Source organism: Medicago sativa, chromosome 6 (genome assembly GCF_051527215.1).
Source record: "Medicago sativa cultivar Bolivia chromosome 6, Bolivia_mono, whole genome shotgun sequence".
Lineage (NCBI taxonomy): Eukaryota > Viridiplantae > Streptophyta > Magnoliopsida > Fabales > Fabaceae > Medicago > Medicago sativa.
Window position 1 is genome coordinate 54,501,432 of NC_140754.1, and position 144,179 is coordinate 54,645,610.

The 144,179-nt window shown below is 34.7% G+C and overlaps 4 protein-coding genes, 3 long non-coding RNA genes and 1 pseudogene across 8 annotated transcripts; 6 read left to right on the plus strand and 2 right to left on the minus strand.

The window, feature by feature from the left end:
- Positions 1-34,351: 34,351 nt before the first annotated feature.
- On the plus strand, positions 34,352-35,276 carry LOC146915719 (uncharacterized). The gene is made up of 2 exons (XM_085721421.1): positions 34,352-34,552; positions 35,007-35,276. The coding sequence occupies exons 1-2, from the start codon at positions 34,352-34,354 to the stop codon at positions 35,274-35,276; spliced, it is 471 nt and encodes a 156-aa protein (XP_085577547.1).
- A 3,981-nt stretch (positions 35,277-39,257) lies between these two features.
- LOC146915720 (uncharacterized) lies at positions 39,258-42,521 on the minus strand. The gene is made up of 3 exons (XR_015014725.1): positions 42,464-42,521; positions 40,605-40,809; positions 39,258-39,538 (listed from the first exon to the last, which is right to left on the minus strand). It is a non-coding gene; the product is annotated as an uncharacterized LOC146915720 (long non-coding RNA).
- A 4,305-nt stretch (positions 42,522-46,826) lies between these two features.
- LOC146915721 (cytochrome P450 85A-like) lies at positions 46,827-51,731 on the plus strand. Its single transcript, XM_085718055.1, has 9 exons — positions 46,827-48,085; positions 48,723-49,044; positions 49,295-49,447; positions 49,782-50,027; positions 50,304-50,390; positions 50,474-50,552; positions 50,960-51,066; positions 51,165-51,289; positions 51,530-51,731. The coding sequence occupies exons 1-9, from the start codon at positions 47,898-47,900 to the stop codon at positions 51,615-51,617; spliced, it is 1,395 nt and encodes a 464-aa protein (XP_085574181.1). The 5' UTR covers positions 46,827-47,897; the 3' UTR covers positions 51,618-51,731.
- Positions 51,732-58,766: 7,035 nt separating this feature from the next.
- On the plus strand, positions 58,767-61,755 carry LOC146915722 (F-box/kelch-repeat protein At3g06240-like; annotated as a pseudogene). Its single transcript, XR_015014726.1, has 3 exons — positions 58,767-59,119; positions 59,344-60,745; positions 61,307-61,755. The product of XR_015014726.1 is annotated as an F-box/kelch-repeat protein At3g06240-like (transcript).
- Positions 61,756-67,340: 5,585 nt separating this feature from the next.
- Positions 67,341-83,217, minus strand: LOC146915723 (uncharacterized). Its single transcript, XR_015013443.1, has 3 exons — positions 82,997-83,217; positions 72,765-72,849; positions 67,341-68,228 (listed from the first exon to the last, which is right to left on the minus strand). It is a non-coding gene; the product is annotated as an uncharacterized LOC146915723 (long non-coding RNA).
- On the plus strand, positions 75,923-79,059 carry LOC146915724 (uncharacterized). The gene is made up of 5 exons (XM_085717781.1): positions 75,923-76,151; positions 77,472-77,636; positions 78,173-78,497; positions 78,590-78,831; positions 78,913-79,059. Exons 2-5 carry the CDS (start codon positions 77,508-77,510, stop codon positions 79,057-79,059), a joined length of 843 nt encoding a protein of 280 aa, XP_085573907.1. The 5' UTR covers positions 75,923-76,151; positions 77,472-77,507.
- Positions 83,218-83,753: 536 nt separating the features above from the next.
- Positions 83,754-84,512, plus strand: LOC146915725 (F-box/kelch-repeat protein At3g23880-like). Its single transcript, XM_085721422.1, has one exon. The coding sequence runs from the start codon at positions 83,754-83,756 to the stop codon at positions 84,510-84,512; it is 759 nt and encodes a 252-aa protein (XP_085577548.1).
- A 23,435-nt stretch (positions 84,513-107,947) lies between these two features.
- LOC146915726 (uncharacterized) lies at positions 107,948-109,050 on the plus strand. Its single transcript, XR_015013639.1, has 3 exons — positions 107,948-108,087; positions 108,176-108,240; positions 109,004-109,050. It is a non-coding gene; the product is annotated as an uncharacterized LOC146915726 (long non-coding RNA).
- Positions 109,051-144,179: the final 35,129 nt, after the last annotated feature.

Below are 144,179 nucleotides of genomic sequence, written 5' to 3' on the forward strand. Positions count from 1 at the left end.
TCATTCGTGATCATAATCATAATCGTGCATGGAATCATAATCATAACATACATGGGCGTGCATAAGTTCATTCATTATGTTAGCGTTGAACAAACAGTCATTATCTTATTCATTTTACGGAGAGCCCTGGGTGGAGTAACCCTGAGAACAATCCCATACATGACCGATGAAACCTAGCAAGGGTACATCGGACTCCCTCGGTGTCGTGCGGGTCCCTTATGGCTTGAACCGTTCCCCTTGGTTCGAGAACCTCTTGTATCCCCCTAACGTGGATAACAAGAGACACGAACACCTACGTCTTTCTTACTCAGTGACATGCGGGTCCCTTGCGGCTTGAACCGTTCTCATCATGAAAACCCCCTGTATCCCCTGGCGTGGATAGCAAGAGACATGCCACCTACATTATACATGTCATAGTCTTGTCGTTCATGAAAGTTAAACCTAATCATGCTTACTAGTTTACCTCGAAACCTTGATCGATCCGATTAGCGGTAAATTCATACTTGCTACATCATTCTTGATCATGTGCGAAGATAACATGCTTCGCGTCTTATCATTCTAGGGATTCTTGCTTAACATGCTAGTTCTCGACTACTATGTCGAGGCTCTAGTTTTTCCCTTGCTTGATGAATAACTTGCTACCCCAGTTCCTATCAAATCATACATATCATTCTCTCATGTATCAAGCATCAATATACATGTTTAATCTTACTTCATTCATAAAAAAACTCTTTTAGAAAATCATCATATAAGACCTTGGTTTGAGGGGTTTACTTTTATAAAAGACTGCACAAAAAAATCTGGTACGAAAAACACCGAATCTGCCAGAACGAGCAAGCAGTACCAGAATGCACCACTTGCTCGCTTAGGTGAGTGACTTTATGTGGGAGGCGAGCAGCTGCTCGCCATGGCGAGTTGGAGTCGAGCAGAACCTTGGTTCTGCTTTGTTTTGCTTGCTGTGGTGAGTAATAGCTCGCTGTGGCGAGTTGTGACAGTCCAGAAATTGTGAAAATGGTATTTTTGACCTAAAAACCTCAAAACCAAGTGTCTCTAAGTATATTGGAACATATTTGATCATAGGATACTTGTAAAATACTCATATGGCAAGTATTAACACATTTAGTAAGCATGGCAAGAAAAGGGGCAATTATTTCTTCCATAAACCCTAAAATTTTCATGTTATTCTACAAGACATAAACATAATCCCAAAGGTAAGGAATTCTATCTATGGAACTCAACTAAACCAAGTTCTTGTGACTGCTTCAAGTTTCTAGCTCAAGCAACCAAACCCTAGTTCTTGATCACTTGCTTCCTTAACTTAAACCAATCCATCTTGTTGCTCTTTCTTGCAATCTAAGCACCATGATTCTTGACCATGAAGAAAACCTAGCTTGAATCATCTTCCATATTACCATGAACCAAACCCTGACTCTTGACTCCAAGATGAACTCAACTCAAGTTGTTTCTTGCTTAACCCTCCAATTCCATGTAGTAAAATCAACAGGAGTTCCAAAACAACAAACATAACCCTAGCTTCTTCTTCCAATCCAAACCCTAGATTCCTTTGAATCTCTTCTTGAGAGGTGGAATAGAGAAATCAAACCTTAACCAAGCTTTTACATGCCTAAGAGATCAAGAGAGAGTATCATGGATTCACTTGCCATGGAAGGAAGAAGATTTGGAAGATTTGGTGGAAAGAAAGAGAGAAGGGCGTGAGCTTCCTAGAGAGAGGAAGGAGGAAGTCTTGCCAACAAATCTAGAAGGAGAAAGGATAAGAAGTTATGAAAATATCTTAACCAGAATCTTATAAATATCCTTCTTTGTGAAATTACCATCATGCCCTTACCTCATACGTGTTTATTCCAACACTGATACTTAACTTGATTTAAGCTGACATAACATAATAAATATTCTCCATACATACTTTCCTTGAATCTCAACACTCTGGCACGATCGACTGGTAATATTCCGATGCTGACAGGCGGGATATTACATTCTACCCCCTTAAAGAAATTTCGTCCTAGAAATTTAGAAATCCTCTACCAATCACCATGATTAAAATCTGCCTCCTTTGGTTTTAGCTAAATAAAATCTGATCATGCCTACTCCAAAGAGTTTGAAGCATACTTCTTATCAAATCATATAATTTCTCCTCTTTCTTGTTCCACATAAAAACGAATGTAGTCTCTTGGGTCTTACTCTCTTCCTCAAGACCACAGAGTTAACTTAGAACATCGTGTTTAAAACACACCTTTGCTACATGTGGCCTGGTTGTCTCGGACCCATAACTTATCCGCTCAGCATTAACCATTCATATAAGTAACCTTTCATTAACTAATCACTCAGGATTTGCCTTTCAACTGGAGCCTTACTGGAATCCAGGTTTGCCCTGCAGTGCTCATTTGCATCATAAACATCTTATTGTGTAACCACATAGTTCATACATCATCTTACTTACTGTACCTTGAGATACATGTCACTTACTTACTTTACTCGTCTAGGCGATTCCACGAATCACTTATCTCTTTTCAGAGCCTTAGAAAATCTTCTGATCTCATTGCACCCGAATTAAAGGGTAACTCATATAGCTTTACATGAAAAAGTGAAATCAACAATGCTGATTCATCTAACAATCTAATAACCTGTGTTGTGTTTCACTTACTCTTGCACTTCCTACTAAGTCCATTTGCACTTGCATTGAACACTCTTAATTACAAATCTATGTATCCCGTATGATATTGGTATCATACGGACATTGCTATTTTCCATAACGTTTGCATGCTTTCAAATGCCGTAATACCCATCTCAACTTTAAATTTTTTTCCAAACTTTGGTATATGGGTTCTTGGAACGAATAGTTACATGACATAAGAGAATTATCATTTCAAAACTGAATTTGTAATGGTACCACAGAACCACAGGATGAGTCTTTATATTTTGAAAAAGATTTTACAACTCGCCCCTAACTTGCCCACAACAAGTTGGTCCTCAAATTTGTACGTCTTAAGTGAGCTTACGGCGTACCTTTTCAATTTTGAAAATGTAAAACTCTATGTTTTTAAAAAAAAAATAAACATCATTCCCAAGTTCCTTAATACCCATCTCAACTTAAAGATTATTAAATCATGGTTTGACATATCTTAACAAGTATCGTTTTCACTCAACAAGTATTGCATACAAGAGTATGAATCTCATTACACAAAACTCAAGAGTTGCATCTCCTTTCGTGATAACATACTTTAACTTCAAGAGTGGATTCTTCCCCTCTTAACTGACATACATACCTCCGACATCCATTAATACATAACATAAACCAAAGAAGATACTTGACCCACTTGACATTGACTTGTTCCTCTTCTTCAGGAACACTAAACTTGAATCTTCAAATTATCTTACTCAAGTATTGCTCGAGCGTTACTACCTTTTCCGAATACTAGTCATTATTCTTGTTGCTTCGACCTTTACTTTGAGTCACAAAAGAAAACCTTCTGATTTCATACATGTTTTCCAATATCATCATTCATGCATCCTGATAAATTCATAAATGGCAACTCTAGTCTTTCTCATCTTACCTAGGTAAAGATTCATACTTTAAACTTTTACCTTAGCCAACACTGACTATATAAGCATCCTTACTTACTTATCGCATCGAGGACTCCTTGCTTGTCTTATGGTGCTTCTTGCTAAATTTGTGTTACCAACCGAACATTCTTCACGAAGATTCATACATACTAATATCCCATGTTCCGTGATCACCGATTAACTTCCGTGGCACTACTCTGATTCCCACCGGTTGGCTTAAACCAATACTCTATTCTGTTGAAAAGAGTGAAACTTCACATTCCTGTTCACCACTTGTTTACTATCTTCCTGAACTATTCTCAAGATCTTCCATGTTGCAACCAACGTCACAACCGTACACTTAGCACTACTTGTAAGATTAAAACTCAGGATAAACTTATCATATACTCATATCACTTTACTTGGGGGATAGACCCTACATTCTTGCTGGTTAGGTTTACCTGCTGAGGTATACATATCATACTTAAACTTGTTTCCGAGCAAACTCGAATTCCCATGACAAACTCATCTTGTACTTGAACATACCTTCCTTAAACTTCTAACCTTGTACCTTCACATTCTCGCATACTATATTTTGCTTAATCATACCAATGCTTACTCATGGATTTTTCTTTTAAAGAAATCTTCATAAACTAGCGCACGGGTCATTGATGTTGATTATTTTCTACTATATATAGATACTGAGTTTAGGCCCTGGTCGTTACTCTAAAATCATAGAATGAGTTGATAACACATATGTGCCATCAAATCTAGATTCTAATGAGTCTAGCCCGCTCTACGCGTGTCGTAACAAACCGGTTCCTAGAAAATCTCTTGTGAATTTCAAAATGTCAACTTCAATTGCCCATACGCGTAAATCTTTCTAAAATTATTTAAAATTTATGATTCAACATCATAACGAGCCTTAGCAAGTCAATTAAGCAAAACATATGTTCGAGAAATACTCATACTTCCACAAAATCCCAGAACCTTGTAATTCCACATAACTTTGCACCACTTTAACTTCTTACTTCATGTCTTCACATCCATGACATCTATTCAAAATACCGGAACCTCTAAACTCTTGGTTTGAGCTCTTTCTTGACTCTTGACACATTAACTTCCAAAGTTACCTTAAACCGTATCGATTCCGTTAATGCTCCATGCCTTTTTCCTTTGGAAACCTTAGGATGTGATATGCATTCGCTACTTGATGTTATAAAAAGGTTTTTGTAGCATAAAAGGTCTTGAAGACAACTCCCTAATAGTCACTGCAGACACTAGAGACGAACTGAAAGTTTTTCAGAAAAACAAAATTTCGTCTCAGGTTCACTGTTGGTGAGCTTCTTCAACTCAGTTTTCCGAAAAGAATTCTTTGCATGAAATTTTAATTCTCAAGTATAAAATCCACATCATTCATTCCTAACATTGTGAAATATTCTATAAAATATGTACGGCAACATCAACCTATTTCGATACAATTCTCGGCACGTCGGAAATCAATGCCTTAATCTTGATAACATAAAACTTTCACTCACACAAGGTCCTTGTCCACTCTGAACATACAAGTCCAAAACTTCAATCCCATAACGCCATTCTTGAGGGCCTACTAACTCCGTCAACATACGTCAACTTCTCACTATCTGGTAGCCTTGCACTTATGTTCCCGAATATCATTCTGTTCTATACCTCAAACCCGATCCAACAACGACTCCTTCTGAAACTTTGGGTCCTACTAAGATACTTCATATTCTTCACTTACGGTGTACGAAGTATCATTAACAACTTACCCATCGCTGTCGGAACGTCCCTTCTTAACATTGCCTTACCTTCCCAGAGGATTCATACTTCTTCTTGCTTAGTTCACCGACCACCTACTGGCACGATCAACTTCTTACTAATACTCATTCCGAGTCCTTACTTTTGAGTTCACACTTTCCAGTGCATCTTCATCACATACTTCATTCCTCCTGGGTCCTATTCAGCTCTCAAGCATCCGTTCTAATCGTCGAATGCTAAATTGAGTTGATCAGGCTCAACTAACAACGACAACTAGAACATTTACCCAGAACCCAATGGTCCCACTACCTCTGTTTTAACTTAATGACCCAAGGCACGATCTGAATCGACCTGCTCTGGTACCAAATGTAACACCCATACTAGATGTATCTAGAAAGTCTAGCATGTGCGTTAGTTTAGTACCGGATACATTAAGAAATTACAACATAAAAACTTTGAATGAATATATTATACAACAAAACGTGTTCGTACATTATCAATACAACAATTCTTGTCCATTATAAGATAAATGCATCCTTGTAATCCGTAGTCACCATGCTGCGAGTACGAACGAGCTCTTGCTGAAATATCCATCCGGCTGCTACCTTGACATCCAACCTGTTTATCTAAAACAAATAAGGATTGGGATGATACATAATGTCTCAGTGAGTTCCCTAAATCCTAGGCTATAGGTAACCTCGGGGGAAACCTACGGTCACCACGTGTCTATAATACAACTTGCCGGTTGACTATAAGTGTGTGGGGACCTGCATACTAGATGGTCGTGCATGCTAAGGCCGTCATAGTCTCATCTTAACTTGTTACACGCTTCACTTCTATACGTGACATGGCGGTCAAGGGGAATCTAAAACCGCATTGCCAAGAATACGCTATACGTATCGAGGCCTAAGCATAACATAATCATGACACGATTCTACACCGGATGATTAGGGGAAACCTAAGATAGTCATCGGTAATACATTCTTTACTTGTTCTATTCCATGTCTTGTACTTGTCTAATAGCATCTTATGCTCTTGTTCTTAACATAGTCGTACATGAGTTCATTCGTGATCATAATCATAATCGTGCATGGAATCATAATCATAACATACATGGTCGTGCATAAGTTCATTCATTATGTTAGCGTTGAACAAACAGTTATTATCTTGATTCATTTTACGGAGAGCCCCGGGTGGAGTAACCCTGAGAACAATCCCATACATGACCGATGAAACCTAACAAGGGTACATCGGACTCCCTCAATGTCGTCCGGGTCCCTTACGGCATGAACCGTTCCCCTTGGTTTGAGAACCTCTCGTATCCCTTTGACATGGATAACAAGAGACACGAACACCTACATCTTTCTTACTCAGTGACATGCGGGTCCCTTGCGGCTTGAACCGTTCTCATCATGAAAACCACTTGTATCCCCCTGACGTGGATAGCAAGAGACATGCCACCTACATTATACATGTCATAGTCTTGTCGTTCATGAAAGTTAAACCTAATCATGCCTACTTGTTTACCTCGAAACCTTGATCGATCCGATTAGCGGTAAATTCATACTTGCTACATCATTCTTTATCATGTGTGAAGATAACATGCTTCGCGTCTTATCATTCTAGGGATTCTTGCTTAACATGCTAGTTCTCGACTACTATGTCGAGGCTCTAGTTTTTCCCTTGCTTGATGAATAACTTGCTACCCCAGTTCCTATCAAATCATACATATCATTCTCTCATGTATCAAGCATCAATATACATGTTTAATCTTACTTCATTCATAAAAAAACTCTTTTAGAAAATCATCATATAAGACCTTGGTTTGAGGGGTTTACTTTTATAAAAGACTGCACAAAAAAATCTGGTACGAAAAACACCGAATCTGCCAGAACGAGCAAGCAGTACCAGAATGCACCACTTGCTCGCTTAGGTGAGTGACTTTATGTGGGAGGCGAGCAGCTGCTCGCCATGGCGAGTTGGAGTCGAGCAGAACCTTGGTTCTGCTTTGTTTTGCTTGCTGTGGTGAGTAATAGCTCGCTGTGGCGAGTTGTGACAGTCCGGAACTTGTAAAAATGGTATTTTTGACACAAAAACCTCAAACCAAGTGTCTCTAAGTATATTGGAACATATTTGATCATAGGATACTTGTAAAATACTCATATGGCAAGTATTAACACATTTAGTAAGCATGGCAAGAATAGGGGCAATTATTTCTTTCATAAACCCTAAAATTTTCATGTTATTCTACAAGACATAAACATAATCCCGAAGGTAAGGAATTCTATCTATGGAACTCACCTAAACCAAGTTCTTGTGACTTCTTCAAGTTTCTAGCTCAAGCAACCAAACCCTAGTTCTTGATCACTTGCTTCCTTGACTTAAACCAATCCATCTTGTTGCTCTTTCTTGCAATCTAAGCACCATGATTCTTGACCATGAAGAAAACCTAGCTTGAATCATCTTCCATATTATCATGAACCAAACCCTAACTCTTGACTCCAAGATGAACTTAACTCAAGCTGTTTCTTGCTTAACCCTCCAATTCCATGTAGTAGAATCAACAAGAGTTCCAAAACAACAAACATAACCCTAGCTTCTTGTTCCAATCCAAACCCTAGATTCTTTTGAATATCTTCTTGAGAGGTGGAATAGAGAAATCTAACCTTAACCAAGCTTCTACATGCCTAAGAGATCAAGAGAGAGTATCATGGATTCACTTGCCATGGAAGGAAGAAGATTTGGAAGATTTGGTTGAAAGAAAGAGAGAAAGGCGTGAGCTTCCTAGAGAGAGGGAGGAGGAAGTCTTGCCAACAAATCTAGAGAGAGAAAGGATAAGAAGTTATGAAAATATCTTAACCAAAATCTTATAAATATCCTTCTTTGTGAAATTACCATCATGCCCTTGCCTCAGACGTGTTTATTCCGACACTGATACTTAACTTGATTTAAGCTGACATAACATAATAAATATTCTCCATACATACTTTCCTTGAATCTCAACCCTCTGGTGTTTTATCTTGGTTTTTGGGTGTCAAACATTGATTACGTTTGAACCTTTCAAACCGGTGATATCTTATTTTTTTCTTGGGAAGGGAAAAAGTAAGCAAAACCCTTGAGAATCGAGGTCCGGGAGTTGTTTTCGCTATGGGAAGGTGTTAGGCACCCATAACGACTATAGTATCCTATAGGAACCGTCTTTAATTTCTACGCGCTCTATTTTTAAATGCTATTTTGAAAAGTATTTATTAAACCTAAAAGTTTCTAAGTGAAGAATTGGAGGGAGAAGAATGTTTTAAAATTTTTATTTTAGTTGAATTGAAGGAATTTTGTTCCTTGCCTACGTACCCGTTTAAGGGATCAAATTCACCGTAGTTCTCTTCCAAAAATGTTTTTGTTTTTGTTGGTTGATTTTAAGTTTGAAAATTGGAATTTGAAGAATAGAAAGAGGCCTCACGGGCATGAGATTGTAAAAAGTGGGGTTGAATTAGTCATTTGCAAAAGAAGTCAAATATGATTATTTTCATTGGAATTTGATTAAGAAAATGAAAAAGGAAAATTCAATGGGATTTTGATCCCAAGGTTTATTTTGAAAATGATTTGAGTGAAGTTTGTTCAAGTTTTTTGGAAAATTGATTTTTTCTAAGTATAAATCCTAGACATTCATCTAAACATACAATCCTAATCATACATCTAAACATGCATATTCTAGCTATGTATCTAAAGTGGTGTGTGTGCATGTGTCGGTGCTTGTGTCGGTGTACATCATTAGAGTCCATTGTCCTTTACATCATTGGCCTAGATACATTCTATGGTCTTGCAAGAATTAAAGATGGCATGAAAGTAAAATACAAAAGAACTCCTAAATCTTTACATTCTAATTTTTGCATGAAATTGAAACTCAAAGTGCAAGAAAAAGATGAAGAGAAAGATGAAGTGTGAATGCTTATGATGAATATGAGACATGAAATGAAATGGTTAGTAGCATAAGGCAATATCAAAAGAAATAAAGCAAGAAAGACACTATAACATAAAGGATGGAAAACAAACCAAAATAAAGGCAAAATGAGTGCAAACATGACTAAAATTTGTTCATAAAAGCAAAGCCAACACATAACTCCTAACCCTCACATTTCAATCAATTTTAGAGGTTCCATTTCAATTTTGACCATGAGGATTAGAGGGAGGCATTAAACTAAGCAATTATGAAGCATTTTTAGGCCTATTTTACACTTTAATTCCACATAGAGCTATTTACATAACTTGTAACACAAGTAAGTCACAAATCAACACATCAAACAGTATAATAACCACAATTTCGAGAGCATATATATCATGGAATCACACATCATATATCAAAGTATTGGAATCAAGAACATAGTAAAAATTCACAAAAAAAATCTAACCAAACAAATGAAAATACTAATGAGAAACATCCTATATATTTTTAACAGCCTCTAACATGCAAAAATAACACAAGAAACAAGTCTCAAGCATCAACAACAATCTCAAGAACTTTCACACCATTTTTGGAAGTTTTATCAAGATTTTAACAAAATTAAAAGTGCTAAACTAATCAAGAGATCAACATTTTCACCAATATTTTCCAGCCAATATTAACAGGTAAAAATCATCAAGAATCAACAAAAATATCAAGAAAAGCATTGAGAAATTTTTTAGGAATTTTTTGAAGGTTTTTGGAACCTGCAGGGGTGCAATTAGCAAGAAATAAGCAAAGCATGCAAGAACAGGGGGGGTGCATAGCAACAATGCTCCTAGGCGTGCAGAATGGGCCGAAGGAGCAGGCTGGGTCGGTTTGAGGACGGGTTAAACCGGTTCATGGCAGTATATATAGGCCTGAACCGGTTTTAACTCATTCTAAACCTCCCTTCCTCTCTCTAGGCCGAACATGTTCTCTCTTCCTCTCTCTACAATCTCTCGTCGGATCCTGGGAAGATCATGAATTTCGCGGTGAGTTCAAGAATTTGCCGATGAATATTCCGGCGAACTCATGAATTTTTCGACGAAGGTTCCAGTGATCGTCCTTATTCAAAACGTTTTTCATGCTTTTCAAACCAAAATCTTCTCCTCTTTTCAAAATCAAACCCTATTTTCGGAGGAGACGAATAGATTAGTACAGATCTACGAAATTCTTTACTGATTTTTTATTTTTAAAGTTTTTTCGAAAAGCAAACCCTAAGGTTGGTGGATCTATACTAATCTATGCTTTCACACGTTCTATTTTGGACGAAACACGTTCATAGCTTCAAACGATTGAGTCTGAGACGAAATGAAAGAAGAGAAAGTGACATTTACCTCGTTGGATTTGCAGAAAGACGAAGGAAGGAAAGCTTCACGTAGTTCGTTCTTTTTGCTTCTAGCAGGCGAGATCGAAACGAATGTGAATCGTTTTTCTTTTTCTTCTTCGTATTCTGTGAACTTGTTGTTGGATCTTCCCTGGCAAATCTTGTTGAACTGGTTTTCCTACTTCGTTCCTTCTTCTTCTCGCTCTTCCTCTGTGATCGCACCAAATTAGTCCTCGCGACGAAACGGTGTTTGAATTGCAGAGCTCACTGTCTGGTGATGATGATTCAATCGTTGAATCTCTGAGGACTATATTCTGTGATGATCTTTGATGAATTCTGAAATTTTTGTTGTTTGGAAACGTTTTTTGGATGAATATTCGAACTGGTGATGAATCTGTGGATATTGTTACGGTTGTGGTTGATGAATTTGGTGGTTTTTGGAGTTAGTTGCGGTGGTTCGTGGTGGTCGGAGAAATTGGTTATGGTGGAGTAAGGGTAGGTTACGGTGGAGGGAGTTGGAGGAGAGAGAGAAAGCTCTCTGTGATGATGTGGCAGAAAGTAAATGGAGAGATGAGAGAAAATGAAAAAGTTGTGATGACTGGGTCTGTGACTGGATTTATAGCTGACAAGTGTATGGACTGGACCAATGGATCAATGACATGTGGCATAACTAACTCTTGGACCAATTGGGACCTGACACGTGGCACTGGACCATGACTTGGACAAAAATGGACTAAAATGCAAATTTTAGGAATTTAGGACTAAAAAAATAAAAATAAAATGAATTAAAATTGGTAATTGGAAAATAACGTAAAGTGAAACGATTAAAATTGACAAAATGGACTAAAACGAACCAATGGCCTAAATGAGGTACTTTAAAGTAACCTCTCTTTGCCGAAATTTCGTGTGAAATGACCAAAATGCCCCTAGGGCTAAAACGACTAAAAACGACTCAGACGCAATTTTAAAATGGATTTTTAACAGGGAATCGAAGCTAAGACTCATACAAGTAAAATTAAAAGATTCAGAGACAATTTTTTTAAAATTTGGACAGAGTTTTGACACTTTGAAAAGACTAAAATGCCCCTAGGGGCAAAACTGACTCGAAATGACTTCAAATGCAACTTTAAAATGGATTTTGACATAGGATTGAAACGAAGACTTATTCAAACTATTTGAAAGGACTCAAACAATTTTTCAAAGATTGAAAGAAATTTTAACATAGGAAATGACTAAAATGCCCCTAGGGGCTAAACTGGCTAAAAAAAAAAGACTCAACTGATATTTTTGAAATGAATTTTGACATGAGATTGAAACAAGGACTTATACAGACCAATTTAAAAGACTCAAACAATTTTCAAGGATTAAAATGAGTTGAATGCAGGAAATGACTAGAATACCCTTCTATGTGAATTTTGCAAATAACATTGAAATAAAATGCAGAGAAAGATGTAATTGATCAGAGACAGTTCAAATAGCTTGTAATGTAAGAAAAGAAGAATTGAACAAGTATTTTTAGGTCCAAAATTAGGGTATAACAGCTGCCCCTATTTAAGTTTCTTTGTCCGGAGAGTCAAGAGACAAAGTCTTTGAGTTGACGGGACGAAGATACTTAAATATTAACATTTGCACTGTTTTTGGACATAAAAATACGCTTTCAGATTTTCAATGATACGAATGCCATACAATACTTTGATTATGAATGCAAGACAAACAACTGGAGTCTATGGAGCCTGGCATGTCACTGGGAATTCAGGTGGACATTGACAGGGTAGACAAACCAGGGGACAGAAAACAAGGGACAAGTTGCTCTTTGGATCGAACTGGCCACTTGACCGAGGAATACAAAACAAGAGATAGGTGCAAGCTGTTCTTGGTATTGAACTTGGCACTTGACCGGAAATACAGACATATAGGCAGACACAAGTTGTTCTTTGGATCGAACTTGACACTTGGTTGAAGATACAAACAGATAGGCAGACACAAACTGTTCTTTGGATTGAACTGGCCGTTTGGCTGGAGACAAAGGCAAAAGGGTAGATACAAACTGTTCTTTGGATCGAACTCGCTTGTTGGATTATCACCACGTCGTGTGGGAAGGTGCAAACTGTTCTTCTAGATCGAACTTGCCGTTTGACCGATAACAAAGCATAAGCTGGGTACAAACTGTTCTTTGAATTGAACTTGTCGTTTGTCCGGAGGTATAGGTATACAAGCAGGTACAAGTGGTTCTTTTTTGGATCGAACCTGGCACTTGACCAGTAACAAGATACAAATTGAAAGTCTGGTTTAACAAGATACCAATTGAGGGTAACTTGTCATTGACTTGATTTGAAAATAGACATGACCATTTTTGTCGGCCCAAGAGTAAATTGAGAGTGGATTGACATTGATTTGAATTGAATTGAAGGTTGACATTAAAAGAGAGATTGTAAGTTGAAATTGAGCAGAGACATAGACATTGATTGAGAGTTGAAATTGAAAGAGTCATTGGAAATTGGAATTGGATTGAGACATAGACATTGACATTGAATTGGAGAGTTGCAATTGACTTTGAGATTGGATTGGAATTGAATTGAAAATTGACATTGACATTGACATTGACATTGTATATTGACATTGACATTGACATTGACATTGACATTGGATATTGACATTGACATTGGAATTGAAATTGGAGATTGACATTGAAATTGGAATTGAAATTGGAGATTGGAAATTGCTTCGAATTGACATTGAATTGAAATTGAAATTGAGATTGCTTCGAATTTGACAGTTGACATGATTTGGAATTGAGATTGGAAAGTTGAGATTGCATCGAATTTGACAGTTGAAATTGAATTGAATTTGACATTGGAATTGGAATTGAAATTGAAATTGAAATTGACAGTTGACAGTTGGATATGCAACATGTATGTATGGTATAGCAAGATTATTGGATGTATGAGCACATAAAATGCATGATTATGCATGTATGAATGCTTGAAATGCATGATTGATTGGCAGTTGGACAGAGAAGCTTCACAAAGGCAGACGAAACATTGGAAGATTGGGCACGTAGTGGCTCGTGCTGCAACATATTCACAGGGGAAAACCTCTTTGGAGAGACCGTCGTTGAGAGACGTATCAAAACCATGGCTGAGGGCAATAAAACTTGTAAAGGAGGAACCCTTGTAGAGTTCTTGGATACAGGTCGCCGCTGCTAGGCGTGTCAGTGTTGGGTAAACATTGGATGTTCGCATCTGTGGTCAATGCTTTTCAATATTTCATTCTTTCATTTTTCAATCCCGTTTTTGCCTGAACCGCCCTTTCGGGTTTTCGATTCACCGGGGAGTAAGATTCTTTTCATTGCCCCATTTTTGCCTGAATTGCCTTCATAGGTTGTCAATCAGCAGGGTGCTCTTTTTTGCCTAAGCCGCCCTTTCGGGTTTTCGGCTTAGCGAGCTTTTCATTTGTATTTTTTCATTTTTTCATTTTCATTCTGTTTTTTCATTCTTGCCATTGACCACAGATCATCCTGGGGAGTAACCTGCTTGTAACATGTATTGAAATAGACATTGACACTCATTTATTCATGCAGGTTTCATTGAAATGTATCCTGTTGCTCAGGCTTGCTTTTTAAAATAGACAGAAAAAGATTTTTCAATTTTCAAAAGTGTTTGTTTCAGACATTGACATTATGAAATAGAAGGGAAATATTTTGTATAAAGCATTGAAAGTAGAAAGAAAAACAGAGTTTCAAACAAAAGCACAGGCTCAAATTGATGTAGAAGAGTGAGAGTCAGCCAAAGGCATGACTTCACGGATTTACAAAGCTTGGAAAATGGTAATTTTATTGGTTGGTGATACATTGAACATGATGACCTCTACATTTCATAGAAATTTTGAATTCACAAGTACAGAAGCCTCTGATGAAGAAAATCATTGACAGTTGCAGATGCCCCAAAGGGTGATGGTGATTTGCCAGATATAGTTACTTGTCTTCTATTGTCAACCTCATTTTTTCATGAACCGCCCTTTCGGGTTTTCGGCTCATCGAGGCGCTCATTCTTGCCTGAGTTGTGTACAATCTCAGCGAGCTCTTTCATATTCATTTTTTGTCCCTAACTTTTGCCTGGATCGCCCTTTCGGGTTTTCGATCCACCGGGAAGCGCATTTTTGCCTAGGCCGCCCTTTCGGGTTTTCGACCTACCACGCTGTTCTTTTCTTTTTAGACAAAGTATTTCTTGACTATATCGGCATTAACAGGATTTGGGAGCTCAACACCATCCATGTGTGTAAGAATCAAAGCACCACCAGAGAAAGCCTTCTTGACAACATAAAGACCTTCATAGTTAGGTGTCCACTTGCCCCTTGGGTCGGGTTGCTGACTTATCCTTCTTTTCAGTACAAGTTCGCCTTCCTTGAATTCTCGAGGTCCGACTTTCTTGTCAAAAGCATTCTTCATTCGCACTTGATACAACTGTCCCTGAGTCATAGCATCCATACGTTTCTCTTCAATCAAATTCAATTGATCATACCGACTTTGACACCATTCAGCCTCAGTTAACTTTGCTTCCATGATCACTCGAAGAGATGGAATCTCCACTTCCAGAGGGAGAACTGCTTCCATACCATATACCAAAGAGAAGGGAGTTGCCCCGGTTGAACTACGTACCGTAGTACGGTAACCATGCAAGGCAAAAGGTAACATCTCATGCCAGTCTTTGTAAGTAGTGACCATCTTCTGAACAATCTTCTTGATGTTCTTGTTAGCGGCCTCAACTGCACCATTCATCTGAGGTCTATAAGGAGAAGAGTTGTGATGTTCAATTTTGAACTCTTCACATAAAGCTTGCATCATACTATTGTTCAGATTGGAACCGTTGTCAGTGATGATTTTGTTGGGAACACCATATCGACAGATGATGTTATTCTTGATAAACTTGACAACCACTTTCTTGGTCACATTGGCATAGGAAGCAGCTTCAACCCACTTGGTGAAATAGTCAATTGCCACTAGGATGAAACGATGTCCATTAGAAGCTTTTGGTTCGATTCTTCCGATCATGTCAATGCCCCACATAGAGAAAGGCCATGGGGAAGATATAACATTGAGAGCGTGTGGAGGCACATGGATTTTGTCAGCATAAATTTGACACTTGTGACATCTTTTAGCGTGTTTGTGGCAGTCACGCTCCATAGTCATCCAGTAATAGCCGGCTCTTAACAGTTTCCTTGACATGGTGTGACCCGAAGCATGGGTCCCGAAAGTGCCATCATGTACATCATGCATCAATTTCTCAGCTTCTTGTTTGTCAACACATCTCAACAGGACCATATCATAGTTCCTCTTGTATAGGACTTCTCCGTCCAGAAGGAATCTACTAGCCCATCGTCTCAGAGTCTTTTTATCCCTGTTGGAAGCACCAGGTGGATATTCACGATTCTGCAAGAATTGCTTGATGTTATAATACCAAGGCTTTTTATCATCTACATCTCTGTCAGCTTGATCTGGCATATTTTCAATAGTAAACACATGAGCGGGTCTATCAAGACGTTGTACTTTGATTACAGGCACATCATTCCAATGATTAACACGAAACATAGAAGACAAAGTAGCAAGAGCGTCAGCCATCTGATTTTCATCCCGAGGGATATGGTGCAACTTAACCTTGGTAAAGTATGTCAACAGACGTCTTGCATAGTCACGGTATGGGATTAGCTTCTCATGATGAGTCTCCCATTCACCCTTTATCTGATTAATAACAAGTGCAGAATCTCCATAGATGTCAAGGTGCTTAATTCTCAGATCAAGGGCTTCTTCAATGCCCAAGATGCATGCTTCATATTCAGCTATGTTGTTTGTGCATTCAAAAGTTATTCGAGCGGTTAAAGGAATGTGGTGCCCCTGCGGAGTTACAATGATGGCTCCAATTCCTTTACCATAAGCATTAACAGCACCATCAAACACCAATCCCCATTTGCTATTGGGGTCCGGCCCTTCATTGATCAGTGGCTCTTCACAGTCTTTTGCTTTCAGATACATAATCTCTTCATCAGGGAAATCAAACTTAATTGGCTGGTAATTATCAAGAGGCTGACAAGCAAGATGGTCAACAAGGATGCTTCCTTTGATTGCTTTCTGAGCTTTGTACACAATATCATATTCAGACAACAACATTTGCCAGCGTGCAATCTTTCCAGTAACAGCAGGCTTCTCAAAGATGTACTTGATTGGATCCATTCGGGATATCAACCAAGTTGTATGATTCACCATATAATGACACAGGCGTTTGGCAGCCCAAGCTAAGGCACAACAAGTCTTTTCAAGCATTGTGTACCGAGTCTCACAGTCGGTGAACTTCTTGCTCAGATAGTCGATAGCATGCTCTTTCTTACCAATCTCATCTTGTTGTCCGAGAACACAACCCACTGAATCATCTAACACTGACAGATACATGATCAAAGGCCTTCCTTCCACTGGCGGGACAAGGATAGGTGGTTCCAACAGGTATTCTTTGATGCTATCAAAAGCTTCCTGGAACTCATCATTCCATACAACAGGCTGATTCTTTCTGAGCAATTTGAAAATTGGTCCACAGGTAGTAGTCATGTGGGATATAAATCTTGAAATATAGTTCAGACGTCCGAGGAAACCTCTGACTTGCTTCTCAGTTTGGGGGGCCGGCATCTCTCTGATGGCTCGAACTTTGTCAGGATCAACTTCAATGCCTCTTTGACTGACAATGAAGCCTAGCAACTTTCCAGATCTTACACCAAATGTACACTTGTTAGGATTCAATCGCAGCTTGTACTTTCTCAATCTTTCAAACATCTTTTTCAAATATACCACATGCTGCTCTTCATCACTTGACTTCACAATCATGTCATCAACATATACTTCAATCTCTTTGTGAATCATATCATGAAACAGAGTGGTCATACCCCTTTGATAGGTAGCACCAGCATTTATCAAGCCAAACGGCATTACTTTATAACAGAATGTTCCCCATGGAGTAATGAAAGACGTTTTTTCTCTATCTTCAGGTGACATTCGTATCTGATTATAACCAGAGAAACCATCCATGAAGGAGAACACTTTGGATTGAGCAGTACTGTCAACAAGCACATCAATATGAGGCAACGGGAAGTTATCTTTCGGACTGGCTTTATTCAGATCTCTGTAATCAACACACATTCGAACTTTCCCATCTTTCTTTGGTACTGGTACGATGTTGGCAATCCACTCAGGGTATTCAGCTGTCCTGAGGAAACCCGCATCAATCTGCTTTTGCACTTCAGCCTTGATCTTAAGAGCCATGTCTGGACGAGACCTTCTCAATTTCTGTTTGACGGGAGGACATTCAGGTCTTGTCGGTATCCGATGTTCCACAATCTTGGGATCTAGACCCGGCATATCTTCATAGGACCATGCAAAGACATCTGGATAATCATGGAGAAGCTGAGTGGTCTTCTCTTTCACTTCTGGCTCAAGTGCAGCACCAATCTTGATCTCTCGCTTGTTTTCCTCAGTACCCAGGTTGATAAGCTCAATCTCTTCCTGGTGAGGCTGAATGGCTCTTCTTTCTTGCTCAAGCAGTCGAGTGATCTCACACGGTATCTCTTCATAATCATCATCCTCATCTTCAGCTTCATATACAGGGAATTCAAAATTTGGAGGAACCATAGGGTCACTGTGTTCAACGGGTTTATTATGGTTCAATCTGCATAATATGATTGGGATGATTTTAGAAAAACGTGTTTTTTTTTTCATGCAGATTTTTGAAATTAATAAGAAAATACAGATGTTTTGGTTTTTTCTGGCATTACCATTATTTCCAAGAAAAAGGCACTAAAAAGTAAGAAAAAACAAAGAGTCGTGAGAAAGACGACAACTTTTATTGATAACGGCAATGCCGAAACAAACACGCCCTTACAATGATATCACTTTCGCCTTGGGCAGAGCGAAAGGATTGTTATTTTGAAAACAAAAAGCATGAGCAACAAGACACATTACATGGAAGCATGCATGACTAAAGGAACATCAATGGCCCCCCAATTTCTCACAGTGCCTCCTGGTATAACAAATGTAGGCACATAACTTCCTTCAGCAGCATCTTCAGTAATAGCATTGATGAACCCAGCACTGTAGAAAGTTCCTGTTGAAACACCCGAGGTTGGGGAGAATCCAAGGCCCTCTTTACGCTTGTTTTCCAGAATCTGAATCACTTTGCCCCAGCCTGCAGCTTGCCCTGCTTGAACAGCCTTCTGGGCATCCTTCAATGAAGCCATGCTAGTACCAGCCCTTCGGGGTTCTGCACTCTCAACGGTCAAGCCTTGAAACGACGTCCCTTCAGCGGACCCTGCTTCAACACAAGAGAAAGATGATACTTGGCTAACCAGAAATGCTTCTTCACCATGCACAGTGACGATCTTACCGTTCCTCATGAACTTGAGCTTCTGATGCAAAGTAGAAGTGACTGCTCCAGCGTCATGAATCCACGGCCTTCCGAGGAGACAGCTGTAAGAAGCATTGATGTCCATGACTTGGAAAGTAATCTGAAATGTCTCAGGACCAATGGCAATTGGCAAGTCTACCTCCCCGAGAACATCCTTGCGGGACCCATCAAAAGCTTTAACCAGGTAGCTGCTACCCCTCAGAGAAATTCCATGATGGCTCAATTGCCTTAGTGTGGATTCAGGCATTACATTCAGAGACGATCCAGTGTCCACCAACACATTGGATATCATGTCAGATCTACAATGTACTGAGATATGCAGAGCCAAGTTGTGGTGTTTCCCTGCTTCGGGGAGTTCATCGTCACCAAACCCCAAGTTGTTGCAGGCAGTAATATTACTCACTATCCCATCAAACTGATCCACAGAGACTTCGTGGTCAACATAAGCTTGCTCTAGTACCTTCATTAACACTTTCCTATGAGCCTCTGAGCTCATGAGCAGAGACAGGATGGATATCTTTGACGGGGTTTGCAGCAGCTGGTCAACAATCTTGTAGTCACTCTTTTTGATAAGCCTCAGAATTTCGTCCAGATTAGACTCTTCAATAGATTGGCCTGTTGGGCCAGGGTTCTTATCAACAGGAGGAGCAACTGGTGGAGTTATCGTGGCAATAGGTGTGACCACCTGCTTTTGAAACAAGGGTGGACGGACTTTCCCACTTCTCAGAGCTGTAACTTCACTAGCAACATTATCAACTGTAGCTGGGGATACCAGAGGCACTTCCACTCCATTCTCGACCATGGTTGCCTTGTATTTGTAAGGAATTGCTGTGGTAGAGGTATATGATACCGGACCAGGTAACCTGATCACCAAAGGCTCAACATCCCTTGTCTGAGATACATTTTTAACGGGAGAGTCATGGAACACTGGCACAATCACACATACATCACTGGCGATCAAGTGTTTGTCATCCATCAGCCTCTGGATATCATCTTGCACAACACAACAGCCCATAGGATTTCGAAGACATTCTGAACAAGAAATATGATCATGTTTGAAAAGAGAAGCCTGGCAGAGCTTGACATGTAACGGCACCAAGGGAGTGACAACATTGCGGACATCCAATATGGGCTCTTCCTGAGGAACAGGGATTCCCTCGAAGGCCTCGATCATGTTAACAACAGCATGGTTTGGAAGCGGATTGTCAAGAACATGAGGAACACTATTCTCAAAAGTCAATCGTCCTTTTTCTTTCAGGTCTTTCACAATATATTTCAGAGCAAAGCAACCTTCAACATCATGACCTTGAGCACCCTGATGGAATTCACATGTTAGGTCCTGATGGAACCTGGGAGGCAATGGATTAGGCGGAGGCTTTCCTGGTCTGGTGACACAGTGTCCTTTAGCCAGTAGAGTTGGGAGCAACTCACCATACCGCATTGGTATTTGTGGAAAAGAAGGTTTGGGTCGGGGACCCTGTTGTTGCTGCCGTTGCTGTTGAGCAGGAGACTGTTGTTGTACTTGCTGAGCGATAGCATTGACGGGCACTGGTGGTTGACCCGGTGGCAGAGGATATTGTTGGTAGAATGGTGGGAAGAAAGGATGTTGAGAGTATTGCATGTATTGATAAGGCAGAGGTAATTGTGTAGCAGCTGCAGATGGGTTACCAGACACCATCCCTACGTCAGATTCTTTCCTCTTATGATGACCATTACCGTACTTCTTTGGTGCACTGGTTGAAGATTCACCCTTCTCAAGGACAATAATACCCTCTCGGACAGCCTCCTCTAGACGAGTTCCCATTGTAACCATATCAGAGAAGTTGTTTGGAGCGGAGATTATCATCCTTTCCTTATATTCTTTCTTCAGAGTCTTCAGGAATGTCTGTGTTAATTCTTCCTCATCAAGTCGAGGAGAAACACGGGCAGCTGCCCCTCTCCATCTTTGAGCATATTCACGGAAGGTTTCATCTGATTTCTGGGATAGGGCTTTAAGAGAGTCCCTATTTGGCTTCAGACGAGTATTGAATTCATATTGACCCTCAAAAGCAGCAGCGAGTTCTTCAAAAGTATGGATGTGGTCTTTGCTCAAACTAGTGTACCAATCTGCTGCATCATCTATCAAGCTACTCTGAAAGCAGTGGATCATCAGTGCATCGTTATCTGCGTAATTAGCCATCTTTCGGACATACCGGATGACATGGTTGTGTGGGCAAGAAGTCCCATTGTATTTGTCAAATTCTGGCTCTTTGAATTTCTTAGGAACCTCAAATCGGGATACCAAGCATAGATCACGAGCTTTAGCAGGAGCACCATTGTTTCCCCGGCTAGCCTTGACCTCACGGAGTTCTCCAACCAACTCCCTCAACTGTCTCTTCATAGCTTCCATTGCAGGATCTTGTCCACGCGGAGTATCAACATCAATCACCTGTTGCACAGTGTGGACAATAGGGTCGGTGACAACAGTAGTTACCTGAGGCATAGCAGTGGACACAGGAATCTGTCCTTGACCAGCAAAACCAGAGACACCAGCAGCAGTATTAGGAGAGTAGTAAGCTGAGAGACCATAAGGACGGCCATTGGGCATAACAAACCGAGCATCGGTAGCCACAGTAGACAGTGGGATAGAGGGAATCACCTCAGCAGTAACTGGAACAGAAGTGGCTGGTTGTTCCTGTGCAGCCATCATAGCGGACATAGCGTCATGAGCCTTAGCCAAGTCTTCTTTCATAGTAGCCAATTCGGCACGGAGCTGAGCATTTTCTTCTTCAAAGTTAGCCATCATCCTTCTCTTGTGAAATCTTGTTTGATGAATTCTATCTGGTTGGTAGACTTTGCGAACACGAGCCACTTTTCAGACTGCGGCGGACAAAACCAGGAGGCAATGAGCACGAGAGAAGTTTTTTGTGTCCAATGAATGCATATGATGCATGAAATGTGTTAATGCATATGCAAAAAGACTCTTTTTGTGTTATCGAAGGGTTTTTAGACAAACTAGAAACTTGTAAACATTACTAAACAACAATTAACATGAACGGGAAACAATCAACCAACATATAGTTTTACAAGACAATTCCGACATAAACAAATGGAAATAACAACAGGAAAAAGAAATCCTCAAGCATAGGAAGTGGAAGCGTCATCCTCAGACTCGGACTCATAGCTGCAGTATCGTGCGTAGAAGTCATGGGCACTCCTAGCTCTCTTGGAGTCTCTCATAAGCAACCTATCCTTCTCTTCAATATCTCTCCTAGCCTTAGCTAACTCTTTCTTCAGTGTCAGGACCTCATGAGTCTGCTGCTCATCCTTTCCGTCCAAAGTCATGATCAAATTCTCAGCCTCATAGTATCTAGCCCTCCACTGATGCTTCTCCCGACTCTCCATAGCTAGATGCTCCTGATACATCTCCTGGGTAGGTGGGAGTAGAGGCAAAGGCATGGTAGGAATAGATGCAGACACATATCTTATAGAGGGGTAAGGCATACCAATCTCCTCAGCTTGGTTTATCACCCACTGTGTATATGCCTCATGAGCAATACCGGACCTTACACCCATGTGCTTCACCTCTTTCTTCCGAAGCTTAGACCAAGCTTCCATGAAATCCTCTTTTATGCCGGTGGGAGCATTGGAATAGTGAAAGAAGTAAGGAGCCGTAGCAAGATTGATGGGTTTATCTTTCATCGGGAAACCAAATTGTCGCAAAGCAAGCTCCGGGTTATAGTTGATTCCACCCCGGGTACCAAGAAGAGGTACATTAAGAAATTTTCCACCACCAAAGATGATTTCTTTAACCCTTGAAGCGGGAGTAAGCCAAACCACTTCATTAGGGGTGAGAGCCATAATCCTCTGTGAAATAGACCAATTCCCCGGATTGTCGTGGAAAGACTGCGGAAGGTGCGAAATAAACCACCTATAGAGGAGAGGCACACAACAAAGAATGTATCCACGACCTTTGTTGGAACGATCGTGAATAGCATGGTATGTGTCAGCTAGCAAAGTAGGAACCGGATTCTTGGAGTGGAAGATCATAATAGCATTCATGTCCACGAAGCCATCAAGATTCGGAAAGAGAATAAGCCCATAGATGAGAAGTGCAAGAATAGCCTCAAGAGTGTCCTGACAAGTGGTATTGAGGTTGGCTTTCCCAAGAAGATACTCTGAAGTGAACCCTCGGATGCGTGCCTTAGTGACAAGATTCTTGGAGACATCGGTGGTCTTGAGATATAGATCTTTAGCAATAACCAATGGAGTAGGAGGATTTTCAGGTCCTGAGAAAGGTATCCCCTTAGTAATAGATAGATCCATCAAGGAAGAATAAGCCTCTAGAGTAGGCACCAACTGAAAGTCGGGGAAAGTAAAGCACCGACACTCCGGATCATAGAATTGCACTAGAGTGTGCACAAGCTTCTCATCCACATTAGTATGAAGAATAGGAAGTAAAGCCCCGTAACGGCGTAGGAAACCAGTCGGATCCTCGATCTTGAGTGCCAAATCTCTCAAACTAGCCAAATCCACTTCCCTGAACTTGTAGGACTTAGTCTTCTTCATCCCTACAATGTTTACAAATTCAACCTGTCTAAGCCCTTCGATAACAATGCATGGGAAAAGTTTATGCATGTATGCATGAATGCATGATTATGTTCAAGTTCGGAGAAAACATGGTGGGTTGAAGTTCAAAGTCAAGGAGTCATGGGTGGACACGGTGTCCGGTGAAACTAGGGCTTTAGGATAATAGTAACCGGGTTCTAAAAAAGGTTCCCAAGTTGCAACCTCTCCGACGTATATCACGGTGTCACGAGACTAACACTCGCTCCATGATTATCCGCGGAAGGTCTAACTTGAGTGTAGTATCGCGTGACGACTAAAACTCGAGACAACACTCGGTTTAGCCTCCGCACTACGTCCTAGAAAATGGCCATGGATGGGTTTGGTTATCTACGGTTCATAGCGTCATAGAACAATTAGAAGTAAAGTGCCTAAACGCGACGACACGCGCCGACAACATCACCCCCAAAATGCCTCAGCTATGTGGGATTGATCGCATAATCCAAAACACGAGGCAACCCCCGGAATGAATTGTCGATTATATCCCTCCTAAATCCTAAGTTCACTCAGCCCGGGTGCAGGACTTTTGATATTCTCACCCCACACGTTTGCAAGAAATTAAACATTTATTCACATAGGAAAGCAAGTAAAAGAAACAAGTAAAAATACAGGCGCGAGCGTGGAAATAAAGACTAGGCGTAACTCTCGAATCTCCCCAGTGAAGTCGCCAGCTGTTTTATCTTGGTTTTCGGGTGTCAAACATTGATTACGTTTGAACCTTTCAAACCGGTGATATCTTATTTTTTTCTTGGGAAGGGAAAAAGTAAGCAAAACCCTTAAGAATCGAGGTCCGGGAGTTGTTTTCGCTATGGGAAGGTGTTAGGCACCCATAACGACTATAGTATCCTATAGGAACCGTCTTTAATTTCTACGCGCGCGCTCTATTTTTAAATGCTATTTTGAAAAGTATTTATTAAACCTAAAAGTTTCTAAGTGAAGAATTGGAGGGAGAAGAATGTTTTTGGATTTTTATTTTAGTTGAATTGAAGGAATTTTGTTCCTTGCCTACGTACCCGTTTAAGGGATCAAATCCACCGTAGTTCTCTTCCAAAAATGTTTTTGTTTTTGTTGGTTGATTTTAAGTTTGAAAATTGGAATTTGAAGAATAGAAAGAGGCCTCACGGGCATGAGATTGTAAAAAGTGGGGTTGAATTAGTCATTTGCAAAAGAAGTCAAATATGATTATTTTCATTGGAATTTGATTAAGAAAATGAAAAAGGAAAATTCAATGGGATTTTGATCCCAAGGTTTATTTTGAAAATGATTTGAGTGAAGTTTGTTCAAGTTTTTTGGAAAATTGATTTTTTCTAAGTATAAATCCTAGACATTCATCTAAACATACAATCCTAAACATACATCTAAACATGCATATTCTAGCTATGTATCTAAAGTGGTGTGTGTGCATGTGTCGGTGCTTGTGTCGGTGTACATCATTAGAGTCCATTGTCCTTTACATCATTGGCCTAGATACATTCTATGGTCTTGCAAGAATTAAAGATGGCATGAAAGTAAAATACAAAAGAACTCCTAAATCTTTACATTCTAATTTTTGCATGAAATTGAAACTCAAAGTGCAAGAAAAAGATGAAGAGAAAGATGAAGTGTGAATGCTTATGATGAATATGAGACATGAAATGAAATGGTTAGTAGCATAAGGCAATATCAAAAGAAATAAAGCAAGAAAGACACTATAACATAAAGGATGGAAAACAAACCAAAATAAAGGCAAAATGAGTGCAAACATGACTAAAATTTGTTCATAAAAGCAAAGCCAACACATAACTCCTAACCCTCACATTTCAATCAATTTTAGAGGTTCCATTTCAATTTTAACCATGAGGATTAGAGGGAGGCATTAAACTAAGCAATTATGAAGCATTTTTAGGCCTATTTTACACTTTAATTCCACATAGAGCTATTTACATAACTTGTAACACAAGTAAGTCACAAATCAACACATCAAACAGTATAATAACCACAATTTCGAGAGCATATATATCATGGAATCACACATCATATATCAAAGTATTGGAATCAAGAACATAGTAAAAATTCACAAAAAAAATCTAACCAAACAAATGAAAATACTAATGAGAAACATCCTATATATTTTTAACAGCCTCTAACATGCAAAAATAACACAAGAAACAAGTCTCAAGCATCAACAACAATCTCAAGAACTTTCACACCATTTTTGGAAGTTTTATCAAGATTTTAACAAAATTAAAAGTGCTAAACTAATCAAGAGATCAACATTTTCACCAATATTTTCCAGCCAATATTAACAGGTAAAAATCATCAAGAATCAACAAAAATATCAAGAAAAGCATTGAGAAATTTTTTAGGAATTTTTTGAAGGTTTTTGGAACCTGCAGGGGTGCAATTAGCAAGAAATAAGCAAAGCATGCAAGAACAGGGGGGGTGCATAGCAACAATGCTCCTAGGCGTGCAGAATGGGCCGAAGGAGCAGGCTGGGTCGGTTTGAGGACGGGTTAAACCGGTTCATGGCAGTATATATAGGCCTGAACCGGTTTTAACTCATTCTAAACCTCCCTTCCTCTCTCTAGGCCGAACATGTTCTCTCTTCCTCTCTCTACAATCTCTCGTCGGATCCTGGGAAGATCATGAATTTCGCGGCGAGTTCAGGAATTTGCCGATGAATATTCCGGCGAACTCATGAATTTTCCGACGAAGGTTCCAGTGACCGTCCTTATTCAAAACGTTTTTCATGCTTTTCAAACCAAAATCTTCTCCTCTTTTCAAAATCAAACCCTATTTTCGGAGGAGACGAATAGATTAGTACAGATCTACGAAATTCTTTAGTGATTTTTTATTTTTAAAGTTTTTTCGAAAAGCAAACCCTAAGGTTGGTGGATCTATACTAATCTATGCTTTCACATGTTCTATTTTGGACGAAACACGTTCATAGCTTCAAACGATTGAGTCTGAGACGAAATGAAAGAAGAGAAAGTGACATTTACCTCGTTGGATTTGCAGAAAGACGAAGGAAGGAAAGCTTCACGTAGTTCGTTCTTGTTGCTTCTAGCAGGCGAGATCGAAACGAATGTGAATCGTTTTTCTTTTTCTTCTTCGTATTTTGTGAACTTGTTGTTGGATCTTCCCTGGCAAATCTTGTTGAACTGGTTTTCCTACTTCGTTCCTTCTTCTTCTCGCTCTTCCTCTGTGATCGCACCAAATTAGTCCTCGCGACGAAACGGTGTTTGAATTGCAGAGCTCACTGTCTGGTGATGATGATTCAATCGTTGAATCTCTGAGGACTATATTTTGAAATTTCAAAAATTTTTATGAATTCTGAAATTTTTGTTGTTTGGAAACGTTTTTTGGATGAATATTCGAACTGGTGATGAATCTGTGGATATTGTTACGGTTGTGGTTGATGAATTTGGTGGTTTTTGGAGTTAGTTGCGGTGGTTCGTGGTGGTCGGAGAAATTGGTTATGGTGGAGTAAGGGTAGGTTACGGTGGAGGGAGTTGGAGGAGAGAGAGAAAGCTCTCTGTGATGATGTGGCAGAAAGTAAATGGAGAGATGAGAGAAAATGAAAAAGTTGTGATGACTGGGTCTATGACTGGATTTATAGCTGACAAGTGTATGGACTGGACCAATGGATCAATGACATGTGGCATAACTAACTCTTGGACCAATTGGGACCTGACACGTGGCACTGGACCATGACTTGGACAAAAATGGACTAAAATGCAAATTTTAGGAATTTAGGACTAAAAAAATAAAAATAAAATGAATTAAAATTGGTAATTGGAAAATAACGTAAAGTGAAACGATTAAAATTGACAAAATGGACTAAAACGAACCAATGGCCTAAATGAGGTACTTTAAAGTAACCTCTCTTTGCCGAAATTTCGTGTGAAATGACCAAAATGCCCCTAGGGCTAAAACGACTAAAAACGACTCAGACGCAATTTTAAAATGGATTTTTAACAGGGAATCGAAGCTAAGACTCATACAAGTAAAATTAAAAGATTCAGAGACAATTTTTTTAAAATTTGGACAGAGTTTTGACACTTTGAAAAGACTAAAATGCCCCTAGGGGCAAAACTGACTCGAAATGACTTCAAATGCAACTTTAAAATGGATTTTGACATAGGATTGAAACGAAGACTTATTCAAACTATTTGAAAGGACTCAAACAATTTTTCAAAGATTGAAAGAAATTTTAACATAGGAAATGACTAAAATGCCCCTAGGGGCTAAACTGGCTAAAAAAAAAAATACTCAACTGATATTTTTGAAATGAATTTTGACATGAGATTGAAACAAGGACTTATACAGACCAATTTAAAAGACTCAAACAATTTTCAAGGATTAAAATGAGTTGAATGCAGGAAATGACTAGAATACCCTTCTATGTGAATTTTGCAAATAACATTGAAATAAAATGCAGAGAAAGATGTAATTGATCAGAGACAGTTCAAATAGCTTGTAATGTAAGAAAAGAAGAATTGAACAAGTATTTTTAGGTCCAAAATTAGGGTATAACATCTGGCACGATCGACTGGTAATATTCTGATGCTGACAGGCGGGATATTACAAGAAATGTGTATGTATAACTATAGATTTTGTAAACGAGGAGGGAATAGCACCCTATCTGTCCCCCCACGTAAAGGAGAAACGAGAAGGGGGTTACAAAACTCATAATTATAAGTTTATAACATCAATATTGATCAATGTGATTCACAACATATGTTCATTATATAATAACTCAAAAAAAAAAATGGAAACCTTGTTATTAAAAGCAAAAAAATGAGGACGACCCGACATGCAAAATACACCATTATGCACATTCCTGGGATTGCTAAGAACAAAACAGGGAAGCTAGTCTAAAAAGGAATTTAATTATAATGCATTGTCAATGACAATGTAAAGATCTTAACACTAACCACAACAGTTAATCTTGTGTGATTTTTAATTATCATGGTATTAAAAACCAGCAGAGAAAACAAAAAACAAAAGCTTCCTGCCACCAACATAGAATTAGAACAACATGATCATTATATCAACCACGAACGAATTTTTTAAAATATGTACTAATTAAACACACTTCGACAACAACACCTTGGTGATATTTGTACTAAGTGACATGCTTCCTGATACAAGCTGATATTTTCACTAGGTGGCATGCTTCTTCGTTCAAATTCATGAGAAACAGGATGGCGATTACAAGATTAGTATATCCATTTGAATTGGTGAAGCAGGGAGGGATTTATTGAAGTTATTTCCCTTCAAAATCAAATTTAATTGAATTGAATCTTCTAATTTTTGCCAGCACAGTCTGGGAATAACGAGAAGGTTGATCAATCAGATACATTGTTGTTCCATCTCACTCAACCTCCGTTGCAGTCACATGCTTGTGTGCGACAGATTCGAACATTGTTATACTACTAAATAGGCTTAAGATAACTACCTGGCACTGCCACCTTATCTCATCCCCAATTGATCTTTTGTATAACAAGGTGGCGAACACTCATCTTTCAGCATGATAATGAAATAGAACTAGTAGCTCTTGTTTTTGCTTGAAATGAGTATGCATACTTACAGATAAAAAACCAGAAAGTGATGCTAGTCCTTCTACGAGTTTTATTTTTTCACAATAATTCAATTGATAAAATACCAAGTATGTAAAATATTAATTAAATTAGCATATAATATTTTGAACCTGAAACTGTAAAAAGACTAGTGAATCAAACACATGTATCAAACAATAAAATGTGGCAACATGCTTGTTTGCTCATGGACTATCTTAAACAGAGGTAGCAACATCTTGTAAACACCAATAACTTCTTTCATGACCATGGAACCTTCAACTCTTTCACCACCATTACTCCAAATACTAATCTTAGCCTCAAGTACACATATTTCCTCAGCATTAATCTTTGCAGTCATTGCCTCCAAGTGCATTGATAAGTGTACTTACAGCCCTTAAGCATTCCCAAGTGTCACAACCCCCTGCCTTCTTTCTCTTTGCATATGGCTCTTTAATAAGTCTTATTTTATAAGGTTTTTAAGTGTTTATTTTAGTAGAATTTTATGTGTTTTAATTTCTTTTTAGAACTTTGGTACTTCAAATTTGTTTGTTTTTATTTCAGGATCAAATATGATGAAAGATCAAGTCTTTGAGCAAAAGAAGGGATTTAGAAGCATGGTTAAGGAAAGAAAGGATTCAAGCATGATTTAGTGCTGATTTGGTGCATATTTATTAGGGGTGGGAATAGGCCAGGCCGCTCGTCAGGGGCCTATGGCTCGGCCTACTAAAATCCCGGCTCGGCCTTGCTCGTTTAATAAATGGATCAAGCTTGAGCTTTTTATAAAGCCTATTAATTTAATTAGGTCAGGTTTAGGCTTATAGAAAAGTCTATCAAGCCTCTCAGGCCGGCCCGTATACAAGTATATTACATTTTTCCATATTTATTTTATATATATATATATATATATATATATATATCAAAAAGAATTATTGATCCTTCAAATTTTCATACTATAATTAATTATTATTATTTCAGTTTTTTTATTTATTTTGTATGGCTTGCTACTGATATATTTATATACATTTGTGTGAACTGTTAAGGCTTGCTACTTATATGCCTAAGGTCAAGTATGGTTGTTAGATTAAGTTTGAAATCCTTGTTGTTATCAGACATGGTTATTCTTGAGTTTCTATCCATCTATAAATTTTACAATTGTGTTTCATTAGTTTAATATGTATTTAATTAATGTTTATCGCTATATTAAGTACGTTGCACAAATTGAAAGGAAAATATTTTTGATGAATAGACTGTTTGAAATTTGCAGCACAAACTAGGCTTTTAAACAGGCTAATAGGCCAGGCCAGGCTTAAAATAAAGCCTTTCACAGGTAAAAGGTCAAGGCTTAGGCCTTAGTTTTTTCAACTAGGTCTAGCCTGTTTAAGCAAAGCCTAGCTCGGCCTGGCTCATTCCCACCCCTAATATTTATGTGCTGATCTTGTGCATATTTATGTGCTGATTCAGTGTAAATTTATGTTCCGATTTGGGCTGTTTTTATGACCGTTTTTAGTGCCTTATAATGTGGAACTATTTCCTTTTCTAGAGGCTGGCTTTTGCTATATATAGAGTTAATATAATTTGGTAGATAATAGAATTTGGAAATCCAAATACAACAATTTGGAAATCCAAAAACAACAATTTTAAGACGTTTCGTTATGTTATGTCTACCGAAAAAGTTACTTATTAAGGTTAAATTGTCCCTAAATACATTAAGGATAAATCAAGTTATAGAAATACATCTGTTTTGGACCAGCCAAAAGGACCCTTGGCCCATTTACTTAGGCCCAATACAATTCAAAGCCCAAATACCACGTTTGGCAAAGTTACTTCCGACACACCCCTTCCACACAAGGGGGTGCACAGAACGAAAGAAACTGGTTCAAATGAACCACAACATGTCTTTGCACGTTCCCGCAATAAACTCTCTAGCGGTTACACTTGCCACGATTTCGTAACAGCCAGAGCCAGGTGTGCCATTACAACGGCTCTGTAGCCCTCGACTCACGGCAGTCCCCAAGGTAGAATCTCTCTTCCTTCTAAACCCTCACTCTCTGATCTCTACTGACTTGAGCGTCGGAGTGCCTGCAGGTACACACCCCCCATCCGCTCCAAGAAGCATTCTGAATTATTCCACTACCGTCACAACCACCGCATTCAAAGCACCGATAGTCACCTTCTGATCAGGTACGATCAACATCTTTGACTAAAACGAAGAAGTGATTGTTGTTATAGACAACAACACTAAAAAATTCACAAATGTGACCCTGAATTTGATTGAAATTTGTTTTAAACAAAACCATATTGTGAATAAAAAATCTAACACTAGTTGTTTAATATTATCATTAATACTGATAAAATGGATATGTCATAATTTTTTAGATTGCTACAAAACATAAGAAAATGTTTTGGATTGAAAAAGAAAATAATGCAAGTTGTACTTTTGTTACAGTTATGCAACAAAATTACGTGATTATTATGTGAGCCAACGTAATTTACGTGATTGAAATGTCACTTACTTGGTTTTAAGTAGAAATTGGTTATGTTTATTTTTCAAGCAAATTACGTGAAATTCCATAAACTTATGCATCGAATTACACAATTGGCAAATTGGGTATATATAGTCCCTAGTCAGCATATTAAAATCGCAAGAATATAGAATTCCCATTTTTCCCTGGTTCTAGTGCTAAGGTTTGGAGGTGTTGCATGCTCCAAAATAAGAAAAAATCTGAATTTCAGATTTCTATTGAATAAGACTGAGTTAACTCAGACTTAAAGAGAGATTTATGCACCATGCATTCTTGAGGGGAAAAGATTGCACCTTTGATCGTATGATCAAAATTAAATTCTCCTTCTATTTTATTAGTCGTGTGATTTTAATATTTGACATGTCAGAATTTATCATGTGAACAAGTGTTTAACTTTAAACTTGTCTAACTTGGACTTAATTCCAAAGTTATATGTTTATACAATTTTATTTATTGCAGTCAAGATAAGTGAATCAAAAGTTCTTATAAATCAGTGTTTAGAGAATTTGAATCTCTAAACATAATAAATTATGATATGTGCGAACTTGATGACACATAAACTAGAAATGTTAAATTGATATTTTATCATATTTATTGTTGACTATAAATTTTGAAGAAATAAAATTGATATGCTTGATATGTTCAATTTCTATAATGAAAATTGAAATTCATGTTCGATAGAGTACCCAAGTCTAAGAACAAAAATTCTAATAAAGAAGTTTTGAAGAAAAGACAATCCAACTTGTCTTATTTTTTAACTTAGACTTGTCTGGACTTTATTTAAATTCTGGATCCCAAGAGAGTTGAACATACTAGTAGAGCCTATGAATGTGTATTCATTGGGTATGCTATAAATAGCGAAACATATAGGTTTATGACCTAAATGCTAAATTGATCATAGAATAAAACGATGTTGATTTCTATGTAAATATTTACCCCTTTAAATAAAGAATAGTGGTGGCACTAGTGGGAGCATGACATTTATGGGGGCAATATAAATTCCTTTTTAAAAATTAAAAACTAGTGGGGGCACTATATCTGATCATATTTCCGTAATCAGAAATAGTTATGAAAACATCATACGAGATGTTACAGAACCTCAAAGAGGTAAGAAAACTAGAATTGCTAAAGAGTATGAACTTGGTTTATACATTGGAAGAAGATCCATTAAGCCTTAAAGAAGCTACATCCTCATTGGATGCTGAATTATGGCAAGACGCAATCTGGTTTTAGTTTTTTCCAAAATTCAAATACAACTGATTGGTTTTATTTGAAGAAAAAAGAATGAAAGGTTCAACTAGCTGAGAAAATGAAGAGAAAATAAGGTTTGCTGAAAATACCCATTGTCTTCTGCACTTTTAAGAATCCAAACAACCTATCTAGCACCAAGTTCATGTAATGTAACAACTTTTGCTTCCTCTAATACACAACCCTAACTTCAGTTTATGGCTTATTCCTCCGCTTTTGGTTTTGTTTCTAAACACCAATACAAAGCATAACCATCATCAATAGATTACATACAAGACCATTGTTGAGCTTAAAAGCTAAACTTCCCAATATAGCTTATGGAGTGGGAGGCTCGGATGAGAGAGAAAAAGGGAGGAGAATAGGATTTCAAGCTTGTGTTAGGGCTTAATTGTGACAAGGATCATGATATATTAATTGCATATTGGATTGGTTTTGATTTGGGAGATGAATTGGTGATATTTGAGGGAAAAGAGAGAGAGCCGTGAGAGACAAAGAGGAAAGAGGAGGGAGTTGTTTTTTGATGGAGGAGAAATGAGAGGGAAGGAATAAGGGCAGGTGGGATAACTCTTATAAATACTAATGTTGAAATTACTTTTATGCCCTTTCCTTAATTTGCAACTTCATATTCTCGTTTGTTCTCAGTTGGCTAACACAACACAGTTAAATATTCTTAGTGCTCCGTTAAATAATGTTCGAGATAATACCAGAAATCTTTGTGTTCCTCGTTATATAATTAACCCTTCATAATTATTTCTCCTCGTTATATAATTAACCCTTCATAATTATTTCTTTTCTAACATGTTCAACTAATACTGCAGTCTATTGAGAATTTGCGGGATATTACAAATTATCCAATAATCAAAACCAAAAAAATAGATGTCTAAAAAACAAAAACAAAAACAAAATCAAACTCAATTATAAATTAGAGATGAATATGTTGAACCTGATATGAGATGCGACAGTGAAGGTCAAAGTTGGGTCGATGACGGATAGGAAGAGACGGCGACACAATAGAGAATGAGGAAGGTTATTGACAGTGACTTTGTCTCAAAATTGAGAATAAATTCTAGGGGTGTTTGTGTAAATTTTCATAGTAACATCATTAAGGTCTTTTATGTAAACACTCAACATAAATATTTACTGGAATAACAAAAAACTCCAACAATCGTTGTTCTCCTCCTCCTCCTTTCCTCAATCAAATGATGGCTTCCATTGCAAAGCCCAAAAAACACGTATACGTCCATCTTTGGATTGCTTCTCTACTACTGGTATTAACCCGTACATCTAGTACACCTGAATCAATATCAGGTGCGGGATGTCCCCCAACAATGGAAAGCTTCCAACTCTGTAGAGACCTGCTGGAGCTCATCGCCACGCTCCATTATTCTCACAACAGAGAAAACACAACATCCTCTGTTGTGTTTGTTGCTGCCCCACCAACCCCAAAAGGATGGGTTACGTGGGGACTCGATCCCATAGGCTCAGGGATGATTGGCTCACAAGTCATAGAGACATACATAAATGATGATGTAATGGAGATAATAACACCGAATATCCAAGATTACAATATAATTGTTCTTATTAAGTTAACCATTGAAACATAGGATTTGAAAGCTGAAGAGAACGGTGGTCTAATGAAAATATATGCATATGTGAAACTTGAAAACTCTCAAGGAGTCAACATGACTTGGTAGGTAGGTCACTTCGTTGTGAATGGAAAGCTCTTCAAACATCACTCACACCCAGCAAATCTAAATGCCAAAGAGAAGCTAAACTTGGCTAAAGAATGTGCTTTAAAATCCAGGTCAGTAATTGTGTATTTAATTTTATATATTTATGAAAACTGTCTATTCTTAAATTATTTTTAGAAAAATAGGTGTTTTGTACCATTTTTTAAAATGACGGGGTTTTGAAAAATAATGATTATGCTTGTTTTCTTTTTCTATTAATTTTCATGTTTGATGTTTTGCTGAATGATGGCAGGTATATGAAATATTATGTAAACTTGGTTGGACAATTTTCATTTTCACTACATTGATCATTGAAAAATATGTGGATATTTATCTATCAGCTCATCTGTGGTGGTTCTACCTTCAAGTTGGTTTCCAATTTGGAGGGTATGATGTTGGATCTCTTAGTTGGGGAATCAGTATCTTTCTTACAAGTGAGATGATTGAATTTAGTGGGCATCGCAGTATGAGAAGTATGATGTTTTTCTTTGCCACTGCTATACTGGTAACAAAAGATTTCTAAATGATTATTGAATTTTTTTCTTCTTCAGATTTTGAATCTAAAAGATTTTTGTGATATGAATAACCTTCCTTAGTGCTTCTTTTTTGTAGATTTCCGAATAAATTGTCACGCCATCACAAGAATAGATCTTGCTGGAATTTGACTCACAATAAGTTTAGATACTTAGTAATGTTGATTGAGGTTGTCCACGTATCCCGAGGATTTAAAGTGTTCGGTCATGAAGAGACATGGAAGTCATGGTACATTGCTATTCTTTCTTTCCAAAAATCTTTTAGATTCAAAATCTGAAGTAAAAAAAATTCAATAAGCATTCAGGAATCTTTTGTTTGTAGGATAGTAGTGGCAAATAAAAATCACAATTCCCATATTGCGAGTCCCACTGAAGAGACCAATGCATAGGTTGGCCGCATTTTCCTTGACTTAATCTACACCTTATGGTTAAACAAGTATTTTTTTTTTGAAGGAACCTTATGGTTAAACAAGTATGTATAACATTTTCCGCTCACTAACCTACACCTTCAAGCTGAAGATTTTAATTTATGGAAATTCACTTGAATTATGGTGCAGGAAGAGCTTGATGGTCGATCTAGTACATTGTGTTAAATTTGGTTCGTTGCTGCTGTCATGTGAAGGACTTTAATTGGACTGTTCATCCTAGTTATAACTATATCATATGATAGTATTGTATGCTCATTGTTTATGCCACCATCTAGTGACCTATGGCCACTGCCAGTTTCCAGAGTAGGACCATTTTTACCTACGGACAAGTCATAAACGTCACTAAAACTATTATTATTATTATTATTATTATTATTATTATTATTATTATTATTATTATATTCACAAACATAACAACTCGTACAAACTCACTTTCTCTGGATGGAACACAAACTTCACTCATATCGCAAATCACCGTGAACCTCACCTCGCCACCGTACGCCGTATTTCTAACTTCACCACCGAATCAAAACCTAGCACGGCTCACCTCACCACCGTATCTCTCACTCTCGCAGATTCTCACCTCCGTCAAGCATTTAAATTGGGTGACATCGTAGCAGCAGAAATGATGATGGTGACTCTTAGCATTTCTTCTCATCGTTAGGGTTAGTGTTCTCATTCTTTGAGATTTGCGCTATTTATTTAGAAATTGTTGTTGTTGCTGATGTTGAAATTGACGTGTTTCAATTGTTAAAATTGAACTTGAGTTTGAAATTGATGTTGAAATTAATTTGTTTTCATCTATAACTCGGGTAATTCTTCACTGCAACATGTGATTCTCTCGAGTTGTTAGCCACAAAATGAAAATCAGTGTTAATGATGATTTTAATGTAATATTTTATCAGTTTCTTCTTCTTTGAAATATGTGGTTGTAGAATAAGCTTTTGTTGGACTTGTAGAATATGTTACGGTTTTACTTATTTTATTTTATGCATTTGTTTTGCATCTAGAGAAAATAATAAAATGCGAGATAATAGATTGATGAAATGGTGGCCAAATTTGGCTGATTGGCGTGCATATCATGTAGTATGTAGTAGGATTGAAAGTTATAACATTGCAGTATTTGTTTGAATTTGGTGTTTGATTTTGGCCAAATGAATTTCCTCACTATAAATTCTGCAAGAAAGAAAGAGGTGGTATGATATTATTCAAGAAAGAAGGACCATTACGACACCTAGAAGATATGGTTATGCAGACTTGGTTAAAAGCGGTGAATGAAGAGATGGATTCATTGGTGAAGAACCAAACTTGGAAACTTGGGAAACTACCAAAAAACCAAAGGGTAGTAGGATGCAAGTGGATCTTCAAGAAAAGGGAAGGTATTCCGGGAGTTGAAGGTCCTAGGTACAAAGCAAGACTTGGGGCCAAGGGTTTCACTCAAGTTGAGGGGAGTGACTAGAATGAGATCTTCTCACCGACATTGTTCTTCAAGGATACTTATGGCTATTGTGAATCAATTCAATCATGAGTTAGAACAAATGGATGTGAAAACTGCTTTCTTACATGGTGACCTTGAAGAGATAATCTACATGGAGCAACCAAATGGGTTTGTGGAAAACAAGTCTAAGGTATGTCTTTTTAAAAAATCTTTGTATGGGTTGAAGCAAAGCCCTGGGCAATGGTATCGTCGCTTTGATGGGTTTCTGTTGAAGACCGAATTTATGAGAAGTGGGTATGATATTCTTGTGCGTACATGTTAAAGAAGAAGGAGAAAGTTATTCTCTACCTTCTTTTATGTGGATGATATCTTGATGGCAAGCTCTAGCAAGGTTGATATTGTGAAGCTCAAAGAAAAGTTAAATGGTGAATTTGAGATGAAAGATCTTGGTTTGGCAAAGAGAGTCATTGGAATTGTTATATTGAGGAATCGTGACAAAGGAGAACTTTTCTTATCTCAACTAAGTTATTTGAAGAAGGTGGTGGAGTGTTTTAGAATGTCAAACTCTAAAACCGTGAGCACTCCCTTGGCTCACCACACAAAGTTGTCTATAAAACAATGTCCTCATTCCGAGGATGAGAAGAAGATGATGGAGAGTACTCCCTATTCAAGTGGGGTTGGAAGCATCATGTATGGAATGGTTTGTAGTAGACTGGACTTGACTTATGCGGTGAGCATTGTGAGGTTGTTTATGGAAAATCCGGGTATTGTGCATTGGGAAGCTTTGTAGTGGGTGTTGAGGTATTTGAACGAGTCTTTGATGGGCAGTATGAAGTACACAAGAAATGCTCAAGAGAAAGACGCTTTGTAGGGGTACGTAGATGCGAACTATGCGGGAAATGCGGACACAAGAAAATCTTTATCGGGTTTTGTGTTTACTCTTCATGGCATGACTACTAGTTGGAAGGAAAATCAACAATTCGTGGTTGCACTATCTACAACTCAAGTGGAGTATATAGCCCTTGTTGAAGGGGTGAAAGAGGCCATATGGTTGAAATGTATGATTGGCGAGTTAGGAATTACTGAAGAATGTGTGAAGATACATAGTGATAGCCAAAGTGCCATTCACTTGGAAAATCACTAAGTGTATCATGAGAGGACAAAGCACATTGACATTCGTTTGCACTTTGTGAGAGAAATGGTTGAATCAAAAGAGATTGTTGTGGAGAAAGTTGCATCGGAAGAGAATCCGGCGGATTTCTTTACCAAGTCATTACCTAGATCAAGGTTCTAGCATTACTTGGACTTGATCAAGTTTGTTGAAAAGTAATTCCCCCATTGGAGAGAGCAACATGGCGGTTGATGGTTAAATTGACAACATCACCTGTTTGAAGTCAAGGTGGATAAATGTTGAAATTTACTTAAAATTGAAGGTATGAAGGAGTAAAAAATTGTGCCCCGATCTGTAGAAATAGGTGGCCAATTTTGAGTGTTAATTCAGCCTTTCCTTTCGAAATTTTCCGGGCCCCGATTTGTATAAATCGGTGGCCGATTTTGAGGATAAGACTGGGTTCGTACTATGTATGAAGGTGAAATCGGGGGCCGATTTGCTGATTTCGGTGGCCGATTTTCGCGTTTTCTGAACACTATAAAAAACTTCATTCTTCATGTTTTTTGGGAGAGCTTCAAGAGAGAAACCTTGGTTTACAAAGGAGGTAACTTTAAGATTGAGTGTCTTTGTAGTGAGGTTCTCTTCGCTTGGGTAACATTGTAATCACCTTGGGTAGTGAGACTTCACCATTGGAAGGACGAAAAAGCTTCCTTTTGTATTTTGTCTTAGGATTCATTGAGAGTCTGGGTGACTTGAAAAAGGGTAGAAATTAGATCTTGTTCTTTTGTGAGCTTTTAAGCTAATCTCTTGTAACTCTTTGTATCACTTTCATCTTAGTGGATTGGAGAGCTGCTCTCTCCCCCATTGTAGGTCATATTGGACTGAATTGGGTTACCATCTTGGTGTGTTTGTTTTCTTTCTTGCTTTCTTATCTTGTTTGCTTTGATTATGCTTGTGGTGTTTCTTTACACATAGATTTAGATCTGTTTTTTTTTTTGTTGTTGTTGTTGCTTGAGGATACTTTGCTCATTGATTACCACTCCCTTTGCTCCACACATAATCATTGTTTTTCATTGGTGTGATTCTTTTGAGATCGAATTCACAACACTATAAAATATAACTGCCAGATTCTTCATAATTTAAAAAGTATTGTAATACATATTAAAAATATAATAGAACCATATGAAAAAAGTAACATACCTCCTGAAGTGCTACTAAGGCTTCAGCCGTCTAGCGTGATACCTCCATAGATAGTTGGTCTGTAATCTGTCTGACCTACATCCAAATACTTGACTAGATGTCATTCCAACAAATCATAGGGCCAAGTTTAAACTAACTTCTATATCATAAAATTCTTTCAATATTTCTTTTTTACATAAGTGATTATGTAGAAGTCCAAACTAACCTAAGCAACTAACATTAAAAAAAAAAAAGTTCTTATAATTTCATAGGGTTATAGAGAAAAAACTAATAAAATAATTGTGACATAATCACTGAAGTAAAAATTATCTGAGTTATTTTGCAACACCCATCAATATACAACAGTTTTTATCGAGTAATCATACCGAGGCTATGCATTCGCGAGAAAGGATAGAATTTAACCCTTAAAATTATTGGAACAAAAGAGCAATACTTATAATTTTCTAATACTAAGTTTATAGTAGGCTATTGATTTTTGTATGTTCCGGAAAACATTCACTTGTTTCAAAAATATCTCTAAAAATACAACGATCTCCCACTTATTTCAAAATTTTAATTAAAGACAAAATATTGGGATGAACATGGTAGATGTAATACATCTTTCAAAAATAAATCCTAGATGTAATTCTTCAAAAAAAAAAATGTAATGCGTTGTAACTATGTTGCCAATCAATTGGCCCAACTAATTTTGAGCTTCTCTTTTCATCAAAATAAACAAATGTAATGCACTAATTTCAGACAATAATCTTCTTCTCATCAATCAACATAAAATAAGCAAAACTTGAATCTCATTTTTTTTTCTTCTTAAAAATCCTTATGAACTAAATTGAACCAAATCCTCAACCATTAAAAGTTAACCATAGACATCAAAACATAGGGCACGTGGAGAGAAAAAGGAGATTGTAGATATAAAAAAGAGATTGAAAAAGATTGGTTAGAAGTTAATAGATGATTCCTTAAAAAAAAGAAGTTAATAGATGATATCATCAAATCCAAAATGCAAAACAAGAATATGCACGTTCCAATTACATTATCTCTAAAAACCACACGATTTTCCATTTATCTTTGTAGATCCAGTTCAAAACGACCAAGAGTTAATCACCGAAGAAAAAAAGAAATAAAGAGGATAGAGAAACCTAACCTGTTTCTATCGAAACACAAGAGTAAATTACAATATGGTATTATTGAGGAGACCAAGACATGGACCATTGTAATCACGTTGCATAGTTCCATACATCAAAACACCTTCGTTTTGCAAGCTCTGACTCTTCAGTAGACAAACTTGTAGAATCGTCTCTAGCTATAATTCCTTAGATTGTTGGTGCGGAGGACGGAGGAAAATAAACCTGCAAAATCAGAACACAAAACCGAGAAACAATAATAGTGACTGAACTAAAAATGATCTGAGTTATTTTGCAACTCCCGTCAAAATACAACAGTTTTTCGATGTTAATCATGCCGAGGCTATCCATACATGAAAAAAACAAGAATTTGACCCATAAAATTATTGGAACAAAAGCACAATACTTATATATAATTTTGTAACACTAAGTTCAGTGTAGGCTACTGATTATTGTATGTTCCGTAGAACATGTACTTCCTGACAATTAAGAAGACTGTTTCATATATATAAGGCATTTACGAAGCCAATAAAATGGTACACGGTTCAACACGTTCAGTAAAAGCCAAGGAAACAAATAAGCTATCAAATTCCTTGACTGAGCAACAAAAAACTAACTAGAATATGGAATTAAAACAAACACATGATAATAAGTTATTAATTGTGATTAATTTGACTTGGTCTAGTTGTGTTACTAGCTGTTTGGTTTGCATTTTCATATTCTATTTTCATTTTTTTAACTGTTTTCATTTTCAATTTTTAAGATTTAGAAAATACATTTGTTTTTTTTTTAACCAAAAAAAATACGTTTGTTTTGATATATAGAATTAAGATTTTCAAACAATTTATAAATATTTTATATATAGAATTAACAAAAGTTATTAAAAAGTCTCTAGAAAAAAGTTATTAAAACGTACTTCCCTAAAAACAGAAATTAAAACGTACTATATATTTGGTAGTTAATATAAGTTTGTTTTTATTATTGTCTCTTTTAATTTAATAAAAGTGATTTAAAACAAAATGGTGTTTTTTTGCATTTATTTTGGATACAATTTAGTGACATTATATTTCTGGTCCCTTATATAATATCAAATTTTATTATAGTGTCTAAAATTTTATTTCAAATTTTTCTCTGTCTAAATTTTTTTAAAAATCGGTATCAGGTCCAAGTAACTGTCACTAGTTTTAATCCTGCTTTTCCATAGACGTTGACGTCGCATGTTTCAAATTACATTTTTATATGACATATCATTGGTACGATCTTAATACATAAATTTGTTTGAATAACAGTCTTAAAATATTATTAGATTAATAATTTAACAATTTAATCTTTATGAATTTATATATACTTCAAATTAGAAATTAAATTGTTAAATTTTGCCTTATAAATTGATACAAGCTCAAAAAGACACAATGTTATTATTCTCTACATTATCCATCTTTGAAATTTTGCCTTATAAATGGCTTCTTCCATTTTCTGTGTACAAATAGTGATACATCATTTACATATACAATCTTGTCTCTTTCACACAAATTCAGAAACAACAAAAGAAAATTGAAAATTAAAACTTGCTATAAATTTATTGGAAGTGACGAGGTAAACTTGCTTATACGGGTCTTTCCAATTTGGTTTTCTTATCATTTAGTTAAAGTGTTGTTAATGAGTATGGTCTCTGGTCTCTCTCTCACATTATACAAACACAAAAACTATTTACTATACATAATTACAGAGCCTAATTAAGAATTAGAATAGTGAGAAAGAAAGTCTTAATTAACTCACAGAATCAGAAACATTGCAGCCAGAATCAGAAATATTTGCATATTAATATAAGCAAACACAAGTAAAAGCATACATGTTTATCAAAATAGCAAATTGTTACCTTTTGACTCAAGCTGCAAGCAAAGATCCTTCTGTCGAATTTAGACCATAAGAGAGATCAAATGGTTCCTACCAACGTTTCCCAATTCACGGCAGTGCAGCAAACTGTACCAATTGCAGCCATCAAATTAGTTAAATAAATCCATAATATCGTAGCATAAATCAGGCATAGAATTATCTCCAAATAGTAATCATCATATAAATATATATATAAGCATCAAATTGAATGTTAATGAGAATAAACAAGAGAGATCAAATATACTTATCTGCCTTAACATTGATGTATAACTTGGCCACGGACACAACTCTTATCTGAAGTGGTAGAACAACTCGAATGAAAATGGAACATGAGATGAAACTTGGGACACATGAACCCAATTTCATTAGGAGTGGAACTATTTCAATTTAGGTTAGTATACTGCTGATCTCTAAGTGAAAGGCTTCATATTATGCCACAGCCCACATGGATTAACCGATTTTTTAGTTGAGAAAATAAGGTAAGATTTGACTGACTTATTAAGCAAACAAAGCACAGTAATAGGCTACAAAAATGAGAACGTGGCTTTGAGAGGAATACAAGCTTGGTCAAATATCTACCAATAATATATAAATAAAAGTTTTGCAAAAAAAAGAATATAAAAAAAACACTACTCAATTTTTTAAACTATTCCTATTCCCAAAATTTTACATGCCTATTTTAACTTTTTACATGGGGAAATATTGGATAATCAAATGTCAAGGTTGAAATTTTTACCAAAATAGGACACTAAATGCCCCTAACCCAACCATGTTTTTTTTTTTTTTTATAAGCTAAGAGCAAAACGACATAAGAAGAGTGGCACTCAACTAAGTTGGTGCCCTACTCTAATTTTTTGCCAATTGCTCATATATATTATTAAAAAAAGAGAAAAAATTACATAAAAACTGGGGGACATAAAACCTTACCCAATCAATCCATGTGAATCAACCCTAACGGGTAATACGTCAAAGAAGAACAACACGGTGAAGAACAAAACAGGATCTAATCCTAAACAATTCTAACAATCGAACACCATAAACGATAGATGTAACACCCACAACGTGGCCCAGTAACAGTGGCGGAGCCAGGCCGGCCCCGGACTTAAGCGGGATGAGTCGGACCACCAGGCTGTTACAGGATGACCCCACGTTGATAGGAGGAACCAAATCACATCGGAATGAGAGGGATCCGGAGGCCGTGTAGGTATGGAACTACATGGTTGAAGGAAGGCTTATAAGAATTGTTAGGTACTACCCATATCAACAAGATGCATCTTCTTTTCGGGAGCTCAATCCATAGGAACTCCACAGTTAAGCGTGCTTGGCTTGGAGTAGTACTAGGATGGGTGACCTACCGGGAAGTTTCCCGGTAAGCATGTGAGTGAGGACAAAGCATGCTGAAAAGACTCGTGTTGGTTTGTGGGGTTAGTCGGCAATCCTGTAAGCAGTCTGGGATGTTACAATAGACGTTTGAGAGTACCAAGCGGGTTTACAATTTGGCGAATGAATCAATCGTCAACATGAAATTGGATCACGTACCATCAACTCCCTACAAAAACTACAGCAAGCATTAACGACTCTTAGAAATATTTGAGTAGAAAGTAAATAAGTAACGACTCTTAGAAAGTTAACATCACAGGTACAACATCAAGTTCATCAAAGTTTGGAGTTAATATGGCATAAACAGGTTCCTTTAAAAGTTTCAATCCTTGCTTTGCGTCTGTTGAAAAATCGTTTACCTACTAAATCCAATTTGGCGGATCGTGGTGTTATTTCTGTCGAGGATTGGCTTTGTGTTACGGGATGTGGGCATGTTGAAGATGCCAATCATATGTTTTTGTCTTGTCCTATTTTCGGTGCTCTTTGGCCGATGGTGTGACAATGGCTCGGAGTCGATGGGGTAGATTGTCACGTTATCTCAGATCATTTTGTGCAATATATTGAATATGCAGGTGTATTGAAAGCTCGTCGCTCTTTATTTCATTTGATTTGGCTTCAATGTGTTTGGATTGTATGGAATGAGCGGAATGACAGGTGCTTTAGGAACCATCAGAGTTCTATACCACAATTACTAGACAAAGTAAAATCTCATACCTTATGGTGGTTGAAAGCTAGCAATGTAGCCTTTACTTTTGGGACTCTTAGTTGGTGGTCGAGCCCGCTCTTATGTTTGGGTATTGATTGATTTTGTTGTAATATTGACAGGATGTTGTTTCCCGTAATTGTTTTGGCACATCTTGTGCCTTAATAATTGCGGTGTTCATAGTAATATATTCCATTTTTGATTCTTAAAAAAAAAAAAAAAAGTAACAATTAATTTTGACTGTTAAAACAAATTTAATTTATAATTGTAAAATGGTGGTCAATGTGGTAACTTGCCTTGAGATAAAGTAGGAACAAAAATTCAACAGGTTTCTTTTTCTTCTCCTTAATAGCTAATCATAATAATAACAAGCAGGTTTCTTAATATATCCCAGTATTATAAAGAGATGATGTTCTATGTGTATTCTCCCCATTTTCGTGATTTTTATGCTTGGATCCAAGGATTTAAGAGAGAGAGAAAGGATACGATTTTCATTTTTGGATCAAAAGTGATATAATATTTGTATAAAAGTATCCAAAGGGAATGGGATAAGGTTGTTATAATCGATTATTTTATACAGATATATGTGTATACTTGATATGTAGAAAGATATATTGCGTTGTGACTATTCTTCCTTTTTTTTTTCTGACGTTGACTGTTCCTCCTTCATATGTATAATTGAGTATGTTTGATTGTTTGTAAAAATTTCAAGGACTTTGATATCTTTGATGAAAAGAATAATGGCATTATAGAATTTGAGGAGTTTGTACATGCTCTCAGTGTCTTTCATCCTTATACTCTTTTGGAAAAGAAAATTGATTACAATTTACAAGACTACAGTTAGCATTTTGCAGTTGTATTTTCCTCTTATTATCTGTTTTAGTACCATCAGTATGGATTAAAGATCAATTATATTTTCTTGGTTTGCTCACAATTGCTTTTAGATTGTATGAATTAAGACAGACGGGATATATTGAACAAGAAGAAGTAAGTATCTTGGCATATTTATCCTAGAATAATATTGCTCAAGAATTTTGTTAATGCAACATCGATTAATATTCTACAAAAGCTTCAGTTTTCTTGGGTCACCTATCTAATATTCTAGGTTTTGATTCATTCCACTTCATGTGACCATAATTTGATAACATTGCATTTCAATCATTGCACCTGTTAGCTTTTAACGTTTACTCTAACTGATAACATTAATTATGCTCTTCCCCTTCACACACTTTCTTCAAGCTTTGTTTAGTTTCCGTCCAATTAGGATATCTAAAAGTTGAAACATCATTGTTTCAACCTTTCAATTGAAAGATCATGTGTCTACTACAGCCACCGAACGCAAACAAGGTGGATTGCTTTTGTTGTTGCAAGATCTTCAAAATAAGGTATCTTCTCTTCCCTATAGGTCATTAGTTTCTATAGTTATATCTTCAAAAACTAAATTCATATGATTTTATAATTATTACTGAAATTCGATCCATCCTCCTTCATTCTATAAATCCATCCAATAACATACATAATATGCCTTGAAATGGAAATATACTAAAATTTGCCTGAGACAACTTCTTATCTTTTAAAAAGAAGGGTGAGTGTATGTTTTCTACTTTCTTTTGCAAAAAAATTAAGTGGCTAATATTTTTAGCATTCTTAAACCTTGCCTTAAAAAATTTCCCACCAAACGTTCAAAGAATTTACATTTGATAAGAAACTTTTTTTATCTCACCTTTGAATTTTGTACTATAGATATTTTAAGGGCTTTAATAGAAGACAATTGCTTCATTTTAAAAGGATAAACAATTTTTGTTACAAACACAAGTTCTTACATGTATAAGTTTCTTTTGATTGTTGATGCCGATGAAAGAAAAAACCTGAAGCCAAATTCTTCGGTCAATAGCTCTGGAGATTGAAATTGTCCTTTATATTCAAGAGACCCGTAAATATGATCCCCATAAATAAATACAAACTTTATTTAGTGGATTGAAGATGAAACAACATTACCCTAGATACTACGCTCAAGCTAATTGTGAACGTCGCAAATAAAGCAGGCAACTTCATTTCTTCATTTATAACTTGAGATTTATCTTGTCTTATTTAGCAACTGTGGACGTCACAAACGAAGCAAACATGATTAATAACTAAATTAGTGATCGACATCTTCACATATGGAGACGTCGATGACTAATTTAGTTGCGTAGAGAGATTGTCTACCGCAATCATAAACAAAAAATGAATCGAGACATTAAGTTTCATTCTTTTAGGAGGCATGACATCGCAACAAATTTTGCTTGCATTCTTTCCTCTTTTGCCGAAGACAAATCCAACATTGAGATTTTGAAGGAGACAGCAGGCATTTTTTTTTCCCTAAGTTATGACATAGCCAAATGCCTCAAGATAAGCCATTAAATTATAATTAGGCCTAAATCATGCCACATGTACTATTTTATAGAAAATGTTTGATTTGTTTATATTGTAGATTGTAGATTAATAGAGAAATAATAATACAATTCACAATACTTTTCAAAATTGAGTCAAAATAATAAAGGTAAAGTTACAAGTATATATAGATATAATTTGATGACAAGTTTTACTAAATACAAAAAGAGCTGATGGAGTAAATATGTTACAGTATCTATCTACTCATTTCACTATCATCAATCACAAACCAACCCCTCTCACTTTTTTCTCTTCTCTTTATAAAAGAAAACAAACTTTTCCTGCTTAAAATCTAGAAGGGCTAAATAAGGGTCTGAATTTTTTATGCATAAATTATTGTACACAGCAATGTCCTTTTTAATTCTTCATTAAAAAAGCCAACCACCCTTTAATTTTTTTCCCCTCTTTAACTTTCTTGACTCAATTTAATTTTTTATTCTTTTTAACTTTTTTTATCACCAAGGCTTTTAATAGGATACATTTTTTTTTTGACTAATTTAATAGGATACCTTGAATAGTGTGAATTTTCTTTTTTTGTCTCTATGGTTATTTTTCTTTCAAAATATAGTTCAATTCAAGGGTCTATATATACCAACGACCCTTTAATTTTTTTTCCACTCTTCAACTTTCTTGACTCAATTTAATTTTTTATTCTTTTTAACTTTTTTTTTATCACCAAGGCTTTTAATAGGGTACTTTTTTTTTTGACTAATTTAATAGGATACCTTGAATAGTGTGAATTTTCTTTTTTGGTCTCTATGGTTATTTTTCTTTCGAAATATAGTTCAATTCAAGGGTCTATATATATGTGTGCTTATGTACACTCTTTAGGTAACTAAGCTTAAACAAGTGAACCATTTTTTTTCTGTCTTTGTGAGTTGAGTTTGAAGTGAGAGCACCAATGGCGTTTTTCATGGCAATTGTTGGTGTATTCTTGGTTCTTTGTTTTTGCTCTGCTCTCTTGAGGTGGAATGAATTAAGGTATAGGAAGAAAGGTTTGCCACTTGGAACAATGGGGTGGCCAGTTTTTGGAGAAACAACTGAGTTTCTTAAACAAGGTCCAAATTTCATGAAAAACCAAAGAACAAGGTAAAAACTTCATCATATGTGTTACAATTCTTACATCTTATAATATGAGTTTCTTTCATATCTAGATTTTATATGTCTCATGAAATCATTGTTCACTTGCAAAGTTGAAAAAAAAGTGTTTTTGATAACATTTTGATACCGTGTTTATAGAGATTGGATTTTCAAAGTTTAGTGTATGTTTGAATTTACGATGAATTAGACAAAATCCTTGTGTTTGTATGATTTTGGAAATGTTATATTTTAGAGTTTCAACAAAATCATTTTGTTAATGTGATTTGGTCAAATTCATTTATGATTCTAAATAACAATTTGTTTAGTTTCAACAAAATCATTGTATAAATGTGATTTGGTCAAAATCTTAATGTGATTATGTTGACAATTCTGATTATTAAGCATAATATTAAAAGAAATACTATTTGATGATTTCTTTTTGGTATAGAAAAAAGGTAAACAAAAAAAAACACAATTTTACTAACAAAAATGACTTATGACATGCATAAGATGCCTATATGAAAGATCTTTTTCTTATTTAATATTGTTTCTTAAATTAGTCAAACTTGGTATGAGGTAAGCATTCTTGATGCATGTACTTTTACCACAATAGTAATAAAAAAAATATACCCTTTGTAAATGGCAGGTTTGGAAGTTTTTTCAAATCACACATACTTGGCAGTCCTACAATTGTTTCAATGGATCCAGAGCTTAATAGATACATATTATTGAATGAATCAAAAGGTCTTGTTCCTGGATACCCTCAATCTATGTTAGATATCTTAGGAAAATGTAATATTGCAGCTGTTCATGGCTCCACTCATAAGTACATGAGAGGAGCACTTCTTTCTATCATTAGCCCTACCATGATTAGAGATCAGATTTTGCCTAAACTTGATGAGTTTATGAGTGCTCAATTAAGAAATTGGGATGACAAAATCATCAACATTCAAGAGAAAACTAAAGAGGTTTGTAGCTTTATATTAATTCATATTCAATGTTTTGAAAATCGAACCAGACATCGAACCATAAATTGACATTATCTACGGTTTGACGGAGGTTTTTTCCTTTGGATATCTGGTCGATTTTTCCATCTGGATATCTGAAGGATTTGATGTCTTGTTCGGTTTTTAAAACATTGTTCAAATTTCATTGGCTAAATGATAAAATTTATTAATAATTTAACTTCCTAACATGAATTTTCAAACATTTGAACAGATGGTCTTCCTCTTATCTTTGAAGCAGATTGCTAGTATAAAATCAACCTCAACAATAGCTGATTCTTTCAAGACAGAGTATTTTAAGCTTGTTTTAGGAACCCTTTCTCTACCTATTAACCTTCCTGGCACAAATTACTACCGTGGATTTCAGGTTTGATCACTAATCTTTTTTCACATTTTGGTGCTTATTATTTTACAAGAAAATTTAGACCATGATTTTAAATTATCGTTACAATCATGCTGAAAACCTTTATAATGCGGAAAAATACGAGAAAAGATGGTTGATGCAGTTGAAATTGTGGTTGTGAAGCGCACCTCAAAATCTTTTATATTGCGACCCTAAATTATTGCATATGCAGACGACAATTTAAAATCATGATAATTGATATGAAGATGCATGAATTATTATTTTTATTTATTAATGTTCAATTTTTTTAACTATTATAAAGTATTTTAGTATGGTACTATTTCACAATGTGTTGCAGGCAAGGAAGAATATAGTCAGCATTTTGAGTCAACTAATAAAGGAAAGAAGAGCATCCAATGAAATTCACAAAGACATGCTTGGTTTTTTGATGGAAAGAGAAGAAAACAAGTACAAACTAAGTGATGAAGAAATCATTGATCAAGTGATTACACTTATGTATTCTGGTTATGAAACTGTTTCAACCACATCAATGATGGCTGTGAAGTACCTCCATGACCATCCCAAAGCTCTTGAAGAACTAAGAGTGAGTGCAAAACTTCATTATTTCCTTAAACATAATTTTTTTCTTAAGTATAATATAATTGTATTAAATAAAGGTCTGCGACTACGATTTGATACGTGACATGATGATTTTTTTGGCTATGACTGCAACGCACGATTGAAGCTGTATCAATCGTGTTTGATTGCGATGCTTAGCAATATAGCATTGTTTAGAATTGCGGCGCGACCAATATTTAAAACTTAGGTTAGAATATTTTGCTATGTTTTCTATCCTATCTATGTGATCTATATGTTGCAGAAAGAGCATTTGGCCATAAGAGAGAGGAAAAAGCCAAATGAACCAATTGATTCCAATGATCTCAAATCAATGAGGTTTACTCGTGCGGTAAGATTGATAACCTTTTCAATGAATTAATTAAATTTATTCTTCTAATAATTGCTAATAATTTTTTTATGTACATTTTTCAGGTGATTTTTGAGACAACTAGATTGGCCACAATAGTTAATGGAGTTCTAAGGAAAACCACTCAAGATATGGAACTAAATGGTATGTGTTATTAGACCACTCTAGTTTGTTATATTTATGGGTTGAAGACATTTTTTTTTTTACTCTTTTATTTTCTTAGCTACTTTTTCAACAAAAATTGAAAGAAAAAAATAAAGTAAATTGTAACTTTGCAAATTAAAAAATGTAATTACTAAGTAACCCAAACAAAAAAATTTGTATCCTTCCTTAGGATATTGATAACACACCTGTCAATTTGCACATCAATTCAAAAAAAATTGTATCCTTCCTTTTTCCTTTTAGCATTAATTTAAATATATGCTAAGCTTAGAGCTGTCAAAAAGAAATTAAGAAGAAAAAAAAACACAAAGGAATTGATGAATTATATAACTTAGCATATTATTGTTGTGACTAATTTTTTTTTACTAATGTATGTTTTTTTTTTTCAGGCTATTTGATTCCTAAAGGGTGGAGAATATATGTGTATACAAGAGAGATAAATTATGACCCTTTTTTGTATCCTGACCCATTAACATTCAATCCATGGAGATGGATGGTTAGTACAACAAATCTCTATTTCTTTTTGTAATTGCTTAAAAATAAATTCTATATTATTAAATCAGCATATTGATATCCTTTAAATTAAATATGCAGGATAAGAGTTTAGAATCACATAATTACTTCTTGATATTTGGAGGTGGCACTAGACTTTGTCCAGGAAAAGAGTTGGGAATCACTGAAATTTCAACTTTCTTGCACCACCTTGTAACTAGATATAGGTGAGTTGTGAATAATTTATTATTTAAAATCTGCATATCTTAATGTGTTGAAAATTTAAAAAGAATAATATTATTTACACAATTTTTTTTAATATTTCTTTTTTGTATTACTTCATGTAATCTAGATTCTCCACACAAAAAATAATTATGTATAAATAAATACTGAATTTTTTATTCTGAAACTTGTATTATATTTATGGTGATTCTGACATCTTATTATGTATTTAATGTGGATTGCAGGTGGGAAGAAGTAGGGGGAGATAAACTAATGATATTTCCTAGGGTTCAAGCACCAAATGGATTGCACATGAGATTTTCATCTTGCTAACTAGGGAGTGACAATATACACAGTAATAAGATGTAGCAGGTTGTAGGGGAATTATGTTTGATATTATTGTTTTGACAAATATTAGAATAAAAATAGTTTTTCTCCTTGCTCTCATTTTATTTGTTTTGCTTATCTTTTCACCTCAATTAATAATTTCTATGCATCAAAAGAAACATAAGTTGGGAAAGTTAACTGGCACTAATTAATTAACCAGCATTTTATGTTTACCTTCTTGAAAAAACAAAAAACAAATGATGATGATAATAATATTAATAATTGAGTTTTTTTTTTTTTGACTCTATTAATAATTGAGATTGGGTCTAGGAAATCATACTAGATTTCAAAATACAATAAACTAAAATGAATGTTACAAAGATTAATTTCACTATAATAAATTTTGATAGGACAAAAATAAAAACCTAGGGACTAAAAGCAGAAAATGATATTTTTGTAAGGATTAAAAGCATATATATTTAAACTTCATTGTATTTGTATTTGAGATTATTAATATTATTTAATTTTAGATATAATTAAAAAATGTATAAGAAAGTACATCAGGAACTTCTTGTGCATTGAGTAAGATTAAAAAAATATAGTATTAAATAAACTTGATGGGTAATATTTATTTATGGATGATGCTAATTAGGGGTGTACAAATCCCGATCCTGTCTTACAACCCGTCCTAACTCGAGCGCAATGGGGAAGGTCTGACTTGGTCAAAAGAAAAACAAGAACAAAAAATATGGGATAAAACATAGACATAACTAAAATAGGGACCGGTTTCGGGTTAACCCTCGGGTTACCCGCTCGGTCTCTCACATACGACTCATTTATTTTTGCAATACTAACTTTCTAATTTGAAACTCAACTTATGGCTCACTTCACACTTCACAAGTCGCTGCACCTCGCCTCCTTTGACTCAATCTAATGTTGTTTCTTCTCAAACTCAGCCTCACATTATAGCAAATTTTTGCTTTTTTAATGAAGATTGTACTCTTTAATTTGTAACACAATGTTGCTACTACTTTTGATTAGTTTGTAAAACTGTGCTACTTTTGATTATGTTGTTGTTTCATATGATTTAGAAAAACTTGTTGACTAATTCTTTAAAAAAATGTGTAGATAATCAAATAGAATTCAACTTATCATAAAATGAGTTGTTTATTTACACCACCTTAATAATTGAGCTTCACATTTCACAATCTCGTGGTAGTTACACAAACAAGATTTCCGCCATAGTTGTTAAGAAACTTTGGTGAGTCAAGACCTTTGCAATCTCAGAAGTAGTTACAAATTACAATAACACCAAAAGGAATGCCATTTCCAATACCCTGGCAAAAGAAAAATCAAGAAAACAAGCAAACAACAATGAGCATAAATACATGGCAAGGTGTATACATTGCATGACAGATAGAGAAAAATTAGTGTAATAATAACAAAAACAAGTAATAAACTACTTGGCAACCATAAAGGCCTTAATTATAGAATCAACTATAGTGATGAGGAAATCCAAAACATGTCTATGGCTGCAACATCTTATGGCTAGTTGCCATATTTTCAAGTTCCCTAACTGTAAGAGGTATATACCAAGATGCATACCCCAATTGTTTGCCTCCAAGGAGTTGTTTATGCTATTTCCTTACTCTAACTTTCCTCTATGTTCATTGTACTAAGCTTGTCCTTGACAACATATGTATAGAGGTAATTGATCCTTGTCAAATGGTTTTCTTTCAGCCACAAGAAAATAATATCACTTGTTTTCAACTGAACCATTAAGTCATACATAAGAATGGAGCAAACTAAATTTATTACCTCATTAGTCAGGGACTTGGTCTTCTCAGTTGTAATATCACTCCAACCACATGGAATCAAATTTCCCTGTAACAAATTAGCCGCAGTGAATATCTTTCTATATCTCAAGTACACCAAGAATAGGGTTGTGGAAGAAAACGACATGTTTATCTCGATAGGTAAACCGGCATGTTTATCATCAAACAACTTTCTAAACCAAAATACAACTAAAGAACCAAGTCCAAGCACAATATAACTGCATAAGATACTTCAAAACAATACTAATTGGAAAAAACTAGCAAAGAAGAAGTGAATGAATCCAACTCCTCTGTTATTGCCAAATTGTAGTTGTTAAATCTGTCCATACAAAACCCCTTTCATTGAGAAAATCAAATCATAATCCAAATAAAAAAACCTTTTGCAATAGCCAAAACATTTAACTAAGCTTTGATGTATCAAGTACACAAGAATTGTCAAGAACATAATTTAGTACAAAATTGACAAGCCAATGAACTATAAAAAGAATAGCTCAACTGTAACGTGATAAACATCGTATATAAGCACAAAAAAAGCAAAAAACAATAAATATCATATACAAGCACAAAATCAATTAGAAATCAAACAAAAGTTAGCACAAACAATTTTGAAAATTCAAAATGTGTGCAGAATTTAGAAGCTATCAAAATGGCTTATTGCTTAACAATCTAAGGCTCTAGGTGATAGCAAAAATTTCTTTAACTTTCTGTTAACTTTATAACTGAATATAATTTATCACTAAAAAGCAAACCTACCTCAATTAAAATTAAAATAAATCCACTAAAATAACTTCTACTTTAAGAGAAAAAACTAGTGAAATATCACTAATGGAATATGGATGCAAAATAAGCCTAAAGGATGCAAATGAGCAATTCAAGTACTTCATCACAGCATATATGTAAAAACTTTTAAAAACTTTTAAATATAAGTCAAACACATGTACAAGTTATAATTACACAACATTTTATACAAAAGTTTCCACTTTTAGTTACTTAAACAATGCCTGAAGAGCAACTGTTAGCATTTACCTTACTTATATCAGATGTTCATGTTATTATTTACAACTTACAATTTCTAGCATTTAAACTAGTGGTTTGATATCTTATATGCACACCTTCATGATTAATAAATATGACTTGCCAGTTTAAATTGCTATTCAAATTGAATTTTAATTTGCATCTTAATATGAAAGTCAACCATTTCTTAATATGTCTTGTTTCATTTAATAATAGGATTGAAGCTTGAAAGTAAGCCTCAATAGAAAAGCCATCAAATGTTTCTTGTTTAACAGAGGTGATTAAAATGTATCTAACGAAAGGAAACTAATAAAGATGTTTACTGTGTGGTAAACTTGTTTTATCTTGGATTTTATTATTGGATTATATTATGGTTGTTGCAGTTATATTTTGGATAAAGGATGATTTGTTAAATTTATATTTTCTTTTCTGACACAGGCCTGGATCTGTTACGGTACTTCTGTTTTGACATTAAAAATAAGAAACTTAGATAATATAATCGGTTTGTGTTTAGTTTTTCACTTGTTTATATTGCTCTACAACTCCTTTTTATGTTCAACCTATTTCGTCTTCTATGGTTAAGGAATTCAATTATTTGTTACTGTTGAATTTGGAATATAATTTATCGCTGAATGGTGTGAAATCTGGAAGCTCTCTCAATTAATGTAGTTGGTAAAGACAATTTTGTTTAGTTCTACAATTCAGTCCTGACTTTAGTTTAGAATGATGAAATATCACCTTTTAACTTAAGCACTTCTGATTTGACTTCAATAATAAAACTCTCTTTCGCGTGGATTAAACCTAAGTTTTCTGCTAATTCTTTAATATAATTTAATAAAATAACCTCTACACATTTTAGTCACCCAATTTTGTTTCTGTTAACCACCTATTGCAAGCGTTGAACTTTATCATGATAGTTTAGCTGTATAATTGAAGTGAATTAAATGTGCTCTCATCACATGTTGTATATGTGTCATGAGAAGTAGTAATTATATCTTAGAACTGGACTTCATTATTCAGTCCTTCTCTTGCTTATGAGGTTGGTTCATCTCTGTGATCACATGTTCGATTCTGTTGAACTGGTGCAGGTTTACGTCTGGTTTGTGAGCTGATATTGTAAAGCATAATTTTATGTTTTTGTGGCATTGCAGACTAATGAATATTAGTCTTCTACCGGGTGTTGCTTTCATTCTGGCTGATTCATTACTTCGGAATGGTAGTATTTTGGCTCAGTGTACTTGTTTTTAGCTAGCTTTTCGCATACATGGCAAGCTAGTTTTTCAGCTTATGTGGGTGATATTTGGTCCCTCATGCTAGTTGATTTCTGCTTGCATATTTTCAGTTTTTTAAGAACTAGCTGATATCGCAGAAAGTTAAAGCATATGTTAGGTTTTTTTATTTATAAATTCTTTTGCTTTTCTAAGTGATTCTCATTTCTCAGATGGATTTTCATGTGTTTGACTCCACTACTTATTTTAGCATCAATTCCAAGCATTATGTGAAGGTTGTCTTTATGTTGAAGCTTTTGCATCTTTGACATGGACGAATTTTTTCTTGTGAAATATCACTTTGCTCTCCCATTTTTAGTGCTTTTGTGTCCATGAAAAAATTGTTCGTTTTGCTTTGATATGGGGGCATTGTTCATCATTACATTAGTTTCTAAAATCTATTGACTTGCTCACTTATATCCAGGTATCTACATGAAAAGTTCTACATAATTTTGAAGTGTTTGGTGTACATTAACAAAGCCAAGGTTGATAGAACTTGAGGGGTGTTTTGTGTATGGCGACGTAGTTTGTTAGAGTTTGAGGTGTTGACTCTGCTGTAGTTTTTTCACTGATTTCAGGGTCGTGCCATTATAACTTGTAATTTATCAAATAATTGTAGGTAGCACTAGAAGTCAAGCATTAAAGCTGCAATGGGTGCAGTTATGGACCTTCACAGGAGTTGCAAGTTTGGAAGTAAGTTTACCCTCGTTTCTGTTAATACAATGAAGTTGCTTTGCTGAGTTGTTATCTATGCATCTTAAATGATAAGTTTAACATATTAAAATCTTAAGCCCTTGATGACTTCTCTTTTTTGGAAAATATACTTACTTTGAAGACTTTGGGTAGCTTATCTGCTTTTATATGGTTTAGGGAGCTTTATTGTGGAAGAGTTCATTAGGGAGCTGGTTTCTAACGATCAGGCGCAAATTCTGCCGCCAACATTTAGCGACAAACCGATTATCAACTGAAGGATAATGGTCTCAAATTCAGTCGTTAAGTGGATTAGCGACAGATTTTAATGCTATAGAGACTGAATAAACGGTCACTAAAGCCAAGTTTTCAAGTAGTGACCAAAGCAACTGTAAAATCAGTCATTGTTGAGTTCCTTTAAAAACAAATTTATTCCTTGTACACTAATAGTTCCACATAATGAAAGGAGCTATAGTTCTTACTTCAGCAACCATATTTTGGAAAGCACTTAAGATGTTCAAACTATCTTGTGCCCACTTCTCTACTTTTCTTGTTGCGCTGATAATGTGTGAATTATAAATACATCACTATAGACAATTTCGAACAAACTGCAAAGGTTATTTTTGACCCTAGTACCTTGATGGGGTCATACATTTTTGTTATTGGATAGAGATGAAGAGTAAAAAATCATGCCACTGATACTCCAAGGGGGATTTACGATTGTTTGCCAACACACGATGCTTCATGCTTTTGAATCTGTCATTAGACATCAACTCTGTTATTGAAACAAAACAAAAATTCCACTTTCATCCAAATATTTGTTCATGAATATAACTAAATTTGCAGTCATGCAAATTCTGAAACACACAAGAACCCCATGATATGCATAAGAGTTTTGCATGATTAATTTTAGTGGAGTGAATTACGATGACATATATACTTCGTTGTTTAAATCCACCAATACAAGTGCATTCTCAAAAATTGATCACTCATATCTTTGAATTTTTATTTGTTCATATTCAATAAATCATATTTCTTAAATATGACCATTCATTTGTCAAAAAAATATAAAACTTTCTATTCATACTAATCCTAGCCAGAACAACTTGAAGCTTTGAATTGTTTATCTTTCATAAACTTCCCAAATAATTTCTGAGTTTCCAAGGAAGGTGGCATAAAGATGTCATTGGTCTTGTCAGATTCACGGGCACCAACTAACTTCTTCCCGACATCCAATTTCCCAGTTGCCCATTGGGATATATGAGCCTACATTTCCTTTTGAATCTGATCCATCTAAAGTTAGAACAGACACCGCATTACGAGAGGCAAACCATGAACAACCTTAAGCGATGCATTCCAGCTGAACAAGCAGAGAAACAGTCAAACTGAAGTCAAAAAAAGTGCAGTAGGGGAATTTGGAATTTTAAATATCAGTAAAGCATTAATATGCAAACCATATATCGGTCAACATGTCCTGCACAAATAATATCCATTACGTCAACTTGTTTCTCATTGCAAATTTTGCAGCGAGCATCTGTCATCTGTTTCACCAGTAGAAAAGCTAACATTCGGTAGATAATATTCACACAATTTAACAGATAACATAACATTGTTGGTATGGAGCAAAAAGTGACCTACCACAAAATAACCAGATTAATCTTTCAAACATTACTAGAAAAAACTTGTTTGTTGAAGCTATAACTATTTCATGATATGTTTCAGTTAAAAACGAAACAACACATGAGGTTTTCAATTTCAAAAATATCCTTTGCCCTTTTTCCAAAGCACAAGTAGTTTTATAAAAGAGCATTTTGATAAACTTATCTAACCCTCAAATCATTTTAAGATGTAACCACTATTAATTTTTCAAGTTCATCACAATACAATCTACCTTCAAAATATTCCAGAAAATAATAAATAAATATTTGACAAAGAATTGCAGCCAGAGTAGTTCATTTTCAAATAATTGTAGTACAATTTTATCGTCAATTGATCACATACGGCCAACAAATTATCGTACTGTTGATTTAACCAAAAAATTATGTATCCACGAAAATTCAAGAAAAACAAATGGAAAATAAAATTTGTGTTTGTTTGTCGTAATAAAAATCACGTAGGGATATTGCATATTATATGCAGGGGCGGGGTTCGAACCCCGGATACTCCACTTCTCCACAATTTAATTGTGTGAGCTCTAGCCACTAGGGCTACCTAACTATAAAAAATCATATTTAAAAAAAATAATTTGTTTGAACACGACTGTAGAAAAAAATTGTTACGAAATTATCTTAATATTCCAACATTTATTTTCTCTCCCTATAAAAGACAGAATCTTTCAAAAAAAAATGAAAAAAGACAAAAAAATTATTTCTTGAGATATTTATGTCAAATAAGAAAAACATTCTATCATTTTAAAAAAAAGAAAAGTGTTTGTTAAGATAACTATGCATGATTTAAAAACAATTTATAAAAATTCAAAATAAATGTGCAAGGTTTTTTACTCGGTCTCTCACCTCAACAGATTTTTACGCCGCTTAAGCCTCTTTCCTCAACTGATTTTACTCGGTCTCTCTTTCTCTCTCTCACATGATAATAACACAACTTAATTTTCCTTAATTAATAAATTAAATTTTGATGAGTCTCTCTTTACCAACGCACACTGCCATGCTTTTGTAGTTCTTCAATTTCCACCTGACCCAAGGTACTTTCCTCTTTTCTCTCATCACGTTTCCGATTTAATTAATTTCTCAATAATTCTCATGTTTTTTTTACGGTTAGCTTGTAGTTAGTCTTTAATATGAATTGAATATGTTTTCCTTTTAGTTTCTCGTTTGGCCTCTATGGTAACTATATATCAAATACGAATCCCTTTGTGTGTTTTGATTTACTTATTTTGTTTATGTTCCTTTTTGAAATTTGGTGTAGCCATGAAAAGAAAAAAGGGTTCAATCACCCCTGTTAGGGCTAGCCGAAGATGCAATAAAGGAAAAGGGAAAGTTGAGGAGGCAGAAAGTCATGAATGTCGCCACTATTTTGATATTCTTCCATCCCACCTCACCGCCCACATTTTGCTTCAACTTCCCATCAAGTCTCTTCTCATTTGTAAATGCGTGTGCAAAATTTGGAAAGGAATGATTTCAGAATCACATTTTGCTAAATTACACTTTGAGCGATCACCAATTAGTCTCATGATTCGAACAAGATACTATAGACGAGTGTCAAGAACCCTCTACCTTCTAGAGTGCGATCCAGAAAAGTTTGAGATTGGAAGCAACAATCATGTGAATCTTGAGCCTATATTCAGGCTTCCTCTTCGTGGTGATGTCAAATCACTTGGGATGAAAAGTGACAAAATAAAGAATAAATCCAAGCACCCTTATATTGCTGGCAACAGTGATCGTGATAAGTTTAATATTGTGAATTCATGTAATGGCTTGCTATGTTTGTCTGAACCAACTACTGGAAACCCTATAGTGATCTGCAACCCATTCATGGGGGAATTCATAAGACTTCCTGAAGCTACTACAGTTCGTGTGCCGAATGACACGGTTCGTGTAATAGGACAAGAAGCTGGTTTTGGTTTCTATCCTAAAACTAATGAATATAAAGTGATACATATTTGGAGGAGAAGTGTTATACGTGTCAATTCCTCGGACTTTGAGCATGTGTTCCTTGTTGAGATACACACACTCGGAACACCAACATGGAGAAATATCAATGTGGATCCTCAAATTTCATTTTCATGTCTTATGAATCCCACTTGTGTGAATGGTGCACTACATTGGATCAGATTTGAGGGAAGGAAATTGTCTATATTGTGTTTTTGTTTTGAAAGTGAGAAGTTGCAGTCATTTCCCTCTCCCCCAGTTGAGATTGGCAGCCATGCCCAGGACCAAATTGATAGATATGGCTATTTGTCTGGTAACATACATATTAGCATGGGAGAATTAAAGGGATTTTTATACATTTGTGACTCAAACTTCTTCGAATATGTTACAATGTGGGTTATGAATGAATATGGCATTGGAGAATCATGGACTAAGGTTTACCACATTCATACTTTGTACAATCCTTTACCGTGGGGTCGTGTTTTGTGTTTTCCGGTAAAACACTTTGAAGAGGGTGCTGCCGTATTGTTATATCATTCAAATGATTGTTTTACTTACTATGAGCCTAATAAATATGGAGTCAAGGGTTTTCGAATTCATGGGTATTCTGCAAGGTATTTTAAAGGATATTTTGAAGTAATTCCACATATTCCAAGTCTAATCTCATTGAAGGATGCCGTGAAAGGAGACAATATTGAGGTGTTGAATATCCACTCAAGGTAAGAATCTAATTTATAACTTAATTTTTCTGATTCGGCGTTCCCATAAAAATCATAGTAATTAATTTTAATTATAAAACGTGTATTATATTTGGAGAAAGGAAGGCTTGTTAGGCATATAGGTTTTCTCACTTAAGCTTATGCCATTTCCTCAATCATTTGCTCTCTGTTTTTTTTTTTTGGGGTAAAACTCAATCAATTGCTTTTACAACTGATATATATATATGTGTGTGTGTGTGTGTGTGTGTGTGTGTGGTGGTTATGTTATAATTTTTGTTCTTTTTGTTATCTAATAACTACTGCCTTTATCCACATCTTGACACTGACAATTAATGGAAATATATTTATGTGGGGACAAATTTTAGTTATTAACTGCATGTAAATTTCTTTCTATGTTAATGGAGGAGGAAAAATGGACAGTTTACGTAATGTCAATTTTCGACTATTCCTTAGCTACCAAGTAGTAAATTGTTTTTTAAGCTTATTCCATCTCCCTACAAATTGCAATTTGAGCTGACATTACTTAGTCATCGTTCCCTAATATTGTTTTCTTTTATATAGGTGTGGAAAGTTTAAATTGCGGGAAGAAAAAGTAGTTATCTCGTTGTCTCAACAGATTGGTTGACTTGACAAACACGGATTCTTCATTATCTTATGGTGACTTGATAAATATATCTTCCTCTTCATCCAACGGTGAAGAATTCGATGAAGAGTGTGTTTCCCAAGAATAGTATGTTTTCTTTCGCATTTATGGGTTATTTGGGTGATTCAGTTTTGATTTTTAGATTTTAGAGAGTCCTTAACTTTTGAAAACAATATTTACGGTGATGATCGTAGGGATATTCTTCTAGAATATACTACAGAAAGCAGGTTCTCAAGAAGACGCGTAACGGTTTCTCGCATAAATATCATGTCATTTGGGATTATGGAATATTTAGTACTTATTTAAAGGATAAGGATAATGTTGTTGAGAGTAATGAAAGTGGCTATTTGATTCGTACAAAACCAAAACCATCATTATCTAATGCACTTAGGGCTTTACTTGAAGAAACACACTCATTCAATTATGAAGGGCACTGCAAAACATTACCTTGTTGATTGATGGTTTCCAAATTATATCTCAAGTATCTCGTTTTTTCTTGTCTTTCTCGGAAAAAAGGGAAACAAGAGCAAAAACTACATTGTTTCTTTTGTTTTCTCCCATGACATGTTTAGAATCTGTTGTTTCTATTCAAAGAGACAATGGCATGTTTGATTCTATCCAATAAAAAATTGATGAACTGTTCTAACTTGTTTTAGTCTTTAATATGATACTTGTTACTAAAATTTTTCTAACTGATAGTACTATATTACTACTTAATTTTTTCCAAACAATATTCTGCATCAATAACAGAAGATAGTATCAAATTTTTCTAACTGATTGGGATTATCTGAAATCTGATTTTCGATACAAATCGTATCATAGATATCACTAAGCTTCCAAGCCTAGCATATGAATATTGTTTGCATTTCTATGAGTTTTTTTGAATAGTTATAGTTATTATTTTACTTAATATATTTGGTCCTGCCACCTTCCCACACCGTGTTCACTTATCTGGATCAACAGATTGTTTTTATGTTCATTTCGATATTATAATGGCATTAATGGTTGATTTTTTTGTCTTGACATAGTTATCTTTGCAATGTACTGTTGATCAACTTCATTTACTTTTAAGCAATTTTCATTCATTGCTCATATTTAGTGAGCCAGATCACAAACCAATCTAAGGTAGGAGTTTTGAATGATGGTTTTCTTGTATATGGTGGTGTTTTATTTGATTTATGGAGCTTTGAAATGAAGCAGTAACTATATATACAAATTTGCACATGCAGTGTGATAACTATAATTATGATTTTCATTACCTTCCACTAAGAGAGGTCTAATTGTGGATCAAATTTTTCAATTAAATTTGTCTTATTATCAAGAAGTTTTAGTTGATTGTTGAATGCCGTAGACTGTGTCTATAAAATTATTTGATATATCACTATAACAAACTAAAATCTATCTTTTGACTTATAACTGAATAACTCTGAATATGTCTTGCACCTTTATGATAGAATCACTCAATACTAGCTCTTAGCAACAAGCTGAAATTTAGATAATGTTTTCTTTCATTGTTTTGACTTTGCTCCTATTTTGGGTTTGAGACCTTTGTTGCACAAGCACCAAGTTGATCTTCCTTCTACTTCCAAATCATACTCAAAAACATAAAAAATGTCTGGCTAAGGTTGAGAATCTAGTTCAGGTCTATTTTCTGGCTTTGATATATCTTCTTTATTTACATATTTATTTCTTCTCAAGTGGAAAACTCGTGTAAAGAAAAAGTGGACTGTTGCAAGTTCTGTTGGATTTTGTACTATGGATTTTGTAGAGTGTTGGTGACAAAGTTGTAGCTTCACCAAGACAGTATCACCTACTGACAAATTAAAATCTCTCACAGATACACGAATCCAGATTCAGATCTTCGTTATAACGATTTGAATCCAATCGCCAACATGGTAACAAATCCAAAACACTCCAAAAATTCTAGCCTACGTACCAGTCCAATACATTGAGAACGAATCAGATTAAGAATAGGAATACGTAACTAAAGCAAAATTTCTGTTGTCGGAGTATAGTATTAATAAAGGTTTGAAGTTCTGTCAAAGTTTGAACACATGGTTTCAGAAAATGCAATTTTTTATACTTGGTATATGTTCGGCCCAACTATACTGCTTTTGTTTTCAATTGTGAAACCATGCATGTTCTTATTCTTAGAGAAAACTTAAGTTTTCAACACCCAAATAAGTGTGTGGAAATGAGTAAATAAAACATTGAAACTGAGATATAGACAACTCCAAAATCAGTTCAAGAAAACATTTGAGTTTTAAAGATAGGTGGCTTTTATGTTTTTCTATACTTGTTTTTGGTATTTACCTATGTGTTTGCTTAAGACCTATATGAATCAAGATGACCTCTTGAATTTATGACCAAGAGCAAGGTTGTATCTGTGTTGCAGGTTGTATAAAACTGACGATTCATTTAAATAACCAAGTTGCATGAGGTCATCCACTCCATCAAGAATATCAGGATGTGTAGGCAAAAATCTGATCATGACTCTGCTGCTCAAGGTTAGCAGAGGGGCTGCTTCTTCTAGAGCACCTGATCCATTCACATCACCAACAGCATTGCTCTCCATATAATCACTTTGATTTGATGAATTGTTTTTATCATTACTTATATCACCCAGCTCAGACTGCTCATTATGTACCTTGCTGGATACCTGATTATTACTATGTTCAGAATCATCAATTTGTAAGCTTTGTTGGATATGTTCATTGGCTCTATCTCTGATTGCCACCGCCCACCAAATCAACATTTTGCCCAGTATAATCTCTTCTTTCACACCCATCACTGAATGATGACTGCCTATCTACTAACTCATTTGAAAGCACTGCAACTGATTTCCTTCTACGTGGGCAGTAGATTCTTGACAATCTAAACTCTCACATGTAATTCCTTCTGGACAGTGGTCACCAGATATCCCAACCCAAATATCTCTTTTGTTAGTAGGTTCAATGACCACACATGAACCGCTTTCTCCAGTTTGTTCATTATTGATGAGGCTAAATATTTCATCGACTTTAACATTAAGATACCTTTGAATATACGTTATCAAAAAAGAATGTTTAGCAATATCCTTAATCGTCTTACGCGAGTTACCTGCAATTCTGTAAGCATGTCTCAAGAGGTCGGTCAAGGAGTAATCTTTATTGTTGTAACAAAACGGACAACGATATATCGAATCGGAGATTTTAAACTTGTAGTAATCATCCTTCAACTTGTTGTAATATCTACGCTCATAGTATTCCAAAATGAGATTCACGGGTATGTTCTAATTTTTAGTACGTAACCATAGTATGGTTGTTATTACGAACCCTAATAACTGGAATTGGTTCTCCTCCCCTGTTCGGATTGTTTTTGTTGTTTTTGATATTGATGTTGTTCTTGTTGGCATTGTTGTTGTTGATGTCGTTGGCGGTGTTATTCAGGTTAGTTGTGAACATCTCCATTTGCGCAGCCAAAGCATTGAGGATCGGGGTAAGAACTGCGACAACCTCTGCTTTCGTCACCGGTTCATCTCCCATGGCTTATCACGTTACGAAAAGAACAGGAGAAACCTGCTCTAATACCAACTGACGCAGTCGGAAGCGTAGGCTAGCAAGCGCTAAACCTAATATATGATTGATAGGGAAATAACAAAAACCCTAAGGGACCAAAAATAACAAACTAAAAATAAAACAAACAAATAATAAAATTACGCTGAAATAATAAAATCACTAAAGAAACTCATCTATTTCTATATATGATTGATTATGGATATGCCACATTTAATCCCAAATATATACTCTTGTTCTTAATAAACTGTAGGTATCAGGCGTCGTACATTATAATATATCAATAAACAAATTGGTATTTTTCGGATTAGATTGAATTTTTGGATTTCATATTTGTCTCTGAATTTGTGAAGATTTCTTCATGCATATGCAGACACATTACACACTCTATACATTTATTATTTATTTATAACATTTACTCAAAAAAATGTGTATTAGTGGCTATGTACAAAAATACTCACTGCATCTCTCAACATCAATATCTTTTACCTTCGTTTAATTTTTTTTAATAATTAATATATAATATTAATGTAACGTAATATTATGAAAAAGCTTAAAGGTTTTGAATCAAGAGGGGTTATCAATTTTTCTATTAAAAATACAAAAATAAACTTTGTTTTTTATTTGTCATTTTGATTTTTAAATGTGTCTTTAGTCAGTTAATTTAATCTTTATATATATTTTTCAATAATATTATACAATTAGTAACAAAAGAAACATTTGAAAATGTGTTCATCGTTTTGATAAAAATTCAAATATTTTAGTGATAACACATCACACATTTAGAGACCAAAATGACTACTCCAAATTGGTATTGGTCTCTAAATTATTATTGTACGTTGGCGTCAAAATTGTTTAAGATAACCCTGCTACAAAATTAAAATAAGATTTCCAAATTATTTAAGATGACCTTGCTACAAATTTATATATATGGTGCCCCCACTACTCAAAGTTCCTGGCTACGCCACTGCAAGAAGATACACAACCTGGATTCTGGTAATTGAAAAGGTAGATATTTATAAATTGGCGAAACACCATTATTGCACAATTCATTATTAAGAAGCATACCAATCTTCTATTCATCAATCTACATTGTGCTTAAAAAAGTAATAAATATATTGATTCAAGTTCAACAAAGATTTCATTAGTGGCGACCTAGAACTGCCGCAAAATTCAACTTTTGAATTTCCTGCCCATACTTTTGAATCCATCAGAAACCCTTGTTTTTTTTTAAGAAGATTGTTCTCAAAGCGGTTTTGCAGCGGCATGTTTATGGCGAAAAAATTCAAATTTGAATTTTTCATTCCTGCAATGCATAGCTAAACTCCATCGCATATTTCAAAATTTGAATTTCCCGCACATCATATACAGCGCCCGTGATCTATCAGAAAAGTTTTTATAGGGTTGTTTTGATTTTTTTTTTTTACAACCTGCACTTTTTAGTAGTAGAAGATTAAGATGTATTGTTTGTGGTGAGGTGTCTCTGGGTACTTTTGTGCCACCAAAAATACTCTTGTTTGGACGGAAATTATTGCTAGATAGGCTTCTAATAAGAGTTAAATTAGGGAGGAATGGTGTCGATAGGGAAATTTATCAACAATGTTATGTTTACTGTTTTGATGGTATAGAATCGTGAAATCATATGTTTCTAAAATGTTTACAAATTCGACAGATTTGAAATTAATTTTAAATTGCTGGATTGAAAATAAGATGTTTGGAGGACTGAGTTAGTTGATAATTTCCTTTCGTTTAATTACCTTTGCAGAGGAAACAAGACTACGAAATTGTATCATTTTATTTGGCTAGAAAGGGCAATGACATTTTTTTAAGGGAAAAATTGCGCGGATTGTACAACTTCTTCTTCTTCTTCTTCAAGAAATCATATTATTACAAACCCAAGAAAAAACATAGTTTCTATCAACCAATTCTTAAAAAAATCATGCAATAAAAGCATATTAATACATTAAGAAAATCATGCCATTAAGCCAATAGCATGGCATTTACCTACGTATGATTACTTCAAAGATGAGAGCAAATATAAACAATAAAATCATCAAAATATTGTAAAATGATTCCCACGGCTTCCCAGGATTAAAGATTCTAACACCCGTGTATATCTCAATAAGTACCATTCCGATTATACTATATCCTACAGTAAGTGAATATCTTCCAACATGTTTTATACTTCTGATTATTATTTCTCCTTAGGAACCATGCGAAAATCTGCAAAATAAAACATAAAATAATAATTAGTTCATCAAAACAAAAAATGCTAGGATTGTTAATAATGACTATATAAATTAAACTATATGTCTTACCAGTTTAGTTGTGGATATCCAAATAATGGCAATTCCAACAGTGCTATGTATCCTGGACTGAATCAATTCTAATTCATTTTCAAGTATTAGGCCGACTCCGCAACCCATTATTCCCGTAATGTAAGTTATAAATTGACAAATATTATGAAGATTTACTAATCTTCGACTAGGTGATGACAATTTGTTCCTACACCTTTCTAGGAATATTTCGATGAGTTGCAAAACACCCCAACCCAATGTAGACATTGTTGCATGCGTAATTTTCTTCCCGGCAGCAGGATCACAAGAATCAACTCCCAATAAGCATAGCTTCCCTTTTGAGTTTATGTTTGGATCTTCTAAAGAATGGTTACCTATAATCCCATTCACAACATCTGATCCAATTTGCCACGTATGATTCACTGCTTCTACATTATTAGGAATCTTAACCTTCGCGTAAATCTTCATAACATCACCCACACCTTCTGAACTCACATCCCAAACATCAAATGATAAGTTTCTGGGAACAATGACATAATAACCTTGAAGCCTAAAAGTTTTCACCTCGACAATATCGTTTTCTCTAAATGCTGCAAAAACTTCTGCTCCCACCATCCCTTGCCCATTTGGATTGATCCCCCAGGCTATCCAGCCGTTTGGGGATGGAGGGGTTGCCATAAAGACAACCGAAAGGGATGCGTTTATGGGTTTATATGTGTATCCAAGGGTAGCATTTAATGTAGGAAGGTTAAGCCAGTTTTCATAGAATTTTTTATCGAGTTCTGAACAAGTTGAAGATGAATTGTTAGAGCTGGACGCAAGGTATAAATAGAGATATATAAGAAGAAGAAACAACAATTGTGACGGTAAAGCCATTGAATCAGTGTTGAAGGAAGAGGAGAAAAGTGTAGGGTTTTTAGGTTTCAGGTAAATAGTAATAGAGAGAAGGAATAGCAGAGACTTATATCCAATTCAAGAGCATGAAATACCTAAAATAAGAGAAAGAATATGAACATTTGATACTCTATTGATGAAATTCAAAAGCATAAGAGAAATGTACAGTTCTAAAGCAAACTTCCATTAGTAACTAGAATACTTATATCGATGAAATTAAAAATGTTTGAAAAACGAACAATGAAAATTATTGAAACATAATTCAAAATTTATCTTGCTAAATTCATATTTATTGAAAATTCATTTGAAATTTTACTCTGCTAGAAGTTTATATTATTTAATATGTTTCTCGTATTTTGTTTGACAAACTCACAATGTTTCTTGTTGATGAATCTTGAGTTTGAGGGTAAGTGTTAGATAATAAAATATTGACCTTAAACGTAACTATTCGACTTTTATATTACTAAGTTAGTAGTCTATTAGGTTTTATTACATATTCATTTGTAATCGATGTAATGAAATTGTATATTATTTTCTTATATATAGTTTTTATTTAAACAAAGGTGCTTATAGCATTTCATTAACAATCAAATTCTCAATACAAAAGGGTATATGAAAATAAACAACGGGACTAGAGAGAACTTTTGTTCGCCTTTTATTTTCCCTCCTTTAAAGAGAACTTTTGTTGAATTTTGAGAAACTCCTCTTGATAAAGCTACATATAATTGATCATGACTGAAAACATGTTATGAAAGATAGATTCCGACATTGGGAATGGTCTGCCCTTGTGACTTATTTACGATAATAGCAAAACTTAGTCTAACAGGAAACTATTTTCTACTAAGCACAAAGGGAATTCCTGAACTCCCATTTGTTTTTAATTTAATTCTGGGCAAGAATGATAGCATTGCTTCCTGTAGTTAGGATTTCCACATCCAACATATTCTTAAATAAACCATGACATAACGATCGTGTCCCATTACACAGGCCATATCTAGGGTCTATGTTTCGCAACAACATCAAAGGTGCACCTTTTTTTACCTTTAAAATATGTGGTGGGATAAATATTATTTTTAGCTCATGTTTGTTACAAATCTTTTTTTTAGAGGATTTAAAGTCCAATCTTTAACATTATTTTTTTCCCACGTTTGTTACTAATTTTTTTTAGAGGATTTAAAGTCATATCTTTACCATTATTTTTTGCTCACGTTTGTTACAATTGATCAAGGCTAAGGAAGAGTAACTTATATAATAAGATAATATGGAAATACTGTTTTTTGTGGAAGGGATATGAAAAACTTGGCAATCTTTGTCGGTTGTATTGAGGGGAACAACGCATATGTACAACATAAAAACGGCTGATAAAAAAGTAACATGAGTCCTGACCAAAATAAAAAGTAACATGAGTTTTTGTTTTGTGCTGATTATTTGTGAGTTTGATATGTGGTTAAAAGAGGTAAAAGAGGGTTAACGTGGACGATTAGTGACATGGATTAGTATCCACGTGTTATTTTATAATTGGCTAACAGTAAGAGCAGTTCATAAGGAACTGTGTGTAAGTTTTCTCCTTAAATTAAATTTATTCTTATTTATTTCTTACACGTGTTATTTGTATTTATTTGTTACATGTATTATTTGTATTTAAAATAAAATTAAGGGTATTTTTGGAAAGAAAAGTCCAACCCAAAAGTGTTGAAAGGGGTAGTTTTCTTTGTATATAGTATATATTCATGTACCATATTATTTTAAAATATAAATGTGAATATGTATTCTTTTCCACACACAATTTTGTCCATACCACCGTCCTCTCCAACTTCTTTTTTCTTTTCATGCATATCCTCTCTGGTTGAGAAGTTGCCAATCTAGTGTGTGGGTTTGTTTTCTAGGTGAGACCAAGGGAAAACCACTAGTTTTTTTTTTTAATAACCAAGTGAGAACCATTATTTTTCATTTTTCACTAGTATTTGGACCTGTGCGATGAACGGAAAGTTGATTATCTCATTGAATAATAAATGTAGTAGTCTATCATGAAATAAAATAATTGTTTTTGTTGACCATGAGTTAATATGTCCAAAAGACGACGACAACAACAACAACAACAAACAAACGTTATCCTACTAAGTGGGGTGGACTACACTGATTGAAATACATCATAGTGTTCTATCATAAACCATATTTAGATCAAACTCATTAATCTATAAATCTTTTGTAATAGTTTCTGTTATAGTTTTTCTAGGTCTTCCTATACCTTTTGTAATATGACTATCATCTACTTTATCTACTCTTCTTACTACGTAATCTATAGGTTTTCTCTCTACATGTCCAAACCATTTAAAAATATTTTCCACAATATTTATACTATAGGTTCTACCCCAACTATCTATACAATGTTGTCATTTCTAATCTTATCTTATCTAGTCTTACCACACATCCAATGCCACATCCCTATCTCCGCACCATTACTTTATTTTCTTGTTGCTTCTTAACCGCCCAACACTATGTTGTTTAAAACATCTCTGCTCTGACAATTGTCTGATATTTTTTCACTTCATCATAAACGATATGTTTGTATTACATAATACACTTGAAGCTCTTCTCCATTTTAACCATCCAACTTAAATACGATGATTTACATAAGCTTTTAATTATATGTTATTTTGTGTTATGAACCAAGATATTTAATTGTGTAACTTGTATAATATGATATCATTTATAAAAATTAAAAAATATTATGTATGAAATTTGCAACAACTTTTATGCCTCCAAAATATCGCTTAGGAAACTTTACAACTATTAAATATAAGATCATTTTCTAAAAAAAAAAAAAGAAAAACTTAAGAAAGAAATTGGCAATGAGTTTTTTCTCCAAAAAATTTTCTAAGAGACTTCACAAGTTTTACATATAAGATAAGATATTCGATCATTTTATAAAAAAATAAAGAAAGAACAAAAAATTATGAAGGATATTTGCAACAACTTTATTGGCTTCAAAAATTTACCTAAGAAACTTATGAACTTATATATATATATATATATATATATATATATATATATATATATATATATATATATATATATATATATATATATATATATATATATATATATATATGGATTTGCTAGAACACACCCACTGGTTTTTATGTGGGAGTGTTTTAGCAAGCTACACCTTAAGGTGCATTTAACAACTTTTTAGTTATAACTTGCTAAAACACACCTTCTAAAAAATAAGTGGGTGTATTCTAGCAAATGCATCGTTGCTAAGATACACCCACTTATTTTTTAGAAGGTGTGTTTTAGCAACATTCACCTTAAGGTGTATTTAACAACTTTTTAGTAATATCTTTGCTATAACACACCTTAATAAAAACTAGTGGGTGTATCCTAGCAAACCCATATATGAGCCCGTTTGTTATAGCTTTTTTAAGAAAAAAATCAATTTTTTTTAAACAAATAATCACTTTTAAGAGTTTTGCATCCGTTTGTTACAGATTTTTAAAAAAAATCAGAATCTAAAAAAAATCTAAAAACAGCTTCAAATGAGAAGTTGTTAAGAGCAGCTTTTTAAAAAATATATTTTTTTTAGAGGAGAGAGAAAATACGATTTAAAAGATTGAACTAATTTTGTAACAAAAAATCCCTTTTATATATTTGTATCCAAACAAACTAGATTATTTGTTTAAAAAAAGTGATTTTTGTTACGGTAAACAAACGTAAAATAGATTCTGATTTTTCACAAAATCTCTAAAATATAATCTCTAAATTATTTTATGTGAAAATCACTTTTATTTTAATTCGTAACAAACGGGCCCTATATATATATATATATATATATATATATATATATATATATATATATATATATATATATATATGGCTGCTTATTTACCCCCACCTAAAAATACTAATGAGTGAATCAACAACCTACACCAACACCAACCTAAACTTATGGTGTAAGTTAGCAACCTACATCCACCTAATTGTTTACACTCATTTTTTTAAATTTTATCAATTTTTTTACACCAATCTCACTAATTTATGCCTATTTTTATAATTATAAATAGTGTTTTCTTAAAAGTTTGTCTCATGCTTTGCACATGTTTATAAGTTTTCATAAACGAAGCTTCTCAACCGTTAAGTTTACAAGTGAGCCGAACAAAACCAATCGCCAAGGCTGTTGAGAGCCGGCCGCCGTCTCATATGCTACAACAACGATGAATTGTATAAGTCATGTGAATGCTATATTCAATCAAAATATTTATCGATTTTGTTTTTTCTATATTACACTTTTACATTTAATATATACATCTTTGATTAATCAATCAATACTTGCAAACACACTTTGGAGGCTACTTTAATCAAATTAGAGTGTGATGTTTTGGTGTTCTTTATTCCAATTTCTTTATGGCGGTGAGGGAAGAAGTAAAGTTTTTATACATGACAATTATTTATTTTAAACAATCACCATAAGTAAAGTTAAAAATAACTTGAACCTAACAAAATCACAGAGAGCAATAATGTATGTATTGAAAAGAATCAAACTTCAATCTAAGCTTACAAGCAAAATACATATATTTTGTAGAACTCTAATCCAATGTCTAACTTTAAGTTGCATGGGAAAGTGCCCTTACCTTAGACGTTTTCAATGATAGTGCTTTTAGAGAGTATGTGGTCCGATTTCACGAACAAAGGCTTCAAGTTTCTCTAAGGCTTACACTACTCCAAATCAAAATATAAAACATTACTCATCATTATTCTCAAAAGAAAACAGTACTCATTGCACTAAGATCGTAGCTTGTTTACATACCCATGTATACTAGTATAATATTCAAGTACAATTGAGTTTTAGCCTCTTTGTTTTTTTTCTTTCACAATGCATGTAAATTCCCAAAAACATGACTCCATCGTGAGGAACCAACGTAAATATTTAAGCATACTCTTAAAATTATATGATCCGGATATAAGACACCACAGAGAAATATGATTTCAACCGATCACTTAAACACATACTGGCATCATATAGACATAAACCATTTCACATTAGCATGTACATGACCTAACAGAGTATTACTATTTTCCATAATCATAAATTTTTTTATTTTATTTTGGTTCAAACTTTATCATTTGCACAGACACTGCACCTCACGTATATTTAGTTAGGCTTTAACAAATTTATAGAGAGCCATAGTGTATATGTTGTTTTTGGATTTCCAAACTGTTAAATTTGAATTTCCAAATTCTATCATCTACCGAAGTTGTTACTAGGTTGAGTCACGACCAGGTCGCTCTCTTTAAGACGTTTCGTGGCACTACCCAAAATTGTGCAAGGTAGACTATCAACCACGCCGCCTCCAGGATAAAACAAGCCCAGCTACAACTGTTCGATTAACTACTGCACAGTAGAAAAATCGTTCGAGAATTACACCCTCAAAATATGGCTCAATCGTTTGATCGAAGCCACTCGATACGGTACGTAACCGCTCTATTCGAAACCGTTCAAATTAATATGGTATTATTACCATTCTAATATGGTGCTGAGACCACTCAAATATGGTGTTACCACCATTCTAATTAAAATAATATAAATATACTGTTAAGATCATTCTTTAATATGATCTTAATAGTACTCAATATTCCGAAGAATCATATATTATCGAAGGGACTATGAACTTAAGACCAAGGGACTATGGTCTTAAGAACACTCTTAATACCGAAGGGACAGAAAGGAGTAGAAGCAGAAGAAACTTGTTAAAAACAAGTCGGAGGGAGAAGAGAGGAAAAAACACAGGAAGCATCGACTGTGAATTTTCGGTGTAAAGAATCAAATGGGGCGAGCTCTCCTTTTATAGGGAGAGTTTGTAACAAAAAACGAGTGACTTGGGGATTAAGTCTGCTTAATCCTTAAGCAAACGCGTTTTGTTTCTTAATTGGATATATCCGGAAGTTTCTGGATATGCTTTTGGATCGGGTCGGGTCGTAACAAAATTTTTTGTTACGCGTAGCGCTTACGGATAATGATTAAATTAATTAATTAATTAATTTAACATTTTCAAGTGACAAAAAAATATATATTAATTTTTTAAGCGTTCACCCGTTCACAAAATTGGGTACCCCAAGGGCACACCCTTGGAGGTCACTTTTCCCATATATAAACACTTACTAGTTGGGGTGACCCTTCAATGTGGGACATTTTTAAGTCACACCCACACACTAGTTTTTTCATAGTGTTTTTCTTTCCAATTTTCTTCACTAGAATTAACTAGTGTTCCAACAATCCCCCACTTGACTTCAAAATGGTTTCGAGAAATAACGTAAAACGTTTCCATAAGATTTGCTAATATACAAAGGTGTCGCCAACAACTTGAACCTTAGCATAGTGGAAGATATTCTGATTTAACAAGAGTTGCTTACAGCATTGAACTCTATCTCAGACATAGAATCCACACACAAACCTTTTCATAAGTGTATTCTAAAAGCCCGTGCGTTTTAAGGCCCTGCACGTGTATCCCGGTTTTAATGAATGCTCTAGGAATTCTGCCTCGAAATTCCATAGGACTGGCCTAAGTTCCACATTCGTATAGGTGAGTCTATCAAGGGTACTCCTGTAGCTGTGTACCCCACTCAACATAGAGTATAGATCTCATTAAGAGTTACTATTACCTCATCCTTCTTTCGCTGCAGGATCATGCTTTCTAAATTCTTTCTCTCATAGCATGTTCTACCACTTCATGACTTGTTTTTACCCATTGAACCTATTTCTTGGGATCTCCAGTCATGTAGGTCGGGTTACCATCACTTGTGGGCTATAGGCATTAGTCCCATCCTACTGGATGTTTCTTGGACTTTCTCTCTATTAAGTCCTTTCGTCAAAGGATCAGCTAAGTTTTCATTCGTACGTACAAAATCAACTCTAACCGCTCCATTTAGAGATACACTCTCTAATCGTGCTGTGTTTTCGCCTTATCTGTCGTCTCTTACCATTGTAATAACGATTCTTAATCTTTGCAATAGCCGCGGTACTATCGCAATGAATTAACACAGCTGGCAACGGTTTATCCCATAAAGGGATTTCAGCTAGCAAGAATCTTAGCTAACTTGCTTCTTCACTAGTTTTCTCTAGTGTTCTCATCTCAGATTCATTCCATAGTGGACTGAGTCAATATCATTTGTTTTAACAAACAACTCCTCTAGTGATGCTCAATGTGCAAACACTAGTCGCTAAATATTCATCTGAAAGATGTTCATTTTATATCTTGTACCATTTAAGTACAATATGTTACTCCTAGTGAAGTAATCTTAGAGTCACTACAAGAAATTTAGCATTTTGCGACACTTATTTTGCGACACTTCTTAAGACACCTCATGACTCATTCTATAGCATGGCAATGCTTCCCATCCGTCTACTAGTAAACTTGCACAAGAGTTTCACGACATCGACAATGTCGGATCTAATACATTCAGTGGCATACCTAAGTGCTGCCAATGATGCTCGTATATTCTGTTTTTCTAAATCCATCTCAAGTGTTCTTACACTTGGATCATAATATGCGATTGCAAGTTTACGGTGAATAATTACATTTCTTTAAGATATTCTCAACTTGTGAGATTTATCACACTACAAGAAAATTGTCATTTTACGACACTCACATTACGACATATTGGCACAACTGTCGCAAAGTTGCTTTTTAATTGATATTTGCGACAGTTCATACGACTGTTTGGTCATATGTCGTAATATTTTAATGGGAATGACTTTCAGCGGGAAATGAAAATAAATAGCCGCTTCTTCCAAAAAATTTGGCTCTCTTTCCTCTTTATTTTCAGAAAAATAAAAATAAAAAACAAAACATCATAAATCCATGACACCCAAAAACCCCAAATCCTTCTCACTCACAAATCTTCTCTCTGTGATAATCGATACCCACTCTCTCAGCCAAACCCAAAATCGTTCTTCACTCACTGGGATTGAATGCTTCTTCACTCACAATCAGGATTTGTGATAATCGAAACCCAAAACTGTAAGTATCTTCTCTCTGGGATTGAATGCTTTGATTTGTGTATTTTTTCTTCTTGTGCCTATTACACAAAATCCCCTAGATCAATTTCTCTCTTCTTTTATCGTCTCTCAAACAAAAACCAGATCTGTAATAACTACACCGCTTTACTCAACCTCTATCATAGATCTGAACTTTCAACGAACGCCATCTGTACCAGCCGCCACCTCTTCTCCGGTAGAAAGTGAACCTTCTCCGTACTTCTTCTCTTTCTCCTTTTCATTCTCATTCTTCTTAACATTTAATCTTTCTTCTCAATTTCATCTTCAAAGACTTCACCTTTTACTTCTCAACTCGTTTTCAATCTTGGGTCTCTTTTCTTCAATCTCAATGAATTAAAGATCGATTAATTACTTTGTAGGGTCATTAACAACATTTCAAAGATTCACCCTTTTATTGCTGTGTTTGTATAATTATAGTTTTTTATATTAAGAATCATTGTTTGTGTTTGTGGGGTCTAGATAATATTTTGTTAGGATTTTGGCGTAAATAGTGTCATCAATATTGGTTGATTTATGAGTTATAGTTTATATATATAACCCCTTCCTTGTTATTATTTGATTCCCGGGAGAGTTTGTAATCATCAACCAAAAAAACAGAAGTTTTTTTTTTTTTTTGATAATTTGATTTAACAATCTCATTATTCAACCATTTCCCCTCAAAATTTTATTGTGGGTTTTACCTAAAGATAGATTTTTTAGTGATCAGTATTCTGGGTTTTGCCACCAGAACATCCTAAATTACACGGTTTTATTGAGTCGGGTTTATGTGATCCAGCAGATATTGCAAGTGAACCATTTTGTATTCAAGAGTATTCTTTTGAAACATACCAATTAATGTTGAGCTTTAGCCAAAAGCCATTCAACTTCTCTTTCTGTACGGCTTCCAAGTTCCAACACATACACACACTGTTTCTCTGCACTATACACTTTGTTTGATTTTGATCGAGTTAAGGATGCTTTATGTTATTTAGTTTTGTTTATGACTTGAGTTTGTAAGTATCTTGAAGTTTATATATGATATTTGAAGTAATACCATAGCAGTAGTTTGGTTTTAGTTTTGCTTGTCTAATTAGTGGTCTTTACCACATGTGACTTTCTTGTCTCAGAAGAGGTCTTTTCTAGTCATCAATTACTCGTGTAGTGAAAAATTCATTCTATTTTCTAAAATTGATAACGTATTCATGTTTATCGATGATCTTATTTATGGCTAATTTTGTATTACACGAGATACTTTTACTTATCTTGTGCATTGTTTTGACTTGTTTATAATCAATGCTTGCAGCGTAAGTGTTTTTGGAGTCTCAACCTTGTGAAAAAGATGACACCATATGAATATGCGCGGTGCAAAAATATTGAAGTTATTAATAAAAAGATTCACGCTCTCAATCTGCCAATTCTCGCCCAATCCCTTGTCGAATCGTCTTCTGCCACTAAAAAACATTCATCGGTATGATTTATTGATTCTGAAGCTTTAGAACCTTTTTTTTTATTGATTTCTGATTCATCAGTTTAAAGGATAATGTATCTGATATGTTTAAAAGAACATATCTTTATTTGATTTATTTTTCTTGCTTAATTTTGATCTCATCGGTGTAGTAATATTATCTCACTTGTCAAAATAATGTTTCAGACTTAGAAGAATATTTTTCTTAACTAATTATGAAACTTAGATTTGATGTTTAAAGGATAGTTTATGCATTAGCTAGAAATGTATGATATTGTTTAACTGTGTTATAGACATCTGTTGCAAACTCATTCTCAAACACTTCTCAACTTAAAGAACCTGAATTTAACTTTGTAGTGAGCTATTTGCATTCTTATCTATATATTTATAATGTATTGTTGATGTCAGATGTTGTTTATGGCATACTGCGATTATGCACATGAAAGTGTGATCTTAATTTTACTTTTGATTCCTACAGTTATTTTTTCTTTGTTGGACCAACCAAATCCCTCCATATTTATGACTGTGATCTTATTTAGTCTGTGAAGGGTCGTTCAAGGTTTGTACAACCTGGAGCTCTTGAGGCAGCAAACAAGAAGCGCCTTCGTTCGCATGACTTACCACAAGCCCCTCCACCACCTACACATGTGACACCACCACCTGCAGCAGTCCAAGAGACATATCCACTAACTAGCAAGGTGACAACACCGCCGGCAATAGTCGAGGTGACTGAACTGCCATCTTCCCAGGCCACATCACACAATCATTCTGTTCCATTCCCTGATTCTGAAGATGACGTGTTAGATGATGCGCCGAATATTACTGAAAAAAAGACATCTAAATATTGGGATTTAGAAGTTATAGGTAAGTGATCTAGTTCCAAATTATCTTTAAATAATTTAATTGTTTTACATCATTGACTTATGCCATATTTCACTTACTTTCTTATGTGTTAGATGGGGCGGGTCATGTTTCAAACATGCGTTTAGTGGTGTATGATGTGTTGGTTGAATCTCCTAATGGAACAAGGATAATAACAAGATGGAAGGGTCGTCAACCAGTGGGAGAAGCAGCTGGTTTTTTAGCGAGTTTTTTGGGTAACCTTGCTAGAATGTATAGAGACTTTCCGATAATGTTTGAAAGTTGGGACAAAATTCTAGAGAAAACAAAAACTAAAATTTATGATGAAAAAATAAAGGTATCATTGACATAGAATTATATATTTCTGATTTATTGTTTCTTTTGTTTAGTAACTATTATTTTATGTTTATGTTTGAAGACAAAATTTGTTGTTGATGATGGAGACAACAAAAGCTATATTTTGACAAGTTTTGAACGTTTAAGCTACTTTATTTCTAGTTTTAATCAAGTTCATTCAATGTATGGATCTGAATGTTTAAGCTACTTTATTTATAGTTTTAATTAAGTTCAATGTATGTGGATCAACATTCATACTTTTGGATGGTTTATATGAATGAAATTAAGTAATTTGTAGTTATATATTATTCCATTTTAAGTATTTATTGATTAATAGTTTCATTTTAATTTAAGATTAATTGTTATTTATTCAGCTGTCAAAATTAATCTAATGAAAATTGATAAATAAGAAATATTATTAAAAAAATGAAATTTATACATTTGCGACGGTTTAAACTGTCGCTGCAAGCCTATAAGAACAATCCATACAAAAATAAAAAAATCACATTGCGACAGTTACAACTGTCGTTATTCCTTTTGCGACGGTCATAACGACAGTTTCCCCAACTGTCGCGAAATACCTTTGCGACATGCATTTTCCCGTCGGTTGCGGAACTGTCGCAAATGTTGAATTGCGACAGTTTGAACTGTCGTAAAGCCTTAATTTACCTGTCGCAAAATGACAATTTTCTTGTAGTGTCAAAAAAGTTATCTTTTCTGATCTAGTAATCTTGAAACCAAGAATTACTTCAATTTTTTTTTTTGTTTAGGTCTTTCTTATCAATGTTGTTGATAAACAATGATTTCACATAATTCATAACATGAATCTTTAAATCAAATATGAGCAAGTCGTCTTCATAGAGACATATGATCGTGCAAATATTATTTGTCACTTTCATTCACTTTATACTCATTCGATAACATTAGAATGTCAAATTTTTCATGCCATTCCTCAGGAGTTTATTTTAGACCATTCAAATAATTATCTAACTTACAGACTTTGTTTTCTTGTCCATGAATCGCAAAACTTTCAGGTTGTTTCATATAGATTTCTTCTTCTAGTTCACCATAAAAAAGGCAACTTTCACATCCATTTGGAGTACTATCGAGTTATGAACGGCGGCTAAAGGGACTAGTACTCTTATGGATATGATTTTCGTGATTGGTGAATGAATGTCGAAGAAGTCTATATTTTTCTCTTTGTCTAAAACCTTTGACTACAAGGAGAGCCTTGTATTCATCAACCGTTCCATCAGGTTTTAGTTCCTTTTTCCAAAATCCAAATATAACCGATTGGTTTTGCAACTATGAGACAAGTCAACCAAGTGTCATGTTTTGTTAGACTCTAGAAAATTCATTTCATCGTTCATTGTTTTTGCCATAATTCAGCATCCAATGAGGATATAACTTCTTTAAGGCTTAATGAATCTTCTTCCAATGTATAAACCAAGTTCATACTCTTTAGCAATTTTAGCTTTCTTACCTCCTTGAGGTTCTATAACATCTTGTATGATGTTTTCATAACTATTTCTAATTACATGAATGTGATTAGATATAGTGCCCCCACTAGTTCTTAATTTTTAAAGGGAAATTTATTTTGCCCCCACTAATGTCGTGCTCCCATTAGAGCCCCCACTAGTGCCCCCACTATTCTTTAGTTAAAGGGGTAAATATTTACATAGAATTCGACATCTTTTAAATTCTATGATCACTTTAACATTTAGGTCATAAAACCTATATGTTTCGTTATTTATCGCATACCCGATGAATACACATTCATAGGCTCTACTAGTGAGTTCAACTCTCTTGGGGTCCATGATCTTAATATAGTCCAGACAATCCCAAGTTCGAAAAATAAGACAAGTTGGATTGTCTTTTCTTCAAAAATTTCTTAATTAGAATTTTTGTTCTTAGACTTGGGTACTCTATAAATTTCAATTTTCGTTATAAAAAATTGAACATTCAAGCATATCAATTTTATTTTTCCAAAGTTCACAGTCATCAATAAATATGATAAAAATATTATTTTATCATTTCTATTTTATGTGTCATCAAACTAACACATATCATTATGTTTAGAGATTCATATCCTCTAAATTCTAATTTATATGAACTTTTGATTCATATATCTTGACTGCAATAAATAAAATTGTTTAATTATATAACTTTGGAATTAAGTCCAAGTTACTCAAGTTTTAAAATTTAAACACTTATTCGTGATCAATTTTGATATGTCAAATATTAAAATCACCCAACTTATATAGAAGGAGAATTTAATTTTGAACATTTCATCAAAGGAGCAATCTTTTCCCACAAAAAAGCATGGTGTACAAGCCACTCGCCTTGTTCTTATAGGATCAAAATCCTAAAATAATTGAGTACCCGAGTTGATATCCGTCTACCAAAATTGGTGCTCCAATATAGTTATAATCAATAACTTAAATATATGTTCTTGCTTTAATTTACCAAAGGTGTATTGGTTAGCTCATGTGCCGTACTGAAGCAATTTTTTGGGAGAGTAGGCACACGATGCTTCTAACATGGTAAACTCGACTATTTCAATTAGAACCGTATTGTCCTTTTCATTTGTTACTGCACCGTACAAAAAATCTCCAATACTTGACAACTGATTTTATCCTACCGACCAGATGCCTGTTACGCTAAATATTTGTCTTTTTCAATTGTCAAGGATCAAGTGGAAAATTAAGGACGATGCAACAACTCTTGTCGGTTCTATTCTCTTAACAATTAAAGTTATTTATTCACAATTCGATTCTGAATTTGAAAATAAATTTCAAACAAATTCCAAGTCACATATGTGAATTTCATAGTGTTGTTGTTATAGCAACATACACTTCATTGTTTCAGTCAAAAGATGTATTTCTATAGCTTGATTTATCCTTAATGTATTTAGGGACAACTGAATCTCAATAAGTAACTTCTTCGGTAGACATAGCATATAGAAACGTCTTAAAATTGTTGTTTTTGGATTTCCAAACTGTTAAATTTGAATTTCCAAATTCTATCATCTACCGAAGTTGTTACTAGGTTGAGTCACGACCAGGTCGCTCTCTTTAAGACGTTTCGTGGCACTACCCAAAATTGTGCAAGGTAGACTATCAACCACGCCGCCTCCAGGATAAAACAAGCCCAGCTACAACTGTTCGATTAACTACTGCACAGTAGAAAAATCGTTCGAGAATTACACCCTCAAAATATGGCTCAATCGTTAGATCGAAGCCACTCGATACGGTACGTAACCGCTCTATTCGAAACCGTTCAAATTAATATGGTATTATTACCATTCTAATATGGTGCTGAGACCACTCAAATATGGTGTTACCACCATTCTAATTAAAATAATATAAATATACTGTTAAGATCATTCTTTAATATGATCTTAATAGTACTCAATATTCCGAAGAATCATATATTATCGAAGGGACTATGAACTTAAGACCAAGGGACTATGGTCTTAAGAACACTCTTAATACCGAAGGGACAGAAAGGAGTAGAAGCAGAAGAAACTTGTTAAAAACAAGTCGGAGGGAGAAGAGAGGAAAAAACACAGGAAGCATCGACTGTGAATTTTCGGTGTAAAGAATCAAATGGGGCGAGCTCTCCTTTTATAGGGAGAGTTTGTAACAAAAAACGAGTGACTTGGGGATTAAGTCTGCTTAATCCTTAAGCAAACGCGTTTTGTTTCTTAATTGGATATATCCGGAAGTTTCTGGATATGCTTTTGGATCGGGTCGGGTCGTAACAAAATTTTTTGTTACGCGTAGCGCTTACGGATAATGATTAAATTAATTAATTAATTAATTTAACATTTTCAAGTGACAAAAAAATATATATTAATTTTTTAAGCGTTCACCCGTTCACAAAATTGGGTACCCCAAGGGCACACCCTTGGAGGTCACTTTTCCCATATATAAACACTTACTAGTTGGGGTGACCCTTCAATGTGGGACATTTTTAAGTCACACCCACACACTAGTTTTTTCATAGTGTTTTTCTTTCCAATTTTCTTCACTAGAATTAACTAGTGTTCCAACAATATATTGAAAAGAATCAACCTTCAGTTAGGCATACAAACACAATACAAATATTTTGTAGAACTCTAATTCAATGTCTAAATTTTGAGTTGTATGGAAAAATGCCATTACCTTGAACGCTTTCCTTTCAATGATAGTAAGAGTATATGATCCGATTTCACGAGCAAAGGCTTCATGTTTCTCTAAGGCTTACATAAAAACGTCAATGATGGATATTCATCCAACAAAAATGGTCTGGTTAGATCTGGAATGGCATAGAAAGTGGGAATTGTTGACCGAGTATGTAGAAAAAGGGGAGTTTACGTGTTGGTGCTATTTGCCTCTACCTTATGTCATTTTCTTTTTTAATCGAAAAATAAGGAAGGATTGAAACAAAATCAGTTACTTAAAGATATGCTTATTGGTTTAGGTGTGACTCAATGCATGGTAATGATTTATTTCATGATGTCACATATATTCCTAATTTCCATTTAATCAGTGTCCTTCACATCTCTTAAGAAAACCACTAATGATGTGTATTCTACATGTCAAAAACTGCATAAGTCAACGATACCATTTGTCTTCTTCTTTTTCCATGCTATTCAATGGCTCTTATCACCCCAAACAATCTTCTGAAATTATTCACCCTGATTTTCTCCCAATTCTAAAAATATAAAACCCTTGTTACCTATTGTGTGTGGATCAATCCCCCATGGTTCTGTTTTCCTTATAAGTCGACGGTACCACTATTTCCGTGTTCCTCTGTGTTCCGCTGATTCCGTCTTTCAAGTCATACCGTTATATATAAGTTGAAGGAATTTTGAGTTTAATGTTGCAACTCTGAATATGCTCTCTCTTTATTAGTTATTTCTGTTTCTGGAACCCTGCCATGAGGATTATATCTGAAACATTAGTCTCTCCTCCCAATTATCTCAAGCTCCATGAAAATATTCGCAACTTCACGTTTGGTTATGATGATTCAACAGACACTTACAAGATGGTGTTGTTATGTTTGAAAGGGGATGGCGACCTTATTACAACTGCGGTAAGAATTTTTACTTTGGGTGATGGTGTTTGGAAAGATATTGATTGTTTCCCTGTTGTATTAGTGCGTTGTTGGTTTGTAAAAGATGGTCTTTATATCAATAATAGTATTAATTGGCTTGTTCGTCGCCAATATAATTGTCATTTGAAGAATATTACAGCTGAACAATTAATGATTATCTCACTTGATTTGGGGACAGAGACATATACAGAATTGTTGCTCCCTCGACGTTGTGATGTAGACCTACATGATTCTACAACTCTTTCTCCAACTCTTTCTGTGTTGATTGATTGTCTTTGTTTTTCTTATACTCTCAAGAAAACCCATTATGTCATATGGAAAATGAAGGAATTTGGAATTGAAGAGTCTTGGACTCAATTCCTTAAAGTTAGTTTTTTTAATCTTGAATTTGATTATGAGTTTCGTGAGTTGGAGATTGGTTATACTCCTGAATTGATTATACATCCATTGTGTCTTTCAGAGAATGGTGATGTAGTAGTATTTGGAATGAATATTAAAGACGAAGCAATCGTCTATAATTGGAGATATTATACATCCATTCTCCAATGTCATTTGGGTCTGCTAAATCTATTCTGCAGCTGATTCATGATGTATTTTTTGTAAAAGAAGTATAATCCACATAATCAATAGCACATGTCATGAGCTGAAATTCAATGGTGAGTTATGTTGTCGAGTCAACTTGTGTACTATGGATAAAAAGCTACTGCTCACTTTTAGTTTCACCTTGAGTTCCTATTGAAAACATAGTTCTATTTATATGTTTGTGAAGAATGTTTAATAATTTGAAATATGTATAATTTAGACTTTGTTGGTGATTAAGGTGGTCGGTCCCAAGAAGGTTGTCATTTCTGCCCCTAGTAAGGAATACAAACTGAGATCAGTTTGACTTTGTTTTCCACCAATTACCGTGCCCTCATTGCCAATTCTTTTCTATTTGTTTTATCACTAGCTTATATGAATTTTATATAAGGGAAAGAATCATATGAACGAACTAATGTTTCTTTAATTTGTAGAATATATTTATTTATTGATCTTGTAGTCATACATGCACTCCGTTAAAGAATAGTTGTTTCTACAAATCTCAATGTCATCTAGTCATCTATCCTATTAAAACTAGGCTTAATAATAGACATGGATATATGTGTAGGTTTCAAGTCTTTATGTAACTTTTTCATGTGATTATTAAACAATGAAAAATGATATTTGTACAACCATTTGATGACAACTTTTGTACAACTTTATCTCCCATACTCACATGATGTACTTATCCTCTCTCTTCCTTTTTCTCTCTCTATTGTTTTTGACCAATGAGAAGAAAGGAAACTAAGGTTGTCACAAAAGTTGTCATCAAATGGTTGACAAAATATAGTTACTCTTAAACAATTGTCAGACTCACGAGTCTATATACACTCGAAAAGGATCCCTAGACTCGACTCGTAAACTCACGAGTATATGGAAAATTAAAAATGACTTTAAAAAACATGCAAGTTTCACATATGTTTACATAAACACACATAATGTTGATATAAACACCCAGTATTAAAGAAAAGATAATTTCAATCTTAATCAGATCACACACACAAATATGTTTCTGGACTGATCATCATTCTTTTTTTGATTGCACACATTTATTTAAAATATTTTTTTTTGAAAGAATTTATTGAAAATCTATAACAACCTTAAACCAGCAATTACATGAGCATGCTTAATAAATATAAAAAACATACTAAAGGGAATAAAGAGAATGTCGTTGGTGAAAATGAAGAATGATTAGATGAAAACAAACAAAGCAACAAAAATTACATGAACAATGACAACAAACAAAGCAACGATTATAAGATTCACAATGAAGAAAGCAACAACTAATGAAAAATAAAGGGAGACGTGCGCGACTCACCTAAGAGAATGTCGTCGATGAAGGGAGAGGAAAACATTGTCGATGAAGGTGAGCGTAACATGAGTTATTTCGTCATTGATGAGAGTGGTAGTTTCATTTCTAAACTAAGAGTGAGAATGCAAGAGAAAAGAGGATTTTAGGTTTTTTGTTCTTCAAATTTTGTTTAGTTCTTGTAATATCCCGCTTGTCAGCTAATGGGAAATTTCATCTGTTAAATATATCAGAGGACTAAGATTCATGGAAAGAGATTTTGGTGAAAGATGTTAAGTACAACGAAAGATGTTAATGAGTAATATCAGTCAAGCATAGACTTATGTGTCAGTGTCAGGTAAACACGACTAAGGCGAAGGGCAAAGTGGTAAAACGTCGCAAGTGACTATATAAGGGCACAAGGGCCATTTTCCTTCATTTTTACCAACAATTTCTCTCTCTAGGTTTTGGAAAAACATTTCTCTCCTCCTTCTCTCTAGACTTGCGCCTCCCCTCTCCATCATAATCATCCAAACTTCTTCCAAATCATGATCAAGCATGGATTAAGGCAGCTTAGCAAGCAAGAAACACATAAGGGAAAGGATTGAGGCATGGTTTGGTTTGAAAGCTAAGGATCAAGGATGAAGTGGAAACTGGGGTTTGATGCTTGAAGCTTGAAGATCAAGTGCAAATCATTAGGTGAGTTCTTAGATAGAACCCACCATTGGGATTATGTGTTTAATTGCAAGCAAAACATGATTTTTAGTTAAGATTAGAGAAATGAGAATTTTATACCTTAGCCTTGATCTAGTCTTGTACATGTTAATATTGCCATGAATGATGTTTTATAATGCATATATATGTTGCTGGATGTTTTGGTGCATTGCAGGAACCATTAGAATGAGTTTTGGGTCAAAAATTGGAAATTTGGTACCACAGACCCGAAGAACTACGCTATTAGCGAAATCTACGCTAATAGCGAAATTCATCAGGATGAGCTACGCTCCAGGGGCGCTATTAGCGCAGCCCTCTGGTTTGGCCAGCTAGCTTTTGGCTTGTTGGCTCATTGTCGGGTCGGTGGTGCATTCCATAGCCTTTCTTTCAACGTTTTATAACTTTATAACCCCAAAACAACATCTAGGCAATGCACATAACATCAAACGATTCTTGAAAAGAAAATCATGGCAATCTTAACATGAGTGGCAAGAGTGATTCAAGAGAGAATAGCCGAATTACTTGGGTAGCAAAGAACTAGGCATGGGATGAAAGTAGAGCCTTGACATAGCTTGTCAAGAACTAGAATAGATAGTAGAGAATAGAATGCTAGGCATGGGTAGTATGCTTGATTAGATACGAAGTGTTATAGAGTATTCTTTTCGTATAGAAACTAGAGTGCCATACGACTATGGCCAGACGTGAATTGACTAGACATCTCTTCACATAGCAAGTTAAGCAAGCATATAGTTTACCTCTAGTCGGATCGTATAGGTATCCGAGGTAAAAGAGATAGCTAGCATAGATTTATTACTCATGCATTTATAGACCAAGACTTTAAAGTTAAGGTGCCATGTCTCTTGTGTCCACACTAGGTTGGCTCAAGGGGTTTCCATTAGGTGAAACGAGGTTAGTCGTAAGGAACCCGCATGTCACTTAGTAAGAAAGATGTAGTGGTCTCGTGTCTCTTGTGTCCACACTAGGTTGGTGCAAGGGGTTTCCATTAGGTGAAACAGGGTTAGCCGTAAGGATCCCACACGTCACTGAAGGAGTGTCGTTGGTTATACCTTAGATAGGTTTCCATCGGATAGATAGGGATTGCGCTCGGGGTTACTCCACTCGGGGCTTTCCATAAAATGAACTCAGATAATGTTTGATTGTTAAACGCTAACTTCATGAATGAATCCGACTGTGCATATTATTAGATATATTATGTTATGTCATAGAGCCTTGACGTAGAACGTCAAGAAATAGTAGAGCCTTGACGTAGATCGTCAAGAATAGTAGAACATAGACGTAGATCGTCAAAACAAGCATGACAGCAAGATAGAATGTGTTGTTAGATACGACATAGTTATGTATAGAGAAATTATAGAGAAAATATACCGATGACAATCTTAGGTTTCCCCTAATCATCCAGTTTAGAATTGTGTCATGATTATAGTATGTTTAAGCCTTGATACGTAGAGCGTATTCATGGCATTGTGGTTTTAGATTCCCCTCGACCGCCATGACACGTATAGGAAGTGACGCCTATAACAAGTGAGATAAGACTATGACGGCCCTAGTATGCACGACCGTCTAAGTATGCAAGTCCCCACACACGTATAATCAACCGGCAGGTTGTATTCTAGACACGTGGTGACCGTAGGTTTCCCCTGAGGTTACCTATAGCCTAGGATTTAGGGGAACTCACTGAGACCTTATGTCTCATCCCAATCCTTATTTGTTTCAGATAAACAGGTTGGATTAGCAAGCTAGTAGCCGAATGGATGATGCGCCAAGTGTTCGTTCGTACCCGCTGCAGGATGAAATGGTTATGCAAGGATGCATTCATTATACTTTAGAAAAGTTGAGTTGTATTATTATGTACGAACACATTTGATTGTATTTATATTCATTCGTAGCTGTATTGTTGTAAATTTTTAATGTATCCAGTACTAAACTAACGCACATGCTAGACTTTCTAGATACGTCTAGTAGGGGTGTTACATTTGGTATCAGAGCAGGTCGATTCAGATCGTGCCTTGGGTCATTAAGTTACAACAAAGGTAGTGGGACCATTGGGTTCCGGGTAAATGTTCTAGTTGTTGTTGTTAGTTGAGCCTGATCAACTCAATTTAGCATTCGACGATTAGAATAGATGCATGAGAGCTGAATAGGACCCTGGAGGAACGAAGTATGTGATGAAGATGCACCGGAAAGTGTGAACTCGGAAGTAAGAGCTCGAAATGAGTACTAGCAAGAAGTTGATTGTGCCAGTAGGTGGCCGGTGAACTAAGCAAGTAGAAGTATGAATCCTCTGGGAATGTAAGGCAATGTTGAGAAGGGTCGTTCCGATAGTGTTGGATAAGTTGTTAGTGATACTTTGTATACCCGTAAGTGAAGAATACATAAATATCTTAGCAGGACCTGAAGTTTCAGTAAGGGTCGTAGTTAGAATGGAATTGTATTCCAGAAAGTAAGCGCAAGGCTACAAGATAGAGAGCAGTCGACGTAGGTTGACAGGATTAGTAGACTCTCAGGATTAGCGTTATGTTATTGAGATTATGGACTTGAATGTTCAAAGTGAACAAGGTTCTAGTGTTCGGGAAGCTACGTTAACCGGTAACGCAGAGAAGTAAGCTACTCGTAGTAGAAAAGGATTCAGTGAAAGTTTTATGTTATCAGGAATGAAGCATCAGTTTCTAAAGTGCCGAGAATTGTATCGAATTAGGTTGATGCTTGCCATACATATGTAGTAGAATATATTTTAGATGTTGGGAATGACTGATGTGCATTGATTTACTTGAGAAATAAAATTTTATGCAAAGTATGTTTTGCAAAATTGAGCTGAAGAAACTCATCAATAGCGAACCCGGAGCGAAATTTTTCAGTTCGTCTCTAGGGAATGCAGTGACTATTGGAGAGTTGTCTTCACCATCTTTTATGTAATGAGAAATTGTTTTTTTGATATTGAGTGACGAATGCATATCACCCCCCTAAAGTTTTCAAAAGGGAAAAAGGCATGGGCAACCATCAACGAAAATCGATTCGGTTTAACGTGACTTTGGAAGTTAATGTGACAAGAAATAAGAATGAGTTTGGACCAAGAGTTTAGAGGCACCAGTATCTAGAATGGAAGTCACATATGTGAAATCATGAAGAAATAAGTTAAATGGTGCAAAGTCATATGAAATCACGAGGATTTTGGATTTCGCAGAGTTAAGAGTACCCCTCGAATCTATGTTTTGCTTGATGAACTTGCGAAGGCTCGTTAGGATGCTAAGTTGTAAAGTTTACATGATTTTAGAAAGACATATGCATATGGGTGATTGAATTTGACATTTTTGAAATTCAAAATGAAATTTTCTAGGTACCGGTTTGTTACGACTCGCGTAGTTTGGGCTAAACTCACTAGGACTAAGATTTGATGACACATACGTGTCATCAACTCGTCCTGGGATTTTAGAGTAACGACTGGGACCTAGATTCAGTATATGTTTTATATATAGTGTAAATCATCAACGTCAATGACCCGTGTGCTAATTTACAAAATTTTATTAGAAAGAAAAATTAACGAGCAAGCATAGGAAGGATTGAGCAAAACATAGTATGCGAGATACGAAGCTACAATGTTAGATGCATAAGGAAGTATGTCCGAATGCAAGATTAGTCTACCATGGGAGGTTGTAAGAGCGTTTCATGGAATAGTAGGTATGTAATAGCAAAGATATGCTCCTTGAGTTAAGTTGCTCGGGAATAAGAGTAAGTATGACATTGATATGTCCAGAGGTAAGTTTCCTTGAGATTCAATCTTACCAGCAAAGATTAGAGCGTGGTTGCAGAGAAGAATGCAACATAGAAATATCGAGCAGAGTTCAAGCAGATATTAATGTAATAATAGAAGAAGAACAAAGTTCACTCGTCTCAACGGATCAGAGAATTGGTTGAAGCCAACCGGTGGGAATCAGAGTAGCGCAACGGAAGTTAATTACTTAAGTTGCGAACATTAGCCATGGAACATGGAATTTTGTAGTAAGAATCTTTGTGAAAAATGTTCGAGATAGAAATACCATTTCAGTGAGAAGTATTATGTGGAAAGCGAATAGTTCTCGTTATGTTAAGTAAGTATAGATGCTTATGCAGCCAGTAATGATTAAAGTAAAAGTTTAAAGAAAGCATCTTCACTCAGGTAAGATGAGAAAGACTAGAGTTAACACAGATGAATTAATCAAGTTGCCTTTTTGGTGATGTCGAATGCGTAGAAGAGCTGTTGGTTAGTTAGAAAGAGTATGTGCTATGTTAATGGAGTACGATTTATGGGTTATGCCTGACGAAGTACATACCTTCTTATACCATACCTGTTAAATGATAACGATACTTTCTAGAATGGTATCAAGCCACGATTTTATATCTTTTAAAGATAAGATTGGTATTGAGGAACTTGGGAATGATGTTTATTTTAAAAACATGAAATTTCACATTGTTAAAACTGATGAGATACGTCGTAAGCGAGTAAGCTCACTTAAGACGTACAGACTTCAGGACCAGCATGTTAGAGACAAGTGTGAAGGAGAGTCATAAAACTTTTTTTTAGATATAGAGACTCGTCCTGTGGTTCTGCAGTACCAGTATAGACTCAGTTTTAAAATGATATTTTTCTAGTCATGTATTTATTCGTTCCAAGAACCTATGTACCAAAGTTTAGAAACTCTTAGAAACAAAAGCTAGAATGAGTATCGTTATTAACTAACAAGCAATGGCGCTAGAAAGTATGCCAATACTAGAAGATAAAGTTTTATGAATGGCAATGCCCATGTAATACTAATGTCGTACGGGATGCACAGATTTGTGCTTAGAGTGTTCAATGCAAGTGCAAATGGACTTAATAGAAAGTTTCAAGAGCATGTGAACCACCAGACAAGTTAATAGATTGTCAGATGAATTAGTGTAGTTGATTTCACTTCTTCATGCCAAGCTAAACAAGTTACCCATGAATTACAGTACAGGGAGGTTATGAAAGATAGAAAGATTTCTTAAGACTCCGAAAAGAGATGATAGATTTGCCGAATCATCAAGATGAGTAACAAAGTAAGAGGCAAAAGTCGCAAAGTGCGGCAAAAAAGGTTATCTATGAAGGGATTTTAAGAGAGGTTTTTCAAAATTTTATAATCCTCTTAGCGGAACAAATCCCATTGAAACGGATCTTGATTAAATCATTAATCACAAATCAAACAGAACACATGCTTAAACACTTTAAGGATTCATGTGTTTACCTCTTGAAGCGCAGAACCTTTGTAGGAGAAATATTTCTGATCACGAGCAAAGCAAAGCAGCGATGCCTCTACTCAGTCCACACGAACAGAACTTCTCCGATGACCGGTGCTAGCCAATTCCAACGGAGATTCAGAGAGAACAAGGTTTAGAGAGCGGCGGCTAGGGTTTCACAACTTTTGTGAATTAGGTTAAGCACTCACAAAAAGTTAGTAATGCTTCAACACAAGGGTTCTATTTATAGAATCACTTGTGTGGTCAGCAAGACAAGCACTTAAGTACACCATACCTTACGGTGTACCATATTTCACTTAAACACACCGTACCTCACGGTGGACCGCGTTTCTCTATTTTTCGTAAATTAAATAGTAAATCATATTTAATTATTTAATTACTAATAAGTCTTACTTATTATTTTATAAATAAGTCTTACTTATTTATTTCTCTCATCTATCTGTCCTTTGTGTGTGACCCTATAGGTTCTCATAACGTTGGCAATAATATTAAATCACATATTTAATATCATAAACAGTGAGCGGTATCTAGCAACACATCACTGCTACCCAAGTGACGAGAATGTCATGTGATCTGACGAAACCTTTCTGTGATAATGATCATGTGTATAATTACCCTTTTGCCCTCATGTCTATATTGAACACAAGGCATAGACTGTGTCATCCTTGTCTAGTTCAATATTGGGCCCGTAGACATTTCTCCTGTTATGTAGGAGGGGCAAATTCCATCTAGGTCACTCATGTCCCTCAGCATGATTCATGGAGTACCCATCAACCAACTTTATAGTCATCCTGTTACGAACAACGTTTGAATGGTGACAAAGCACTCGACTCCAACATCTAGGGTACATAGCGGTTTCAGGTCGAAGGGTGGAATACACCACTATCACTATGAGAATATCTTATGACACTTTTCATAACTTTTACTATGTAGTATTCTCATAGCGGGTCAATCCAATATAAATATTACTCCTGATATTTATATCTATGTGAAGACTTGATAACTCTTTTATCCATCATCTGTGAGATGTGATCATCAGTCTACCCACATAATAGTCTCTATGCTTTAATGATATCCCACTTCTCAATAAAGCTTGACTACGGATACTTTAAGAATAGTTTCCTTATGTTTAACGGGGTCTCACAATTAAGTTATACTTAATGTTCCATTAAACGGACTAACTATTCTAGGGACTTTATTATTTTGAAACAGAACAAAATCAATAAAGAAATGCCTTATTATTATATATTCACAATATATAATTATATCAATATCATGATACAAAGCCAAACCCAATCAACATAGATTGGCTATTAGGGCTTACTCCAACAATCTCCCACTAGCACTAAAAGCCAATCAAATATTAACTCAATATCTATTGGTCAAGTGTTAGCATCAAGCACACTCTGGGCATGATACTATTCTAGTAGATAAGGAACCCTTTCCTATGTTGGTAGGCTACACTACTTTCAATTTATACTTTCGATTTTCCATCGAAAAGAAATTGAAGTGTCAAAGTATACATTTGGATCATTGGTGAGATCAAGTTTTCATTGCTTGCAGGATTTAAACCAATTTTACGTCAAACGAGATCAATGGAATCCGCAACGCAAGAAACACATGTTTTCACTCAGTTATGAGCTAAACAATCCAAATCATATATATTTGACATCTGTAATATAAACAACAACTATCTGAAGCTTGTACTTTTACAAATTTCATAGTTAATATCCTAGCATAACATTTACTCCAAATTACGATCTGGATATACTGTACACCGATATGAAAGTCAACACCATTGTAACTCATTTACAATGTTTCTTTCATCCGTGTTTAAGAAACAATCCAATGTCCTTTAAGACATCCAAGGATATTCTTGAAGGTATTCTAGTGTCGAACACTATAATCAATTTTGGTACATATTAGAAATAATTTTCTAACCATGTCTTACATGTGTAGATAAATTGTTTTGGTGACTAGTATGTCATCTACATACTCCACCAAACTAATATCAATGCTCCCACTAATCTTCTTATTTGCACAAGATTTCTTTATTAAAAAGTTTTCATAAAACTTCATTAATAAAATAAAAATTCAACTTTGAGAAGTTTTCTCTAATTCATAAATGAATTTTATAATACATCTACCTTTCTAGTATCCTTTGGATTAACGAAATCCTACATATGTCAAATACATATATAATGTTATTTCAATTAAGTAATACAACATCGTTTTCCATCTTCTAGAACATGTATTATAAAACAATGGGAATTGGGATCGTTAGATTTAAGCATTATGAAGATGGAATGGTTTCGTCATGATATGCATCATGAATTGCATGAAACCTTATACAATCAATCACATCTTAAAGGTATTCATAATACCATCCATGTCAGTTTTCTATAAGAAAAATCACATTCATCTTATGAGTCATACTCATTTGGATGATATAACCAATATCCATATATGGTTTGTGTACATGGATTCTTTATAAGATCCCATGGCATCTAGCCACTTCTCAAAAATCAGGCCATTTGCGACCTTCTAGTAAGTCAGGTGCTCATCTTCCATGAGCATCATATCACCTTATTGAGTGATGACAAAAATCATGTTTCTCATCCTAGTGTTATGACATATCAGACTCATCTAGATCATGTGCTACTCGAACTACCAATTTACCAACAACCCTTTGTTGAATCAGTTCATGTTCCATTCTTAGAGAAACATGTATTTTGTGGTACTTGACTTAATTCAAGTTCTACATCACTCCCACTAGCTCTTGCAAAGCTATAATCCTCAAAAGGAATACTCCAGTTCTAGCGACAAACAACTTTTGCCAAGGAAGAAGATGTAGAAATAGTATCCTCTAGTTTCCTAATGGAACCTCCACAAGTATACATTCATTTAATTTGAAGTTTAGTTTATCTAGTAAACCATATAACCTCAAATGATCATAAAGTCAAAAATAGGTACTCTTACCTCCATATCTAATATGGTGTCTTTATGATTACTCAATTAGAACTTGTTGTGGGTGAAGAATAACTGTAATTTAATTAATTTCAAGAGTCTTTGAGTTATATCAAACTATTTTCGATCGAGTCATGTCAAACATGAAGTGATATAAATAATCATTATACTCATTAATCAAGCATTTACCATCACGACTTACTCGTATAGTCTTTATACTTTTCAAATTTATTCCTTTTACTTCATTGTTAAAATCTTTGAACAATTTCAAAGTTTTCTTGAATCGTGTCAAATACACTTTGCTTATCTACTAAATGATTTAGTAATGTTAGATGAAGTAATAGAAACAATATCTAGCAAATATGTTTAGTTCTCCATATACATCTCATATGTATATAAACTCAAATAAATTACGTGCCCTTTCACCTTTGTTGGTGACCGGTATACTAATTATTTTGAAAGGTGGGACTCACATCCTTCAAAATGATATAAAATCAAATGAGTCCAATAGTCCATATCCACGAATTTTGGAAATGTGAATCACACATGTTTGTACTAAACAGTAATGCCAATGATATACAAAAGGTTCAAATATCATTTGATCCTTTTTCATATGTTATAGATCAGCCTATCAAGATCATGGAACTCAATTCCATTACTTGATTAGCACACTTGTATAGAAAACATTATTTGGATAATAGGACAACATTTGTCTTTTATTCAACTACACAATCCTTCTCTTGTCAATACAAGATTTAGGACATAATGCTTCTATATTATATGAAATTTAATAACAATTATTTGGTTCCATATCAAGTTAAGTTTAAGTCCAAGCATAAGCTCTTATAGTCAATGAAACTATTTGTTCCATTCTAGACGTAGGTGGACTTCACTTATAGTTAATGTTCTACTTCTTTAAAATGCTATATTTCAACAAATATAAGATTAATCATCAAGTATCATATACTTATGATGCAGAAGTAGAAATTTAACTTTATATAACTATATGGGTAAATAAGAAGTCTTACTTCTTTCTTATTTTGACTCTCTCAAAATTACGAGCAATTTTGTTTTTCAACTTTTGAAAACTCTTTATCTTATCTTGCAGTTATAACATTGAGGTTAATGATCATATCATTATCCATTGTCGTTACCTCTATCAGATATCTTATATCCACTCAATTGACCTGATGCTTCTAGCAAGCATTCTTTTCGAATTTAGATATAGAAAGTTGCAGGGAAAAGGTTGCTCGAAATTATACAGTTTTTCTTATTGTTAAGAACAATTCTTAATTTTGTACCAATTCAGAAACTTCTTTCTGAAGATTTTGTTCTTCATAAGAACATTTAACAGTATAATAAAATGTATATGCCGAAGAAATTCTAAATACAGAAAATAAATAAAATAAATGTATCATGATTGAAAAACATATTTAATTAGGTCTTTAATTAAATATGCTCCCACTATTTTACTCAAAACAAATGACCTTCAACATTTGAATCGGAAAATCTCATTGGAATCCATATTTCAATAAATGTATCATGATTTTCTAGTGGGTTGAAATCCATATTTCACCTTGCTTTAAGTCAACGGGGGCTGTACTCAAAACTCAGTTATTTAGGTAGGAACTCCTTCCAATTATATCTCATACAACTTTCAAATCATTTGAGTGAATAACTCCTTACTCTAATCTATCATATAGATGTTCCCAAATATAGCTTCTAAATTTATTCTAATCTTAGTAAAATTAATTTAGTTAAGTTAAACCCAAAAGAATAACACTTGGGTAAATTGGATTACCGCACCGCAACTTACTAGTATAGAATATGCGCTTCACGGAGGCAAAACCCACATATTCGATATTAGTCTTGAAGGGTGTTAAACTTTTGGAAAGCATTAAACTTAATATTTCATTTGAAGTAAATATATATATTTTAATCTTATTAAAATAATATAGTTAAGTTAGATCCAAAAATAACAATCGGTAAATAGAATTACCGCACCACAACTTACTAGTATAGAAAGTGCACCTCGCGGAGGCGAAACCTACACATTTCGATATTAGTCTTGAAGTGTGTTATACTTTGGAAAACAATTTACTTCATATTCTATTTGAAGGATTTTTATTTAGTTTAATCTTATTAACATGTGTATCTCATACAAGCGTCTTTAAAGATGCATGACATTCATGCTCATAGAAAGCAAGTATATAAAACATTTAAAACATACATGCTAACATACATCTAAAACATGTTAGGCATACATCACATACATGCGCTAAATAAACATACATTTCATGCATCACATACATAAAATAAATTAGGTAGTATGGTTATGACCTCCTAATGCGTAAGAATTAAATAAACTACTTTATTACAATTCTTTGACCCACGAGCAAACTTCACAAGCTCTCCAACTGGAATCATCATTTGGCGTCTTCTTCTCTTCAACTTGAGCAATTACATTATTTAACATTTAAATAAAATAATTAAATAAATCACGACACGCAGGTCGTATTTAAATAAAATAAACCACGACACGCAGGCCGTATTTAAATAAGCTAAATCAACGCCAAAAACTAAGGTCATAACCATATACCATTCACAATTAAAATTAATAATAAATAATAATACCACTTACTATTAATATTATAATTATTAAAATAATTGATTAAAATGCAAGTCTAATTATAAAATAATTCACTAAAAACGCATCTGATCCGAAACCGAAAGAGATTGATACGCAAGTCTAATAAAAAGGCCAAATATTAGGCAACTAATTTTCCATAAAATTAGCATGTAGTTCAAAGTTTTTAATACAATTGAATACATTCCCAAAACTGGTTCAAGCAAAATATCCCATATTTAATATTCTTGAAACAAAATATGCGAGATTTTCGCTACAAATTTCACACTGCCATATTTAAATATATCCAATATATCATGGCTTAGTGGCAATAGAATCTAATTCAATTATATTATTATTTTCTTAAATATTTAATAATAAATAATAAGACTAGCTCTTTAATATTATTATTAAACTATTAAAAAAAATAATTAGCATGAATTTAGTTCTGGTTAATTTGCACTGCTATCAAGGCATATTATACGGAAATCTTGTAACTAATTTAAATTCCAAATTTAAATTAATGAAGCACGTTTTTGAATCCTTCAATATCCAGCATATCATGATCTTTAATATTTAATAGCCTTTTAAAAAGAATTGATGACCTTTTAACAATTGAGAGTAATTTAACCTTTGTAAAATAAAATTGCTTTAAATCATCATTACAAATTTTAAGCAAATCAAACATCACTGTTAAGGCCGATCAAAATTTGCTGGATATAATTTGGTTCAACAATCATGTGCAATAACAATAACCGTATACAATATGCCAAGATACATACCAAATTGATTCAACTTAAAATTGATGCAGACTCTTTACGAATCTCTTTTCATAAAATAATATTTAAGTAGTAATTGCCACCGAAAACAAAAGGGATGTGCGAGATACTAAAATTGAATCAAATTGAAGAAATTAACGCAACATGCCTACTGTATACCGTAGTGTCAACACTTGACAAATACAGCTCTCTTGAATCGAATTCAAAGGTATAGCAAAATTGATAACAGCGACATCATACACGCAATTAAACGATATGATTAAACACATTTAATCAAACAAATGCGTCTGACACTTTAATAAATCATCATATAATCATCAACATGAAACAAACGATTCGAATATAATGATTTAATCAGAACCGGATGCTCTGATACCACTGAAGGGATTTTAAGAGAGGTTTTTCAAAATTTTATAATCCTCTTAGCGGAACAAATCCCATTGAAACGGATCTTGATTAAATCATTAATCACAAATCAAACAGAACACATGCTTAAACACTTTAAGGATTCATGTGTTTACCTCTTGAAGCGCAGAACCTTTGTAGAAGAAATATTTCTGATCACGAGCAAAGCAAAGCAGCGATGCCTCTACTCAGTCCACACGAACAGAACTTCTCCGATGACCGGTGCTAGCCAATTCCAACGGAGATTCAGAGAGAACAAGGTTTAGAGAGCGGCGGCTAGGGTTTCACAACTTTTGTGAATTAGGTTAAGCACTCACAAAAAGTTAGTAATGCTTCAACACAAGGGTTCTATTTATAGAATCACTTGTGTGGTCAGCAAGACAAGCACTTAAGTACACCATACCTTACGGTGTACCATATTTCACTTAAACACACCGTACCTCACGGTGGACCGCGTTTCTCTATTTTTCGTAAATTAAATAGTAAATCATATTTAATTACTTAATTACTAATAAGTCTTACTTATTATTTTATAAATAAGTCTTACTTATTTATTTCTCTCATCTATCTGTCCTTTGTGTGTGACCCTATAGGTTCTCATAACGTTGGCAATAATATTAAATCACATATTTAATATCATAAACAGTGAGTGGTATCTAGCAACACATCACTGCTACCCAAGTGACGAGAATGTCATGTGATCTGACGAAACCTTTCTGTGATAATGATCATGTGTATAATTACCCTTTTGCCCTCATGTCTATATTGAACACAAGGCATAGACTGTGTCATCCTTGTCTAGTTCAATATTGGGCCCGTAGACATTTCTCCTGTTATGTAGGAGGGGAAAATTCCATCTAGGTCACTCATGTCCCTCAGCATGATTCATGGAGTACCCATCAACCAACTTTATAGTCATCCTGTTACGAACAACGTTTGAATGGTGACAAAGCACTCGACTCCAACATCTAGGGTACATAGCGGTTTCAGGTCGAAGGGTGGAATACACCACTATCACTATGAGAATATCTTATGACACTTTTCATAACTTTTACTATGTAGTATTCTCATAGCGGGTCAATCCAATATAAATATTACTCCTGATATTTATATCTATGTGAAGACTTGATAACTCTTTTATCCATCATCTGTGAGATGTGATCATCAGTCTACCCACATAATAGTCTCTATGCTTTAATGATATCCCACTTCTCAATAAAGCTTGACTACGGATACTTTAAGAATAGTTTCCTTATGTTTAACGGGGTCTCACAATTAAGTTATACTTAATGTTCCATTAAACGGACTAACTATTCTAGGGACTTTATTATTTTGAAACAGAACAAAATCAATAAAGAAATGCCTTATTATTATATATTCACAATATATAATTATATCAATATCATGATACAAAGCCAAACCCAATCAACATAGATTGGCTATTAGGGCTTACTCCAACAATCTTTGTGTGATAAGATATATGCATGATAATATGTGTTAAATACACGTAAGCACTGCAGGGCAAACCTGGATATCAGTAGAAATCCAGTTTAAAGGCAAATCCTGAGTGATTCAGATAGAGAAAACTTACTTAGATGCAGAGTTCATGCTAAGCAGAGAAGGAATAGATCAAAGACAAGCAATCCTTCTATAACAAAAGTTAGTTTTAATCACTATGTTCTCAGACAGTTCTGTGATTTGAGGAAGATAGTAACATTGAAGAGACCATGTTCAATTATATGCAGAATAAGAAAGAGGAAGAATTGCATGCTTTGTTGAGAAAAGTATTCATCAACCTCCCTAGAGTGGTTTTGATCAGATATTGTATAGCAGAAACCGAAGGAAATAGATTTTTGTTGCGATGATTGGTAGATGATTCTAAATTTCGAGGACGAAATTTTTTTAAGGGGGGTAGAGTGTAATATCCCGCTTGTCAGCTAATGGGAAATTTCATCTGTTAAATGTATCAGAGGACTAAGATTCATGAAAAGAGATTTTGGTGAAAGATGTTAAGTACAACGAAAGATGTTAATGAGTAATATCAGTCAAGCATAGGCTTATGTGTCAGTGTCAGGTAAACACGACTAAGGCGAAGGGCAAAGTGGTAAAACGTCGCAAGTGACTATATAAGGCCACAAGGGCCATTTTCCTTCATTTTTACCAACAATTTCTCTCTCTAGGTTTTGGCAAAACATTTCTCTCCTCCTTCTCTCTAGACTTGTGCCTCCCCTCTCCATCATAATCATCCAAACTTCTTCCAAATCATGATCAAGCATGGATTAAGGCAGCTTAGCAAGCAAGAAACACATAAGGGAAAGGATTGAGGCATGGTTTGGTTTGAAAGCTAAGGATCAAGGATGAAGTGGAAACTAGGGTTTGATGCTTGAAGCTTGAAGATCAAGTGCAAATCATTAGGTGAGTTCTTAGATAGAACCCACCATTGGGATTATGTGTTTAATTGCAAGCAAAACATGATTTTTAGTTAAGATTAGAGAAATGAGAATTTTATACCTTAGCCTTGATCTAGTCTTGTACATGTTAATATTGCCATGAATGATGTTTTATAATGCATATATATGTTGCTGGATGTTTTGGTGCATTGCAGGAACCATTAGAATGAGTTTTGGGTCAAAAATTGGAACTTTGGTACCACAGACCCGAAGAACTACGCTATTAGCGAAATCTACGCTAATAGCGAAATTCATCATGATGAGCTACGCTCCAGAGGCGCTATTAGCGCAGCCCTCTGGTTTGGCCAGCTAGCTTTTGGCTTGTTGGCTCATTGTCGGGTCGGTGGTGCATTCTATAGCCTTTCTTTCAACGTTTTATAACTTTATAACCCCAAAACAACATCTAGGCAATGCACATAACATCAAACGATTCTTGAAAAGAAAATCACGGCAATCTTAACATGAGTGGCAAGAGTGATTCAAGAGAGAATAGCCGAATTACTCGGGTAGCAAAGAACTAGGCATGGGATGAAAGTAGAGCCTTGACATAGCTTGTCAGGAACTAGAATCGATAGTAAAGAATAGAATGCTAGGCATGGGTAGTATGCTTGATTAGATACGAAGTGTTATAGAGTATTCTTTTCGTATAGAAACTAGAGTGCCATACGGCTATGGCCAGACGTGAATTGACTAGACATCTCTTCACATAGCAAGTTAAGCAAGCATATAGTTTACCTCTAGTCGGATCGTATAGGTATCCGAGGTAAAAGAGATAGCTAGCATATATTTATTACTCATGCATTTATAGACCAAGACTTTAAAGTTAAGGTGCCATGTCTCTTGTGTCCACACTAGGTTGGCTCAAGGGGTTTCCATTAGGTGAACCGGGGTTAGCCGTAAGGAACCCGCATGTCACTTAGTAAGAAAGATGTAGTGGTCGTGTCTCTTGTGTCCACACTAGGTTGTTGCAAGGGGTTTCCATTAGGTGAAACGGGGTTAGCCGTAAGGATCCTGCACGTCACTGCAGGAGTGCCGTTGGTTATACCTTAGATAGGTTTCCATCGGATAGATAGGGATTGCGCTCGGGGTTACTCCACTCGGGGCTTTCCATAAAATGAACTCAGATAATGTTTGATTGTTAAACGCTAACTTCATGAATGAATCCGACTGTGCATATTATTAGATATATTATGTTATGTCATAGAGCCTTGACGTAGAACGTCAAGAAATAGTAGAGCCTTGCCGTAGATCGTCAAGAATAGTAGAACATGGACGTAGATCGTCAAAACAAGCATGACAGCAAGATAGAATGTGTTGTTAGATACGACATAGTTATGTATAGAGAAAGTATAGAGAAAATATACCGATGACGATCTTAGGTTTCCCCTAATCATCCGGTTTAGAATTGTGTCATGATTATAGTATGTTTAGGCCTTGATACGTAGAGCGTATTCTTGGCATTGCGGTTTTAGATTCCCCTCGACCGCCATGACACGTATAGGAAGTGAAGCCTATAACAAGTGAGATAAGACTATGACGGCCCTAGTATGCACGACCGTCTAAGTATGCAAGTCCCCACACACGTATAATCAACTGGCAGGTTGTATTCTAGACACGTGGTGACCGTAGGTTTCCCCTGAGGTTACCTATAGCCTAGGATTTAGGGGAACTCACTGAGACCTTATGTCTCATCCCAATCCTTATTTGTTTCAGATAAACAGGTTGGATTAGCAAGCTAGTAGCCGAATGGATGATGCGCCAAGTGTTCGTCCGTACCCGCTGCAGGATGAGATGGTTATGCAAGGATGCATTCATTATACTTTAGAAAAGTTGAGTTGTATTATTATGTACGAACACATTTGATTGTATTTATATTCATTCGTTGTAAATTTTTAATGTATCCAGTACTAAACTAACACACATGCTAGACTTTCTAGATACGTCTAGTAGGGGTGTTACAGTTCTTGCCATTTTTGGGGTCTTTAAAAAAATGTTTTTTCAAAAACTCATAAACTCATCAGAGAATCATGAGTCTATGCGGGTCTGTACGAGTTTAAACAAATAAATCATAAAAATGATTCTATGTGCGATTACACTCAATTTTGTCTTATAAACTCATACGAATTTACTCACGAGTTAGACAACCATGATTGATATTGCATGAGATAAACCTACGAACTACATGTACAAATGAAACGTGCAAACACTTAGAAACTATGGACTTTATGAACGAACTCTTAGTTTGTCAAAAAAAATATGTATGAACACTTGGTGTGGTCAAAAAATCAATTAGGCATATAAAAAATCCTGTACCTGAGGGTAAAATACAAAAATAACAAATAATATTAATTATTTTATTTTTTAAAATAATTAAAAATAATTACTTTTTATGACCACATCATTACTTTTTTGTCAAGGAAACGTAATGTGCATGGGCAGGTTTATGGTTTTGTCAAATATATATTAATGTCAAGGATGTGGACAAGTTGTTGAAAGCTTTGAATAATGTTGATTTTGGACGTGTTTTCGCGAAAATAGCATGGTTTCACCGTCTTGCAACCAGTGTCGAGAGGTTGAAGGAGAGGGAAGGAGCTAAGGGAGAGGGTGTTTCAGTGGATGGAGTAGGGATGATGTTGGGGGGGACGGATGACTGGTGAGGGAGAAAAAAATTGCCAGGGTCATGATGGAGAGGGTGAGGGAGAAAAAATTGTGAGTACGGGTAAGAAAGTGGAGGGAATAGGAGGAAGTAATGGATTTGGGGGGAGGAAGATTGGAGGTGGAGGTGAGGGGGGCGATATTTTTTTACCGAGGGAGGGGAGTGGGTAAGTTGCAGCAGTAGCTACACCTTCCGGTGTGAGACCGGTTAACTATTTTGCGGCGGTGGTGTCAGGTGGCGTTGAAAATAAGCGTAAATTTTTTGAATATGGGATGCCGGTTGTTCTTCAAACCTTCGCTTTCTTGCATACAATACAGAAGAAAGTCATAAGAAATTTAATTTGACACAATGATTTTTGTTTGGTATCAATGTCGTTGTGGTTATTTGCCAGCTCTTCCTTCCACTTGCTATTGTTTAGTGAAGAGAACAAGCCTTTAACACTTTTTTCTTTTTTATTGGATTATTTACAATCGCAATAAGAATAAATAATATGTCACTTAGGGGCTGTTTGGTTGAGGAGAAGATGGGAAGAGAGAAGTTGAAGAGAGAGAGAAAGGAGAGAAGTGTCCCATCAAGGCTGTTTGGTGAGCAAAGAAATAGGAGAGAGGAATTAAAAACCAGTGGGCCCCACATCAATATTCTTTCTCATCTTTCGTGCGAAGGAAGTGGACGAACTGTTGTTAATTTGGACATTTCTCAATTATACCCTTGCATATATAACTGTGACATTGGCCATCAGTATTTTCTAAAGACCTGATAGCACTAACTTCTTTTGCATGACCGATATAAATTTAATTAAGTTGATGTTATTTCGGTCTTTCAAACATACCATTTGATAAAATTAGCTTAATTAAATAGTGTGATAATCTCACCATATAAATTCTTTTAAAGCCCGCCGTATATTTTTTTGAATAAAACTAGTGAAATTAATTGTTTTAATTAACTGACTACGTTAAAATATTTTAAAAAATTAATTAAAAATTAATCTAATTTCTGTGTAATAATAATCAATTCAATTTATTAATTAAATTAGAATAAAAAGTGCATTAATTTATATATGAAATCCTTTTCAAAAAAATTATATGACTAAGATAATCAAGTTGTATATTAGTTTTTTAATATAAGGATATTTTAGTCTTTTCAAAAAAGTGTAGTATCTCTTTCTCTTCTATTTCTCTCTTCTTTCTCATATACCAAACAACTCATCAAATCTACTCTATTTCTCATATATTTCTCTTTTCTCATACTCTCTCTCACCTATTTCTCTCTTCTCATTTTCTTCTCACAACCAAACACACCCTCAGGTATTCTTCGGATTGAATCATGCGAAAGTTGATATAACAGCTGAAATTTGATAAGAGTGGTGCTATTGATAGCCAAAAAAATATCATGAATGGTCTGGAACTGTTAGATTGCCTTCATTACAACAATAGATCGGTGGCTGGAAATAAAAGTGATGGAGAAAGATATTATGTTTGTATTGGTCGGGATGTTCTTGTGAAAAAGTTTCTCGGGACAAGTAGTATTTCCGATTTGGTAAATGCATAAAATGTAACCTAGGAATTTTTTTTATTTTTAAACTTTTGAAATGTAAATGTGTGGGGATGTTGTATTTAAAAGATATTTCAAAAGTAACTTTTTTGAGAGAATTTCAAAATGTAACTTATAATTATTTTTGAAGTATTTTGGTTAGTATTCAATTCTTAACCATACGTGCCACACTCTAAGACCTCAAAAAAAAATCACATAAGTTTTATTTTGTTAGCAACGGTCATCTGAGGAAAAAAAAAAAAAAAAACTAGTAGCAACGGTATTTGGCAGAATTATGCTAACTAGCTGTGCCTATAATCTTGCATGGACTTATTCTTAGTAGTGAGATACTCCTGGTTTTTCTTAACCGTAATTTTGACCAAGTTTTCCATATGTACAAAATTCACATTTTAGCCAAGGATCATTGTTTGTTTGTTATATACATACTCACAAACTATATCTCTTTCCATTGTTTTTGTTCAGATATACGAATCTCTTTCCATCTTTGATCAACTTCTTCTTTGAGGATTTGAATTGCATCCAGATTGTTGAATAAGAGAAATGAAGATCCAAATCCTCTGAGATTATGTAATATAATTCAAGTCTGGATGCAATTCAACAATCTGAATGCAATTCAAATACTCCAAGACTACTAGATTGAACACCTTTAGCAACACTGATTTGAAACATTAATTTAAATGTTACTGTCATTCAGGGCCGGCCTTGAGGGGGTGCAAACAGCTCAACCGAGCTGGGCCTCCCCCAAGGATGGGCCTCAAAAAAATAAATTATACCCAGTAGTATACTATCCTCCAATAAAGGGGGTGCAAACAGCGCATGGCTTTTGATTGTTTTGTGCAGGTTTAATTTTCCTTTTGCTTTTGGTGTTAGGTGGGGATTCCTCATGTATACGGTAGTTATTTTCACCTATGGGTGTACCGCATATATACAACACTTTGTATTTATCTTTTAAAAAATATAAATAGAGCATTGCTCTTTTAAAAAAAATACGTATTGATTTTATCACTGGTCTCTTTTCATTTCCAGAGCCGAGCCTCCGAATTCTCAGGGACGGCCCTGCTGTCATTAATTATTGTCGAAAATAGCTCTAAGTATTGCTATAAAAGAAGCTTAGTAACATTGTTTTCCTAAAAAAACGTTGCATGACTTTGATTTTTATATTTTTTGGAAACTTAACTTTTGTCACTCTCACGAATAAATTTTTTTGTCACTCAACACTTCACAAGTTTCTTTCATTTCATGGAGAATCCCAAAACCTAATTTCTATCAGCTTGCTCCAAATCAAGATGCTTTGTTCTCAACCTCCATGGAGAATCCCAAATCAACGAACCCTGACCTTATTCACTCACTATTTGGGATTCTCATTCTCAACCTCTATCTCTCTTGTCTCTCATTCTCTCATGGTTTTGTTCTGCAATAGCCGTAGCCAATCACCGATCTAAAATCGCCGTCTTTGATCGTCATCTTTGGTACGTGATCTTCACCTATGATCTTAACCTCGATTGTGTTTTCCATCTCTGATCATTAACCCCTTTTGATTTTGCGAATATAACCTTCTGTCAACCATGATCGATGTTGCGAGCTACGAATATGGATTTTATATCAGGTTTCATCTTTTATGAGTAAGTTTTTCTAACGATTACTTCTTCACAATCCTACTAACATAATGTTCATCTATCTTGTTTTTTTTTTTCTTTCTTTATTTCAAATTTACAATTGATTTATGCTCACTATTTTCATTTATTGGTGACATTAAACTCTGATCTAATTTATTATTGTGAGTGTTTGTGTCGACTTTTCCATTTAACTTGATTTCCTGTTGTAGTCTGTGGTTTTGTTTATATGTGTTCATCTCCTGTTTGTTACTGCTTTTGTTTGTGTTGTTGCAGTTCAATTTATATGACTTGTAATGCTTACAACAAATTTTGAATCAGGAATAGGCAGAATTTAGCACAAGATCTTGAAGTCCACTCCTTGCAGTTAGGGTTCTTATGGTATATGAAGATTGAAGGTTGTATACCAAATTTCATGTCCATATTCTTACCCTAGATATTATGTTATGCAAGCTACCCTCAATTGTCTCCTTTTAAGTGTTAAATTGCAACTACGGGTCTAATCTGAGCTACACTTGTTCAGTTAGCATGAAATTTGGTATCTAAGTTTCTTTTGATTTTTTTTTATAACAAGAAGTTTCTTTTGGTTTTACAAAACTGTTGAAAAAAGTTCTGGTCCAAAATCACCTCTAGATTGTGATTTATACATGTTTATCTCTTGTTTGGGCTAAAATTTCTTTATTTGGCACTTGTGACTTGACACTAACCTTATTTTTGGATTGAAAATTTGTTTGGCAGATTGTGTAACTCATAATTATCACTAAACTTCAGTTAGTGTTATTCCTACATAAGATTACGCTGTGAGGTGATCGAGGTTTTTTTCTTTTCCTTTTTGGTTGGTTTCCATTTCGATCACTATTGTCGTTTGTTTGTTCTGTTGTGTAGTTAAATAGCTAAGTGATTTAATATCTTTTGTGAAATCCTTAAGCATGGGTCTTTGAGAAGATCCTTGGTACTCTATAGGCATGCTCTATTTCTCTATTGATTAAATAAGACAATGGATTCGTTATTTTGTTCTAATTTCATATTATCTTTGTAAAAATTGGTATGTTTTAGTAGTGATTCAATACTCATGGTTGTCAGATTTATGTGCTTTTCAAATTTATAAGTCATGTATGTGTCATATGAATTCAGGGTGTTTTATAATCCATTCCGTTCCTTCTTTTGTTTGTTATCTACATACTCACAAACTATATCTCCTTCCATTGTGTTCAACTTCGTTCTCTGATACGACCTCTGTTCTGCACTCTCTTCGAAGGTGAGCATATCTTCTAGTGACAAATTTCAGATTTAGAATTTGTTACCATTTTTAATTGAATTAATATTGATGTATTGAGGAATTCCAGATTTGGAGTTGTAGATTTCTAAGCTGCATGGACAAAATAAAAACAACTGCTTGACAACAATACAGGTGCGACTCTATTGGTTGAGGTTATTTCTTTTATTAGATTTGTGTTGCTTTTTTTTTAGGTTCCATTAAGGAATGATGGTGAAAATATTCTTTACGATACTCATGAACGAAATATAGTTGGTGGATGGAAATCTTGTGACATTCTTATCATGAGAACTTCAAATTATCTTTTGACTAGCTATTTGTTTCAACAATACTCCTCGTGCTTGGGAAAAAAACAACTGTACTAGGCTAAAGGGTTCGTCTAATTTCTCCGACACATATAGGATGCATGAGAGCATAATAGACATTGGCATGAGTACTCTAATACGTAATCTGCGCAAAGAATCAAATTGTGAAAAAAGCTATAGAGTGTCATTTAGCCTTGATACCATTGTTGTATCATCACTTGCATGGTTAGTAACTTGAAAGGTGCATTAGAGACAATAGTAAAAAAAATATAGTTATAATAATAATAAAGGGATATTTTGAAATAAAATTAATGAAAAATCAGATCAATGTGGTAAGGAAAAAGAGGAAAAACAAAAGAGAAATTTCTCGAGAAAGATATTGTTGATTTGTTGATGAATGGTTTAGATCTTAATGTTTATGGAAGACTATGAATATTGAATATCTTATCTACTTTAATTGTTTTGTTTTTGAATTGATAGAGATTAGAGAGTTTAGGACTACTGAGAATTTCAAATTTGGCAATGATAAATGTGTTTGCAACGCACTATTTTCTTAATTTAACTTATATCTTTTTCATGAATTGGTAATACAGGATTGCGGACTCATTGATGAGTTAACATTGTCATCTTGTAATTATTTATGAGCATCTGTTGACGCACCTCTCAAGGTTGCATACACATCTTGTTGATGAGATGTGTGATAATGGTCAACCAGTTGATATATTCACTTACAATTCATTAATATATGCTTTATGCAAAAACCATCATGTTGATAAGGCAATTGCATTATGCAAGAAAATTAAATAAAAGGGAATTCAACCAAATATGTACACATACGCTATACTTATTGATGTACAATGCAAAGGAGGACGACTTCAGAATGCATGAGATTTTTTTCTATATCTTTTGATTACGGGTTATAGTCTAGATATTCGAACGTATACTATTATGATCAATGAGCTTTGTAAAATGGGTTTATTTGATGAAGTGGAGGCCTTGTTGTCAAAAATGGAGGACAATGGTATTATTCCTAATGCTGTAACTTATGAAACTATTATCTGGGTTCTCTTTTATAAAGATGAGAATGAAAATTGGAGGCTCTCTTTCATAAGGAGGACAATGGTATAATCTCCTATGCTTTGAAGAATAACTCTAGGTAAGATACTTTCTAATTATAATTTTTTTTACTATGATGAAAATTATGTAATCATTATGATTTATTTATTTATTTATTTGTTTTTGCTGATAGTTGCATATACAAAGTAAGGTGGACTACTCAATGTTCTCACTATCACTTCAATTTTAATCAAGAGTCATGTGTTGTTGTTATGTTCATTGAAATGTGTTGTCGACCACCTTCATTACTTTGGAGGATTTTTTCATTCAGTCATTTACTTTTAGGGATATGCTGACCCTAAATTAGAATCTCTTCATTCTGTCATACCTATTTCATACTACACCAAAGCATCATTGGCTGCAAATAGTGCAGTAGAAGTTGTTCGAGTCTGATCAACCACCCCTTCCATGTGACCATCCACCATGACAACTTTTTCTTCCATGGAGCTTTGTATCATTTCAAATTATCAGAAACATTACTTCAAATACACCCCTCATTAATACTATTAAGTGTCTTGAGAGACGAGAAGTCAAAATTGGCACATCCATTTACAAAAGAATATTATAGGAACACACATACACAAAATGGACACATTTTATATATATAAGAACAACCCTAATTAATGACTGACCTTTATTGCTATGTCTCAAACAGCACATGTGAATGCTTCAGTAAAGTACAATTCTCATTTGCCCCACTTGAAATTAGATTTATCCTTAGCATCCATTTCGATATCCCCTTCCTCCGTCACCGAAGATCCAACGCTCCAGGTATGGTTTATTGATTGGATGTTGCTCGGAACCCTAATTATGGCATATAGTTTATAAACATTGTTAACTTGCTCTGCTCTAGCATCCAAAAGGTCTATGAATAACTTACCCGCAAGAACAAAACGGTAAGATTTAAGGTTGTAAGTATTGACCATCATTGCGTTCTTGCCTCTGAAGGCAGTAATGACCTGGGATCCGATCATCTCGGAGCCCTTAGGATTGATCCCCCATCCCACCCAACCTTTTGGGGTTGGTGGAGAAGCAACAAAGACAAATGAGAGTGAGGGGTTGTCTCTGTTGTATCTGAAGTGAAGGGTTGCATTGAGCTCGAGTTCTTTGCACCCAGGGTATCCTTCTAATTTCAGAGAACAAGCAATGCCAGATGAAACAGGCACACAAGAAGAAAGATGTAGGATCAAAGGTAGAGATTGGAGCCAAAGATTTCCAAATATGAGTTTTTTTGGGAAAGAAAGCTATTGGTTTTGGTTTGATTTCCAATGGCTTCCTTTCCCAAAAAGACTCATATTTGAAAATCTTTGGCTCGCATCGCTTCCTTTGGTCCTACACCTTTCTTCTTGTGCACCTGTTTCATCTGGAATTGGTTGTTCTCTGAAATTAGAAGGATACCCAGGGTGCAAAGAGCTCGAGCTCAATGCAACCCTTCACTTCACACACAATAGAGACAACCCCTCACTCTCATTTGTCTTTGTTGCTTCTCCACCAACCTCAAATGGTTGGGTGGGATGGGGGATCAATCCTAAGGGCTCCGAGATGATCGGAGCACAGGTCATTGCTGCCTTCAGAGGCAATAAAGCAATGATGGTCAATACTTACAACCTTAAATCTTACCGTTTTGTCACTGCGGGTAAGTTATCCATAGACCTTTTGGATGCTAGAGCAAAGCAAGTTGGTGATGTTTATAAATAATATTCCACAATTAGGGTTCCCAGCAACATCCAATCAATAAACAATACCTGGAGCATTGGATGTTCGGTGACAGAGGAAGGGGATATCGAAATGGATGCGAAGGGTAAACCTAATTTCAAGTGGGGCAAAAGAGATTTGTACTAGACTGAAGCTTTCACCTGTGCTATTAGAGACATAGCAATAAAGGTAAATCATTAAGGGTTAGGAAGAATCTCTTTAAGGAAATGTGTTGCAGAGGAATTGTTCCTAACTCACAATTTTCTCGTTGATGGTTTGTGCAAATTAGGAAGAATCTCCTATGCTTGGGAGCTTGTTGATGAGATCCATACCAGCTGAAATATTTACCTACAATTCTTTAATAGATTCTTTATGCAAAAACAATCATCTTGACAAAGCTATTGCATTAGTCAAGAAAATTAAAGACCAAGGCATTCAACTGGATACGTACACATACAATACACTTATTGATGGGTTATGCAAAGGTGACGACATAAGAATGCACAAGATGTTTTTCAGGATCTATTAACTAAAGGTTATAGCCTAGATATCCGAACATGTAATATTTTGATCAATAGACTTTGTAAAGAGAGCTTGTTTGATAAAGCAGAGGCCTTGTTGTTAAAAATGGAGGATAATGATTTCATTCCTGATGCTGTAAGTTATGAAACTATTATCCGCTCTCTCTTTTATAAAGATTACAATGAAAAGGCGTAGAAACTTCTTCGTGAAATGGTTGCTAGAGGTCTATTGTAAGAGTTACTCTATGCAATTGTTATGATCCATTTATTTTTTTATTTTTTAAGTAAAATGTGGACTACTCAAAGATCTCGCTATCACTTTAATGTTAATAAAACTCATGTTTTGTTGCTAAGTTCATTTCCAAATTATAATGGTGTTAATGGCTGTTTTTTTTTTCTTAGTCATCGATCTGTTATCTTTGCAAGGTATTGTCAATGAGATTTATCTACTTTAATGATTTTTTCGTTCATTTCTCATTTTAAATGAGTCAAATCACAAACTAATCCAAGAAGGTAGGAACTTTGAATGTTAATGTTCTTGTTATACGGTGTTGTATATGATTTATTTGAGTGTTAAAATGAAGCAATAAGTCATACTCTGCTATATTTGTATTCATTGGTCTTTCCCTTGTCTTAGTGTTATCATTGAACAAGTTCTTTTTTTTTTTAACGGCAAAGATATATTTATACTGATGGAAATTCACTGAACAAGTATGTACCATATTTTCCTATTGCTATCTAAACACCTGCAATTTTAACAATTTAAATTGATTGAAATTCACTTGAATGATTATGCAAGAAGAGCTTGATGATCTATCTAGTATATTGTGTTAACTGGTTTGTAAATTGATTGAAATTCACTTGAATGATTATGCAAGAAGAGCTTGATGATCTATCTAGTATATTGTGTTAACTGGTTTGTTGTTGTTGTCACATGCATGGCTTTAATTGAAGCTTTCTAGATCCCACTGCACTTGGTGGGAGCATTATTGCTCTCGAAAGAATAAAAAATATAGTTTTAAACTTTTCATACGCAGTGAAGCGTTATATTAATATTGTAATGTTAGATTTTAGTTTCATTGTGTTCTTGATATTTTCATAGACGCAGAATCGTGGAGAGAAGATTTTTCAATTGTATTACTCCAACGGTCAGGTTTTGCACTTCACTTTGAACATTGTTTTGTACCGTTGTTCATATAATTTGAAAATTTGATTATTAATGATTCCGATTCTGAATTTAAGGATTTTGCTACCTAAGAGGACACATTATCTTCAGCAGTAATGAAAGACACAATATCTGGATTACAACCCTGGCTGGCCAGTAAGCTTAGAGGTAATAACATTGGAAATAGAGTTGTTGAAGAGTTTACATTTACACTTCATTTTTTGCATCAGTCATGTATGTCTGAATTTCATTGGAAAACTCATTGTGTTTATTAAGATATGTATCTTCCGAGCCATAGAAGTTCCCTGTTACATGATGATTATGCAAGTCTTATCTGAGGGTCATTCTATTTTTAATGTTACTCTTTCTTCCTGTATTCACAATATGTATGATTTGGTTATCAGGTCTCCTCTAAAGAAATACTCATTAAAAATTTTGATTTAATAGGTAGATTATTCTTCACAAAGATGATAAACAAATAACAAGCAGAATAATATGCAGGAATTTAAAGCTTAGAACTATGTAGCACAGACACTTCAATTAAAGATGTGTCTGGTTCTTGTCACCGGTACTTGCAGTAACATTAGATTATTCTATTTTCACAAATCATTAATGGTGTTGATGTGTCAGTGCTGTTTTAGACATCGGTGTTTGTGCCAGTGCTTCATTGAGGTCATATTTCCTCAGTGTTTGAGGTTAGTTACTTTGATTGAGGTCAGATTTTTTTCAAACTAATCAAATATAGATCTTCAATCCTTCAACCAGCGCAAAATTATTTGGCTCTTGATAGTAACAAGAAACTGAAAAATATGAAGTGAACTTACTGTACAAGAAACTGAAAAATATGAAGATACTTTGCATTGTGTCATTGTTTGTGTGAATTGAATCTGTTGTACGAATTACAAATTTCCATTGTTATATCTGTCATTTATGTTCTTGTCTTTGTTTCAGTGATACCATTGAACGACTACGTATCACATTTTCCATCTACTGCCTTTATTTTTTTTTTTTCTAAAATTTTGGGGCTGTTGTGTTGGTTGCAAAGCTCTTAATAGCGTCACAGTGCTGAATAAATTTCTTATCTGAATCATATACGAGATGCCAGATTAACTGAGAGGGGTAGGTGTGTAGCTTGTAAGTGTGTTCACTTCCTTGGTAGGACTCATTTGATTTGATTACATAGAAGATTTAGTATTAGCCTATATGCATAGGAAACACAAGCTTTTGTTGCAGTTCAAATGTAAATGAGGGCTGGCTTAGTGGAAGATGTTTCATTACTTGACGCATTAGGGAAGCGTAGGTGCAAAAGTGAAGGTGAACATTTTGCAAAGATGATTTCAGATTTTCTTTAAACCTCTGTTAGAGATTGATCACAAGGAACAAGAGATTCCATACAATATTTATTTGATTATTTAATTCCAAACAATCTTTTGACAGAGAAATATTATACAGCTGCATCTTATACGAGTCCTATTGGTGTATTTTCATTTTTATTATTTTCTATACTTTGACTTAAAATCAATACCTTTGTTAATTATCTAACTGCAATTAAAGTGAACTATCATAGTAAATCAAATAGAGAGAACAAAACTAGTTCAATTTTCAATCAGTTCACAAGAATCATTTGTTCCTCACTTTGAACCATGTGCACATGCCTAAGCTATATTTGTAGCAAGTTTCAGAATGCTTTTCACATTGGAATCTAGTAAGTTAACTCGGTCTTCTCCTTACCACTCTGCACAATCACCTTCTGGTGGATATCAGTATTCAACTCCATCACACACAAATTATTGTGGTCTGTCACCCTCTATTCCACCAGCACTATCTGCTAGTAAGGTATAATTCTAAACCCGGCAGGGTAGTTGGACCATTTAAACCGGGCTTCAAACTGAACCATCTTTACCACATTCAATTCGAAATGATAAACCTTTTATGACAGAGTTCTGAGTTGAGTTCTAATTTCATGTACAAAATAACCTTCCAAATCATGAATTTTATTGAATCACTTTTCAGTTGTTTAATGACTTGAATTGTGACCAGCTTGATTATTTTAAGTTATCTTTCATTATTATCACAGCTGCATTTTTTATTTGGTGCATTTGTTTCACTTATTTTGGTGACTAGGAAATGAAGATTTTACAAAGCTGACATATACAAGAGGTACAGAGAACAAGCCACTTGTTGCACGATAAGCATTCTCAGTATTGAAGTATAGTAGAAACACATTACATTGTATATCATTAGTATTTGTCGCACCCTTCAAACTCAAACATATTTCTTAGCAAACTACACCTTTGGCTTGGAGGCATTGTAGAACTTAGACAAGGTAACCTAAATTAAGTTTCTAATTTCCCTTTGGTCTGTTTCTTTAAATATTGATCATTTCCATATTATCATTAATAGATTTGTTATGAGTATGTTTGATTCAAATTGTTGTGTGATAAATTAACTACAAAATGTTGAATTTGATTTAGTTTATAACTTTAAATACTTCTCTTAGAATATGATGTAATATTTCTAAACTATCAATTTTATTTCCAATTTTTTCTTTCGAAAGGAGACTAGATATCTTTTTCTTTTTTTTTATCATAATCATTAGGCTATTGTGAATAATTAATTGATAATGAAAAACATAGGGTATAGAAGTTTGTGGAAAATTTGTAAGTATCAGTATGTACTTTGTTGGGATTTTCGTTTTATTTCTTCTTGTTTCAAAATATTAATTACATGCTTTAACCTCTCCCTTGTGTGTGTCTTTTCATGACATTTGCATGTTGCTGCATCTTCTGCACTCGCAACACACAAATTATAACGATAAGTCATAATGATTGGTGGAAGGCATCTCGTGAAGAAAACATACATTGTTGGATTTAAGAATGATTGGGAGATTACTACACTACAAATTTAGATATTGGTCAATACGTTGTTTCACCCTCCCTTGTATGTCGTTGTTGCGTCATCGCCTCGCGTCGTTGTTGCTCTTATCTCACCGCATCCTCTTTGGTATGTCGTTGTTAATGTTTACTTCATAACTTTGAGTTAAAAATTGATGTAAAACTTTGGGTTATGGTTATGATTAACAAATTTCAGTCTTCCTTCAACGAGGAAGTGATTTTCACCGACATTGATTTAATTTTATGTATGTTCATGATTTTCTACTTTCTGATGTTAGTCATACAACATTTTTTTTTCTTCTTATTTCCCACTAACTAGTAACTACGTACTAACTAGTAACTACATATGTTTAGGTAGAAACTAGGAAAACCTTATGTGCCACCAGTGGCGGATCTTAGTATAGACCCATGGCATCCATGACATCCCCTAGGTTTTCAATATATACTATATTAGGCGTATTATGTCGATTAGTTTTCGGCTGACGCATTGGAAAGGTAGTCTAAAAATCACCCAATGGTCGCGAGTTCGACACTCACGCCATCTTCTTTTTACATATTTCTCTTGTATTTTTACATATTTTATTCAAAAAAAAAACATGTTTGTTTGTGGGGATTCGAACCTGCACCCCCTTGCTGCTAATAAAAAACATGTTTGTTTATGGGGATTCGAACCTGCACGCCCTTGCTGCTTTCAAACAATTTAAACCACTAGGCGAAGTAATGATTTTTTCTACTTCCTGAAACTGTTTAATATATATTTCATAGTGGTTTGGCACCCCCGACAAATTTACTCAAGATCCACCACTGCGTGCCACATTTGTAGGCTTTGGTGCTTGTTGGTGGTAGTTTCAATTTCATATATCCATTAACCCTTCGTACACTAATATTATTTTCTTTTACATGCATGCATGTTCGTACATTTGATCTATCCAATTACCTTCAATCAATTAACTCGTAGAAGATTCATGTAAATGATGACTCCAAACTTGAACTTGGAACTTGAAAATCATTCTGAAGACTTTAATCAAGTAATTTGCAATGTATCCTTCCAAGAATCACCCCATGATAGTTAATTAAGGATCAATAGTCACTCCATATAGGAGCTGCTGGGAAAAACTCACATTAATTTCTCATGTACAAAGTAGGGTTTCATTCGGTGGTTGCATTTTCACCCTCAATTTATTAGTTCTCAGTTGACTGCATTTTCTCTTCTGGTGCACCATCGTGCTTGCACCACTATCACACTCGCATCGTCATCGTGTTTGCAGCAAGTACAGATATATGTTGTTATCCTCTTCCAGTGTTGCGAAACAAAAACTATAGCTCCGATATTTACTGCAATAGGTGATTGACAACATTGCGATCTTCTAGTGTCATGTTCTCACTTCAATGATGGAGATTGTTTTTACTTCAATGAGTTTTTTTTTTGTGTCGCTGTTTCTAGGGTAAAATCAAAAGTTGAAAAGCTATATTGTAAAGAACGGAAGAAAGTTGAAAGTGCTTTTGGTGATATTAATTTTCAAGTTTTGAAAAAATATGGCAGCAATTTTGTTGAACGAGCAGGGAAGCTTGACCCTGTTATTGGAATCAATCAAGAGATAGAAAGGCTTGTCGTGATTTTATCAAAAAGGAATAAGAACAATCCAATTCTTGTAGGAGAGCCAGGTGTTGGAAAAACTGTTGTTGTTGAAGGGTTGGCTCAAAGGATAGGTAGAGGTAAAAAAGATCTTGAAAATAGTAAAATAGATCTTGGAAATCTTGCTAATGCAATGATATTTGCTTTAGATATGGGCACATTAGTTGCTGGCGCTAAGAGCATCGATAAATAAAAATAAAATTACAAGCATTCTCTTCAACCAACAACAATTTTGAAATAAAAAATCAATAATGAACCAATACAATTTAGGCAAACATCATCATTTTGAGTCTTCAAGAGAACATCTGCCAACATGTACAAAAGCTTTGAAGCTAGTGTCGTTGTTTCTAGGGTAAAATCAGAAGTTGATAAGCTTTATCGTAAAGAAGGGAAGAAAGTTGAAAGTGCTTTTGGTGATACAAATTTTCAAGTTTTGAAAAAATATGGTAGCGATTTGGTTGAACGAGCAGGGAAGCTTAACTCTGTTATTGGATGTGATCAAGAGATAGAAAGGCTTGTCGTGATTTTATCAAAAAGGAATAAGAACAATCTTATTCTTGTAGGAGAGCCAAGTGTTGGAAAAACTGTTGTTGTTGAAGGGTTGTCTCAAAGGATAGTAGAGGTAGAAAAGATTTTGAAAATGGTAAAACAGATCTTGGAAATCTTGCCAATGCAAGGATTTTGCTTATGGGTGCATTAGTTACTAGTGCCAAGAGCAAGGGATATTTTGAAGAGAGGCTGAAGGAAGTTTTAGAAGAAGTGGAAGAACATGAAGGAAGTGGAAGAACATGAAAAAGTGGATAACTTAATATGCATTGGCGGAACAATAATTGGTGGATGTTGTGATGATGTGGATTGGTGTATATGTACATTGGTGAATTTGTGTATTGGTGAAATTTGGTGAATGTTTTGATGATGTGGATTGGTGTATATGTTCATTGGTGAATTTTGTAGATGGTTGTGAATAATTGTATTATGCTCTAATTGCATGCCTTAATTGTTTGTGCTTATACACTTGGTGAATCAATTGATGATGGTTATTTTAATAATAATGATGAGGTGAGATTTGTATATGTATATATACATATATGATGTGGTGATGTTCTTTGATAATGATGATGGCTTGCTTATAACTTCGATATGATGAATTGTACTTGTTAAGATAAGCATGCTAGATGAGTAATGAAGTGAGTAATGTTTTCATTGATTGATGTTGATAAATGATGAGCTTTTGTTGATGACTTGATTAGAGGTTGAATATGCATGCTATGCTATGATATTAATGTGATAGCTTGAAATGTAAGTGATGGGGGATAATAATGATCATGTGATGCTAGTGTTCTAGGAGGGAGGGTTATGTATATGTGATACGTGTATGATACACTTGTTGATATGAACTTGGAATGATTGTATGGAATGGTTTGAATGGTATGAGAATCATGAATACTTGTGAATACATGTATGATTTGTTATTCTGTATTCTTGAATATATATTCTTTCATTCTTGAATGTTACCTTGCATTGGCAAGATTTCCAAGATCTGTTTTACCATTTTCAAAATCTTTTCTACCTCTACTATCCTTTGAGACAACCCTTCAACAACAACAGTTTTTCCAACACTTGGCTCTCCTACAAGAATAAGATTGTTCTTATTCCTTTTTGATAAAATCACGACAAGCCTTTCTATCTCTTGATCACATCCAATAACAGAGTTAAGCTTCCCTGCTCGTTCAACCAAATCGCTACCATATTTTTTCAAAACTTGAAAATTTGTATCACCAAAAGCACTTTCAACTTTCTTCCCTTCTTTACGATAAAGCTTATCAACTTCTGATTTTACCCTAGAAACAACGACACTAGCTTCAAAGCTTTTGTACATGTTGGCAGATGTTCTCTTGAAGACTCAAAATGATGATGTTTGCCTAAATTGTATTGGTTCATTATTGATTTTTTATTTCAAAATTGTTGTTGGTTGAAGAGAATGCTTGTAATTTTATTTTTATTTATCGATGTTCTTTTGTTTTTCCCTTTTGTTATACCTATTTGGGCCAGGCAGGGACACTGTCTAGATAGAAACAAAGATGATATTAATATTAAGAGTCCCATGTTACATGTCACACATCACCTTTGATGGCCAAGTTATATCATGAATGTTATTGGAAAGTCGATTTTCTGCTAGTATCTCTCACAAAAAGTATGCATCTTTAAGCACTAAAGTAGCTTGCTTAATGCACAAAGGATTAATATCAATCATTCAAAGGTGGTTTAGAAATCAATGTAGCATCAATTTACGTAATAGATTTATAGTAAGATAAGATAGTTGATAAGACTTCTATTCTTGTCTTATTATTACCAACAGGTCTTTATTGCTCATCAGCAGTTTTGATAATGCTGACTCGAAGACAGTTGCCCAAGATAGAATCTATGTATGATATAACATGTCTTTAATTGAAGTTAATTCTAAAGAAATAGAATATGGAGCCAAGGGATCAACTCTGGTTAATCTGTTTGCTAAAGCAATCAAAAGGCCGTTACTTTCATCACAGTCAATTCCAAATCTGAACTCTAGATTTGCACGTTCACTATTTTTCCTCAATTGGGACTTAAGGCAATCAGATTCAATTCTTGGTGGAAGAAAATTTTGTTATTTATTTATTTGAAATTGCTAAAAACATGTGTTCTTTGTCGTGATTAAAGAAATATTTTTATAGTTATGCAGGAAACTTGTATACGTTAGCCTCATTATCTGAATAAAGTTTACACTATTCTGATTTAGCTTGGCTTATCTCTTCTCATTAAAAGTATGTGAGTATAACTTAACTTTGACCTTACTGTAATAACTAGGTAGCTCATTGATTGTTTTGTAAACGAACATCAGAGAATAAGGATCTGGTTGTCAAGATGTTCATTCAGACAGATCTTCCTGATCAACAGCTTCATCGGTCTCAATGTCAGGTAGTTCACCAAAACATTGACAAGTTTTCTGAACAAACTCATCAATTTCTTGTTGATTATCGTCTTGATAGTCCTTATCAGTTAGCTTCCATAATTTCAATTCATTTGTGCCATACGCCTTCAACACAATAAACCCGGGATGTTGCTTACGATCTGGAAGTTGTTTGTGTATGGGAACAAAATGCACCACACATTTATGCATAATAGATTATGCATGAACTTCATCTTGGTGGAAACTATAAAACAACTCTTTGTTGTCAATCGATTGCCACCTACCACCTCTCCCTTTTTTCTGCTTCATCTGGACGGTAAAACCACTGTCCTGTAATCATCAAGCTTCCATTTAGGGATTGTGTGATGTCCTGACAAAACAACATCTCTGGAAATCAGAAAGTAGAAATGCGTATGTATAACTATAGATTTTGTAAAAGAGGAGGGAATATCACCCTATCTGTCCCCCCACGTAAAGGAGAAAATAGAAGGGGGTTACAAAACTCATAATTATAAGTTTATAACATCAATATTGATCAATGTGATTCACGACATATGTTCATTATATAATAACTCAAAAAAAATGGAAACCTTGTTATCAAAAGCCAAAAAATGAGGACGACCCGACATGCAAAATATACCATATGCACATTCCTGGGATTGCTAAGAACAAAACAGGGAAGCTAGTCTAAAAAGGAATTTAATTATAATGCATTGTCAATGACAATGTAAAGATCTTAACACTAACCACAACAGTTAATCTTGTGTGATTTTTAATTATCATGGTATTAAAAACCAGCAGAGAAAACAAAAAACAAAAGCTCCATGCCACCAACGTAGAATTAGAACAACATGATCATTATATCAACCACGAACGAATTTATGAAAATATGTACTATTTAAACACACTTCGACAACACCTTGCTACACTAACAAGCTGATATTTGTACTAAGTGACATGCTTCCTGATACAAGCTGATATTTTCATTAGGTGGCATGCTTCTTCGCTCAAATTCATGAGAAACAGGATGGCGATTACAAGATTAGTATATCAATTTGAATTGGTGAAACAGGGAGGGATTTATTGTAGTTATTTCTGTTCAAAATCCAATTTAATTGAATTGAATCTTATAATTTTTGCCAGCACATTCTGGGAATAATGAGAAGGTTGATCTATCAGATACATTGTTGTTCCATCTCACTCAACCTCCGTTGCAGTCAGATGCTTGTGCGCGACAGATTCGAACATTGTTATACTACTATATAGGCTTAAGATAACTACCTGGCACTGCCACCTTATCTCATCCCCAATTGACCTTTTGTATAACAAGGTGGCGAACACTCATCATTCAGCATGATAATGAAATAGAACTAGTAGCTCTTGTTTTTGCTTGAAATGAGTATGCATACTTACAGATAAAAAACCACAAAGTGATGCTAGTCGTTCTACGAGTTTTATTTTTTCACAATAATTCAATTGATAAAATACCAAGTATGTAAAATATTAATTAAATTAGCATATAATATTTTGAACCTGAAACTGTAAAAAGACTAGTGAATCAAACACATGTATCACACAATAAAAAGTGGCAACATGCTTGTTTGCTCATGGACTGTCTTAAACAGAGGTAACAACATCTTGTAAACACCAGTAACTTCTTTCATGACCATGGAACCTTCAACTCTTTCACCACCATTACTCCAAATACTAATCTTAGCCTCAAGTACACATATTTCCTCAGCATTAATCTTTGCAGTCATTGCCTCCAAGTGCATTGATAAGTGTACTTACAGCCCTTAAGCATTCCCATGTGTCACAGTCCCCCCTGCCTTCTTTCTCTTTGCATATGGCTCTTTGATAAGTCTTATTTTATATGGTTTTTAAGTGTTTATTTTAGTAGAATTTTATGTGTTTTAATTTCTTTTTAGAACTTTGGTACTTCAAATTTGTTTTTTTTATTTCAGGATCAAATATGATGAAAGATCGAGTCTTTGAGCAAAAGAAGGGATATAGAAGCATGGTTAAGGAAAGAAAGGATTCAAGCATGATTTAGTGCTGATTTGGTGCATATTTATTAGGGGTGGGAATAGGCCAGGCCGCTCGTCAGGGGCCTATGGATCGGCCTACTAAAATCCCAACTCGGCCGTGCTCGTTTAATAAATGGGTCAAGCTTAATGATGACATCCTGTCATTACGTAATATTAGGGACTTATTGTGACATTTTGATAGAGTTCTCATGCAATTTATACTGTTCTGGAGTGCAAAAAGCTTAAATATTGAAGTCTGTTCGAAGGAAATCGCGCCACGCCAATTTCAAGCTGTGCTGCGATTTTTGAAGCAAAATTACATCCTCCCTGTTTGAGGGAAATCGCGGCACGCCATTATACAAGGCGCGGCGCGATTTTGATGGGTCAGGCCCATGACTTCTATAAATACTGCACTAATCCTGAAGAACAAGAGGTTACGATTTTGGAGAGCAAAGTGCGATTTTGAGACATCGGAGACGGCTAGAAGGGCGATTTCTTCAACCTTTTACCAATTCATGTATGTTTTAATTATTTCATTGATTATGCTATTTGTAAACTCGATTATGAGTAGCTAAATCTCTTAGAGATTAGATCCGAGATGAATCTTTGTAACCCTAATTGACACATGTTGCTGTGAAACTCTATTCTGTTTATGAATTCAATTCTAGTTTATTCAATTCAATTGTTCTTAATGCTTTTTATATCTTGATCACATATAACTTGATTTTGTGAGAATGAATGACCACTGACCATGGCTTTCGACTTAGACCTAATTGAATTGTTCTAATAAACAGGGTTAGTCTAGGAATAGATAATCGTTTGTTAGTGATAATAGGTTAACGTTCGGTAAAACCTTCAAGAATTATTAGACCACCTAAGGAATTAGGGGCTGTAGTTTAAGAAGAGGGTCCTAACTCAAGGGATTGATTAGGGCTAATTTGTTAATCATCGTAAACTAGAAGAGGGTTCATAACAAATAGGTGCAGTAGACCAATTAGGGGAACTTAGAGGATTCGACGGATCTAATCTCATCTCTCCCATATTTTCTTAACCAAATCTTTATTTTCTGTTACTTGATTTAATTAAAATCAAACCAAATCTACCGCCTAGTGGCAAATCAAAATAAACTTTTACACATCCTATTCTTATAACGCGATTGAATTATTGAAGTTAAAACAGTCCTCGTGGGATCGATATTTTTACTACTTCGATAGTATTTGGTGCACTTGCCAAACGCCTATCACTTAAGCTTTGTAAAAAGCCTGTTAATTTAATTAGGTCAGGCTTAGGCTTATAGAAAAGTCTATCAAGCCTCTCAGGCTGGCCCGTATACAAGTATATTACATTTTTCCATATTTATTATTTATATTTATATATATCAAAAAGAATTACTGATCCTTCAAATTCTCATACTATAATTAATTATTATTATTTCAGTTATTTTATTTTATTTTGTATGCCTTGCTACTGATATATTTATATACATTTGTGTGAACTATTAATTGCTACTTATATGCCTAAGGTCAAGTATGGTTATTAGATTAAATTTGAAATCCTTGCTGTTATCAGACATGGTTATTCTTGAGTTTCTATCCATCTATAAATTTTACAAATTGAAAGGAAAATATTTTTGATGAATAGACTGTTTGAAATTTGCAACACAAACTAGGCTTTTAAATAGGCTAATAGGTCAGGCCAGGGTTTTAAAAAGGCCAGACCAGGCTTAAAATAATGCCTTTCACAGGTAAAAGGTCAAGGCTTAGGCCTTAGTTTTTTCAACTAGGCCTAGCCTATTTAAGCAAAGCCTGGTTCGGCCCTGCTAATTCCCACCTCTAATATTTATGTGCTGATTTGGTGCATATTTATGTGGTGATTTAGTGTAAATTTATTGTCCGATTTGGGCTGTTTTTATGACCGATTTTAGTGCCTTATAATGTGGAATTATTTCCTTTTCTAGAGGCTGGCTTTTGCTATATATAGAGAGAAAAATCAGACTTGTAAATCATCTTTGAATCTTTGGATATTTGTAACAGTTGTTTTCCATTGAATCAAATTGATCAAAGCTTAATTTTCTTATTCTTTAATTCCTTGTTCTTTACAATTCCGCACTTTTACATTTAGCTATCTACTTCCATGTCTTTCTATTCCGTCAATTTAATTTCTTCATCTATCATGACCATGAGTGATTAAATCTCTAGGTCTTGGGATTGTTGGATGAGTCTAATGACTTAATTCCTATCAAACCAAGCCCTAATCTTATTTACATCTATTTTCTAATCTAATTTCATTGTTTTCAAACTCAGTAACAAGTATTAAACGAAGGACCGAAATGTGAAGTTTAATAGTTGTTATTTCATCATCTCAAATATCAAACGAATGATCAAAAGATGAAGTTTGATATTGGAACAAATGAAATTAGACAAGACGACACAAAGAACACTCCAAATGAATAGTTTTGTGAAGTATTGAGGTAATAAGTTTCGCTCTTAAAGCATTTCAATAACAATCAACCATGGGAATAGGCGTGATTGTTATTGAAACACACTCGTGGATTTTGAAAGGAACCATGAAATACATTAGAGAAACTTGTCTTAAGAAACAGATTTAATTTAAGAGGAAAATATAGGTTTGGATTGTGAGTAATTTGTCATTAGGATGAACCAATAATCCCGAGGCCCTTTTTATTATCTGAATTTTATATCAACAATCTGTTAAACTTCTAAACTTTAAAACTTTCAGATAATCATAATTAGAAATAAAATCGGTAATTACAACAACTCCCTGTGGAACGATAATCTTTTACTACTTCGATTGAACCGTACACTTGCGGATTTCGACATCACTCTTCATCGGTAGCTTGCTTGCGAGCATAAATGTAGCATCTTCCAATGATATCTTCTTCAGCAGCTCTTCTTCACCCCTTTAAAATTGCTTCTTCCTCTTTTGGTTTCTTGTACAGCTCCTAGATTGCGTCTAGTGAATATCCAGCCACAACATCTCTATAAATACCCAATTACTTCAGCAAAAACAAAAGGGTCCACTTCTGAAAAATATCACAAACACTTCATCAGACGGGGTCCTCTAGGTGGATTAAAAGAAATCGACAGAACAAAAAGCAAATTGCACCAAAAAAAATCAACGATGACCGACAACTCACGAACTGAACTAAATTAAGTTCCATTAATTTTGTGAACTCTCTGCGCACAAAATCTTAACTTTGTTCCTTGATTTATTGTCGCAAAAGTAGATGTTTCTGAATTCCAAAGAGAGATGATTCATGGAATAGGATATTGATGCTGTCAATTTTATCTTTCCTTTAGAAGATGCCTTAGCCTCTACCTTTAATGGAAAAGAATTTCAATTTCCCACCTATCATAGGATGTTTATGTATGATTTCCTGAATATCATCAACCACTTTATTTTTTGCAGAAAATGCATCTTGCTATGTTGAAAGTGATTTATATTACCTTATATTGTTAATTGTCAAAAGCTACGTCACTTTTTTAAATAATTATGCATTTATTTAGCCAAATCCTTTCAAATCCTTCATGAGAATGTCTAAAGCCTTTCTATGAATGTTTTTGTCTAATGGTTCAAGGTAATTTTTGTTTTCTTATTTCAAAGTATATTTCGATCGAGTGATCAACGTTTTAACTTTTATGAATCCAAAATGATGCTTTTCAACCTCATTTAACTTGTCTTTAACAACCATGTCCTAAAAATGCTTGTGGTTGAAGTATAACCCGATTTCACACTAACGTGTGTGTGATGTTTCTGTAAAACCTTCCTCATCAATAATTTAAAACTAAGAACATGAGCTCTTTCGAGTTGTTAGATATCTTGATAACAATAACGAGTAATAAAGTATATTTCACTTACCAATATTGAAAGTTTATTATCTGAAACACATTGTATTATATGATAATACATTTTTTTATTATATTTGTTAGTGAAATAAAGTTTAATAGAGATAGAGGAGTTATCACTATCACAGAATTGACTTATGCTAAGTAGGTTATTTCTTAGTCCATCAACTAACCAAACATTATTAATAGAGATAGATGAGTTATCAACAGTCCCCATACCAATTATCTTTCCTTTCTGGTTTTCTCCAAACCCCACATTTCCTCCCTCTTTGATGGTAAGGGTTTGGAATATACATGTTTCTCCTGTGTCATGTTTCACAAACAACCACTGTTCAGGTACCATGATTTCTGCTTTTTCATTCCTCTTAAGCATATCTGATTTCTGCTTTCAATTTTTGGTTACTCGTCACACTATCCAATGTCTGAGCTGCACATGCATTGTCAAATGTCATGTCTTAAAGTTCATACTTCAAGGAACAATCACAATTTTCAAGAAAAATGTATCTTTTTTTTTTAAAAATAAAAATATAAAATGTACCCCTTTCAAGCAAATTGGGATCAAAGGTGAGGTTATGTAAACACAATCAAGTTTATGGATCAAAAAGGTCATTTGCCATTCCAAGTGTTTCATTGCAGATTAAGAAGAAATCAAACATTTGCTTCCTGCCATTTCCCTAAACATTTATTAGAGACTAACCAAAAGGAACAAGAGATTTGATAGAAGATACATTTGATAATTGAATTCCAAACAATACGGTTACAGAGAACTAATATATAGTTTTATAGTTATAAGTAGTGGCGGTTCCCTAAAAAAAATAGTGGCGGTTAATTTGTATATTTTGAGTTTATATCAATGCATTCGTTATTTAGTAACTAATAATTGTTTTTGAATTAGGTTAGCTGGCCTCATAGTTCATTTCAATAAGGCATGATCCTCTGCTCTTAGATGGAAGCACTAAGTTGGATCTCGAATTAAGTTGGCCTGATGATATGAAGATTTGTGCACAATTCTGATTTTTTTCTGATTTCATTTGTTGGATAAAGAGCAAGTCATGGCCTTTTGGTGGTTAAAGGTCAGGAAATTTGAATTTAACTTTTGAGTTGAATTCATGATGGCATAATTGTTGATGACATATATTTTTAAAATTTTATTGTATACTTTTGCCTTTTTAAAAATAACCACCCAAATATTGTTTGTCGAATAACAAGTTGTATGGAAGGGATTCGATGAATCCTAACCACCTTTTGCAAACATACTGCAATCAAAACGAGGTTACTATTTCACTCACGCTTTGCGTAAACATACTGAACTTGCAAAAACTCCCCCTAATTACCGCATTTATTTATTTATTTATATATTTTACTATCTATTTTAAAATAAGTAACGCTAGTTTCCTAGTTGGAACAACAATCGTTGTGGATACGATACTCACTTATCACTTTATTACTTCTTAACGATTGTGTACACTTGTCAAAATTGTCCATCTCAGATCTTGTGAACACCCATAACCACAATCTTCATAATCTCATCTATAACTCCCTTTCTAGCTATTGAAATCAGGATTCTAGCCACATCTAACTCATTGTAGTAATAGTTTCCTCATTGAAATCAACAAAATACCAAGTCTGGATCCAACCAACTTAAGAAAATCTTTCTTCCCACAAATCTAAAGGGATTCCAAAGACTTGCACCCAAACCCTCCTTTTTGCCACCACCTTCTCTGGCATCCACAATTTTACATTTTAAAATTTTCATCCAACCCCACTTTGTTTAACCCTCCTAGCCCTCTCAATCTCCCCCGTCAACTTTGATTTTAATAAAACCATGTTGTCACCTATTTGTATGGCCCTTATCTTGTGCAAACCCCCCATGAACTAAGCGGTCTTAACTGCTCGAATCTCCCTATGATATAGTAAGACACCAATATAGTTGTTTTTTAGATCCTCCGACACCTTCTCACACACACCTTTACATCCATCTCTAGCTCGACCTATTCCTCTGTCTGACCCTTCTATTGTTGTTAGTGCTTGATGATATGATATGTCTGCAACCACCTTTGCGGAGCTTCCTTCTTGTCTCGATTTCACATATTGGACAATTGGACCGTCTTCCTCCCTTCCAAACCTAGCTTTTTTAACCTTTAGTTTGTTACCACCACACCATACCTCTTTCATCCTCCTCTACATTCTTCACCTCTTTGAACTTTATGAACCCCCACTGCTGCCTCCATTTATCCATCTTCTTCGGGATGAACACCTATCCTACTTTTCCAAACCTTGCAAAGACTTGTCACAAATCCACTGTTTTGACATTATCCAAAATGTTTGTGAAGAAGAAAGGGGAAGTCACTTGGTCAAGTCTATAGATGTACCCTCTCCTCCTTGTAGGAGTTGTGTGTCTCCTCTCTTTTTCAAAATCCTCAGTGGCCTTTTCCAGCCCCACAATCTCTCTCTCTCTCTCTCTCTCTCTCTCTCTCTATCTCTCTCTCTCTCTCTCTCTTCCTTTTTTCTCTAACTATGTATTATTGGTAATGGTATGTAAGGTAGTGCTTGTTAATTTACACAAACAAAACCTAGCCATAACCAAAAGGGATTCTAAAGAATTGTTTATTTTTGTATATGTTTGAGAGTTTTCAATAAGAATTTATTTTGCCTTTTGACAAGACAACTCTAACATGTATAGAGACAACAAAATTTTGTAGTCTTTGTCTCCAAATTTAAGTTTTACCCACAAATTACGTAAAAAAATGGTTTTAGTTTAAATTTGTGGGTAAAACATTTCAGGTCACTTGTTTAAATATAAATCATTTTAGTTTAAATTCACTTTTAATTAAGGTTTTTGAGTTTTTTAGATTTGTTTATGGTAATATCTTCCTTGAGAATACATGGATGGAAGTTGTTTTCCTATACACTTTTCTTTAAAAAAAAATGATGTTTAATTTTTAGTTTATTCCTGGAATTTATTTTAGGAGGGATTGATGGGTAGTTACTATTTACACATCAACTTATTCACTATTTAAGAACATCATTCCCATATTTTTTTCCTTCAAAATTAAAAAACTTTCTTGAAAATCTTATATCTAAGAATTTTTTTTAATAAATGTGTAACATAAACCGAAATGCATTTTTTTTTTTTTTGTAATTTTGTACTCGGTTAATCTACATATATAACTTGAAATAAAAACATCATAGTTAATGAAGATTGTCTAAGTTGGTTATAAGTTAACTCACCTGCAAGATCGTGGCTTCAGCTCGCAAAGCTTTGAAATCTGTCTTGATTCTGGTGAACCCCAAAGACCAACTAGTCTAAACTTTTTCTAATTAAAAAATAAAATAAATACATCCTAAAATAAAATTTACAAAATTAATTTAGCCAAAATCAATTTTGTCCACCGTTTTTTGGTTACAATTTTTCCACCGTTTGTGAAAACAATAAAGTTGCATTTTGGTTTAATTTAAAAAAAAAACGAAAGTAAATAAATAAAAAAACAAACATCATGGCACTAATCCAGCAAAATTAATTAAAAGTATGGGGAGGGATTGCCAATAAGGTGTCTTAGAATAAAAATCCTAATTTGGTGAGTGTGAAAATGAGTTAAAAGACATAATCCTAATCTGTCTAAATCCCACTATAATTGGTATATGTGTGGCTAAAATTATAAAAAAAAAAAAAAAAACAATAATGCAAACTATGTTAAAAATAAGAAGGCTAAACTGCACTTTTCGCCCCATAAGTTTCAAAATAATGCGGTTTTAGCCCCCTATTAAAAAAATGGCAAAAGTGACCCCATGTTTAGGGAAACATATTTTTTGACCCCCTAACATAAGGGACATATGGTTTTTGACCCTTATCTTTACAAAAAGTTGCGATTATGACCCCTTTTTTGCGACACGTGTGTTTTCAGCAATTTTGGGACGAAAGGGGCAAAAAATTTCATTTTTTTAATAGGGGCGAAAAGTGCAGTTTAGCCAAAAAAGAAATAACATTGTTTGATAGGATACATTACAATGAATATCGTCTCCTATCCATTTGTTGAAAATGAGTTAAAATGACAACATTGCTAATTTTTAAAAGAACATCTCTTTCTATATAAGTTACAAGATGGTCATTTATCCACTGATCACCCATTTTGCTACATAGTGAACTCTTCACAACTTTCATAGTTGAAAAAACATGTTCAACACTTACGGTTGCTACCGGCAAGAGCAAAACCAGCTTCAAAAGCTTATAAATATGAAAGCCCTTTCAACTAAGCAAATTTTCGGTCAAATTGAACATTTATTAGATAATTCCGAAGTTGATGGTCTTTATACAAAAATTATGTCATAAAAAAAATTATCTACTCCATTATATATATCCAATAACAATAATAAGAAAATAGATAGGTCTTTATACAGATCAAAAAAATATACAAACTTCATGAAAGCAATAACAATAGATAAAAGAATTTAAGGCATACGTTTGTATTTGAATTTTTGTTTGGAAATAACAAAAGCAGATGGAATTCAGGGATAAAAATGTCATTTTCTGATGTTTCTCAGCATTGTTTAGAGTGTAGACAGCAATCTTCGGGATGTAAATGTAAATACATTTATAACTATTTTTGAGCCCAAAAGTGGTTGGTTTGAGATCTTGGAGTGTGTTTCTCTCAAGGTCTCAAGTTCGACTCCCCCTGGTACTAATTTCGTTGGGCAAGTCCATACAGGGTTTTGCTCTGGCTTAGAATGGGGTTCTTGCAAGTAGGCGGTGTGATTGGTCCCCTCGGATTAGTTGGTCCTTGGATCGGATACTGAGTTTTAAAAAAAGAAAGTTATAGGCTCAGAAGGTGGAATTAGAGGCTTAGGTTTTCCCCTGCTAAACTTTGTCTGTCTTACAATATCTATTTTATTTCTACAGGCACAATAATAAAATTATGGGTCCTGCTAACCGGTGCCCTCGGGGTAGGGGTGGCAAAACGGGTCTGACCCGTCGGGCCGGCCCGTTTGGCCCGCTATTTTTGGCGGGCAGAGTCGAAGTTTTGAACTCGCTTTCTATAGTTGGCTCGACTCGTCTCGTTAAAATACGGGGCGGGCATGGGGCGGGACGGGCCGACCCGCTTAACTCATGTTTCAATTGTTATTTTGAGTCTTATTTTATCTTTTTGGATTTATTTTTGTTGTTAGATATATTTTGAGACTTATTTTATGCTTTTGGATTTATCTTGGTTGTTGAGTTTATTTATTTTGAGACTTATTCTATAATTTGGTTGTTGGATATATTTTATGATTTGTTTTATGTTGCGCATTTTCCTTATTTTGCTATTAGTTATGATGTTGAATTCGAAAATTTGATAATTATCTTGTTTTTCACAAATTTACTTGCTACATATTCTTTTATATTTTTTCGATAAAAGCATCATAGTTTTTTTTTTTTTTGTAACAATTAAGTAGTAAAAAAAATAAAGAAAAAAGTTTTTGTTTGGTAGGCCGGCCCACCAACTCGTAAGCCCGCCACTAAACGGGGAGGGGTGAGATTTTGGACTCAGTCACAAAATTTGACTCGGCTCGTCTCGTCTCGTTTTTAGCGGGCTTGGATGGGGCGGGCCGGCCCGCTTTGCCATCCCTACCTCGGGGCACTGGTTAAGCATACCATAAATGGGAATTATTACCATAAAAGGAAACTGTTTTTGACTTTATTATAAATTAATTACACAATTTCAATGCATTAACTGCTATATAATTTCCTTTTTCATATCCTTAACCAGTGCTCCGGGGCACCGGTTAGCATTTCCCTAAAATTATTAGTATTTAAGTGCTACTTTAAAATTGTGCATTGATAGACCTCATATTTTACGAGCGTCTACAACATGAAGTTTTTATTATCAAATTGATGTCACGTGAAACAAGTAATTATGGTATTAATTAGCTGAAGATTGATGCTTGTGATTGCTTTCTTGAATATGAAACTGGTGTACTCTATGGACAATATTCCTTTCGCAATATGCATTGTATTTTAATTTACATTTCTACTGTTAAATTTTTAGGGCCATTCGGAGCTTGATGCATCTAGTTTGCGAGAGCATGAACAGTTTACAAAAGGGAAAAGTTGTTTCTCGCAATTCTATTTTTTGCTTTGGATTTTGTGTTATTAGTTTTCATTTTGTTTGACAATGCACAAATATGGCACTCAAACTGTATAGTTGGCTACAATGCCATTGAGTTCTACCGAAGAGCAAATATAATCTTGGGTGGATTCAATGATCTTACTTTAGGCTGTGTTTGCTTTGTGAGATGAAATAAAACATGATGGAGTGGAATGGAATTGAATGCCATGAATTATCATTGGTTAAATTTCTCCGATAGAACGTGGTATTGTATTTCAAAGAAATGGGGGAAAATCTCCGCATATTATGAGAAAAATGTTTCAGAGCTTTGAGGAATTGAAACGTTACCCATTCCTTCATAAAATATTCAAAACATTTTGTGTTAATTTCATTTCATTTTGTTCCAATCCATTCCGCTCATCATTAGATATTCAAACACATGCCTACGCTTTAGTTTTGTAATATCTCGCCTGTCAATATCAGTCTATTACCGGTTAAATGCGACCGAGGACTAATGTTACGGAAAGTAAGTTAATGGAAATATTTATTATGTTATGTCAGCTTAATACGGATAAAGTATCAGTGTCGGATTAAACACGTTTGAGACAAGGGCAATTGGTAATTGCGAGTGAAAGAGATATTTATTTGGATTAGGCTCCAAAATATCTCATTCTTCATCTTCTTTCTCTCTCTAGAGTTGCCAAAGAATTCTCCTCCTTCTCTCTACTCTTTTCCATCGCCCTTCTCTCTTTCTCTACACCAATCCTTTCCAAATCTTCTTCCTCCATGGCAAGTGAAATAATATTGTTCCCTCTTGATCTCTTAAGCTTGAGGAAGCTTGGGTTGTGATTGATTTCTCTATTCCACCTCTCAAGAAGTGATTCAAACTTAGGGTTGGGACTTGGTCAAGAAGCTAAGGCTTTGATAGTTGATTTGGAGCTTATGTTGGGCATATTTCATTGAGTTAGAGAGTAAGCAAGAAACAACTATGGATTGAGTGGAAGCTTTGAAGTCACCTTGAAAGCAAGAGCTAGGGTTTGGTTCTTGGTAAGGTCAAAGATGAATCAAGGTATGGTTTTCTTCATGGCCAAGGGTCATGATGCTTAGATGGCAAGAAAGGACAACATGTTTGAAAGGTTTGAGCCAAAGAAGCAAGTGGATCAAAGCTAGGGTTTTGGCTTGTTTGGGTTTGAAGCTTGGAGCTATCACAAGAACTTGTTTAGGTGAGTTCCATAGATAGAATTCCCTACCCTTGGGATTATGTTTATGCCATGTAGAATAATATGAAACTATGATAATTCTAGGGTTTATGTATGAGCTTAGTTGCCCCTTTTCTTGCCATGCTTACTAAACATGTTAGTACTTGCCATTTAAGTGTTTTACAAGTATTCTATGATCAAATATTTTCAAATATGTTTATGGACACTTGGTTTTGAGGTTTTTGAGCCAAAAACACCATTTTTACAAGTGTTGGACTGTCCTAACTCGCCACAACGAGCTGGTGGCTCGCGAGGCGAGCTATGAGTCAGAACAGGGGGTCCTGCTCGCCCCCAACTCGCCACAGCGAGTGGTTACTCGCCACCAACTCGCCATGGCGAGCTGACAGCACCAAAGTGTGATGTTGGCTCGTTTCGGGCAGTTTTTGGCAGTTTTCGCGTGGGGTTTTCCCTGTGGTACTTTTATGAAAATAAGCTCCTCAAACTAAGGTCCTATATGATGATCTTTTAAAGAGGTTTTCTCAAGGATGAGGCAAGTATTTAATGTAACGCCCTCCTTTTTATTTAATTATTTTACTTAGTTTTAGAATATATTTATGTATTTATATGATTTATATGAGGGATATATGATTTGTTGAGATTAGATGTCTTTTTATAATTTAGTTAATATATTTTGTTGAGTGATATTTTGTTATGTTATATGTTGGTATTTACTAGCATAATATATATGTTATTTGGTGCAAAAATATATTTGTTATTTTATGTGGAAATATATATGTTATTTGGTGTATTAATATTATCAAGTGGGAGAGATATATATTTAGTAGAGAAATATTATTCATTAGAATATGAGGATTATTAGTGTGAGTGGAATTGGGGGTTAGAATAGAAAGAAGAATAAGTTGTTGGGCCTAAATAGATTTAGGAAGAATATTTTAGTATTATAAATAGAGAAGCTTAGGTTAAAAAGAGTTTACCGGAAACCGCTTTTTGGAAAAGAGGAGAACAAGAAAGAAGAGAAGAGGAGAGAAAAGTCAAGAGAAAAGGAGAAGACCTTAGGAAAGAAGAACGTTGCCGCTGATTCAGGAATTAATCTAAGGTGAGGGTGAGACTATCTTGCATTAATATTAAGTTGTTAAATCATTAGATTACATCTAACAAGTTGGGGAGAGTTCGTGAGAATTTGAGAATTAGGGTTTTGAGAGAGTTTTGATGATTGGATATGAAAACTTGTTGAATTGATGTTGAAATTGTGTACAGGCCTTAGATAATCCATAGGATGATTATTGGAAGTAGTTTTGAGGTTAGAACCATGGAATTGGATGAGATGTCGGTGAGTTTAAGAATTAGGGTTTAAGAATTGTAATAGGTTGTTAATAGATTTGAGAACCCTTTGAATTTGCATACAGTAGGTTGATGAATAATTAGTTTTCTAATGATAGGGTAATCATAGAGTAATGATTAGGGTCAAGTTTGGAGAGTATTGGATCGAAAACGGAGTCGAAAAGATTTCCCAAGGCGAAATCGCAGCTGAACTGCGATTTTGCTGTCAGTGTGCAAAACGCGTTTTTATTGTCTCAGTTTGACAAGTTTAAGTTCTGAACTGGGTTTAGGTGTAAACACGAAAGTTGTAGGTACGGATGTTAGATTTCAAATGTCATTGGTCTCATATCAATAGGATTAATAGAACTTGAGTTATGGTCAAATTACTGCACGTAGGTCACAGTGAACTTTTATGGACTTTCAGCACAACTTTTCTGAATTTAAAATGAAAACTGGTATTGATCGGTACAGAACTGGTATTAGGCATAAACATGAAAGTTTTAGATAATTTTGTTAGCTTTCTAGTGGCTTTGGTTTGACATGAAAATGATGTTTGGTCTTTGAGTTATGATGAAAATACTACAGGGAGGTCTTAGCAAAATTGTACGGTGACAGCATACTCTGTTTCATGTTTTTGCGTTTTGTTCATATGTTTCTGTTTTGAATTGATCTTTGTTGTAAACATGAAAGTTGTTGATATTTGTGATACCTTTCCAGTAGCTTTGGTTTGACATGAAAATATGTTGTGGATAATTTATTATGTTTTTACAAAGATACATAGTGAATTATTGTTGATGTTTAAATATGATGTTATATGATGTTGTTTATGATTGATGAATATGATGTTTTAAGATGTTGTTTATTATCATTTGATATTGTTATATTACGATATGACATGAATTATTTATGTGATCCATATGTTGTCATGATGCTAAGATGTTAAGATGTTAAGACGTTAAGATGATATGAAGTTGTTAAGTCGTCGAGTCGTTATGAAGTCGTCAAGTTGTTAAGATGTCATAGATGTTCATGAAGTTTCTAAGACGTAAGATGTTGAGTCCATGCATACTCATTTAAAGATGAGGGCTCATGCCCTGGAGCTTTTGCTCAACCACGACGATGGAGCTTATGCTCAACCAGAGACGAGGGCTCATGCCCTAGGAGCTTTTGCTCAATTAAGTTGGGGGCTTGATGCCCTGGAGCTTTTGCTCAACCATGACGATGGAGCTTTTGCTCAACCACGACGATGGAGCTTTTGCTCACCCACGACGATGAGGGCTTATGCCCTAGATTGGTACCACATGCATTTGCATTTTCATGATGATTCAAGATGATTTAAGATGATAAGAGTTGCATAGTCGAGTTGAGTCGCATTGTCAAGTCAAGAGTCGAGTCGATCATGAAGTTGTTTATGACTATGATTATGAAGTCGATTATGAGTTTGATTAAGAAGCTGTTATGATGATTATAAGATGCTAAATGACTATTGTTGTTAATGTTCATGGTTGTTTTGATGATGATGTTTGTTTATGAGTTGATGATTATGATTTGATGATTATGGTTATGATTAGTACTTGATGTTATATGATGATGTTTATGTCTATGATTAATATGATGTATGATACTATGATTAAAAGGATATATGATAATGCTTATGACCAATATTTGTAGATATGTGATGATATTTATATGATGATATGATACGAAGTATATGACTAATATAGGAAGAATAGTGACACTAGTTAAGGAAGTTTAAGTTGTTAGATATGATTAATGAACTATAAGATGTTTAAGTTGTTGAATGTACTTTATATGATTTATATGCTTTATATTATTGTTTGAGAAATCTCACCCCTCCTGTTTGAATGTTGCCCTTACGTTGGTAGCGTGCAGGTAACCAAGATTAGGCTGGTCGTGAGTGGACTCCTCACAAGTGTGTCTTTAGGTGCTCTGATATGTAACGGGATGGGAGTTTTGACATTGCTTTCTATTCCTTACGTATTGCTTATGGATTTTTATGAATAAATGATGAACAAATACCTTATGAGATTTTAGGATGAGGCCTGTGTGCCAAAGACTTTTATGATGTTGAAATAAATTCCGCTGCGAAGTTTTGAAATACTTATGTTAAATGACTTTGAAGAATAAATTGTTATTTATTCAGTTTATGAATTTTTAAGAAGTGTAGCATTCCGTTTAAGTTGTTGAACTCTGATTTTTGTTTAAGAAATTTTTACGTTGGGAAAACGGGGTGTTACATTTAACATGCTTAGTGACACAAGGCACACGAGGGAATGTCACGATTCGATATGTTTTGGGGTAGCAAGTTATTCAGTAGGCAAGGGAAAACTAGAGCCTCGACATAGTTGTCGAGAACTAGCATGATAAGTAAGAATCCCTAGAATGGTGAGACGCGAAGCATGTTATCTTCACACATGAGCTAGAATGATATAGCAAGCATGATTTGTTGGAGTAAGCCCTAATATCCAATCAATATTGATTGGGTTTGGCTTTGTATCATGATATTGATATAAATATATATTGTGAATATATATAATAATAAGGCATTTCTTTATTGACTTTGTTATGTTTCAAAATAATAAAGTCCCTAGAATAGATAGTTCATGTAATGGAATATTAAGTGTGACTTAATCATGAGATTACATTACGTAAAGAACGCTATTCTTAAACATATCCATAGTCAAGCTTTAATATGAATTGGGATAATAATAAAGCATAAAGACTATTATGTATGTAGACTGATGACCGCATCTCATGGGTCATTGATATTGAGATATTAAGTCTATACATAGGTATAAATATTAGGAGTAATATTTATACTGGATTGACCCACCGTGAGAATACTACATAGTATGTTATGAAAATATCATAAGATATTCTCACAATGATAATGGTGTGTATCACTCTTAGAGCTGAAACCACTATGATCCCTAGATGTGGACTCAAGTGCTTTGTTGCCATTCAAACGTTGTCTGTAACTAGATGACTATAACGTTGGTTGATGGGTACTTGAAGAATCATGCTGAGGGACATGAGTGTCCTAGATGGGATTTGTCCCTCCTCATAAACAGGAGATATATCTTTAGGCCTCTTGATGAAATATGACTGTAAAATTGCATGGCCATGCCGAACTAAGTCAATATAAGATATTGGACTTATTCGTTATTCAGTATATTTTGGAATCAAGAAATATAAATATTGATCTATACAAGGGTGACAATAACTATGCCTTGGGATCAATGAAGATATCGAGACAAAGGAGTAAATATACACATGAGTGTTATCATGGAAAGGTTTCGTCAGATCACTTGACATTCTTGTCACTTGGGTAGCAATGATGTGTTGCTAGATACCGCTCATTGTTTATAGTATTAAATATTAGATTTAATATTATTGCCAACGTGACTAGAACCTATAGGGTCACACACAAAGAACAGTCAAAAGAGAAATATATAAGTATGACTTATATAAGGGGTGCGTTTAGTAAATAACGCTAATTAGTTAGCAAAATTACTAAACTCGTTGTTGGGCTTACTGAAGCCCAATAGTGACTTATGACTTGCAGAGCACACTAGAAGTTCTATAAATAGAACTCTGGTGCTGAAGTTTTTGGTTACACGTTTTGAAGCAACCCGTTTCTTCTCTGCACTTCCAATTCATTGGCTAGCACCGAGTTTTGGAGGAGCACTGTTCGTGTGGACTTGCTAGAGGCTTTGCTGCTTGCTGCTTGCTTGGCTGTGATCGAGATTCCAGTTTCCAGTTCCAGCTTTCAGATTCCACAGTTCAAGGTAACAATCGAATCACTGATTCATGTTTGAATTTCGTAATGATCCAAGGAATGAAAATCGAAAATTTTCCGCTGCTTCTACTCCATTCTTCTATTCGATTTTCCTTCATGATTAAGTATGTACAAGCATGAACAAGTATGAGTTTACCGCTAATCGGTTCGATCAAGGTTCCGAGGTAAACAAGCAAGCATGATTAGGTTTAACCTACATGAACGACAAGACCATGACTTATATTAAGTAGGTGGCATGTCTCTTGCTATCCACACCAAGGGGATACAAGGGGTTCTCATTATGGGAACGGTTCAAGATACAAGGGACCCACATGTCACTGAATAAACAAGATGTAGGTGTTCGTGTCTCTTGTTATCCATGTCAGGGGGATATGAGAGGTTCTCGACCCAACGAGAACGATTCAAACCATAAGGGACCCACACGACACCGAGTGAGTCCGATGTACCCTTGCTAGGTTTCATCGGTCATGTATGGGATTGTTCTCGGGGTTACTCCACCCGGGGCTCTCCGTAAAATGAATCAAGATAATAACTGTTTGTTCAACGCTAACCTAATGAATGAACTTATGCACGACCATGTATGTTATGTTTATTATTATGCAAGAATGATTCCATGTATGTTTAAGTTAAGAGCAAAAGCATGAGATGATATAAGACAAGTACAAGTCATGTATAGAACAAGTAAAGAACATGATACCGATGACGATCTTAGGTTTCCCCTAATCGTCTGGTATAGGTTCGTGTCATGATTACGTTATGTTTAGGCCTCGATACGTAGAGCGTATTCTTGGCAATGCGGTCCTAGATTCCCCTTGGCCACCATGACACGTATAGGAGTGAAGCCGATAACAAGTAAGATGAACCTATGACGGGTCTAGCATACACTATCGTCTAGGAAAGCATGACCACACACGTATAATCAACCGTCAGGTTGTATTGTAGAAACGTGGTGACCGTAGGTTTCCCCTGAGGTTGCCTATAGCCTAGGATTTAGGGGAACTCACTGAGACATTATGTCTCATCCCAATCCTTATTTGTTTCAGATAAACAGGTTGGATGGCAAGCTAGTAGCTGAATGGATGATTCAACAAGTGACCGTTCGTACCCGCAGCAAGATGTTATGGACTTCAAGGACATTTTTTTTATACTTTAGAAAAGATGAGTAGTATTAACGTTGTACGAATGCATGCTGTTGTAAATATTATTCATTCGAAGTTTTAATGTTGTAACTTTTTAATGTATCCATTACTAAACTAATACACATACTAGACTTTCTAGATACGTCTGGTATGGGTGTTACATTTGGTATCAGAGCAGGTCGATTCAGATCGTGCCTTGGGTCATTAAGTTACAGCAAAGGTAGTGGGACCATTGGGTTCTGGGTAAATGTTCTAGTTGTTGTTGTTAGTTGAGCCTGATAAACTCAATTTAGCATTTGACGATTAGAATGGATGCCTGAGAGATGAATAGGACCCAGGAGGAACGAAGTATGTGAAGGAGATACACTGTAAAGTGTGAACTCAGAAGTGAACTCGTAATGAGTATAATAAGAAGTTTGATCGTGCCAAAAGGTGGCCGGTGAACTAAGCAAGTAGAAGTGTGAATCCTCCGGGAAAGTAAGGCAATGTAGAGAAAGTAATTGTATTCTGGAACTTCAGTACAAGGCTACCAGTTAAGGAGAAGTTGACATATGTTGGCAGAGTGAGTAGAATCTCAGGAACGGCTTTATGAGATTGAGGCTAAGAACCTTTATGTTCAGAGTAGACAAGGTTCTAGTGTTCGGGAAGTTGGGTTAAGCGAGGACACAACGAGGTAAACTACTTGTAGTGGAAGAAGTTCAGGATTCAAGTGAAAGTTTTATTTAATCAGGACTAAGGCATTGATTTCTGATGTGCCAAGAATTGTATCGAATTAGGTTGATGTTGCCATGCATATATTATAGAGTATTTTATGATGTTGGCAATGAATGGTGTGCATTGGGTTACTTGAGAAATAAGAATTTTATGTAAAGTATGTTTTGAAAAACATTGAGCTGAAGAAACTCACCAATAGCGAACCTAAGGCGAAGTTTCTGTTTTTCTGGAGACTGTCAGTTCGTCTCTAGGGTCTGCAGTAAAATAAGTGAAACTAGACTCTTTCTGAAGTGTAAAGAGTGCATGATTCGAGCTAGACTACTTATATCCTTGAAAAAATAAAAAAACCTGTCAGTTTCTGATACCATTTCTACTTGCTTGTTTCAAAGCAATAGAGCAAAATATAGTAAAATATGGTCATGGTGAGTTATGTAACGCCCTCCTTTTTATTTAATTATTTTAATTAATTTTAGAATATATTTATATATTTATATGATGTATATGAGGGATATATGATTTGTTGAGATTGGATGTCTTTTTATAATTTAGTTAATATATTTTGTTGAGTGGTATTTTGTTATGTTATATGTTGGTATTTACTAGCATAATATATTTGTTAATTGTTATAGATATATATTTGTTATTTGGTGTATTATTATATATTTAGTAGATAAATATTATTTATTAGAATATGAGGATTATTAGTGTGAGTGGATTTGGGGGTTGGAATAGAAAGAAGAATAAGTTGTTGGGCCTAAATAGATTTGGGAAGAATATTTTAGTATTATAAATAGAGAAACTTAGGTTGGAATGAGTTTACCTTAAACCGCTTTTTGGAAAAGAGGAGAACAAGAAAGAAGAGAAGAGAAGAGAAAAGTCAAGAGAAGAGGAAAATACCTTAGAAAAGAAGAACGTTGTTGCTGATTCAGGAATTAATCTAAGGTGAGGGTGGGACTATCTTGCATTAATATTAAGTTGTTAAATCATTAGATTACATCTAACAAGTTGGGGAGAGTTTGTGAGAATTTGAGAATTAGGGTTTTGAGAGAGATTTGATGATTAGATGATGAAAACTTGGTGAATTGAAGTAGAAATTGTGTACAAACCTTAGATAATCATTAGGATGATAATTATAATCAGTTTTGAGGTTAGCACCATGAGATTAGGTGAAACTTGTCAAGATGCTAAGATGTTAAGATGTTAAGACGTTAAGATGATAAGAGTTGTTAAGTCGTCGAGTCGTTATGAAGTCATCAAGTTGTTAAGATGTTATGTTGTCAAGATGTCAAGATGTTAGGATGTCATAGATGTTCATGAAGTTGTCTAAGTTGTACGAAAGTTATGTCGTTGCATTAGAGTTGTGTCGTTGCATAGTCAGAGATGGGGGCTCAATGCCCGACAAATCCTTTATGACCTTAGAGATGGGGGCTCAATGCCCGACAGGTCCTTTATGACCTTAGAGATGGGGGCTTAATGCTCGACAGGTCCTTTATGATCTTAGAGAAGAGGGTTTAATGCCCTGGTGGTACCACATGCAAAATGAAGATGTCTAAGATGATTTAAGATGATTTGAGAAGTAGAAGTTGCATAGTCGAGTCGAAGTTGTTAAGATGTTGAGATGTCAAGTTGTCAAGTTGTTAAGATATCAAGTTGATAAGTTATTAATGAAGTGCTATGATGAATGAAGACGATTGATTTTAGATAAGATGTTACGTGAGTTATAATTATGTTGATATATGAAGTTGATTAAGAATTTGATTAGGAAGTTGTTTTCGGTAATGCTATGTTTTGATAATAATACTTATCTGAAATTACATGATGATTCTTATGATTATATTTGATATTAGGTGTTGATGCTTATAAATAATGTTTGATGAAATGTGGTGACGTCTGTGATTAATATTGATGCTATGTGATGATTGTTGGAGACTATTAATTGATGTTATATGATGATGTTAAGATTAGTAATTGATAATATATGAAGATGTTTATGATTAGTATTAAGATAGTTTTACGACCAATATAAGAAGATAATGACACTAGTTAAAGAAGTTTAAGTTGTTAGATATGATTAATGAATTGTAAGATGTTTAAGTTGTTGAATGTACTTTATATGATTTATATGCTTAATATTATTGTTTGAGAAATCTCACCCTTCTGCTTGGAAATGTTGCTCTTCATATGGGTAACTTGCAGGCAACCAGGATTAGTTGCGATCGTGAGTGGACTCCTCACAAGTGTGTCTTAGGTGCTCTGATACGTAACGGGTTGCGATTATGTCTTCTATTTCTATTGCTTACGTATTACATATGGATTTTTATGAATAAATGTTGAACAAGACTTATGAGATTTTTATGCTGAGGCCCACGTGCCAAAGATTATTTTTATTGTTGAACTAATTTCCGCTGCGAGGTTTTGAATTACTTATGTTAAATGATTTTGAAGAATAAATTGTTATTCATTCAGTTTATGAATTTTTTAAGAAGTGTAGCATTCCGTTTAAAGTGAAATACTCTGATTTTTAATTATGAAATTTTTTTACGTTGGGAAAACGGGGTGTTACAATTGGTATCAGAGGATGTCGGTCCGTCCGGCCAAGTAAATGAGTCGTTGTGTCGTGTCGTCATGTTTTCTAGTTAGTAGTTATGTTTTTATGTGATCATGTTTAACTGACTAACTTGATGTGGTTTTTGTGTTTTGTTTGAAGAAGTAATGACTAAATTTATTTTCTATTGTGCTTGAATTTCGAGGATGAAATTCTTTTAAGTTGGGGAGAGTTGTAACGCCCTCCTTTTTATTTAATTATTTTAATTAGTTTTAGAATATATTTATATATTTATATGATGTATATGAGAGATATATGATTTGTTGAGATTAGATGTCTTTTTATAATTTAGTTAATATATTTTGTTGAGTGATATTTTGTTATATTATATGTTGGTATTTACTAGCATAATATATTTGTAAATTATTATAGATATATATTTGTTATTTAGTGTATTATGATATATTTAGTAGATAAATATTATTTATTAGAATATGAGGATTATTAGTGTGAGTGGTTTTGGGGGTTAGAATAGAAAGAAGAATAAGTTGTTAGGCCTAAATAGATTTGGGAAGAATATTTTAGTATTATAAATAGAGAAGCTTAGGTTGGAATGAGTTTACCTTAAACCGCTTTTTGGAAAAGAGGAGAACAAGAAAGAAGAGAAGAGAAGAGAAAAGTTAAGAGAAGAGGAGAATACCTTAGGAAAGAAGAACGATGCTGCTGATTCAGGAATTAATCTAAGGTGAGGGTGAGACTATCTTGCATTAATATTAAGTTGTTAAATCATTAGATTACATCTAACAAGTTGGGGAGAGTTTGTGAGAATTTGAGAATTAGGGTTTTGAGAGAGATTTGATGATTAGATGATGAAAACTTGTTGAATTGATGTAGAAATTGTGTACAAACCTTAGATAATCATTAGGATGATAATTAGAATCAGTTTTGAGGTTAGCATCATGAGATTAGGTGAAACTTGAAGAAAATCTGCATTCTGCCCGAATTTTGATATTAAAACTGGTATTGATCGATGCGGAATTGGTCTTAGGTGTAAACACGAA

Bases quoted from the DNA above. Each gene is read 5' to 3' on its own strand.
- LOC146915719 (XM_085721421.1), top strand. From the start codon at position 34,352: ATGGAAAGCTTCCAACTCTGTAGAGACCTGCTGGAGCTCATCGCCACG. The intron at 34,553-35,006 runs GTAATGGAGATA...GAATGATGGCAG, and splicing joins AGACATACATAAATGATGAT to GTATATGAAATATTATGTAA.
- LOC146915725 (XM_085721422.1), top strand. From the start codon at position 83,754: ATGAGGATTATATCTGAAACATTAGTCTCTCCTCCCAATTATCTCAAG.
- LOC146915724 (XM_085717781.1), top strand. From the start codon at position 77,508: ATGACACCATATGAATATGCGCGGTGCAAAAATATTGAAGTTATTAAT. The intron at 77,637-78,172 runs GTATGATTTATT...GATCTTATTTAG, and splicing joins CCACTAAAAAACATTCATCG to TCTGTGAAGGGTCGTTCAAG. The intron at 78,498-78,589 runs GTAAGTGATCTA...CTTATGTGTTAG, and splicing joins TTGGGATTTAGAAGTTATAG to ATGGGGCGGGTCATGTTTCA.
- LOC146915721 (XM_085718055.1), top strand. From the start codon at position 47,898: ATGGCGTTTTTCATGGCAATTGTTGGTGTATTCTTGGTTCTTTGTTTT. The intron at 49,045-49,294 runs GTTTGTAGCTTT...ACATTTGAACAG, and splicing joins TTCAAGAGAAAACTAAAGAG to ATGGTCTTCCTCTTATCTTT. The intron at 49,448-49,781 runs GTTTGATCACTA...AATGTGTTGCAG, and splicing joins ATTACTACCGTGGATTTCAG to GCAAGGAAGAATATAGTCAG.